This window comes from Scyliorhinus canicula, chromosome 14, assembly GCF_902713615.1.
Source record: "Scyliorhinus canicula chromosome 14, sScyCan1.1, whole genome shotgun sequence".
In the NCBI taxonomy this organism is placed as follows: Eukaryota; Metazoa; Chordata; class Chondrichthyes; order Carcharhiniformes; family Scyliorhinidae; genus Scyliorhinus; species Scyliorhinus canicula.
In genome coordinates, this window is record NC_052159.1 from 93,109,428 (window position 1) to 93,253,606 (window position 144,179).

The 144,179-nt window shown below is 48.5% G+C and overlaps 2 protein-coding genes across 2 annotated transcripts in view; both read left to right on the forward strand.

Annotated features, from left to right (window-relative positions):
- The window catches only part of LOC119977512 (ferroxidase HEPHL1-like), a 146,612-nt gene extending 145,238 nt beyond the window's left edge, over positions 1–1,374 (forward strand). Inside the window, 1 exon segment of the mRNA XM_038818551.1 lies at positions 1–1,374. This exon segment is cut by the window's left edge and continues 382 nt beyond it. The gene's annotated coding sequence lies outside the window, so the exon portion shown is untranslated.
- A 21,926-nt stretch (positions 1,375–23,300) lies between these two features.
- Positions 23,301–93,578, forward strand: LOC119977494 (pannexin-1-like). Its single transcript, XM_038818526.1, is given in 8 exon segments — positions 23,301–24,126; positions 45,151–45,164; positions 51,318–51,351; positions 51,354–51,419; positions 51,422–51,438; positions 84,707–84,924; positions 88,003–88,679; positions 91,311–93,578. Coding segments are annotated over 8 exon segments (1,326 nt in total). The 5' UTR covers positions 23,301–23,945; the 3' UTR covers positions 91,430–93,578.
- Positions 93,579–144,179: the final 50,601 nt, after the last annotated feature.

The following is a 144,179-nucleotide window of genomic DNA, read 5'->3' on the forward strand; positions in this document are numbered from 1 at the left end:
ACCTTAGAGTGGGAGACTGATGTGCAATGTTAGAATGAGGCAGAGCAATTAATATTGGGCAATCTGTGCTCTGTTCTCTTGTTTTAGGCGTGCCAAGTGTTTTCAGTCCCTGATGGATCAATGTCAGCCCTTAGATAATGTACCCTATTCTAGGAATTATTTCTTTTCTTTTGTGCTTGGGATGTGAGGATTGTTGCCAATGCCAGCGTTTGTTGCCCATTCCAAATTGCCCTTGAGAGGATGGTGGTGAGCTACCTTCTTGAATCGCTGCAGTCCATATGGTGTCCGTACACCCGCAGTGCTGTTCAAGAGGGAATATCCAAGTGAGAATAGTGGGTGACTTGGAGGGCATTGCATGTGTGGTATTCCCATGCATCTGCTCCCCTTGTCCTTCTAGATGGTAGAGGCTGCAGGTTTGGAAGGTGCAGTTGAAGAAGCTGTGGCGAGGTGCTGCAGTGCATCTTGTGGATGGTGCACACTGCTGCCACTGTGCACCTGTAATGCTTAAGGTGGGTGGATGGGGCGTTGATCAAGCAAGCTACTTTTCCCTTGATCACGTTGAGCTTCTTGACTGCTGTTGGAGCTGTTTTCATCCAGTCACGAATATTCAATCACACTTCTCACTTGTATCTTGTAGATGGTGGAAAGGCTTTGTGGAGCTCAGGATCTGAGTTATTTGCCACTTAATTCCGAGCCCCTGACCTGCTCTTGTAGCCAGAGTATTATGTGGCTGGTCCAGTTCAGTTTGTGGTCAGTGGTCACATCCAGGATTGTGATAACGGGGAACACAATGACCAATGTTGCACTGAGTGCAGTGCTTTTCCATGTCCTTCTATGATTTCCCATTAAACTCAAATATTTATTTAGTGTTGCTTTCCACTGGGAATGTGTTCAGGAAGAATGAAGTGTTGAGATGAGTATTCCATGCACACCACAGCGTGAACCCTTGACCATTTTTATTCTAGAGCCTTCTGAATGGTTCAGAACCGTCACTTGCCCAAAATTGGCAGGGTTGCTGTCATGGGTGGAGGGTGGAGCAGAAGCAGGATTCATGTGGACAATTCAAGGAGTAGACTTTAACCAAAGAAATCAGGTAGAAAATGATGATTATGACTGGAAGAGTGGAACGGGGGACTCCCTCTGGTTTACTTTACACCTAAATAAGCACATCATTGCTGCTAATTTCACTAGTTTTGAAAACAAGTCTGAATTCAAAAGAATATTGAATCTGAAAATCAGAAGGTCCTACTATAAGATTTTCTTGTAGTTTTGTATAAAATTTTAAAATAATTGCTTTTTAAAAGATGTATTTTGGGTGTGTGAAAATGGGTGCCTAATATTGTGTGATGGAAATCAATAAAATTTCTTGTGTAAGTGTATGGTTAGAAAGGGAATTTTTAATAAATATAATAGCACCGCTTTACAACATTTTTATAATTTTAAGATGCTTTGTTACCATCGGAAGGAACAATAAGGCCTTTAACTTTGCTCCTTCAGCTAAAAACAATGCAGCCTTTAGAGTACCTGACACTCTGGCTTAACCATCCATCACCTGATCTGGTTGGGCTGTGTCAAATGCGAGTGTGTTCACCATCCTCTGTAAAATTCTCCGTGACTCTTTTATCATCCTGAAGAGAAGAATAACTCTCATCTCATTCCTTCAATAGCAACCATCTTCTTAAATCCATCACTTCCCCTTCCCCACTGAGCTTAATCTGTTTCCCATTCCCAGCAGTCCTACTCCTGATTTTCTCTAAGCCCCGATTTCATCAGGTGACAGGTAGCAGGCATACAAAGAAAAACAGTGGTTTATCCTGCTTCTTGGAGTATGAAGCCAAAGTTTCAGTAAAATGCTCCAATATAGGAATGACACTCTCACCGATGAGCAGGAGTTGACAAGGGTTGGTAAGGCATTGCCAGGAATCTACCGAAATGGTTCCTGGTAAGGTAGGTCAGGAGTGGGGGCGCGAAGTAATTGAGAAAGTTCATATTTGGGGCAAGGTGGGAGATAGCCGGAAGAGGAGAGGCACAAGGTAAACTTACAAGGCCTGGAGTAACCTTCCAAATTCCCTAACCTACACTGCAATTAGCCTTGCAGTTGTGAGCAAGTAAACTGTGGTTATTGTGAGCAGCAAGAGAGTGTTTGCTTGTCAGTCCCAAAAGATGTACTTGTTAGGTGAATTGGACATTCTGAATTCTCCCTCTGTGTACCCGAACAGGGACGGAGTGTGGCGACTAGGGAATTTTCACAGTAATTTCATTGCAGTGTTAATGTAAGCCTACTTATGACACTAATACAGATTAATTAAGGAAAAGCAGAGCGATTGTAGGTGTAGTGTAGTGACAGAAGAGTAAAATGTGCATAGGAGGTGGGGTGTTAATAAATGGCTAGGTGTAAAGGGGTGACTTGTCCATGGCTTGGGTCACTGTCTGTGCAGAGTCTGCACGTTCTCCCTGTGTCTGCGTGGGTTTCCTCCGGGTGCTCCGGTTTCCTCCCACAGTTCAAAGATGTGCAGGTTAGGCGGATTGGGCATGATAAATTGCCCTTAGTGTCCAAAATTGCCCTTAGTGTTGGGTGGGGTTACTGGGTTATGGGGACAGGGTGGAGGTTACGGTTGCATAGGGTGCTCTTTCCAAGAGCCGGTGCAGACTCGATGGGCCGAATGGCCTCCTTCTGCACAGTAAATTCTATGAATTTATAAGTAGAATTGAGCTGCTATGGGTTCGAAAGGTGGGCTGGCTGGATTCAGGAATTAAAGAGTCGCTCAGTAAAATAGAACTTGAAGATTGCTTAAAAGGAAGACATGTTGCCAAGATTTTCATCTTGCACTCATCAGGGCAAACACAAGAATACTAAATGATCACAACAATTTACACCACGGGAGAAAAGACTGCTGATTAGTTATCAACACTGATTGGCTGAAGCCTTGCCATGGAGAAAACAATGGAGAACCAAAGGGTTGCCCAGCTAATAGCTACACTAACAACCTATTTAAGATAATCTGTTGAGCTCTTTGCATGGCTTAGTTACATGATCCAGGTTTGACTTACTTGCATTCACAAGTAGGGGCCCATTCTCTGTAGACAGAAGGAATGGTCAGGTCTTGCACCCTTTTTGAATTACCAGGAGCTTTGGAGTGTATATTCTCTGTCGCTTTCTCGATGACAATCAGAGTCAATGTGCCAACTAATCAGCACCCTTTTCTCAGTTTAAATTGTGAATGATTGGAATTTGACATTCTTGCATTTACCCTGATGAGTGCAAGCTGAAAAACTTCAGTAACATGTCTCTCAGTTCAGGGTAGTTAATTTATTAAATACTCACTATATGGCCTTGATAGTAACACCCCATCACAGGGGAGAGGAACAGAGGGATGGGTATGGGGTTCAACCATCAAATGTGGCAAACTGACCCTTGCCAAGTATGCACACACCGATTGCCTTTTTAATGGCTGCAGATATTATGGCAGCTGAGTGTGCTGCCAAGGACCGTTGTGCATTTAATTAATATTTAAATAGAGATCTGACAGTGCAATTGGGAGCCCGATTTAAAATCCATTGCTGCTGCATGGGTTTCCCAGGGTTTGAGAAACTGGCTGCACAAGGTCAGTGCCTTTACCAGTTCTACATGTAGGACATGAGTGTAACCCCAGTCCCTCATTTATAAAAAAAATATTTTTATTAGTATTTTCAACATTAACAGTATAACAATTTGACATGTAAGGCGCATGGTATTTACAAAATAGCAGCTCATGTGTGTCTGATGTTTACAAGCCAGTTTAAGTCCTATGTACAACAGTTTTTAGAAGCTGCTCCCCCCCCCCCCCCCCCCCCCCCCCCCGACTTCCCCTGTTGGAGGCATGTTCTGTTTTTTTCCTTTATCCCCCCCGCTGGGGTGTTTTTATTTTTTGTTGTTTGGTGTTGGGAGGGGGGCTGCGTGGCCCTTCCACCCCCTCCCCTTGCTCTCTCTGCTTCATTTTGTGCCGTCTTTGGGATCGCCTCCCCCCCGCCCCTGTCTTTTATACGTGTCCTCCTTTGTCTTTCTCTTTCTTCCCCCCCCCCCCCTTCTGAGTTGCTGTTTGCGTCGAATAGGTTGAACAGGCTGATGAATGGCCCTCGTGCTTTGTGGAAGCCTTCGTCCGACCCTCGGATGGTGCACTTGATCTTCTCCAGGTGGAGAAATTCCGACAGGTCTGCCAGCCAGTCTGCAGCTGTGGATAGTGCTGCTGATCGTCAACTGGGCAGGATTCTCCGGCGGGCGATTAAGGATGCAAAAGCCAGGACATCAGCCCTCTTCCCACATGAAGGTCTGGCTGCTTCGATACCCCGAAGACTGCCACTCTCTAACACTGCTCCACCCTCACCCCCACAACCTTGAACATCACCTCAAAGAAAGCTGTCCAGAACCCGACAAGTCTGGGACATGCCCAGAACATGTGAGCCTGGTTGGCCGGGCCTCCATGGCACAATTCACATTTGTCCTCCACCTCTGAGAAGAACCTGCTCATTTGGATTCTGGTCAAGTGGGCTCTGTGCACCACTTTAAACTGCGTAAAGCTTAGCCTAGCCCAGGAAGAGTTGGAGTTGGCCCTGCTCAGTGCTTCTCTCCAGAGTCCTTAACCCACTTCCGTCCCCAGTTCTTCCTCCCTTTTCCGTCTAGTGGTAGAGTTGCCCTGTCTAATAACCGTCCATATATGACCCCAGGTCGCTCAGGAAAGTCTTTGCCCGGTCTCCACCAATCACTGTCTCTCTTCCCACCTAGAAAGCTGACACATTTCCAGTTCCAATGCTTTCTCCCTGCTTGTTCCAATGTTCGACGTTCCCCACCTGATCGTCCTCGTCTCACTGCCTGATGTTCACCATTTTGATTTCACCGCTTCTCCCTGCCCTGATCTCCCCCCCCACCCCAATCTTCCCCATCTCACTGTCTGACCTTCCCTTCTCCAATTTATCCCCACCAATTATCCCTGTCCCACGTTCCTGCATCTCCATATTCAAGCTTCTCCAACCCAAGCACCCCCCAAATCTTCCCATACTCTGATCTTTATCCTGTCTTCCCTACCCAATGTTTCCTTGCCACAATGTCCAATGTTATTCCCGCCCTAATTTCCAAACCTTTTCCTCCACTCCCACCTAATCTCTGATCTTCCACCTCCCCGTGATTGTCAACCTTTTTGCTCTACTGATTATCAGAATTAACCCAAAGATTTCAGGCTGTAGCCTCCTGGTGTTATGCACCCTGACGGTTATTGGCCAGGCTGTCAGTTTGTCTGGCTGGTGGGTGCAAATCAAATTTACACGAATGCTGTTAAATTTGGCAGGACGTCCTTACTGGGTACTCTGACCACTTCCTTGCATTCTCTCTGCCTCCACCTAAATATCAATCTGTTTTTCTTGGCGTACAAATCTTAGCATACATCCAAAAACATTCATATGAAAAAACCCAGCCAGTAAACTTCGCTTTAGGATTGGTCACAATTGGGAGTTATTATGACATGTTTCCACACATTTTAATCTGGACTGTACACTTTGTAAGTATTTTATTCTGGAAATCCCCTTCTCCTGATTCCCCACAGTAATAATTACCAGATTCCTCGGGAAGCACAGCTTTGGAAAGTTGTCATTTAAATCACGTCAGTAAAATTGGCTGAATTGTGGAATTATGCCAAGACTTTTAAGTGTTTTGCTTCCTGAAAATTTGTATATTTGCCTAACATTCAAATTACAAAGTCAGTGGGAAGAAATCTGTGCAGTAATATTTATATAAGTAGTGAAAATAACAGTAGAACCATCAGAATCTCATTATTGTTATAGTGGATGAACATACAAGCAGATTGATCTTTAATAATCCCAAAACTCTGATTAAATTACTTGGCTCAATTGAAGGCAGAAGTAGAACTTGCCAACTCCTGTTTCCTGGCAATGTATTCATGAATGTTTGAATGACTAAAACCTCACGGATTGGGTCATAATTATATGGTACTTCTCAAAGAAAACTTCAAATAAGTTCATATCAGTTGAATTTATGCTGTGAAGTGTTACATGTTAATAACATAATCTGCCCACTTCCTCAACAAACTGTTTCATTTGCAACTCAAAATATATCATCTCCTTTTGCTGGCTTTTAAAAGCCTGGTGACTAAAACGTCTGATGAAGCGGTCCTTTTCATTTTTTTCAGAGGTGGTCAAGGACAAAGACATTTTTATTCTTTTAATGCCGTAATGCGAGCTAATGAGCCTTTTAGAGTCACTTGACCTTGATGGCAAAGACCACAGAGTGACAAGAGATTTTTTATTAGGAACAAGCTTCAGCCATTAAAGTGAGAACTAGCAAAATGATTTTGGGGAGTCAGACGGGCATGTTTTCTGCCCAGATTTATTCAATTTGTATAGTGAAAATATTCTTGGAGAAATTCAAGACTGTCCTGGATTAGTGGCTGGAAGCTACAATCTTAATAAGCCATGCTGATAATACCATTCTTATTGCTGACCCTGAAGAGAAATTGCAAAAGGAAAGTGGGAACTCCACCACCTGCATTTTCCCCTCCAAGCCACTCGCCATCCTGACTTGGAAATCATTCACCGTTCCTTCACCATCGCTGGGTCAAAATCCGGGAACTCCCTCTATACTGCAAAGACTGCAGCTATTCAAGAAGGAAGCTCACCACCACTTTTTCGAGAGCAATTAGGATTGGACAATAAATACAGGCCTAGCCAATGATGGCTGCATCTCATGAATTATTTTTTAAAATTGTTTAGAGGTTTGTGAGAAGAGAGGGCTGAACTTAAATTGTAAAAATGAAAATCCTACCAGAATGTCAGATCACAGTGAAGAATGAAATGATTTAACAGGTGGCCAAATTTTGTTATCCATCCTGGGCAGTACGTTAACAGCAGACAGAATGCGTGACCAAGAAATAAGACAAAGGATTGGTATGACCAAAAATAACATTGCGAAAAATGAGAAAAATTATGATCAACTCAACTCAAAATTATTAAAGCTGAGAAGTCTGGAATGCGACATCACACCAATTTTGACGTAAGGCAACAGCAATTGGACCAACAGTGGAGCAATGTAAAGAAGGACTGAGGTTGCAGAATTGTGGGGCAGGATTCTCCGAGCCCGCGCCTGATTGGAGAATCCCCGGGGGGCCGTGCAAATCCCGCCACACCGCTCCAGCGCCAGGACGCAATTCTCCGGAGAGCAGAGAATTGGTGCCGGCACGGTCGGGGGCCACTCTACGCCCCCCCCCCCCCCCCCCCCCCCGCCGATTCGCAGCCCAGGATGGCCGTCCAAAAAACCCCCGAGTCCCGTAGGCGCCGTTCTAACCAAGTCTTACCCAATGGGACCTCGGCGTGAATGGATCCGGGGGCGGCCTGGGAGGGGAGGGGTGTCCGACCCCGGGGGGGGGCCTCCGCTGTCACCTGGCCCGCGATCGGGATCTACCGATCGGCGGGCCAGCCTCTCGGGCTGGGGGCCTCCTTAGTTCCGTTGGGCCCCTGTAGCCCTACACCACATTGCGTCGGGGCCGGCGTGGAGACCGTGCATGCACAGCAACCGCACCGATCCCACTACGCATGCACGTGTTGGCGCCGGTCTCCCTGTGCATGCGCAGACCCGCGGTGCCCATCTGACGCCGGGATCGGCAGCTGGAGCGACGTGGGTCGCTCCAGTGCCATGCTGGCCCCCTGTAGGGGTCAGAACTGCTGTTCCTGAGGCCATGTTTACGACGGCGTCAACACAGCCTCAGGATCAGAGACTCCCGCCCGTGGTTTCTGAGCTGACTATTGATGATTGGTGCGATTCTAATGCCCCGTTGTACCTGGTGCACCTCAAGCTGTCCCTGGAGAATCACAGGAGAGCCACTAAACTGGGTTCACGTTGGCTGCCAATCGGAGTGTGATACTCTCTGCTGCTGGCGCCCGATGCGATCTGGCTCACTGGGCGGGAACTAGACTTGCATATTTATATAGGCCTTTAAACTTATTTAAATATGCCCAGCCCATTCGAGGTCGGAGTCTCCTGTCTCCCGGGATTCACCGACCCCAGCGGCGTAGCGTGGGGGCTGTGGGAATCAGTACTGATTTCCAAAAACGGAGACCAGATGTGAAGGTCATACCTGGGGGCTCGCAGACCATTGAAGCCCCAGGGTGGTTGAGGATAGGGCAGGGCCAGGGGGCAGTGCCAGGGTGACCAGGGGCACTGCCAACGGACACGACCTGAGAGAGATCATTGTCGGATCTGTTTGTTGCAGTGGATAGAGGAATTGGGGGGGGTAGGGGAAATGGGGTAGGGGACGTGGAGGGGCGGTGATGGGGGTTTAGGGGAGAGAAAGAGAAAAGTGTCAAATAAGGGTGATTGTATTTTTTTATTTGTATGTTACTTATGCATTGATTTGAATAAACCAATTTTAAAATAAAGGGGAATTGAGGCGGGGTCCTGAAGAGGGTCATATTGGAAGGGGGGGGGGCTCCCCTTGATGACCCCATTGCAAGGTATTGTACACTTGGGCAGGGGGAGGGAGGGAGGGGGGGGGAGCCGAACCACCTTTATGCTGCGTGGTGTGGGATGGGGGAAGGGTGGCAGGTTACCCCTCTGGTGTCAGGGGCTGGGTTATTGCCCATGTTGAAGGCCGTGATGTCCATGGGTGGTGGACCTCCAACTTAACTTTGAAATCATGGAATCTCTACACTGCAGAGGGAGGCCATTCAGCTCATCGAGTCTGCACTGACCCTTTGAAAGACCAGCCTACCGACGGCCACTCTCCCACCCCATCCCCGTAAACCCACACATCTTTAGACATTAAGGGGCAATTGGCCATTGCCAATCCACCTAACCCGTACATCTTTAGACGGTGGGAGGAAACTGGAACCCTGGAGGAAACCCACGTAGACGGGGAGAAAGTGCAAACTCCAAACAGTGACCAAGTCCCTGGGCCTGTCAGACTGCAGTACTAACCACCGTGCCACCTTGCCTTTAAAAATAGCGCCCCAATCACTAAGGAGCCGATCTTGCCAGCATCTTTAGGACCCACTCCAAAAAGATTTTTTCCCAAAAAAATTATGTGTGGGAGAATTCAATGAGAATCTTCCTAAGCTCCAAAACAAAAGGCGTAAGTGTGGGCGAATTGCGATGGGAATCATGCCAGAAGAGCTGCTGCGTTTCTCACTGGTTTTGCAGCCTTAAGTGACATTTAAACCATCATTTACATGGATTTCAATATCATTGGTGGCTTGGACACTGTATGCTCCACAATGCTCCACCCCTCTTAGGCAGACGTCTCCAGGGTGCAAAATAGTGTAAGTACTGGCAAGCGTGGGCTGGACGCCACGGCTGTGGAGGGGGAACAGGAGTCTAAAAAAACACTGAAAAACCTTCAAATTGTTGGGCTTGCTGGGGGGTGGCTGCCTGGCCAGGGGCAGTACAGGGAACCGTTTGACACCAGATTCGTGGACTCCCTCAGGATTGGAGTGGCCTGGCTCAGATCGCCATTGCTGCAGGATGTGATTTAAATGCACCCCCTTGGTGCTCCATCCTGGCCTCTGGCTGTTTACTCTGCTGAATGCTGCCTATGTCCTTTTGAATGCTCAGAAAACCTCTGGTCATCTGGGAACCCACCAGGCCACCCCTCTGACACCCTCAAACCCTAACTGTTTCATCAAGGGGATGGGCACTCCTCAGAAGTGCTGCCCCACTACAGAGGAAGCAGGGGATCAGCAGAGCTTACCCGAACCAGATGACACTTGCCACATGGCCTTTGGCATCCATCTTGGTTCTCTGCCCCTCTCAGGGCAGAGGCCTTACCAGTGACTCCCCACCTCTCAGGATCACCAGCTGTCTCTTCCTGCTGAGACTGGCAGCACTGACTGTCTCTGCAACTACCGCCCAGGTGGTGTTCAGGTGGTCAGGCTTGACTCTATGGCCTACCCTGGGGAAGACATGTCCCTCTTCCCCTCACTGGCATGGAGCCGTGGGTCCACCTCGGGATTCCCAGGTTCGGACAGCAGGTCCTCTGTGAGCCAACCTTGTGGCTGCAGTGAGCGTTGGTAAGTGAAGTGCTCAGAAACAGCTGCAGCTGCCGGGCACTTCAGTGCTAACTCCGGCCCCATCAATTAGTACGGCAGCTGAGCCGGGAATTGCTCGGAATTCATGCCAGCAGAATGCTGGCCCATTTGCATTTCCTGACTCGCTTTCCAAACAGCGCCGCCAACGGGAACAAAAATCACACACTATTCGGGCAGCACGGTAGCGTAGTGGCTTGCACAGTTGCTTCACAGCTCCAGGTTCCAGGTTCGATACCCGGATTGGCTCACTGTCTGGTCTGCATGTTCTCCCCGTGTCTGTGTGGGTTTCCTCCGGGTGGTCCGGTTTACTCCCACAATCCAAAGATGTGCAGTTTAGGTGGATTGGCCATGGTAAATTGCCCTTAGTGTCCAAAAAAGGTTAGGTGGGGTTACAGGGATGGGATGGAGGTGTGGGGATAGGGTGGAGATACGGGCTTGGGTGGGGTGCTCTTTCCAAGGGCTGGTGTAGAGGCGATGGGCTGAATGGCCTCCTTCTGCACTGTAAATTCTATGATTCAGTCCTGACAGCAACACTTGGGGTGCAATTCAATGGGAGAAGAATAGTCTGCTTTTGGGCTTGTTTAGCGGGGTGTATCTCACCACCTGCAGCACCGAGAAATCCTCACTATTCAACCATTTTTTTGGGGCCTCTGCAAGGAACTCCCCGTCGAGGCCGCATTTGTATTATTCCCTGCACTGACAGCTCAGCCGTTGAAGGAAGAGTACCCATGGGACGGGGAGCCATTTTTAAAGGCAGCCCCGATCTTTCGACCCACCCTCAGCGACCCCACAGCGCCCCCTGGACACACCCCGCCCCCACCCCCTCACTGTACCCAACTTGCCTCTTCAGGGGTCCTCAAGCCCCCATACTCTACCTCTTATGGGTAAGGCACCAACAGGCCTGATCCCTGGCACTAGGTGGCAGACCAAACCCCAGTCCCACTGCACCGGCCATAAAGGGATTCCCGCCCTGCCACGTGCCAGTGGGAAGATGTTTAAACTGTTTAAACTGTTGACTTCTGCCCATATCCTTGAAATGCTCTGAGATACCTGATCATATAGATATCCATTTACCTGCCCATCTGGAACCCCTCATGTATTCACAGTATAATCGAGGGATGGGCGTGGCCACGCTCAATCTCACCAGGTGTTCGGACTCCTCATTTCACTCCTTAGATGCACAGCCCCACAGCAGAGGAAGCAGGAGATTGACAGAGTTAACCCCACACAAAGAACACTGGAACCCTCCCTTGCGAACAGCCCCTCTCAGAGTAACACTGTTATTCTATCAGTTAACCCACTCATAAGGATCAGGCAGATTCTCCAGGCCCTACAGGTTAACCGTGGCTTATTGGTATCACATGGTCTGAGTGCAGAGATTCCAGACCCATCCAGGAAACCTGACCAGTTCTCTGTCACAACCTGTGTTAAACACAGGCTCCACATCACATTGCAGCCAAGCTCCCAGCAAAGGTTCACATCTGTAGGATATGCCCCGCACCCCAGTCTCTTAGCATAGAGTCTCATGCCCGCACAGTAGAAACATCTCCATCACACAACCAGCTGCCCTGGTTCTGGCAGGAAGGCACAAGGCTCACTCAATGTGGGCACCCACAGTGGACCCCACTAGAAGAACCAAGGCAGGTGCCATAGAGACCATCACTAACACCTGCTGTGGCAACCACCAGTTCATTCAGCAGATACAGGTGGTGAAGATACAGACATTGCACATCAAGGGCCAGGTGCAAGTCACTGATGGGGACACGGCTGCAGTGTCAAATACATAATCTAGAAGGGATTGTGGGGGGGGGGGGGGGGGGGTAGTGTGGAACTGGGGGGGGGGGGGCAATGGTGAGGGTAACTGAGCAGTCAAACTCAGAATGACCATGTAATCGGCAGGTTTGGATGGTCAAGGGAAGCATCACCTTGCTCACAGTCTCTGTCTGTCCTCCAACTCCGCTCACACAAATGGAATTTGGAATCAGCCTGCCATGCTAAGCATTACCTGGACGCTGCTGCCATAGCGGTTGCATGGTGAAGAGAGCGCCATGGCCAGCCCAGTGAGTGACAAGGCCTATTCGCTGAGGTCATGGCTGATGATACCTGTTTGGAGGCCCCCAGACCGAGGCAGAGAGGCATTATAATGACACTCATTCAACAGCCAGGAGCATCATTGAGTGATGCATGGTCTCCTAAAGGTATTCTTCCACTGTCTAGATCGCTCTGGTGAAGCTTTCCAATACAGTTCCCAGAGGATCCTGCGCATCGTGGTATCCTGCTGCATCCTGCACAGCATTCCGCAGCAGCAGGGCAACATGCTGAAGATCAGCTAACCTCGTCGGATGAGGACAGCATCCAGAATGTTCCAGGCGAGGGTCCAGATCTCATTGAACAAGCAGCGGAACGAGTTCTTGAGGGCCGTCAAACCTGGGATACCTGGGTTGGAAGTGTCAGCAGGTCTTGTCTGCAGGATGGAGGGTGATGGTGATTTGCTGCAAGATGAGCCTTGGCACTCCTCATTGTGTGACAAAGTCTGACTCCCGTCTTTTAGATAACATGCCCCTGTCCAAGGTTGTGCAATGGGAACTCCTCCTCATGGGCCACATTATTTTGTGGGGAGGGGACGGCGAGATGGAACAAGCTTTGGGGTCATAGACTGGGGATGATGTTATACTCGGCTGTCTCATACTGCAGTCCCCATGCCCTGTCTCTTCGTGATGTGGGATGCCCATGGGTCTGATGTGCGCTGAACCCTCTTCCCACCCTCACCTCCCACCCCCATCATCATAGCCCAAGGCCTAGCCCCAGCGTAACCTTCCCACCCATGGGACAACAGTGAGAGATTAAAACAGCCTTTTAGTAGATCCATGATCATCTATGGAGAGTGCTGCGGGGCTAAAGGGTCAGTGGCAGCTCGGGTAGAAAATTGGCTGAGGGAAAGAAAGCAGAGGACAGTGGTCACTTTTCCAAGCTTTTGGAAAGTTCCCATTCATGATGTATACTAATGACCAATTTCAAAGTTTGCAGATAATACAAAGCTCAGCGATGTCGTAAAGACAATAAGGAAGTTAGCAACAAACTTCAGGAGGACAGAAACCGACAAATTGGCAGTGAAATTTCACGCAGTGAATATGAAGTGATTCTTGGAATGGTACTGTATTAAAAGGCATGTAGGGACAGAGAGCACTGGGGATGTATGTGCAAACATTGTTGAAGAGAGCAGGTCAGCTTGAGAAAGATGTTTAAAAAGATACATCTGGGATCTTTGATTTTATTACTGGGTGACTGGAGTAGAAAGAGCAAAGTTCTGCTGAACCTCTGTAACACACTGACCGGGCCTCAGCTGATGAATTGTGTTCAATTCTGAGCACCACACTTTAGGAAGAATGTCAAGGCTTTGGAAAAGGTGCAAAGGTGGTTTATCAGAACGGTACCAGGGATAGGGGACTTCAGTTATTTGGAGAGATTGCAGAAGTTGCATTTTCTTCAGAACAAAATGATTTGGATAGAATTTCGCTGCAGAAACTGTTTTCTGTGGGAGAGGAGTCAGTTTCTAGAGGACATGTAATTGACAAAAGAACCAGAAGTGACACATAATATAATAATCTGTATTGTCACAAGTAGGCCTACATTAACGCTGCAGTGACGTTACTGTGAAAATCCCCTAGTCGCCACATTCCGACGCTGTTCGGGTACAAGGAAGGAGAATTCAGAATGTCCAATTTACCTAGCAGCGCTTCTTTTGGGACTTGTGGGAGGGAACCAGAGCACCCCGAGGAAACCCACATAGACACGGTGAGAACGTGCAGATTCCGCACAGTCAGTGACCCAAGCCGGGAATTCAACCTGGGATTCTGGCGCTGTGAAGCAACACTGCTAACCACTGCTAACATACTGCTCCCGGTACATATCACATGAGGTGATACTTTGTTTTATTCAGCCAATTGTTATGATCTGAAAGGATTGAGGATTGAGCAGGTTCAGTCGTAACTTTTAAAAGAGATTTGAATAAATATGTATAGGGAATAGACTTTACAGGATTATGTGGTAAAGGCAGGGAATTAGCTCTACCAAATAGCCAGCATAGACAAGATAGACCAAATGGACTCCTTCCGTACTATCCTTCGTTAATTGTATAATTTTAAAACACGCATGGTTGAATTCAGATAATGGTACTGTTTTTCTTTCTCCAAGATCACACGTCCATTTGTGTTTCTATATCTTAGAATCAAATGTCCATTACAATCACTTGTTCACTGTAATTTTGTTGTTAAATTGGCATGGGTTGAGTTGCTAAACTATTAGTGAATCCTTAATAATTGTAGGGTTGCAAGTGCTGGAATGCTATTAAATTACATCTTCCAAATAGCCATCTATTATTCTACATGCAATATAACAATTATTCCAACCGAATTTCTGTGATTATTGCATGCCACGCCTCAGGCAATTTTTCCCTGATAATAGCAGCTATATTGCTTTAAATATAGAGAAAGCAACTAACAAAATTAGGGCTGGACCTTGCTGGAAAAATACTGGCATATTAATGACACACGCAATTAATAATGTGCAAATCGCCCAGCAACTGCAGGGAATTAAGATATAGATACAACTGAGGTTGTGAATATTTGGAATTTGCTGGTTGATTGGTGCCACACTGTTACTTCACACAAACAGCATCTCATCTTTTAGCTGTACACGAGTTGCCTGTTTAATTTATCACAGCAAGCAAAGTCTAGTAATTAACAATGCATGTCCCTTTTAAACAATGTGACAATTGTTACTGCAGTGACAAGCAATCTCTCTGGTCTAGAAATCAAACAATATAAACTGTGAGGTCTCATTGTTGTTCGAGATTTTTAAAAGGTCACATTTTCAATATTCATATTTCTTTCTTTTTCTGTCTATTTTCCCACTTCTCTTCCAAACCAGTCTTTCCTTCCCTCTCTTTTTTTCTCTTCCTGCAACTGATATTTGGCTCTAATTCATCCTCTGTTTCTTTCACAATCCTTAAAGCTAATGGATTATAGAGATGCACTGTTGGTACCAGCATTTTCAGAGTTGAAGCATTTAGAATAAAGTCTAACTGACAGGGCATGTGGGGAGATGCAACATGGATGTTCCCTCCATTCAAAGTTCTTGATGTGAAGATGCTGGCGTTGGACTGGGGTGAGCACAGTGAGATTCACAGATTCACCTGAGGAAGGAGCAGTTCTCCGAAAGCTAGTGTTTGAAACAAACCTGTTGGACTTTAACCTGGTGTTGTAAGACTTCTCACTATGTTCAAAATTCTTGACTGCAAATCTGGATTTTCACACTTCTTTGTAATTATAGCGTGTAGTTACAAAACTGAAATAATTTTACGAAAAAAAATATTCAAAGCGTGGATTTTGCTTTTAAATCCCAAACGAAAAACAAGAATTCAAATTTCAAAATTGTAAAATAATCGAAAACCCGTACATGTATGCTTTTATAAAACCAAAGTGGTTTTCTCTACAGAATGTGACATAAGAAAATTGGCCATTGTAAAGCGAGCAGAGAGGCGCGAAGCCCCAATAGAGTGAAAAAAGTAACATCGGGAGGTTAAGAGAACTGCTGAGAGTAGGCACAGGATACTGAGAAGAGCAACTGCAGGAGAGCATGCAAAGCAGTGGCAGGAAATTGAGATGAGCAGAAAATGGGCATTGGAGAGCCTGGAAAGTGGTGAACAGAAAGAGAGAAGAGCGGTGGCAGGAAAGTTAAAAGAGAAGGTAACATGGTGCAAAAGGTGGGGTACCAAACCACTTTGTTGCTGAGATTAATGCAATCAAATATCAAGTCTTCTCTTTATCACTCTCCTGTTAGTAAGGTTACAGGAACAAACAAATACGTTTTTGCAGCATTATTTTCCACTCCAAGGGTAGTAAAATGTATATACTCATTTACTTACAGCACAAACAGTACATTGTTAGATTGGGCAGCTTGATACTTATGATTTGATATAACGCAAAGCCAATGGTCTGGATGTTGCAGTCCACGATGAATGGACAGTACTCGCCATCCATTATGGTCGCAGATTCCCCAAGAGCTTTTGTGAGCTTTTAAGCAGAGACTTGGGGCGCGATTCTCCGCTCTCCACGCCGGGTGGGAGAATCACGGGAGGGCCCCCCGACAAATTTCACGCCCCCCTGCGATTCTCCCCCCCCCCCCCAAACTCGGAAGAATCGCCGCTCGCCGTTTTTCACGGCGACCGGCAATTCTCCGACCCGGATGGGCGGAGCGGCCCGCCGTTCGCGGCCGTTTCACGACGACGGCAAACATACCTGGTCGCCGCCGTCGTGAAACGGGAGTGAGAAGCCCGTTTGGGATTGTAGGTGGCCTAGCAAGGAAAGAGCACCACGACTGTGCTCGGGAGGGGACAGGCCCGCGATTGGTGCCCACCGATCGTCGGGCCGGCGTCCAAATCGGACGCATTATTTCCCCACCGTCTCGCAAGATCAAGCTGCCACGTCTTGCGGGGCGGCTGAGGGGAAAGACGGCCACCGTGCATGCGCGGGTTCGTGCCGTCAGCGTCATGACGTCAGCTGCGCATGCGCGGGTTGGAGCCAGCCAACCTGCGCATGCGCTGCTGACGTCATTAGGCACGCCGGCCGCGTCATTCTTGGCGCGACGCCCCCACGACCGAGAGTTACGGAGCGCCGCTCCTAGCCCCGCCGGGAGGGGAGAATAGGGGGCGTGGAGCGGCTTCCGAGACCATCGTGAAACTCGGCCGAGTTCACGGCGGCCCTCCCGATTTTTCCCGGGAGCGGAGAATTCCGCCCTTGGTGTCATTGGGTGTCTAAAACATCACATTGCCCTCTACAGGCGATCAGTGGTATTTGTAAGCAAGGCGAGCAATAATGTGGTTTTTCAACAGACCTGATTAAAGAATCTTCATTGAGGCACACAGACTCTAAACCAGAAAGTATTGACTATCAAGTGCAAATTAAATTAAAATTGTGTACACAAAGCAAACTAATGATTGAGAAAGCAAACTGGGATTAAGAGGTAGAGATAGAAGAAACAGGAAAAAAATGAAGACGTTATGTCTTCTTATAAATCTCTGACATCAATTAAATTCTGAAAGAATGAGACTTCTAAAGTTATGTTTTTAAGACTAGGGAGGTTCTTTGGCAGTAATTATAATTGGTAACTCTGTTAAAAATTCACATTCCCTAAATGTATTGGCCATGCTTAGTGTAAAATTAGTGGGTAAATTCTACAACTTTACAGTTGTTTCAATCCTAAATCTATTGGTGAAGTACTTTTTCAGCACAACCTCAGGAGGAATTTGAAAGCCAAATTACAACTTCCGAATTTCCATCTTTAACTGAAAATTTATATATGATCTAAGTTCTGCCAATTTACTCCAAATAACAAGAGCCTCATCTCAATTCTAAACACAAAACCCAGCTAAGTGATTTATTTTTCATAAGATCCTCTGGATAAATAGACTAGGGGAATGGGACCCAAGTGGATAGCCTTTTGGAGTCAACATGGTCATGATGGGCTGAAAGGTCTCTTTCAATGCTGTAGAACTTTGTGATTCTATATCTGTATTCTATATTCACACGACACGTGGATGGAAGTGAACAGTGGTTCTAATAGTCTTACAACAGAGCCTGCCTGCGACGGGATGAACTGGCAGGCAGGCTCACAACTGCCAAGCTTTATACTTCCGGTTGGTGGGAGGAGCCATGGGCGGAGCCAAGGGTGGAGCTCAGTACAAACTCATCTCCCCCTATGGGCAGAGCCGCGCAACTGCTCGTATACCGAGCTTACTTAGACACAGTACATCATATATAATAACAGTGTGAATTACACGGACTGTGATTCACCACATTCACCCCCTGTAAAATGGAGCAGGAGCACTCTCTCTACGAGTGGGTCAGTTTTGTGAGTCCGGACGTGCTCCCAGAGGAGAACCGGGCCCGGTGTCTTCAACCATGCTGGGAGCGAAACCCCCGTGGTAGTGCCCCTGGAATAAACAAATAGCCGCTCGTGAGGGGTCTGGTTGGTGGCCGTACATAGGAGGGACCTAATAGCATGGAGCACGTCGGGGAGGATCTCCTGCCGATGGGAGGTCGGGAGATTCCTGGACCGGAGGGTCAGTAGGACGGTCTGGAAGACCGTCGCGTTCTCCCTCTCCACCTGCCCGTTCCCCCTGGGGTTGTAGCTGGTAGTCCTGCTCGAGGTGATGCCCTATTCGAGCAGGTACTGAGGCAGCTCGTCGCTCATAAAGGACGAACCCCTGTCGCTGTGTACGTAGCTGGGGAAACCAAACAGGGTGAAGATGCTGTGCAGGGCCCTAATGACTGTGTGGGAGGTCATATCGGGGCACGGGATAGAAAAGGGAAAGCGAGAGAACTCGGCGATGACGTTCAGGAAGTACACATTCCTATTGGTCGAGGGAAGTGGCCCTTTGAAATCGATAGCGAGGCGTTCAAAGGGCCGGGAGGCCTTGACCAGGTGGGCCCTGTCTGGTCTATAGAAGTGCGGTTTGCACTCCGCACAGATCAGGCAGTCCCTGATGATGGCCTTTACCTCCTCGGTGGAGAAAGGCAGGTTTCGGACTTTGATGTAGTGGGCGAGCCGGGTGACCCCCGGGTGGCAGAGGTCATTGTGGATAGCTTTCAGGCGGTCGTCTTGCGCGCTGGCGCACGTGCCGCAGGACAGGGCATCTGGGGGCTCGTTGAGCTTCCCCAGTTGGTACATAATGTCGTACTTGTAGGTGGAGAGTTCGACCTCCACCGTAGGATCTTATCATTTTTGATTTTGCCCCTTTAAGAGTTGTCGAACATAAAGGCAACCGATCTTTGGTCGGTGATGAGGGTGAACCTCCAAGGTAGTGCCTCCAGTGACGTAAAGCTTCCACGATGGCTTGAGCTTCCTTTTCGACTGAGGAGTGTCGAAGTTCCGAAGCAGAGAGGGTTCGGGAGAAGAAGGCGACTGGTCTCCCTGCCTGGTTGAGAGTGGCTGTGAGAGCGACCTCTGAGGCATCGCTCTCTACCTGAAAGGGGACGGATTCATCCACCGCCCGCATGGCCGCTTTGGCGATGTCCTCCTTGATACGAGTGAAGGCCTGACGAGCCTCATCCGATAGAGGGAAGAGTGTGGCCTTAAATAGTGGGCGGGCTTTGTCCGCATACTGGGGGACCCACTGGGCATAATATGAGAAAAACCCCAGGCACCTTTTGAGGGCCCTGGGACAATGAGGGAGAGGGAGTTGTAAGAGGGGACGATACAGTCCGGGTCGGGGCCCAGGACTCCGTTCTCCACGACATAGCCGAGGATGGCTAGCCTGGTCGTGCGGAAAACGCATTTCTCCGTGTTATACGTGAGGTTGAGCTTCTGGGCCATCTGGAGAAATCGATCGAGGTTAGCGTCGTGGTCCTGCTGGTCGTGGCCGCAGATGATGACGTTATCCAGGTACGGAAACGTGGCCCGCAGCCTGTACTGGTCCACCATTCGGTCCATTGCTCGTTGGAACACCGAGACCCCATTAGTGATGCCAAAGGGAACCCAGAGGAAGTGGAAGAGGTGGCCGTCGACCTCAAATGCCGTGAAGTGGCGATCCTCCGGGCGGATTGGGAGCTGATGGTATGCAGACTTCAGATCCACCGTGGAGTAGACTTTATAATGGGCGATCTGATTCACCATGTCTACAATTCTGGGGAGGGGATACGCGTCAAGGAGCGTGAAGCGATTAATGGTCTGGCTACAGTCCACTACCATTCAGAATTTTTCCCCGGTCTTGACGACCACCACCTGAGCTCTCCAGGGGCTATTACTGGCCTCTATGATCCCCTCATGTAGAAGCCTATGGGATGGGCCTCGGTTCTGACAAACACCCTGTCTTGCAGGCTGTATCGCCTGCTGTGAGTGGCTACGGGTTTGCAGTCCGGCTTGAGATTGGCAAAGAGTGGAGGGCGGTCGATTTTTAGTGTGGTGAGGCTGCAAATAGTGAGTGGGTGCAAGGGCCCGCCGAAGCTGAGTGTGAGGCTTTTGAGGTTGCACTGGAAATTGAGTCCCAGTAGGAGTGGGGCGCAGAGTTCAGGGAGCACGTACAGCTGGAAGTTTGAGTAGCTGGTGCCCTGGATCGTTAGCGTCGCGACGGTGCACCCTTGGTGGTGAACAGAGTGGGAGCCCGAAGCGAGGGAGATAGTTTGCCGTGCAGGGAAAATAGGGAGCGAACAGCGTCTTACCAGATCTGGGTGTACGAAGCTCTTGGTGCTCCCGGAGTCGAAGAGGCATGGTGTACTGTAGCCGTTGATTTGAACGGTCATCATTGAATTTCGGAGGTGTTTTGGACGCGACTGGTCCAGTATCACTGCACTGAGTTGCGGGTAGTCGTCGGCTTGATCAGCTGTGCTGGAGTGGCCCCATGATGACTGCCCTCTGAGTTCGTATTCTTCTAGACGAATTTCTTAGTTGGAAGAAGATGGCCGCTCCCGTGGATTGCACGTGGCCGGCCGCGTGGAGGGGGGTTGCCAAGATGGCGGCCCCCATGAGTCGCACGTGTCATTTGGGGGTGGAGCCGGAGTACAGGCAGCAGCATTTTTGGGCCTGCAGATTCTGGAAACGAGTGCTCTGGGCTGCGGGGGAGTTAGGAGAGGAGGCCTGCTTTGCCAGGCAGACCCAGGCATAGTGTCCTTTGCGACCGCAGCAGCTGCAGGTCGCGTTACGGGCTGGGCAGTGCTGCCGTGGGTGCTGGGGCTGTCTGCAAAAATGGCGCACTGGGGCTGCGTGATGGCTGGGTGGCCGCGCCTCTGCAGCCTGCGGGTCGAGTTCTAGTCAGTCAGGTTTGAGGGCTGATTCCATAGTTGTTTCTTTGATTTCTTCTTGTTTCCTAAGACTATTAAATTGATGTGAACATCAATTCACACGACATGTGGTTGGAAGTAAACAGTGGTTTTAATAGTCTTACAACAGAGCCTGCCTGCGACGGGATGAACTGGCAGGCAGGCTCACGACTGACAAGCTTTATACTTCCGGTTGGTGGGAGGAGCCATGGGCGGAGCCAAGGGTGGAGCCCAGTACAAACTCCTCATCTCCCCCTATGGGCAGAGCCGCGCAACTGCTTGTATACCGAGCTTACATATACACAGTACATCATATATAATAAGTGTGAATTACACGGACTGTGATTCACCACAATATCATTCATTACTTATTAATCTAAATATCTGCATCATAGATTTGTGTTCTGCTTTGTGAATATCGAGTGTTCGCACTAGAGAGGAGTTTTAAAAGGATGATATCAGGAACGGAAAATTTTTAGGCTGGGACTGTTTTCATTTGAATGAAAGAGGCTGAGGAGAGATTTAATTGAGGTTTATACAATTATAAGATGGCATTGATGGCATTGACGATGGCATTGTTGCAACAGCCTCAGTCCTCAACACCGACAACTGCCAATCTCCAGACGCAATTCTGCAACTCATCCACTTCATTCTAGATCACAACGTCTTCACCTTCGACAACAAATTCTTCACCCAGATGCATGGAACAGCCATGGGTACCAAATTTGCACCTCAATATGCCAACATCTTCATGCACAAGTTTGAACAAGACTTCCTCACCGCACAGGATCTTCAACCGACGTTATACACCAGATACATCGATTACATTTTTTTCCTTTGGACCCACGGCGAAGAATCACTGAAACGACCACACGATGACATCAATAAGTTCCATCCCACCATCAGACTCACCATGGACTACTCTCCAAAATCAGTTGCATTCTTGGACACGCTCATCTCCATCAAGGACGGTCACCTCAGCACTTCACTTTACCGCAAGCCCACAGATAACCTCACGATGCTCCACTTCTCCAGCTTTCACCCTGAGCACATTAATGAAGCCATCCCCTATGGACAAGCCCTCCATATACACAGGATCTGCTCAGACGAGGAGGAGCGTAACAGACATCTACAGATGCTGAAAGATGCCCTCGTACGAACGGGATATGGCGCTCGACCCATCGATCGACAGTTCCAACGCGCCACAGCAAAAAACCGCATGGACCTCCTCAGAAGACAAACACGGGACACAACTGACAGAGTACCCTTCGTCGTCCAGTACTTTCCTGGAGGGGAGAAACTACGACATCTTCTTCGCAGCCTTCAACACATCATCGATGAAGATGAACATCTTGCCAAGGTCATCCCCACGCCCCCACTACTTGCCTTCAAACAACCGCGCAACCTCAACCCATTGTTTGCAGAAAACTACCCAGCCTTCAGAATAGCGACCATGACACCACACAACCCTGCCGTGGCAATCTCTGCAAGACGTGCCAGATCATCGACATGGATACCACCATTATACGTGAGAACACCACCCACCAGGTCCGCGGTACATACTCGTGCGACTCGGCCAATGTTTTCTACCTCATACACTGCAGGAAAGGATGTCCCGAAGCGTGGTACATTGGCGAGACCATGCAGACACTGCGACAATGAATGAACGGACATCGCACGACAATCACCAGGCAGGAATGTTCCCTTCCAGTCGGGGAACACTTCAGCAGTCAAGGGCATTCAGCCTCTGATCTCCGGGTAAGCGTTCTCCAAGGCGGCCTTCAGGACATGCGGCAACGCAGAATTGCCGAGCAGAAACTTATAGCCAAGTTCCGCACGCATGAGTACGGCCTCAACCGGGATCTTGGATTCATGTCACATTACATTCATCCCCCACCATCTGGCCTGGGCTTGCGAAATCCTACCAACTGTCCTGGCTTGAGACAATTCACACCTCTTTAGCCTGGGATTACCCCTATCTCTGGATCTGTAAAGATTTGATTACACGCAAATGCTCGCATTCTAAGCATTGTCTGGCATCTTTGAATTTGTCTATATATATGTTTCTGGAACATACCTCTTCATTCACCTGAGGAAGGAGCAGTGCTCCGAAAGCTAGTGTTTGAAACAAACCTGTTGGACTTTAACCTGGTGTTGTAAGACTTCTTACTGTGCTTAGCCCAGTCCAACGCCGGCATCTCCACATCACAATTATGAGAGGCATAGATTGAGTGGCCAGAAAGGATCTAATTCACTTGGCAAGGAAGTCAATAACCGGCAGCATAGATTTAAAGTAATTGTTAGAAAGAGTAGAGGTTGAGATTTCTTTTCACCCATAGCCCTGGAAATTATAGCATGAAAGGCTGATCACTTTTAAAACTTGCTTGGACGTGTACCTTCTATATTTTTGGTGCTGTATGCATACCTCATCTTCAAAAAAAACATTTTCATAAATGTTAATTGTAAATACCATTGTGCTTTGCAATTTGGGAAGACGAGCCGTCGTGAATGGCGCTATTTAAATGCAAATCCCTGCTTAAAATGTTTTTAAAAATTGGCAGTCCCATAACAGGAAGCCTTGTTTTTTTTGTTGTTGCTGCTTTGTCCTCTGGGCATACATCATGGTTCAGCGTGGAGCATCCCTCCCATTGTGAGTGAGCCTTTCTTTGTGATAACACTGCAGCATGTTGGTGTATGTGACAGTGTTCCGGGCATCTGTACCTTCTCGCAGCCGAGGGCAGCGTCCGGAAGTGCAGCTGACAGAGTCAAATCCCAAGGCTGGCACACGTGAAAGTGAAAGCCGGCCTGGGGGAACCGGGGGATCGAGCTCCAGTTTGGGGACCATTCCAGACACTGCGGGAAGCAGCCGGGCTCAAGCTGCCTGTCCCCTTCCCCCCGGCGGAGCCACACCCCAGTTTTCTACCCCCCACCCAGCAAATCAGCCACCGTGGCTGTGCCGCCCTTTGGACGCTGCATTCGACATCCTCATGCACCCCGGACTCCAGCTGGGAAAAGTCGGCACGCATTTGTTCAGGAAGCTGGGGGAAGCGGCGGCTCTGGGCGATGGCTATAACGCACGCTGCAGCCGAGTACGTGTTCTCGGATTTTCTGCTGAAGGAGCCGGGCGGCTGCAGACTCCGGGGAGTGAGGCTGGAACTGGCCGTGGATAAGATGGTGACCCTGGTGTCGGCCGGTCTGCCTCTCCTACTCATCTCTCTGGCCTTTGCTCAAGAAATCTCAGTGGGTAAGCGCGGGGCACTTCCTCTTTTCCCTATGCCGTGTGTAGTCAGCAACACCGCCACTCACGTGCCCACACCAGGCTGTCTACTTGTGCAGATAATATTTCAAACAAAAACTAATTCATATTGTGGGTGGAGGAGGAGGAGGGGATGTTGATTGTCTTATGTGTAAAAGACATATAATAATTATCATCCCAGATGATCATTGGCTACTTTCCCCTTTGAGGGGGAGTGTGACTGGTGGTGGTTTAACCTGCAGATCACCACACCTTGCAAGGGGCAAGGTTGTGATAGCAGAGCCATTATGAATAACCTCCGCAGGTACAGGAATTGAACTTTGCTCTGCATCACAAACCAGCCATCCAGCCAATTGAGCTAAACTAGAATGGCTTGTTTGGCCATTTCAGCTGGCAGTTAAGAGTCAACCATGTGACTGTGGCTCTGGAGTCACATGCCCATCAGACAAGGAAGGGTCTTCAGATTTCCTTCCCTAAAGGACATTAGTTAACCAGATGGGTTTTTATGACAATCAGTGACAGTTCCATGGTCATCATTACTGAGATTAGTTTTCACTAAATTGAATTTAAATTCCACAACTGCTGTGGTGGTATTTGAATCCCTGTCGGCAGAGCATTAGACTGGGCCCCTGGATTACGACAACTCAGCCATCTTCCCATATGCAAAATAAGGTCTGCCAGTCAGCTGTAGCAGGATTTCTCCAAAAAAATGAGTCTGTTAGTGGTGTAAATACATCTATATAAAAGCCTCAGCTGGAGTGTTGTGTCCAGCTCTGGGTGCCACACTTTAGGAAAGACCTGAACGTGTTAGAGCGCAGCAAAGATTCATGAGAACTTTTCAAAGAATGAGGAATTTCAATTACGTAGATAAATTGAAGAAGTTGGCACTGTTTTCCTTGGAGAAGCGAAGGTTGAGAGGAGATTTGATAGAGGTAATCAAAACAATGAGGGGGTCTGGACAGGGAGAAACTGTTCCCATTGGTGGAAGGATTGAGAATGAGAGTGCGCAGATTCAAGGTAATTGGCAGAAAAAGCAATGGAGACATAAGGAAAAATATTTTCATGCACCGCTTGGTGAGGATCCGGAATGCACTGTCTGAGAGTGTGGTTGGAGGCAGGTTCAACTTATGCCTTCAAGAGGGAATTGGAATATTATCTGAAAAGGAAACATTTGTAGGGCTAGGGGGAAGAAGGCAGAAGAATAGCACCAGGTGAATTGCTCATTTGGACAGCCAGCGCAGACACAATGGGGTTGAATGGCCTCTTTCTGTGCTGGAACAATTTTGCGATTTCCATAATTAATCATGTAGAAAATGTTTGTTTACCTGGAAGAAGTACTTTCAGGTAAAATACCTAACCTCATCAGGGAATTCCATTTCTTCTCCAGTGCCCCAATTTGTCAGGAGAATGTGTTGGAATTTGGGCGTGCAGTTTTTCTCCCATCATGCTTTTTGAGAGCTGCTTGCATACGTTTCTGACATGCACTCCCAGCACATGAAAATTTGTACCCCGAGTATCTCAGGTTAAAATATATACCAAAAACTGAACTTAACATCAGGGACTACACAAAAACGTATTTCTTAGCCACTCTTAACTAATGATTTTAAAATGTAAACAATAAGATTGATTGGTGCTGATCACAGCACAGCACTTGGAGTGTAAATGTAAAGACTCCACAGTCCCAGATGACCATAGGCAGCTTTCCCCTTTGAGGGGGGGAGCTGACTAGAGGTGATTTAACCTGAGGATCACCACACCTCGCGTGAGAGGTAACGTTGAGAAGGTGGGGCATTCATGAATACCCTCAGCTGGTATGAGAATTGATCCCGCGCTGCTAGCTTCGCTCTGCATCACGAAACAGGTGTCCGGCCAACTAAGCTAAACCGGCCTCCTTCTTGGAGTGTATTGCAGAGCAGGGTTTTTCAAATTGCATGTGTCGGGAGGGTTGTGGAGCGATCAGTCACAGCATTTCCGCGGTTGTCCCGATCATAGGAGAAGTGCTCAACGGCTGCTACTGGCATTTAAATTGAGAATGGTGGTCGCTAGAAACTTTTAAAATGAGAAAGGCTGTGATCAGTCTTCCTTTCAGAAGTGGCAGCAATAAGCAGGTCATGCGTCCTGCGCGTACACCTGACGTCAAGCACCCTGCACGTGCAGTCAAATCATGGAGGAGAGCAAGTTAAGACGGCTGTGAAGATGGATCATTTTGTTACAAGGAAGAGAGTCCAGAGACACAAACAGGCAGTGTATATTGGCCAGGATCTCTCATCTGAATCTGCTGGAGAGAGCTGCTTCGGAGAATCTATGGCAGGACAGAGCGGTAGAAGAAACATAACTCAAGAACAGAGCAGTATAAAGATGATTTCTTGAGATATGGTTTTGTCAATTGTGCCAATGTAAATAAAGATGCAACGTCCATGTGTGTTATATGCAGGGAAATGGCGAATGAGAGAAATTTTAAATTTTGAAAGAGAAGTGGTCGGTGAAAAATTCCTTTTGTGACTGAGACCCCAGAGTCCATAAGACATAGGAGCAGAATTTGGCCACTCGGCCCATCGAGTCTGCTCCGCCATTCAATCATGGCTGATATTTTTTTGATCCCCATTCTCCTGCCTTCTCACCATAACCCCTGATCTCCTTATTAATCAAGAACCTATCTATCTCCTGGAGCAACAGGTGATTAAGAAGGCAAATAGAGTTTTGTCCTTCATTGCTAGAGGGATGGAGTTTAAGACTAGGGAGATTATGCTGCAATTGTATAAGGTGTTTGCGAGGCCACACCTGGGGTATTGTGTTCAGTTTTGGTCTCCTTACCTGAGAAAGGACGTACAGGCGCTGGAGGGTGTGCAGAGGAGATTCACTAGGTTAATCCCAGAGCTGAAGGGGCTGGATTACGAGGAGAGGTTACGTAGACTGGGACTGTACTCGTTGGAATTTAGAAGGATGCAGGGAGGGGATCTTATAGAAACATAAAATTATGAAGGAATAGGTTGGATAGATGCGGGCAGGCTGTTTCCACTGGCGGGTGAAAGCAGAACTAGGAGGCATAGCCTCAAAATAAGGGGAAGTAGATTTAGGACTGAGTTTAGGAGGAACTTCTTCACCCAAAGGGTTGTGAATCTATAGAATTCCTTGCCCAGTGAAGCAGTTGAGGATCCTTCATAAATTGTTTTTATTATAAAGATAGATATAGTTTTTTGAAGAATAAAGGGATTAATGGTTATGGTGTTCGGGCTGGAAAGTGAGCTGAGTCCACAAAAGATTAGCCATGATCTCATTGAATGACGGAGCAGGCCCGAGGGGCCAGATGGCCTAATCCTGCTCCTAGTTCTTATGTTACCTCCTCAAAGAACTCTAAAAGATTTGTCAGACACGACCTCCCTTTGACAAAACCGTGCTGACTCAGTCCTATTTTATCTTGCACTTCCAAGTACTCCGTGATCTCATCTTTGATAATAGACTCTAAAATTTTACTAATGACCAGTCAGGCTAACCGACCTATAATTTCCCGTTTTCTGCCTCCCTCTCCTCTTAAACAGCGGTGTTACATTAGCCACTTTCCAGTCCCCTGGGACCCTTCCTGCCTCCTGTGATTCCTGAAAGATCACCACCAATGCCTCCACAATCTCCTGAGCTATCTCCTTTAGAACCTTGGTGTGTAGTCCATCCGGTCCAGGTGACTTATCCACCTTCAGACCTTTCAGTTTCCCCAGAACCTTCTCCTTAGTGAGGGCCATTGCACTCACCTCTGCCCCCTGATTCTCCTGGAGCTCTGGCATCCCACTGTGTCTTCCATCGTGAAGACTGAGGCGAAGTAACTATTCAGTTCGTCTGCCTCTTTGATTGAATGGTGGAGCAGACTCAATGGGCCGAGTGACCGAATTCTGCTCCTATGTCTTATGGGCTCTGGGGTCTCAGTCTCAAAAGGAATCTTTCACCGACCACTTCTCTTTCAAAATTAAAAATTTCTCTCATTGCCATTTCCCTACATACAACACACATTATCACTTCTCCAGCCACGTTTTCCAGTGGTCCAATGCCTATTTTTTTCCTCTTTTACCTTTTATATATTGAAAAATATTAAATTACAGCTGACTCCAAATGAAAAGACAAAGCTGTTGTACCTGACCTGTGACAGCACATTGAAAACATGCCAAAAGGATTCAACTGCCGAGGGGTAGTGAATTTAGATATATGCAGGTGCGGGGCTTGGTAAGAAAGGAGTGGAGGCCGTTTACCAGGTTGCTTGGATATACCCTATTGGAGCAACTGCTGCTCAGGGACAAGTCAGGAGAGGGTAGGGTTGGGCACGTAATATGGGTGGTTGGAGGGGAAAGGGACGTGCTGTGGATTAAGAGCAGGTGGGAAGGAGGAGATGTGGGGGGAATAGACTGGGTCTGTGGTGTGAGGCGATGTGCAGGGTGAATTCAACCCCCTCTTGCACGAGGATGAGCTTGTTCCAATTCAAAGTAGTGCATAGAATGCATATAATTCGGGTGAGGGTGAGTGGGTTCATTCAAGGTGTGCTGATGAGTGCGAGACGTGCGGGCAGGGGCCGACGAATCATGTGTAGATGTTCTGCGATTGCGAGAAGCTGGAGAGATACAGGGAAGCGGTGTTTGGGACGATATCTAAGATAGTGGGGATGGACGTTAGACCGGACCCAATGGTGGCAATCTTTGGAGTATCGGAAATCCCGGAGCTGCTGGAGGAGAAGGGGGCTGATGTTGTGGCCTTCGCCTCTCTAATTGCTTGGCAAAGAATCTTGCTGAATTGCAGGTTGGAGACTCTGCCGGGGGTGGTGGCCTGACCTGTATGACTTTCTCTGGTTAGAAAAGATCAAATTCAAGTTGAGGTGGTCGGAGGAGGTCTTCGAGACATGGTACGATTGTTCATGACATGTTTGAGGAACTGTTCGTTGCAGAGGATGGGGAGGAAGGGAGGTGGTAAAAATGGGGGAAAGAATGTACAAACTGTGGATTGTGAAGTTGTGGAGTCGGTTGTATGTATTACTGTTTTTACACACGTTTGTAATAAAACATATAAAAAATGCAGGAGGCTGTCAGCATTCTGCAATAGCATCTCCCAGGAGTATTCGATGTGGAGTAAATCAAGCATTTTATTGCTATTTCCTTTACGGCAACCTACATGCATGAGATTGGATTTTCCCTTCTCATAAGGATGAAGACGGCATAAAGAACCGGCTTAAGTCTGCACCTGATATGCACGTTACGTTCTTGTACTGTGGACCTGATTGGAGTGAGATTGTGAGGACTAAGCAGGCTCCCCTTTTGCATTAAGCAAACGTGCATGTGGCATGATGATGGGCTGGTTCGCAAAAGTGGGTCCCAGGAAAAAAACTTTGATAAACACTGTTGTAGGATGCGATTCTCCGGAAATGTCGAGCGGAAACTGCTGGGAGCTTCCCGGCGCTCAGCCTGGCGAGGCTGGCAACGCTATTCAGTGTTAATTGAATCCAATTAATGAGGCCCTGCAACTGAAGGCTCACCAGCCGGTTCACCAGGACTGCGCTCGCAAGCTGATGAGGTCAAGCAGCACTTGAACAGCACTTGCACAGCCAGCCCCACTCAGCTCTCAGCCATGGTGCCGAAGCGTCCGGCCTCACGATTTGGGGATGCAAACCTGGGGAGGCTCCTCGATGTGGTGGAGGCCAAGAGAGATGTCCTGTTGCCCCGAGGGTCCCGGAGGGTGAGCCACAGGGCGGCCAGTGCCGCCTTGGACGAAGTGGCAGCGGCCATGAGCTCGGGGAGTGTGACCAGGACTGACCTCCAGTGTCGCAAGAAGGTGGAACGGGCCCTGGAGGAGACTGGGGTGGCTGAGGACAGAGCGATCACCAATGCAGAGGTTGGTGCATGCCGCAGAATCGAGATCCATATGGCCCCACCTTGAGGACCTGTCACACATGAGTTGTTTTTGCCATAATGATTGACCCATCCTTCTCACTGACCACATGTCTATCCTCTCGCAGGCCCTCCTGCCGACATGGCCGGCTGCATTCGGGCTAGGCCCCTCCCCTTCCACCCATGAGACCACCTCCGAGCAGAGCTCCGAGGATGCCACAGTCTTTTTAGGGTACCCAATTCATTTTTCCCAATTAAGGGGCAATTTAGCGTGTTCAATCCACCTAACCTGCACATCTTTGGGTTGTGGGGCAGAACCCACACAGACACTGGGAGAATGTGCAAACGCCACATGGACAATGACCCAGAGCCGGGATCGAACGCGGGACCTCGGCGGTGTGAGACAGCAGTGCTAACCACTGCGCCACCGTGCTGCCCGAGGATGTCACAGTCGATGCATCATAGCTGTCATTCCCAAACCCCACCAGCGCAGATACACACACCTTGGTATGAGATGTTAGTAGTTACGCGTCTGGGGCATAATCTGGTGAGAACCACACAGTTGCTGATGTACGTCAGCTGGAGGCAGGAACCCCCAGGCGAGACAGCAGTCAGAGGTCTGCTGGATCCCAGGACCCAGCTGAGCCCCAGCCTGATGCTGAGCCTGTGGAAGAAATTTTCCCTCAGCTGATGGAGACATTAGGGAATGGCCAGGACATTCGGAGGGAGATGTCAGCGACACCCCCAGCAGGTCGATAGCTGATTGGAGGAGTCCCAGTGCCTATAGGCGCAGGAGATGGCAGCGGCAATGTGTTGTACCGAGGCTAACACTGCTCGAGTGGCGACCGCAGTGGACTCTCAGGTGCATGATGTTTGCACCATTAGTGAAGGTGTCCAAGGCGTCGCTCGGTCGGTGACAGCTATGGCTGAAGGCCTCGGCAGAATGTCCGACTTGCTGGGGTATGTGACCCAGTACCAGGCTGACCATGATGAGGTTCTGCGGGACATATCCATCTCTTGGATGGAAATGGCCGAGGTGCTGCGGAGGTTGTCCCAGTCATAAGTAGGCAATGCTGAGGCACTGCAGAGCATGGCCCAATCACTGAAGCATCGACGAGGGGGTCGACCCAATGGCGCACACCATGGGTCACCCCCAGGGCTGGTAGAGCCAGATGATACTGGAGCAGCTGGGGCTCGAACCAGTTGCCCCTCCATCCTGAGGTGAACCCCGGGGCCCCATGGGCACCGATCGGAAAGAAAGGGTACTGGGTGCCAACTTGGACCCATCCATGGAGTGGGGGTGGTGGCCAGTGGCTCCCCGAGTTCCACCCCTCTGATGAGGCTGCATCTCAAAGTCAGCACACGGGACAGGGCGGCACAGCTTCGCACGTGCCGTCGACAAGTGAGTCGGGGCCCTCCGACCCCAGAGCACGCCTGCCAGGGGCATCGAAGGCCACGAGACATGGTAAGCTGCTGGCTGCCTCCACCTCAGATGTGCATCCTGGGATACACCTAGATGTTAGCGGTTAAGCAAGGATTGTTAGGCACTGTTTTTGAAAACTTTTGAAAACTCACTATTCTTAGAATTCCCCCTACACCAAAAAGGGCCAATATGCTAAATGGTGAACAGAAATTCTCACTCCCTGACTCCGATGCAGGCTTAGGTGGGTGCTATTCAGGTCAAACTATATTTTCCCCAGTATAACTCGTACCTTCACCGAAGATTTTATCTACTTACCACTTAGTAGCATCGATGTCCTGGGTCCTGCATTGCTAAGTAAGTAACGTAGACTTTCAGGAATAAACCACTTTTTCAGGTTAAGTTAAGTTATTTTATTATTATATTTTTTTCTTTTAAAAACTGCAAACACTTTCTTTACAGAAAGGTAAAAAGATCTTGCTTCTGGATCCTGCTGGTTGGTTGTAGGGACCTTCAGGCCCACCTTGACACTCAATCTTCTTTAAATTCTGGTCTTCTTGGGATGTATTCGCTGGTTAGCTCTGTTGCTGTGTCTTGTCGATCCATGTACTGAGCTATAAGAGCTAACCCTGCTAGCTATCTCTAAGCTGACTCTGACTCCTGTTTAAATTCTAGTCTTCCTTAGATGTATAACTGTTTAAACTCGGCTGCTTGTCTTGTCTTTCCCATGACCGAGCTCTCTCTCTCTCTCTCTGAGTTCTCCTCCCCTTCTCTCCTGTTGCTGTTTCTGTTGTTGTTGCTGCTCCCTGGGTTTATATTCTCTTTCTAACAATTATGAAGTTTTTAGAGCCTTATTGTAAATTAACTTATTTCCCTTTGATTGTTAAAAAATATCTTTGATGTAAACATTTGAATACAACTAATTATTCATTTTGGGCATAACGTCACCTCTCAGATCTGATTACAAAATGCTTTGTGATGTTCAAAGTTCCTTTGGTTTCAATAGGTGTTACTTTTAATTTCTGTCTTTCGAATAATTTAATTTTATAATTGTCCCCAGCTCATAACTTTGCCTTTGATTTTGACTTTAAATTATGTCTTTCGTAGACCGGTCGTCTCCAATTTTCTTTTAATTGACTTGTTGTTCGTAGAATTTTACACTTAGAATTAACACCAAATTCGACTGAGCATCACCCATCCTTTCCAGCTGTTTACTAAGAGTTTATTTCAATTAAGGTGTGAGCCATTGTTTTAGCTTACCACATGAAACCTGTGTGTTTGATAAGCCTGCTTGTGAGAAAGAATCTGCATTTTATAATCCTGCTCTTTGCAGCTGCTGTTAACCTTTTGTGGGATCTTTCCCTGTATCCTCTCAGACCAGATATTGCCAGACTTCCATGTTTCAAATGACACATTTTTCTGTATTTTCAAGAACAGCACGTTGAAGATCACTGAGGGCACCAGGGGAAGGGGGGCAGGGCATGGTGAGGGTGGTGGGGAGAATGGAGTGGCACCATCGGGTAAGTGGGGAATTTTTGGATACCTGTAACATATTAAAAACACTTGACCACAAGCAGTATGACACCTCTGACACTTTCTTCCGCAAAGTCAACCAACCCCCGAACCCTTGACCCATTTCTCAAGGTATCACCCCCTCCCTGGGCACGCCATGTGCAGGTGATGGGTGCGAGCAAGCACTCAGCAGACATCAGACAAAGGCATAGATTGAGGAGCACTGGCGCTCAGCTGTCTGAGCGTTATCATCACCCCCTGCCTTCGACAGTGACCCACTGACAGCGCGGACACAGTCCCAGTTCCCTGGAGTAATGTCACCAGACCAAGGAGATAGGGGTGGGTAAGGTATTGATGTTTGACCAGGACACAAGTGGATGAGTATGAGGGCCTTCCTGACCCTCCGGGCTTTCCGGACCCTCGCTGCTGTCCCCTGTCCTGCATCGTTCTCCTGCCCCTGCTGGTCCGATGCCTCCTCATCATCTTCATCCTCTTCGGAGGACGAGGAAGTGGGCACATGTTCCTCTTCCCCATCCTCCAGCACGTTGCCCTGCTGATTTGCTATGCTGTGGAAGACATAGCAGACCATCAGAAAGTAGGCGATCCACCAGGCGGTGTACTGCAGGGCACCAGCGGAGCAGTTGAAACATCGGAACCACATTTTGAGCAGACCGATGTACCGCTCAAAATCAGCCCGGGTGGCCACATAGGCCTCGTTGCATCGGGTAGCCGCACCGGCCTCTCTACTGGCACCGTTAGCCAGGTCAACGGGTAACCCTTATCCCCCAAGAGCCAGCTGCGCATCCTGGGATGGTCCTCAAAATGGCCTGGGATATCTGACTGTCCCAGGATATAGATGATGTGCACACTCCCTGGGAAACGTGCACACATGTGCATGACCTTCATGTGCTGGTCGCATACATGAGCTGAATGTTCAGGTTCAGGGAGTGGAACCCCTTCCTGTTAATGTACAGCACTCCCATATGGCTGGTGAGCGCAAGGTGACCTGTGTGCAGACTATATCAGCCCCTGGACATGGGGCATCCCTGCGATGGTGGAGAATCTTGCTGCCCAGGCATCCTGTTGGTTTTGCTCCATGTCAAAGTTGATATAGTTTTCAGCCCTGGCAAACAGGACGACCGTGACCTGCCGGATGCACCTGTGGGCTGTGGCCTGCAAGATACCACACAGGTCCCTGCTCGAGCCCAGGAATGATCCCAAGGCGTAAAACTTCAAGGCTGTGCTGGCCTTTACGGCCACCGGGAGCGGGTGTCCTCCACGTAGTGCCAAGTCCACAAGGGCATGACAGGTGCTGCATCATCCCTTATTGAGGCGGAGTCTATTGCGGCATGCGCTGTCCGTCATTTGTTCAAACAACTAGTGATGCCTGTACACCCTGGACCTTGGCGGCCACCCCTCCCCCTCTGGATCCCTCCCTGACCTGGTGGGCGGATGGGTCCTCAGGGCATGGGCCGCCACCTCGTACATCTGCAGACACTGCTGCTGCTGCCGTCTCCAGCGCATGGCCGCCCAACCTACCAGAAGCACCACGAGAGCCTGTTGTGTGTAGTCCAAAATACTGGCCATACCGTTCAATATCTGTAAGGAATTGGGAGTGGGTGTTAGACTGACAAACATTGGTGGCTTCCACCCTGGGAGCCTCCATTCCCACATTGATCCCCCCCCCCACACCCGGAATGTTCTGCCCATGCACTCCCGACTGCAGCGGGCTCCCTTCACTGGACCCCAGAGTCTGTACCCCAGACACCTGCACATAACATAACCTGGAACGGCTACTGATCTCCTCCCTGTTGTATTATTCCTTGGGTCTGAATAAAGCTCTTAGTTTTACAGTTGAAGAGATGCTTTATTTCTATGAGTTTGTTCTCTCTCCAGCTCTTATACTATGTTACATCTGAGCTTCCTGTCTGTGTCCTGCTCACCAGCTGCCGTTCTTGTGAAGAGAGAGAGGCTGACGTCCTGTTTGTCTATGTATTTATACATCTCTGGTGCTCCCTCTAGTGGTTACTTGGTTGTAGTGTATTTACCTTAACCCCCTGTGTAAATACAGTGGCGCATATCACTACATCCCCCTTTTATTCTTGTTATATATTTTCTGTACTTTGTTAAAGAAAATTGTACAACACAGGTAGATAAATGATGATATGTACAAGTTGTGATGATATTGATGATTATACAAAACCAATTAATATTTATGAATCCAATGTTAATTTTAAAAAATGATGAGTCCAAACATTATGAATTTGTTTGGTTAAGTTCCTTTCTTCTTCTGTTGTTGAAGTGGTGATGTTCATGTTGTCATTTCTTTGTGAATGTCGTCAGTGTTCTTGTCTTTACCTAACCAAGAAGTCATCATGAGGTGTTCGAATGGTCAAATAATTTTGTAGTCTGATTTAGACTTTTTTTTAAATGCTTGTGGTAGCGATTCTGTGTGTCATCTTTGTTGTCTGATCTGGACGTTATCCTGTGCTTGGGTATTGACTCTGGATGTCATCTTTGTTGTCTGACCTGGCCTTTTTTCTGTGTTTGTGGTATTGTGGGTTAGCCCTGTTGCCTCATGGCGCTGAGGTCCCAGGTTCGATCCCGGCTCTGGGTCACTGTCCATGTGGAGTTTGCACATTCTCCCTGTGTTTGCCCCCACAACCCAAAGATGTGCAGGGTAGGTGGATTGAACACGCTAAATTGCCCCTTAATTGGAAAAAAAAGAATTGGGTACAATAAATTTAAAAAAAAAGATTCTGTATGTCATCTTTGTTGTCTGACCTGGACTTTTTCCTGTGCTTGCGGTATTGATTCTGTATGTCATCTTCCTTGAAAGCTGCTTTGCTTGTTTGTAGTGGAGCAAATGTGAATTTCTGAGATTCGTTGTCATGCCATGGTATGTTTGTACTCTTGCAATGGTTTTGAGCTGTGCTGTTACATTGTCCTTCACGTGTAGAGTTGTACCATGTCGTACAAGTTATTGTTCCATTGTTGTTGTTTTTGTCGTTTTTGTCTTTGTTTTTGTACTTGTTGATTTTGTCGTGCTTGTTGTTTCTGTTTTTGTTGTTTTCATTGTTCTTGTTGTTGTCGTGTTTGTTTTTGCTGTTGTTGTCTTTGTTATGTTTCTCGTTGTGTTTGTTGTTCTTGTAGACTTTGTTGTGCTTGTAGTTTTTGTTGTTGTTCTTGTTGCGCCCAACAGACTTCTGTGTGGATAATTCAAGTCATTCTCAAAGTTATTTGTGTCAGTGCCCTTTGTGGTATCTGATGTTTCATTGAGCATTTCTTCTTGAGGATTGTGAGAATGATCTGATGTTGCATCGATCCTGGTGACATCACTCCTTTGTAGTTGATGTGATTCCTCTTTGATTCCTTGGTGCTCCTCTTCTGGAATCATTTCAGGTTCACGTGGATCATCATTGATTTCTTGATGCTCCTCTTCTGGAGTCAAAATCTTCAAGATTTCATTTTCTTGTGGATAGGTTAGAGCAGATGAGGTTTTAATTGACGTGGTCTCACTGGACTCGAGAGTAGTTTTACTTTGATTGTTGAGCGCTTCTGTACATATGAGCTGAGATCTGTCAGTCTCGCTGTGATCTTGCACATCTTGTATGGGAATTGTGATTTCTTTGTCACTAGTCTCATATGCAGTGCGTTGACATTCAGTGTCTTGTTGGTTAAATAAGCTGGGTAGACTTTCATAGTTTTATTCTGGTGGCTCAAATAAGCTGGGTAGACTTTCATAGTTTTATTCTGGTGGCTCAAATAAGCTGGGTAGACTTTCATAGTCTTCTAGCGGCTCAAATCAGCTGGGTAGACTTTCATAGTCTTTTTGTTGTTCACGTGAGCTTGGTAGAATTTCATAGCCTGCTGCTGGTTGCTCAGATAAGGTGGATAGACCTTCATGGTCTTGTTCATGCATGGCGTTCGCTATGGAGTCTTGAGTTGCTCCCATTGTGGAGTCTGTCAAAGAGCTCGCTGTGGAGGCTTGTATCGCTCTCTCTGTGGAGTCTGACATCGTTCCCTGTGTGGAGTTGATCTGTGCGCTCTCAACGGAGTTGTGCAGTGGTCTCGCTGTGGAGTCTTTCATCGCTCTCTGTGTGGAGTCATTCAGTGGTCTCGCTGTGGAGTCGATCTGTGCTCAACGGAGTCGTTCAATACTCGCTGTGTGGCATCGTTTCTTCTTGGGTATTTGACAGTTTGTTGTCATCCAACGTATCGACGATCTGCCATTGCATCATGCTATTGGCTCAACTACCATGATTAGAGTTGTGTTGAGCTTTTCAACCGTGGCGTTGATGCTTGTATGATCATCATATCCGAATAACTCAGCCATGTCTGAGTATTCTTCTTCTTTTGTTTTGGATTTGTTATTGTGCTCTTCATGTTCAATGAACAAATCATCTTCTTTGGTTCGGATTTGTCATTGTGCCCTTCACTTTGGGTGGTGAAAACCGCTTGTTCCAGGGTGCTGCGGAGGTTATTTTCAATGTCTGGTAGAAGTTCAGGCATTGTTCTGTCTTTCGAGGTGAACAAATTGTGTTTTGTGGCTTTAAAACTCTTTTTTTCAATTTTCGGACATTTCCCCTTTAAGTGGACGTGGCCCGGGGCCTCTGATGTCATGATGCCCGTGACGTAAAGCGTAGGAATGGATTGCACGTGCTCAAATCGCTTTTCCTTTATTGTGCGCTATTTTGTAAACTGCGCATGTGCGGCTTGCACATGCACAGAACGATCTGAATCGAAAACGTCTTTTTTCTACTGCGCATGCACGGCTGACATTTCCTGCGCATGCACGGCTGCCATTTCCTGCGCATGCACAGACCCAGATTTGCGTATTTTGTTTCCCAGGGAGTTTAAAATGTGCTCAGACGCTATTTTAACTTCTTCACACCCGTGGAAAAGAACTTTATCGCTGTTTTATTCTTGTTAAAAACGTAGTTTTTTTTTTCTTGTGATCTGCACTTGTCAATCGCGATTTCTAACATGAATCCTTTCTGTTCTGATGATTGTTTGAGTTTCGCATCACTCATACCCTGTGCAATTTGGTCTCTTGAGCATTGAATGTCTAAAAGCAGCATTGTTACTGGTGTTACAGTAATCTTCAAATTTTTTAATTATTACTTCTAATTGGTGTTGTCTTCACCTTTCAAGTAATTAAAGCAGTTATAGATTTCTCTCGCTTCATGTCCTGCTCGGAGAAGTGCTATTTTCATTTAATCTTGGGCCGCTCTCAACTCATTAGCTACGATATGCAGTTCGAACGTTTGTTTAACGATTTTCCATCTATGACTTAAATTACCGGTTGTTTTCAGCTGCGGTGGAGTTCCAATGAGTTGCATCGACTCAGCGAAGTCTCCCCACGTCCGACTTCTGTTTTCGATCGTGCTTTGTCTGCATCTTGTGTAACTTTTCTAGTAAGCGTTCTGAAGTCACCTGGTCCTGGTACCATGTATTATTCCTTGTGTCTGAATAAAGCTCGTAGTCTTACAGTTGAAGAAGATGCTTTATTTTTGTGAGTTTGTTCTCTCTCCAGCGTTTATCCTATGTTACATCTGAGCTGCCTGTCTGTGTCCAGCTCACCAGCTGCCGTTCCTGCGAAGAGAAGCTGACTTCCTGTTGGTCTATGTATTTATACATCTTTGGTGCTCCCTCTAGTGGTTACTTAGTTGTAGTGTATTTACCTTAACCCCTTGTGTATATACAGTGGTGCATATCATTACACCTGTTGCACTCACCCACCCTCCGGCGTGGACATGTCCCTGGAGTTGTGTCCCTTCCCCTGGGTGTTTGGATGTTGGCTGCTGCATGTGTGGTGTTGCCTCCCGCAGTGTTCAGGCACAGTGTCCAGGCATCACGGTCCGATTGGGAAGCTAGGCAATGACTCCCTTATTCTAAATCGCACGCCCACAAACCGGAATCTACTTGGTTGTGTGAAGTGCTCACTTAACCACGATTGCCCATTCCCTAGTATCAATATCCTCGACCACACGGCCTCAGCAGTCGGTGGGAGTTATGGACGGTTGGTTGGGCAGGGACAAGACTTGCCTCTGGAATGGGTACACAAAATCTAGGGGTTGGCATGGTGCTGTGCACGGTTGCTGCTCCCCCAGTGCCTCCTCTCTCCCCCCCCCCCCCCCCCCGGCGGCCCACCCCTACGGAGGGTACTCACACTGATTAGGTGCTGAAAATGAACTTTATGTGTGGAAAGATTATCTGCTGACCACCAAATCTTGAAGGGTTGAGTGTGGTGATACCCTCACGATGTAGGCTGACTGGAAGTTTCAAACGTTAGCTGCAGTAAACTCGTGACAATTGCCACAATGAATGGAACATTTTCTGGGCTGTGCTGAACTCTGCACACAATTTTAATGTGCTCCAAGCTGGGTGTGCATGTTTTAAAAAAAAATTTAGATTACCCAATTATTTTTTCCAATTAAGGGGCAATTTAGCATGGCCAATCCACCTACTCTGCACATTTTTTTGGGTTGTGGGGGCAGAACCCACGCAGACACGGGGAGAATGTGCAAACTCCACACGGACAGTGACCCTGAGCCGGGATCGAACCTGGGACCTCAGTGCCGTGAGGCAGCTGTGCTAACCACTAGGCCACCGTGCTGCCCAGCTGGGTGTGCATGTTCATAAAATAGTCCTGAATATGCCCCTTTAGTGTTAATTTCATAATGCTTTATACTTCCAACCTTCTTCCCACACTTTATAATCTTTCATACGTATCATGTGGAACTAAATGCTTTTGATAATCCTGCAGCTGCAGTCAATTTGCATGTCAAAGGAATTTATTACACCCAAACCAATTGTTTCAATTTACCTATGATTGCTTCAGAGTAAATAATTTGTACACCAGCCTTTTCAGCACAAACAATTTCATGTAAATTTGCAATCCCTTCTCTCGCTGTAATTTACACTCCACCGCGGTTGAAGAATTGCTGCTAATGGAAATTGTTCTGCAAAATTATGGGATTAATTCACCTCATTTCTGGAGTGAAGCAGATTTGGAGCGCAAGCAACAACCTTATTAAAAATAATCTCCATTTTGCAAATATTGCATCGTAGCACTGCTTGTGAAACCAACACTCTTTAATAATACAGGCTATGAGGCAGCTTCATTTCTTTGTGTACACATGTGATCAATAAAATCTTTAAGGAATTTGAATATCAGTATATAAGGACTGCTCCGCTATTAGAACTGTGTTTGTACCAGCTGGCACTGTTTTGATTTCATATTGTGGTTTGCAGTACGTTTAAAGTTACAACCCAATGCTGTTTTAATATTCCGTGCTGAAGTTCATTTTGTCTCTTATAATTTATAAATAATAGATTGTCAGGAAGAGTGACATAAACTGTCTTGATGCATGCTGATCTGCTACTCCAATATGACGTGAAGAGAAAAGATTGAAGCTATAGACGAGCAATTTTTCAATTAGTATTTAAATTTGGCCGGTTACAGAATGGCGTGAAGGGTCACCAGGGATAAGTGTGTCCTCCCAATTGATTGTGGAGTTGTTATCATAAAGGGTAATGAAATCTGGGCACTATTTACAGATTTTGCTGACTGGTGGTTACATCACCACACCTCGGGTGAGGGGCAAGGTTGAGAAGGTGGGCCTTCATGAATAACCAAAAATAATGTCTATTGCAAATACCTACTCCTTGTTTACTCTATCAAAACACTACATGGGCAAACTTTTACAGGCCCTTGCCTTCAGGTTTGCAAGTTTACCCTTTTTTAAAAAATGTTTTTATTCTCCATTTTCATATTTTTCTTCAAAATTTACACCCCACCAACAGACAGTAAATGGTGACAAATACAAAATCAATCCCATTAACAATAACAACGTTCCCATCCTCCCACCACCCCAAACAACGGCCCATATATGCATCCAATAAAACAAACCTTCCCACGGTGGAAACAAAAAACAAAGGAGAAAAAGAAAAAGGAGTCTGGGACCACCTATGGTCACCATTAACCGATAGAATCCACCCCCCCCCCCCCCCCCCCCCCCGCCACACACACACACTCAACGCCATCCAACCTCTGAAAGAGTATCGTACATGATACCCAAGAGTTGTAAACACACCCCCCCCCCCCACTCCAACTCCTCCCCTCCACTACCTCTTGTAAAACTCCTCCCCCCCAACCTCGGTTCCTTCCTCCCCAACTTTCCACCCCGGCTAGACCCCTCGGACCCTGTTCTGCCAGACTCCGATGGCCGCAGCGCCTCCCCCCACCTCACTCCCGTTCATTGGCTGGCTTAAACCGGCCAGCGTGGAGACCACCGCCCGGGTCCCTTTCCCCCTTGCCCCGGCCCTAGAAAGGCCTGAAATCCCCTTTTTGCACACAAATCCCTCATATCCACCTACACCCCAAAGAGCCCTCCTTTCGAGTGAAAGTCCCATCACTTCCCTTGTCCAAATATATACAACATTAGCCCATACACCCGCACGCAGTGAAACAAAAAAGAAGAAAATACAGTCATGAGGTTACATCGGCACATGGCCATTTCTCAATTTCTCAGTTCTGCTACAGTCCTTCTGCCTTCACAAACTCCTCCGCAGCTTCCTCCGTTCCAAAATAAAAGTCCTTGAGCTTGTAAGTCACCCTCAGCTTAGCTGGATATACAATGCCGCACTGCACCTTGCTAATGTACAGTGTCCTCTTCGCCCGGTTGAAGGCAGCCCGCCTTCTCGCCAGCTCCACCGTAAAGTCCTGGTATACACGTATACCAGCTCCAGCCCACTGCACCACCCGCTTCTTCTTGGCCCAGCACAGGACCTTCTCCTTCACACTGTACCTACGGAAGCACAGAGTCACTACCCTTGGCGGCTGACGCGCCTTTGGTACAGGCCTCCACGACCAATGAGCCCGATCCAGTTCATATCGGGAGGGATCCTCCCCTCCCCCAATAGTTTCGCCAGCATCGCAGCAAAATACTCAGTCGGCCTCGGCCCTTCAACTCCTTCGGGCAGCCCCACACTCCTCAAATTCTGTCGCCTGGATCTGTTTTCCAGGTCTTCCATTTTTCCTCGCAGGTCCTTGTTAATCTCTATCACCTTCCGCATCTCCTTCCCTATCGAGGTAAGTTGATCACTGTGCTGCAATAATGTCTCCTCCACTACCTTCAGTGCCTCCCCTTGCTCCCGCACCTCCGCCACTGCGCTCGCCACATAACGTCCTCACCGGGGAAATCGCCTCCTCCACCAGCACACTCAAACCTCCCTCATCTCCTTCCTCATTGTCTCCATGTGTTTTGTAAACTGCCTTTCGAATTCCATAGCCATCACCGTAGTCATTTCTTCAGCCGTAAGCAATGCGGCCTCCCCTGGTGCTCCACCCTCCATTTTCCTTGGTGACCCCGCGGTGACCTTTCCACTCCCCGACTGACCTTCAGCTGTTTTTCTTACGGCCGTTTCTTTGCTCACCCTCGACATTTTCCTTTACTGTGCCTTCACTGTGCCTCCTCTGTGCCTTCTCCCTGCTTTTGCCACCTCCATGGCCCCTGGGACCGGGCTTAAAGACCCAAAAATGCTGTTCCCGAACTGGAGCCCTCCATTGTGCGGCTGCCTCCCGCCCGCCGTCACCGGACGTCTCTTGCAAGTTTACTCTTGACCCATTTGAAATTTTAAAGGGGTGTGGGCAAGGCCCAGTGTGGCTCGCCTACTATCCTCACTCAATTGAGACCCATAAGTGGCTCAAATTTGAGGTCAGCAGGAGGAGTTCAAGCAGGTTACCTGCAAGGGCCTCGGTCTGGCCCCCATGTGCTCCCTCACCCCTGACTGGACTACTCTCGCCATGCGCGCGCCCCCCCCCCCCCCCCCCCTCCCCTCACTCCAGTCCCTGTCATGTGACCCTTGCAATTCCCTGGGCTCTGGCATTTACAATCTCGGGTTAGATACAGTCTTAGCAGTGGCCACCGGTCTTGGTTGTGCCACTGAAACCACGGATTGGCTGCTAGCTCTCTGAGGCAAAGCATCCTTCCGAATGAGGCACGCTCATGCCGCCTCTAGCCAGTTAACGCGAGACTCATGATATTGACAGGGTGGGAGCCATCTTAAAAATGCTGCCCCCTGATTTTGAGCACCCTCTTACAACATCTTAACCTTTGCTGTTTACTGACCAAATATATGACTCAAATCACGCAAATCTTTTTGAAGCTGCACAAATGCTTTGAGCAATGCAGGTTTTGACAAAAAGGATTAATGCTGCAAACTCTGGGTTGACACCAATATCACCAACAAAGTTCTGGTGTGTAATCCAACAGTGGAGCCTCCAGAATTTGACTTCTGTCAAATGCTTGTCTGCGTGCAATAGTCTCCATGCAAGGACATCACACCTGCCCACAAATGTAAATTCAAGGAGAGCTAGGCCAGCATTTGACAGTTCATCTCAATGTGAATGAACATGGCCCACATACATTTGCTGCAATCCACCTAACACCACCCAGTGCTGTGATTTAGCTATCCAGCGTCAATTTATACCACTATCTCATGTGTAAGAAGCCTTCTGTTTTTCCATCATTTTCATTTTACGTCCTCTCTCGTCTCTTTGTATCCTGTTTCTCCAGAGCTAGTATCAAAACTCCTTTATGACTTTATGGATAGGGTTGGGAGGAAACTCACCCTTACTGCCCGGATTAATCATGCATTTGGAAAGGAAGATCTGTGTATTTCTCAACCCCTAGAGGGTGTGATAAATGTAAATATCACCAGCAGGCTTTCGTGGAGTTAAGTACAGAAGATTATTTGTTCTAACATTCGCCCCAGAAATCTGAACATAATGGGAGGGTTCCACAGCCCCCCCACCCCACGGCATATTTTCAGGCAGCTGAGTCGACCCACCATTGGCCAACAAAGGGATCTTCCTGTGCCGCCGATGTCTATGGGGGTTTGTGTGCGTCATCCCTTACTGCTGGGGAATTGGTGCATTGGGGTGCCATCAGTGGGACGAGAAGATCCTGTTGGTGGGGTGGGCTAATGTTACTCGGGCACAAACACACATGAGAAAGATGCAATTCAAGAGAAATGGCCATTTTTACAAGTTGTAAACAAACAAATACAGTTGTGGGCCCATTCAAGGTGGCATTTTCACTCCGAAAAAGTAGTTCAGGTGTAGTTCAATAGCTGGAGTCGCATATCAGGATTACTGAATCATTCCCTTGAAGAGATGGATATTTGGAAGCTGCAAAGTTAGTAACTCGTAGTTGTTTATCTTGCCAGGAAGTCCAGTTTCTTTATAGGAACTAATGACATAGGAATCATGTTGGGAGACCTTTGTAAGATGTAGCAGTCTCCAGGTTCAGAAAGACATAGGAGTTACTGCCTTGTTTTGTAGCTAGTATTCTGCAGTGGGTGTTCTTTGTATACTGACCAGTTCTGCTCTGGTTCTTAGGATTAAGGATCTGCAATCAGTTTCAGTCACATGATGGCACGTTTCAGTGACTTCCATCGTTCTCTTAATGGGTTGGAGTCAGGGTGATTGATAGACAACAGGAGAATGATTGAAAACCCATCAATCTACCAGCTACTATTAGCTCACTGGAATATCTTTTTTGAGATTCCATCCTCACATCCCCGACACATACGGATTTTAGTTTGTTATATTTCTTCCATTGAGCTGAGAAGGATGATCCCATTAGTATTTGAGAACTTTTCAGAGGCATTGTCAGATAGGAATTAATCATTTATCTGTCAGAAATTGCATAAATTGCCTAACGCTTGACAGCCATCTTAGCCACCTTATTAATATCCATTTTTAAAAGACTGTCCCAGAAAGGTATACATTGAGTGCAGTCCACGTTTAAAGTTAAGTCAACTGGACATGACAGTAGCATTCCATCTTTTATCTTCAGGTTTACTTGCAGGAAAGGGCCTCATTTTTCTTATTTGCCTGTTAAATCCTTTCTGCTTCAAGCTGTTCATATACCTGTTGCAATATTTATCTGTTTATAAATATAGCGGTCAATATGGTCGCCTTCCTTAATCCTAATTATGTTTGCTCTAGAGTCGCCAGGTATCTTTTGATACAATCACAAGGTTCAAACCCGAATGCTGATCAAAGAACCAATGCACCAGTTAGTTAGTTCAAAGTCAATACTATTTATTTACACACACAGTAAGATCTACTCATGCACAAAATACCATAAACTAAACTATCTCTAACGCTAACGCCGATACTTAACTTCGAGTGCCCCTCAGTCAGAGGAACAATGGCCGCTGTTCGGATCTGAGGCTGTTGGGTACGAAGAGGTAACAAGAGAACAGCTAAGGTTGTCCATCTGATGGCGAGCGTTGACCTTGGACTTACTTGCTTCTGGTGGACAGGTCCCTCTGCTTTGAGAGACGAGTCCAAGAGAGCGATTTTCTCTCAGGGGCTTCTTCTTACACCCGAAGGGGCTTCGCACGCTTTTGGACGGGCATTTTTTGTATTCTGGAAGTGGCCATCCCAGATGGCTACAAGCCTCATGTATCCAGTCAAACCATTGTAATTTCTTATTGGACTGTGGAACCGTGGAGTGATTCTCTTAGGTAGCTCTTATTTCTGCACACTAATTAATCTTTGCAGCCCAGCAAGCAATTAGCTAAACAAGGTGAACTGAAAATCCTAACGCAGCATTTGGAATGTAGTCAATGGTTTTAAATATCTGTCCAGTTGCATTTTGAATTTTGCAGACCACGGCCTCCTTTCAGGTTAAGGTACCATAGCCGAAGAGTAACTATTCTACCGGTTTGTTTCTAGAGAGACTAAACATACTACACCAACCTAATCTGCTATCCCTTCCAAGCTCAATACTAAAGATATGTTTATCCTAAGCCTATTTCTAATTTCTTTATTTTAAAAGATAATTTATTGAAGTATAACAAGAAAAATGGGAACAATCAATAAAACAAAACAATATCGACCCCCACCATAGAATAGTAACAATGCATATACCACTAGAGCAATATAACCCATCAAAAACACGCCATATATACAAATACATCAGCCACACCCCAATGAATTTTTAAAAACAGATTAAAGTATCTCCCTACCCCTTAATAACCAATAGTTGCTGTACCCCATCACCCTCCCCTACTTCTCCCCGCTGATGTTCTAATACTTCTTGAAAAAGAGGATGAACAGCTTCTACCTCATGAAGAACTCCTGATCCATACCTCTAATGACGAACTTAATTCTCTCCAAATGAAGAAGCTCAGCAAAGTCCCGCGCCCATGACCCCCGATACGTGGTGGATCCGAGGACCGCTGGTTTAGCAAATTTCTCCTTTGGGCTAACAGGGAGTTGATAGCCACAAAGTCGGCCTCCTTCCCACCAAAACACTCCGATCCTCAGAAACTCCAACATTAGCTACCCATGGAGAAGGCGTGACCACCATTCCCACCACTTGAGACAATACATCCGTGACTCCCTCCCAGAACCCCACCAATTTTGGACAGGACCAGAACATGTGGGCATGATTCGCAGGAGACCTGGAACATCGTGCACACTGACCAATGACTCTGGGAAGAATCGGCTCAGCCTTGCTGGCACCATATGTGCTCTATGTACAACTTTAACTGAATAAGACTAAGTCTAGCACACGACGAGGATGCATTAATCCGACGCAGTGCTTCTTCCCAAATCCAACCTCGCACCGTGCCACTCAATTCCTCCTCCCATTTTACCCCATTGCCACCTTCAAAACCTCCTCCTTCCTGGCCAACTCGGTGTACACATTAGAGACCTTGCCCTTCCCAACATCATCCTCGGAGAGGAGCCTGTCCTGTAGACCCAAGGGCGACAACATTGGGAATGAACCCACCTCTTTAGTCAAAAAGGTCCTGATCTGGAGGTATCTGTACTTATTTACCGCTGGCCAACTGGTAAGCCTACATCAGCTCAGTTAAGTCTGCAAAAGTCCCACCCAGAAACAGGTCCGCGAAGCATTTGATCCCCAAAAGGTCCCACTCTTAAACCTGGCATCCAATCACGCTGGGACTAATCTATGATTACCACAGATTGGGGCCTTTCTGTACATGTCCACCAACCGCAATGTAGCTGCCATTGATTCCACACCTTTAAAGTGGAAACTGCCACTAGATTTGATGAGAACTCGAGAATAGAAAGGATCGGAATCCAGTGCCCTTAAGAAGGTCTCCCCACATGAGGCCCCCTTCACCCTACACACTGACCCTTGATCTAACACCCATTTATGGACAATATTGGCAGCCCAGTAGTAACTCTGAAAATTAGGGAGAGCTAGGCCACCCCCTCGTCTACCCCTCCATATAAACTCTTTTAATACAGGGAATCCTCCCCGCCCACAGACAACCCAGAATAAGCATATTGACCTTTCTGAAAAAAGATTTGGACAGAAAGATTGGGAGATTCTGGAACAAAAAGGAACCTCGGCAGGATCACCAGCTTTATTGTCTGGAGTCTCACAGACAAAGATAGAGGCAAACTATCCCACCTTTTAAACTCCTCTTTCATACCCTCTACTAAGCCTGCCAGATGTAACTTGTGAAGCTGGGTCCAGACCCGTGCCATCTGAATCACCAGATAGCAAATCTCTTTCTTGCCAAGCGAAATGGGAGCCCACTCAAACGCCCCTCCTGCCAATCAGAAACATCTCGTATTGCCGTATTGAGCTTTGTATCCGGAGAAGGAGCCAAACTCACTCAGAGTCCCCAGAATCTTGTCAAATGACTCCATGGGATTAGTAACATACAACAGGAGGTCATCTGCGTACAAAGTGAGCCGGTGCTTCATACACCGACCCGACTCTCCCCCCCCCCCCCCCCCCCCCCCCGCCACTCCCCAGACACCCGAAGGGGAAGGAGCGGGCACAACTACCTCGTCCCACATTGCAAAGTGAAATACTCAGAAATAACCCTGTTTGTGGAGATGCTTGCTATTGGGGCCTTGTACAACAGTCTAACCCAGTCCACCAATCCCTGTCTGAATCCAAACCGCTCCAAAATGTCAAACAAGTACACCCACTTCTCGGCATCCATTGTCACCATAACCTCCATCACGCTTCCTCCTGCGGGCATCATGATTATGTTTAATAGCCTCCGTATACACGTTGCTAAAAACCCGGTTTGGTCCTCTCCAACCACATCCAGAACGCATCCCTCGATACGGGTAGCCAAGATCTTAGCCAGGAGACGGCATCTACATTTTGGAGTAAAAAAAACCAGACGATAAGATCCACATTGTTCCGGATCTTTGTCCTTTTTTTGGGGTGAGGGAAATGGAGGCCTGTGACAGCATGGAGGGGAGTGAGCCCCTCTCCAGCACTTCATTGTACATCGTACCAATAATGGACCCAGAAAACATTAGGCTGGGAATCCATCCGAACCTGGGGCCTTCCCTGGCTACATCAAACTCACACCTCCCAACACCTCCCGCAGACTTTCTGGGGCCCCCAACCCCTGCACCATTGCCCGAACCACCCACGGCAACTCCAATCCATCAAAACGTCTTTGTCTTAGTTCATCCCGACAGCAGTTCTGATTGGAATAGTCTTGGATGGAAGGACTCAAAAATTTTATTGCATCCTTCCAGCCTTCTCCCCATATTCATACACAAACCCCCTCGCACTGCAGAGTTGTCTCACCGCCTTATCTGAAGTGACCAGATTAAACTCCATCTGGAGCCCCTAGCCTCGTCATGTGATTCCAGGTAACTGCAGTTGACATCAAAGATAGCCTCCACCAATCTTGTTTGCTCCTCTCACTCTACCCTTAGTCTGTGTGCCCAGATTGAGATGAGCTCTCCCCTAACCATAGCCTTCAGTGCCTCTCTCAGCACCCCGGCAGAGACCTCCCCTCTGTTGTTCTGATCCATATAGTTACAAATGGCCCCTTCTAAACTCTCAATATTCACTTATCTGCAACGAGACCAACATCCAGTCTCCAGTATGAGACCAATGCCCAGTCTCCACAATGAGACCAATGTCCAGTCTCCACAATGAGACCAATGTCCAGTCTCCACAGTGAGACCAATGTCCAACCTCCATTGGGGTCTGTAAGGGGACGGCTTTTCCACCCGCAGATCCACCCAGTGCGGAGGGTTGTCAGACGTCATGCTCGCCGAGTACTCTGTCCCCGCAACTCTAGAAATCAATGTCTTATCTAAAACAAAAAAGTCTATCCGAGAATAACACTTGTGAACACTCGTCCTCGGTCTCAAAAAACACATGGATCCACACCACCCATAAGCTGCATGAATCTCGACAGCTCGCCAGCCGTTGCCAATATCCTCCCGGATCTAGGGCACAAGCGATCCAGCTCCAGGTCCAAGAGTGTGTTGAAGTTGCCCCCCCCCCCCCTCATAAAATCCACATCATCCCAGTTTGGGGCATATGTATGACACAGTACCACCGGGGAGCCCTCCAAATACCCACTCACCAACACAGATCTGCCATTCAGATCAGCAATGAAACTCTTCATTGAGAAAGGCATCCTTTTACCGATTCACACAACCATCCCTCTTGTCTTCATATCAAGTCCTGAATGGTAAACCTGACCAACTCACCCCCTTCTCAGTCTTATCTGGTCCGCTACCTTTAACTGAGATTCCAGGAGAAACATTAAGTCCACCTTCAGGTTCTTCAGATGAACAAGTATGGTTGACGTTTTAACAGGTCCATTTAGGCCCCGGACATTCCATGTGACCAATCCAGTGATGGTTCTCCTCCCCCCCCCCCCCCCCCCCCCCCCCCCCCCCAATTATCAGTCATATTTTCACTTCAGCCAATCACCCCAGGCCGTCAAGGCGGACCTTTTGGGGAGCCCCCATGAGGCATCCACTGCCACCGACTTCTATATCTCCATGCCCTAACATTACTCACACCGTCAGCTTCCCCATGCCCCCCTATCCCACCCCCCTCAAACTAAACCAAAAAGATATATTGAAAACCCTGCCCTTCTCACACCACATCGCCCCCCCCCACATCCCTTCCGCTTACTGGTTTTCACACCAGTATAGAGCCCACCCGCATGAGGCCTGTGACTACCCTGAATCCGCCCATGTCACCCAAACTTGATATTAAAAAAACACAAATAAAACCCCGATCCCACCCATCACATGCCCCTAGCCCCCGAACATCAACTCACCTCAATAAAATGAAAAACGGAAAGAAGAATGATAAAGAGAAGAACATAACAAAGATATAGAAATGCACAGCCATCGAACTAACAACAATATCATCAATGGCACAGAACAACCACATTGTAACATATTTACAGATTCCCAATCCCTTGGTCCCAAAGAAACTTGCCCACCTCCTCCGCAGTGCCTAAAAAGCACTCCTGTTTACCAAAGGTGATCCACAAACGGGCCGGACACTACATTCCAAATCTCACACCTTCCTTATACAGGACTGTCTTGACTTTGTTGAATCCGGCGCGGTGTTTAGCCAGTTCCGTATCCCAATCGGGGTATATTCTGATTATACTTCCCTCCCAAGAGTTTTTCGCCCGCCTGGCCCACCTCAGAATTTTTTCCTTGTCCAGGAAACAGTGCAGTCGCACCACCATCGCCCTTGGTTGCTCACCCACCTTTGGCTTTCTTCTCAGCGCTCTGTGTGCAATCCCGGGGGCGGGGGGGCTGAAAACCTTCTCACCTATCCGCTTCCGCAGCATCTGGGCCACATAATCCGAAGGTCGACAGCCCTCCAACCTCTCCGGCAGACCCACTATTCGGATATGTGGTCGACGCACTCGATTCTCCAACTCGTCCACCTTACTACGTACTTGATTGAAGCTGACAGACATTATGGAAAGCTTTGCTTCCACCGAGGCCAGCCGGTGTCTTGGTCAACGGCAGACTCTTCCATTTTCTGTGGTGACGCATGCTGAGCCTCTAAACGCTGCTCAACCCTCTTCACTGCCACCTTAATCGGATCAGTGGCCCTTACCAGATCTTCAGAGATTTCCAACCTCTGTTTCTGGACCTGAGCTGTTTAAGAAGTCTACCAACTGAGCAGTAGACCATTGGGCTGGATGAGCCGACTCCGGGCCCGCCGCCATCGCGCCTTCAACCACGCTTTCCAGTGCCTCGAAGTCTGCCTGCGGCCGCTTTTTATTTCCGTTGCTCTTTGCTACGTGCATCCCGGACCCTGCTCAAAATATTGCCGACACCTTCACCTGCGAGAATCGAGTCCTCGGGACCGCAATCAAAGGTCCGACTGGGATTTGTGGGCAAAAAATCCTTGTACACAGCCGATTAGTGCAAGGCTGCCATCGGAAGGCCTATTTATAATTTCTAACATCTACTCATGGTTCAGACATGTTTTGGCACCAAGCTGCTAGTTTTTGTTATAATTTATCATTTTCATTATGCTTAAGCATCTTTTCTTTTCTGTTACAGGTACGCAAATTAGTGCTTTTCCCCAAGTTCATTCTCTTGGCGACAAGCCGCTATGTAGATGCCTACTGCTGGGCCTCACTAACATCGGCCTTACCAAAGCATGATGCTGAAAGAATACATTGTGGCTTCATAAGGTAAAAAAGGGCTTAATTCACAAATCTTTCCTTTTTTATTTTAGTTCTATTTTTCTATTACTTTATAGTGAGTATTGCAAACAGACTATGTACAATGAATGTCTTGGGGCGAAAGTCCTGTGAGTGAAATGTGCCTGCCCAAATATTAGTAAGAAGTATGGGTGGTGTCTCCAAACTAGCAGTTTTAGGATTGCCACATTCTAGTTTCAAAGGGGTTTCTGAACTTAATGTGAATTCAGCCGCCTTCTCTTTTGCACTTTGCCCCCCCAACCCCCCCCCCCCCCCCCCCCCCCCCACCCACCCAAATTCCCATCAGGAGACCTCCAACCTACTTTCTCTTCCCCCCCCCCCCCCCCCCCTCCCCCCCCCCCCCCCCCCCCCCCCCCCCCCCCCCCCCCCCCCCCCCCCCCCCCAACACCCCAACAACACCACACACACCCCCCCTCCCCTACCTCTGCCTCACCACACATTCTCAAACTCCGGTCCCACCCCCAGCTCCCAACAACTGACTTACATCTTGTTGTCGCTGTCATGACCATAATCACTTCCAAGCTGGAGGATCGGCTACCATTGAGGCAGCGATGTTCCTCGATTTGCTGCTGTTTTAAAAGCTTTATAGTTGTGGTGGAAATACCACATAGTGGGTTTCTCTACGACTTTCTGACTGACCCTTTCCCTGTCAGTCAGGCCAATAAAGATTCTCCTCCAATGTTCCAGGCTGATGATCTTTTGTTGGAACTCCAGTGCTGATGAAAGATCATCAAACTAAAACATCTGTTTCTCTCTCTGCCAAAGTCGAGAAATAAAATGGCTTTTCTGGCTGCAGGAGAAGACTGGCAGGTGAATTGTCCCAGTCGTAGTGACCCAGTGCACAACTTTAAGACTGAGAGGCCTGTCGTTGTGCTTCAACTCCTGCCCTTCCTTTCAACGCAAGGCCACGCTCGGGAGGATGGGTGTGCTTTGGCTCCTGATATCCAAGGACCGTAAATCCAGGCAATTCTTGACCTGGATGGACTCAGCATTCTTTGGGTGCATTGCACCAAACTTCAGGGCAGAGTGGAACAGGAAAATTGTCCCTCTTTTTCCTCAATTATTTTGGCTGCAACATTATACCACATATTTCTCATGGGCTGGGCAAAGAATACCTTAACTTTTACCATTTGTTTTTATGTATTTTAAAACTTCCCTGGCATAACTGAAGTGACATCCTGTAATGTCTGTGCCATTTATTATTTTGTAAACTTTTTGACAAAGTTTTGCTTTAACTATCATTCTCAACTGTAGGATTGAGATTGTCCGGTTTGGTCACAATCTCATCATCAGCCCCAATTTCAGGGAGGGAACCCAGAAGTGGCTGTGGCAGGATGTTGATCACGACCTTCCCAGAGGAATTAATAAGCTGTTTAAGGATCTCCAATAAGGATAGTGAGTAGATGTTCTGTGAGGGCCACAAAATCCAGCACGTGTTTGGAGAGTCAAACAGAAAGTAACTTCATTTGCACCAACACAGCAGCAGTAGTTCACCACTGCTTCCTTCGCCGGTACCACATTGACCAGTTCCATTTATGCAGCTGCAACTACTAGTGATTACCTCGCCCCCCTCATTGGGGGAGCTACTCCTCAAGAGTATGCCCTGTGAGCTCCTCTCCTTCGGATTTCGAACTTTGCAAGCCGCTGTTTTATACAGACTGGAAAACGGACGAAAGGAGAGATATGCTGCTGCCTGTTTTATGTGAAGTTGCGTGATTGCTACAGGGAGCTGCGAGAGAGGGAAAGGAATCTCTGTAGGTGAAGGTTTGCCTGCCCTGGCCTCCAGCCTGCCCAGACTGGATTTAGACGCTGCTGGCCTGCCTCCCTGCATTTCCACAGCCTGCAGCAGGAGGGGAGGAGGGGCTGGGACTGTTTTCTGCTTGTTTCACCTGCAGGGCCCGAGAGCCTGAGGCCTCCCTGCAAACAGGAGGCTGCTGCAACACCTGGAAGGGGACGAAGTTCTGAATTCTCCCGCAGTGTACCCAAAAGGGCGCCGGAGTGTGGCGACCAGGGGATTTTCACAGTAACTTCATTGCACTGATAATGTAAGCCGACTGTGACACTAATAAAGATTATTATTATTTCAAGAGGCGAGGAAGATTGATGCAACTGGACTTTATTTTTTTTTAATCTGCCGATTGGACTGAGATGGGGTAACATCCGTGGACTGTTTGTGGACCCCCAGCCAGGCTGAAGACCCTGTCCCCCATCCACCCATTGCTGAAGCAAAGACATTGTTTTGGCGAGACCAGCCTGCTAGCCTTTCCCTGTCGGCCTGTCCTTTTGTGCCTCACCTTCCTGCTCCTCCCTCCCTTGTACTTGGGGCACCGATCCACCTCCCTGCACCCCATCCTCCTGTGCCTTTCCCCCCCACCCCTTTTCTCCCCCCCCCCTTCAATTACTCTCTCCAACCCATCTCCCCCATCCTTCACCACTAACTGGGTTGACAGTAAAGGTGATCATGCTGTTGCCGGGCTCTTACGGGGGTAAACCTATCGCGTCTCTGGTCCGCGGGTGGCGTGTGGTGCCACGCCTGCCTGAAGGGAGCATATTTGAAAAAACAGCCCACCTCCAAGGTGCCGTACCCACCAAGGCAATTGCTGATGGTGTCGCCACCCCTCTCCTTCCACTGGTCTTGCAACTAACCCCCTGTTGGGGGGAGCCATGCCGGCACCCGCCGACCTCAGCTGCCGGCGTGGAGGTGAGGAAGCACCCACATGGCCAGAAGGCGCAGAAGAAAACAAACAGGAAGGTTCGGCAGCGGTCAGGTTTGGATCGCTCTGATCCCCCTGACCCTGATTGACCCAATGCCACTGGATATCGGCTCAGGTAGCTGTTACGCCTCAGCCCACTATCACCCAGCAACACCCCCAGCCCGGTGACCATTTCATCATCAGATGCCCGCCCGATGACATTCTACGCAGGGTGAGGCGCACAACCTCAACTCAGGGAGTGCTCTGTCCCAACCTCTGTCTCCCCGGTGCGTGACCCTCTCCCCCCACAAATGGCATCACTCCAGGGAGGCGGGTGGGGTGAGGAATATTCCCTCCCGCACCCACTCCCCCCCCCCCCCCCCCACCCCCCCCCCTCCCCCTCCCCCCTCCCCCCCCCCTCCCCCGGTGAGTTGTGGGTGACGCCTCGTTTCATTCCCATCAACATCACACCCAGTCCCCAAATGAAAGAGACAAGGGGATAGTGAGGAAAACCCAGAAGCTGTCACCCCCCCCCCCCCCCCCCCCGCAGGGTGCTTCGGGGTCAGATGGGATCCAAGGGGGCCCAGTCCAATTTAGCACCCCAGACTTGTTCAATTTCTCAGGGGGGGCGGATGCAGCAATAACTCCCTGCTTCTTGGGTTTTTAGCGAGTAGTGGTTTGGAAGACACTTTTTCCCCCGGTCCCAACCTCTGACTTCGAGCACTGCCACCGACCCAGAGCTGTTTCGGCGTTGTTTCCGGGGCCTTGGGATGACTGGGCGTCAGGGATTGAGCAGGGATCTGCACCATTGCCTCCCTCTGGCCCGGGATCAGGAACCCGAGGAGATCCCGCCAGTCGATGATCTGGGTGGCGGGATCGAGGCAGGCACAGGATTAGTTGGTTGGCCCGTGTTGTCTGCCGCACTCAGTGTGGTGGAGGAGTCAGACCCGAAGGGCGATTGCCCCAAGGCTGCCCGTGTCGGGAGCAGAGGGTGCATGTGAAGCCCTCTGCAATGGGGTGCGGGGCCTCACCTTGTGCTGACACTGTGTCGCCCATCACCCCCTCTGGGGGACTCCTGGAAACTGTCACATTATAATTGAGAGTTCTTTTTGTGTTGTTTACTGTTTTAAAAATCAGAATATTTGTTGGTACAGAGGCGAGAGTACCCAGTTTCTCCAATGCAAAATTGGTGTTTGTACCGTTTGGCCTTGTACAACTGTAATGTTTACTGTTTCAATAAACAAAATATTTCATGGGGTAACCAATAGTCCCCAGCCAATAGGATTCGGGCAGGTTATAACATGTTGGAAGCGGGAAGCCCAAGGGAGGCCTGCATGGATGTCCAGCCGACAGCCCCATGAGGAGAGGTGGGCACTGCTGAGGCATGCAAAATACCCTGAAGGTGTACCCAAAATTAGGCCTGATTGGTGACTTACCACTGCAGGGTTGGTTGACTTGGCTGCATTGACTCCACTCCCAGCAGGAACGCTCAGAGCTCGAAGGACACGTTTCGCAACTTTGCTCGGCGGGACTGAAAAACGTCAGCCCGTAAACTCTGACTTTTTCCTGGCTCATTTGTCTAAACTTGGGATGTTCTTGCTCTTGTCTACAAAACTCCAATGTCTATGTTTTTTTTCCTGGTTTGGTGACCACAACTGAATGCAGGACAATCTGTGTATTGTAAAGCCACAACGTAATGGCTGAAGGCTTGGGCATTCGCATTTCTGAAGAAAGTTTTTACAAGTGGATTTGGAGTAGAGCAGAATCATTCCCTGTCTCAAATTCTTGTGTCAGGAACATTGGATGCGATCTTCCCAAAAGGGAACAAAGTCTCCTGGCGCACGTGTTTAGCCATGTGGTTTCCCGGCACTCGCAGTGCCGAGAAACAAATGACCATTCAACACGACTCGCTTTGAATAAGACGCCTGAAAGGGGAACGCATAGCCGGGGCCGCACATAGCCCTGTATTTTACAATGGGGTGCTCCGATCGGCGGAACTCCCCATTGTAAGTAGAGATCAGGAGGGCACTATTAAATGCTGTCCTGATCTCCGAAGCCTGCCCTGCACCCCCACTCCCCACCCCACAAACACCCATGCTGGGCAACCCCAGCCCGATTGCACTCGTGTGAAAATGCCACTTTGGCACCTTGGTCCTGTCAACTTGGAACCCTGACAATGCCCAAGCCAGCTGACAGTGTCACCTGGGCACCTTGGCAATGCCAGTCTGGCACCCAGGTTGGCACTGCCAGGGTGACACTGCCAGGTGGCACTAACAGTGCCAGGGCATGACCCTGCCCAAAGGGCATGCACTTGGGCGCCTCTGAAGCCCTTGGAGATCCCCACGAGTGCCATTCCATCTGGTCCCCGTTTGTGGGACCAGTACCAAATGGCACTTACCCAAGGTCTTGTGGCGAAGGGGTTATGTCCCAAAGCCTCAGCTACCTTGGGAATCTGCACATTAGAGTAAGGCTTACTGCCTCGCTCTGATATGCAGATTTGCCAAAAAGTGATCCCACCCATTGTGGGCGGGATTCACCTCACAACGTCTTGCGAGATTGCGTTGAATCTGCGAGGCATTGCAAGCCGGGTAGATCCCGAGAGTGGGGTCCCCGGCTTTCAATGACCACACTAGGCTACAACGAGATGCTTTTCTGGCGCAGTGTGGCTGGAGGATGACACACATTGTGTACTGACGATCCAGTGGATGGAAGTACTTGGCCTTGCCGTCCATCTACAGCAGCAGTGGGCTGATCCAAATATACAATAGAAATTCAGCCCCTGTACACTCCGCCTCCATCTTCCCTTTGAGAAATAGCTGATCAAAGTCCCTGGAATATTAATTTTATTCTGGCAGTCCTCCAGTGCCTATCTATTTCAAGTTTAGCATTAACTTGACATTTTATGAGGATTAAGCAATAAGTAAGAGAATTAATTAGAAAGTTCGGAAACTACACCAACACTTCAACACTATCTGGTTTAATGGCAGAGGCCATCACAGGTGCCAAATGACATTTTGAAATATTTAATTTTCATTCCACTATAACCCAGCTCAAGGAATTTTTTTTAAAATCACACGTCAAATCAATTTTATTGGTTGAAATTGATGGTGTCACTAAAGGAAGTAGCATAACTAACTGAATGAACAAGATTTAAACATCTGAAATTAGCTACTTTATACTGTAACATGAATGTACATGTGCAGCTGACATGGTGGGTTTGCAATGGAGTTTTCAAACAGAATGATCTAGAAACTGATTCCCTGCTTGATAACAACCCTTTGAATAACTCTTGTTGACAAATGTGGAGCCTCATCTCAGTTCAACGTTCAATATGTTAGTAATAATTTGTTCTGAGGGTCATAGTATGTGATTGGCAAAATGATCCACTTCCAGTTTATATTGCAAAATAACAGTTGACAATTGTATTGCTCCTGTTCATAGAACATAGAACAGTACAGCACAGTACAGGCCTATCAGCCCACGATGTTGTGCCGACCATTTATCCTAATCTAAGATCATTCTGACTTACAACCCTTCAAATTACTGCTGTCCATGTGCCTGTCTAATGACTCTCACTCCACCACCTCTGCTGGCAGTGCATTCCACGTACCCACCACTCTGTGTAAAGAACCGACCTCTGACATCTCCCCTATTCCTTCCTCCAATCACCTTAAAATTATGTCCCCTCGTGACAGCCATTTCCACCCTGGGGAAAAGTCTCTGGTGATCCACTCTATCCATGCCTCTCATCACCTTGTACATCTCTATCAAGTCACCTCTCTGCCTTCTTCACTCCAGTGAGAAAAGCCCTAGCTCCCTCAACCTTTCTTCATAAGACATGCCCCCCAGTCCAGGCAGCATCCTGGTAAATCTCCTCTGCACCCTCCCCAAAGCATCCACATCCTTCCTATAATGAGGCGACCAGAACTGGACACAATATTCCAAGTGTGGTCTAACTAGAGTTTTACAAAGCTGCAGCAAAACCTCGCAGCTCTTAAACTCGATTCCCCTGTTAATTTAAGCCAACACTCCATACCCCTTCTTAACTACCCTATCAACCTGGGTGGCAACTTTGAGGGATCTATGTACTTGAACCCCAAGATCCGTCTGTTCCTCCACACTTCCAAGAATCCTGCCTTTAACTCTGTATTCAGCATTCAAATTCGACCTCCCAAAATGAATCACTTCACATTTATCAAGGTTGAACTCCATCTGCCACTTCTCAGCCCAGCTCTGCATCCTGTCAATGTTCTGTTGTAATCTGCTACAATCCTCAACATTATCTCCAACTCCCCCAACCTTCGTGTCATCGGCAAACTTACTAACCCATCCTTCCACTTCATCATCCAAGTCATTTATAAAAACCACAAAGAGCAAAGGTCCCAGAACAGATCCTTGCAGGACACCACTGGTCACCGACCTCCAGGCTGAATACTTTCCATCCACTACCACTCGGTGTCTTCTTTCGACCAGCCAATTCAGTAACCAGACAGCCAAATTTACCTGTATCCCATGCTCCCTAACTTTCTGAATGAGCCTATCATTGGGAACTTTACTGTAATCCATATACACCACATCCACTGCCCGACCTTCATCAATGTGTCTCGTCACATCCTCAAAGAATTCAATAAGGCTTGTGAGGCATGACCTGCCCCTCACAAAGCCATTCTGACTATCTATAATCAAATTCTGTTTTTCTAAATAATCATAAATCCTATCTCTTAGAATCCTTTCCAATATTTTGCTCACCACAGACGTAAGACTGATGGGTCTGTAATTCCCAGGGATTTCTCTATTCTCTTTCTTGAATAGGGGAAAAGCATTCGCCTCCCTCCAATCATCCGGTACTACTCCAGTGGAGAATGAGGATGCAAAGATCATCGCTAACGGCGCAGCAGTCTCCTCCCTCGCTTCCCGTAGTAACCTTGGGTATATCCCGTCAGGCCCAGGGAACTTATCTATCCTGATGCTTTTCAAAATTTCCAACACATCCTCCTTCTTCATATCAACCTGTCTATTAACCTGGTTCACACTGTTCTCATCAGCAACAAGGTCCTTCTCTCTAGTGAATACTGAAGCAAAATATTCATTGAGGGCCTCCCCCATCTCTTCAGACTCTAGGCACAAGTTCCCGCCACCATCCCTGATCGGCTCTACTCTTACTCTAATCACCTTCTTATTTCTCACATAAGCGGAGAACGCCTTGGGGTTTTCCCTAATCCTGCCCGCCAGGGCTTTTTCATGTTCAAGTTTATTATGAAGATATTAATGGAAAACATACAAAATTCTTTGCTCGTGTAACCATTTAACTGCAACATATAACAGGTATGTGTTCATCCTTGTTGATTCTGTCCTGAGCTCAGTTTTAGTCAGTTGACTGGAGTCATCTTTCCTCCTTCATCAATTTTTCCTCATTGTGCTTCAAGCTAACCTCCTGCATATATTTGAACGCTCAGATTACATTTCTTAAATATTTAATCTAAATTGTATTACTGAGCAAACACAGTATATTGCTTTGTGTAAAAGTCACATCAAACATTGTACTCCGTGCTCACTAGTTTACTGCTATATGAACACTTCATGCATTTGTCTGAAATGTCCCTCATCTATTTTAATTGAGACATTTACATGTTTAAAATATGTAGGTTAGTGCCTCCCCTAATGGAACTGGAAGAGTGCATTGTGTTCACACACCAGTAACCCACAGCTTAATTTCAGTTTAAGGTTGCACCTGCTATTTTCACTGCGACTCTTGTGGCCAACAATTCGAGACTTTTATCCCATTAAGTTTGATTGCATTCCAACGTAATAATATTAATAATCTTTATTATTGTCACAAGTAGGCTTACATTAACACTGCAATTAAGTTATTGTGAAAATCCCCTCGTCGCCACATTCCAGCGCCTGTCTGGGTACACAGAGAGGGAATTCAGAATATCCAATTCACCTATCAGCACGTGTTTCGGGACTTGTGGGAGGAAACCGGAGCACCCGGAGGAAACCCACTCGGACACGGGGAGAACGTGCAGACACTGCACAGACAGTGACCCAAGCCGAGAATCGAACCTGGCGCTGTGAAGCAACAGTGCTAGCACTGTGCTACCAACTTGGCTTCCAGAGGTTGAAAGACTGTTCTAGCCATTCTTCCTTCTATGCTGAGACACTGCGGCAACCTGAAAATTTCCACGCGGGCCATGCACAAGTTGGTGCTTTAAGGCAAAAGAAAAAGGGAGTCTGTACCTTTAAATGAATTGGCCTCATACCACAAAAAGAATTACAGGGTACATTCGTTCTAACCCAGTCCTTCCAGTGTAATGTCGCTAATCTTTTATTTGCCTTGAATTATTTTTGGGCCTGTTCTATAATGTAGAATGAATCATGGACATTTTCAATTTTAAAAGTGAATTTGATGGTCTGCAATTTGTTATTACTAATTAGATTTAAATTTGAATGTATGTATAGACTGGACCAATGATCCAGATTTAAGAATTCAAATCCTACCACAGAATCTGGGGAATTTAAATTCAGTTAATTGAATACAACCTGGAATAAAAAACTGATATCAATAATGGGGACTGTGAAACTACAGAATGTCGTAAAACCCCATCAGGTTTGCTAATGTCCTTGAGGGAGGATAATCTGCTGTCAATCCTGGTCTGGCCTACATGTGACTTCAGACCCATAGCACTGCGGTTGATTCTTAGGGTCTCTAAAGTGGCCTCGCCAAGCCATTCACTTGTATCAAAACCACTATGAAAAAGCCTAATAAGAAAACTCAAAGGATTATCTGGCAGTGACTTAAGCATCAGACACGATGGAGGTATACGCAGGCCCAGTCAACCATGCAAAGTATTCCTCACGAGCAACTGGAGACTTGTGCCAAATTTGGGAGATCTGCCCTGCAGACTAGTCCTTTGACTAGCACCTTTGACAGTTATACCCACAGAATCGTACCTTACAGCCAATGTCCCAAACTCCTCTATCACCATAATAGATAAAAGCAAATTACTGCGCTTGCTGGAATCTGAAACAAAAACAGAAAATACTGGACAATCGCAGCAGGTCTGACAGCATTTGTGGAGAGAGAACGGAGCTAACGTTTCAAGTCTGGATGACTCTTTGTCAAAGCTTTGAGTCATCCAGACTCAAAACGTTTGCTCCCTTTTCTCTCCACAGATGCTGTCAGACCTGCTGAAATTGTCCAGTATTTTCTGTTTCTGTTTTTGTTTCCTCCATCACCATCCCTGGGTCTGCCCCGTACCACTGACCGGGAAAATGCACAAAGGTAGATCTAGTATCGTGGTATATGGTTGGAAGAGAGTGGCACAGGGAGTTCTGAAATTTGACTCTGGACCAATGAAGTCTCTGACATCAGGTTGAACATGGCAAGGATGATTAGCACTTTACGTCCCTTTAGCTAATGGACTCGTACTTCTCCACATTGAACACCACGCAGAAGAATCACTCGAGGGCAGAAAGGTGTAATTTGTGCGGGGGCTTTCAATATCTAATAGCAGTGCTGACTTTGTAGCATCTCTGCTGACCGAGCTTGCCAAATCCTGAAGGAGGGATAAACCTACTTCACTTCATCCTACCAACCTACCTGCCACAGATCATTTACCATGAGAGTAATGGTAAGGAAGAGCCCTTCACAGAAGTGGAGATGAATTTCCATCTTCATGCTGAGGGAATCCTCCATTGTATCCCATAGCAGTATCACCATATTAAATGTGATAGACTTAGAACAGATCTAACAGTTCAAAACTAGGCATTCATTAATTCATTAGGGGCTGGTTTAGCACACTGGGCTAAAGAGCTGGCTTTTAAAGCAGGCCAGCAGGACAGTTCAATTCCTGTACCAGCCTCCCCGAACAGGCAGCGGATTGTGGCGACTCAGGGGTTTTTCACAGTAACTTCATTTGAAGCCTACTTGTGGCAATAAGCGATTTTCATTTCATTTCATTTCATTCTAATTTTCATTAGGGGCTGGGGCGATCAGCTAAATTATATTCTGACACAAGTTGTAACTTTATGGTCTGGAATATACCTCACTCTACCATTACTGACAAACAAAGTGACTAATCCTGGCTCAATGACTGGGTTAGGATAGCATAGCAGAAACAACACCAGGGGCAGCTAAAAATGAAATACAAATTTAGTGAATGCACAGAACACGACGCAAGCATGCTAGACAGTTCAATAGTAATTAGCCAAAGGCCATGAAGGACAATGGCATCATTCTCCATCAGAGAGTGACTATTGGTCATATCGTTTGAGGGGCACCACGCCACATCAATATGGCGCAAAGTAAGAAGGCAGGACTTCCATGAATTACCACAGCCGGAACAGGGAATGAAACTGTGCTGCTGCCATCACGTTCTAGCCAACTAAGCTAAGCGAAATGTTATGGACATATGATCCCACAGTCAACAGATCAAAGCCCTGCAGTCTTGCCACATCAAGTCATGAATGGTGATGGCAATTATACTAACAGAACATCTGTTGTGTATTGTAACCAATGCCTCTCTCTATAGTATGTCACATGATTACATGGTGACATCATCGGAGCACTTGGGAGATTTTCCCTCTTCTTCCACTTAGACACCTCGGTAAGCTCCAACTGGTTAAGTGGCAACCTGGTTATCCTTTGCTTATACTTTGAGTAAATATATGTAAAACCCCCGAAAACACAACAACCCATCCTCAATAATGTCTATCCACGCTATTCCAGTACAACTATAACATTGACAGCTATCGGGCCACGTAGAAAAGTGCCTCGTTATGTGCTGTCCACAGAAGAAGGACAAATTCAATCCGGCCACTTATAGCCCCATCAGCCCACACTACATCCATCAACAACAGTGCTACCAAATAGCACTTACACAATGCTCAATGATCAATGCTCGGTTTGTGTTCTGCCAGAACCACTCAGCTCCTGACCTCATTACAGCCTTTATCCAAAGATGAACAAAAAAGTTGAACTTGGATGTGAGGTGAGGGTGATTGCCCTTGATATCGAGGCAGCATTTGACCAAGTGTGTCATCAAGGAACCTAAGCTACATTGACATCAATCGGAATTACGGGAAAACTCTCAACTGGATAGTGTCACACCCACCACCAAGGAAGCTGGTTTCAGTTGTTGGAGGCCAATCTGGACTGAGATGCCCCAGGACAAACTATCGGTGGAGGCATGTAGGAGGAAGTCGCACGTTGGGTGGTTCCTGCTTGAGGCTTGATTTTTAGGAATTTTATGCCTGGTTCCAGGGGCAGTTTTTCAACAATAAATGCAGTAACACATAAGGAAGGAGGGGGATATCCAAAAACCAAAATAAAGCCACCGGAAGAAGGGGGGCGAGTGAAGACTTGATTGAGTTTGAAAGGGGGTACTTGATGGCTGTTCTTGAGCGATTCGAAATTGGGCTGAGATTTGCAGAGTGGGTAAGGCTATTGTATAAGGAACCAATAGCGAGTGTCCACACCCATGAGTTCAGGGTACTTTGCTCCACGCCAGGGAACCAGGCAGGGGTGTCCTCTGTCCCCTCTGCTATTTGCATTAGCGATAGAGCCTTTGGCCATCGCTTTAAGGAGTTTGGGACTGTGGAAGGGAATAGTATGGGGGGGGAGAGAATGGCACATAGGGTGTGGTGTCTCTGTATGTGGACGACTTATTGTTATATATATTGGAGCCGAATGCATTGGTGGGGAGCATAAATGAGACTTCTCCAAAGATTTGGGTCATTTCAGGATATAAATTGGGCGGCATGGTAGCACAGTGGTAGCACTGTTGCTTCACAGTGCCGGAGTCCCAGGTTTGATTCCCGGCTTGGGTCACTGTCTGTGCGGAGTCTGCACGTTCTCGCCGTGTCTGTGTGGGTTTCCTCCGGCTGCTCCGGTTTCCTCCCACAAGTCCCGAAAGATGTGCTTGTTCAGTGAATTGGTCATTCTGAATTCTCCGTCCGAACAGGCGCTGGAATGTGGCGACTTGGGGCTTTTCATAGTAACTTCATTGCAGTGTTAATGTAAGTCTACTTGTGACAATAAAGATTATTGAAAAATTATTTTTAAAAATTCAACCTGGAGAAGAATGAATATTTTCTGGTGTCTCAGTCGAGAGTGAAGGCGGGAGTGGGGGGGATGCCATTTCACAGGGCGGCAACTCACTTCAGGTATTTAGGGAGCAGGTTGCGCGGGATTGTAAGGGTCTCCATAGGTACAATTTTACTAACTTGATGGGGAGGGTGAAAACGGACTTGGCAATGTAGGCCAACCTCCCTCTGTCATTGGCAGGTCGAGTGCAGACGATTAAAATGAATGTGCTGCCGTAATTTTGTTTTATTTCTCTGCCTGCTGGTGTTTTTGTTGAAGGCAACAGACCGGTCACCTCGCTTATTTGGGGCGGGGTAGGTAGCCAGGGTCAGGAAGGTGGTTCTGCAGAGAGGGTGGTAGGCTGGGGGGTTGGGAATCCCGAATTTATTATATTATTATTAGGCGGCAAATGTGGAAAAGGGGAGGGGTTGGATTGGAGAGGGGAATCCTGGTGGGTCAGGATGGAGGAGGGTCTGTGTAGGGGATCGGGCTTAAGAGCGCTGGGAGCAGCGTCACTCCCGATGGCCCTGGGCAAGTACTTTGGGAGTCTGGTGGTGGAGCCAACACTGAAGATTTGGAGGCAGTTGAGGCAGCACTTTAAGCTGGGAGCTGGGTTAGGGGCGATGCTGATCAAGGGGAATCACAGGTTTGAGCTGAGGAGGATTGGATTGGATTGGATTTGTTTATTGTCACGTGTACCGAGGTACAGTGAAAAGTATTTTTCTGCAAGCAGCTCAACAGATCATTCAGTACATGGAAGAAAAGGGAATTAAACAAAATTGAAGAAAATACAAGAAAATACATGAGAATACGTAATAGGGCAACACAGGATATACCATGTAACTACATAAGCATTGGCATCGGTTGAAGCATACAGGGTGTAGTGTTAATGAGGTCAGTCAATAAGAGGGTAATTTAGGAGTCTGGTGACAGCGGGGAAGAAGCTGTTTTTGAGACTGTTCGTGCGTGTTCTCAGACTTCTGAATCTCCTGCTCGATGGAAGAAGTTGGAAAAGTGAGTAAGCCGGGTGGGAGGGATCCTTGATTATGCTGCCCGCTTTCCCCCGTCAGCGGGAGGTGTAGATGGAGTCCATGGATGGGAGGCAGGTTTGTGTGATGGACTGGGCGGTATTCACGACTCTCTGAAGTTCCTTGCGGTCCTGGGCCGAGCAGTTGCCATACCAGGCTGTGATGCAGCCCGATAGGATCCTCTCTATAGCGCATCTGTAAAAGTTGGTAAGGGTTAATGTGGACATGCCGAATTTCCTTAGTTTCCTGAGGAAGTAAAGGCGCTGTTGTGCTTTCTTGGTGATAATGTCGACGTGAGTGGACCAGGACAGATTTTTGGTGACGTGCACCCCTAGGAATTTGAAACTGCTAACCATCTCCACCTCGGCCCCGTTGATGCTGACAGGGGTGTGTACAATACTTTGCTTCCTGAAGTCGATGACCAGCTCTTTAGTTTTGCTGGCATTGAGGGAGAGATTGTTGTTGTTACACCACTCCACTAGGTTCTCTATCTCCCTCCTGTATTCGGATTCGTCGTTATTCGAGATCCGGCCCACTATGGTCATATTGTCAGCAAACTTGTAGATGGAGTTTGAATCAAGTTTTGCCACGCAGTCGTGTGTGTACAGGGAGTAGAGTAGGGGGCTAAGTACGCAGCCTTGCGGGGCCCCGGTATTGAGGACTATTGTGGAGGAGGTGTTGGTGTTCATTCTTACTGACTGTGGTCTGTTGGTCAGAAAGTCAAGGATCCAGTTGCAGAGTGGAGAGCCAAGTCCTAGGTTTTGGAGCTTTGATATGAGCTTGGCTGGGATTATGGTGTTGAAGGCAGAGCTGTAGTCAATAAATAGGATTCTGATGTAAGAGTCCTTGTTTTCGAGATGCTCTAGGGATGAGTGTAGGGCCAGGGAAATGGCGTCTGATATGGACCGGTTGCGACGGTATGCGAATTGAAGTGGGTCAAGGCGTTCCGGGAGTATGGAGGTGATGCGCTTCATGATCAGCCTCTCGAAGCACTTCATTACAACTGACGTCAGGGCCACCAGGTGGCATGTTGCCTGGTTCTTCTTTGGTACCGGTGTGATGGTGGTCTTCTTGAAGCAGGTGGGGACCTCAGAGTGGAGTAGGGATAGGTTAAAGATGTCTGTGAATACCTCTGCCAGCTGGTATGCGCAGGCTCTGAGTGCACGACCAGGGATCCCGTCCGGGCCCGTCGCCTTCCGTGGGTTCACTTTCAGGAAGGCCGATCTAACTTCGGAAACTGTGATGGTGGGTATGGGTGAATTATGGGCTGCTGGGGCCCTCGACAGCGGATTGTTGGTTACCTGCTCAAACCGAGCATAGAATGCATTAAGTTCATCGGGGAGGGGTACGCTGCTGCCAGAGATACTGCTCAGCTTCGCTTTGTAGCCCGTTATGTTGTTTAGTCCTTGCCACAACCGCCGAGAGTCTGTCTGTGACTCTAGCTTTGTTTGATATTCTCTCTTGGCATCTCGGATGGCTTTGCGGAGGTCGTACATGGATTTCTTGTATAGGACAGGGTCGTCTGCCTTGAACGCCTCAGATCTGTCCTTCAGTAGGGAGTCAATCCCGCGGTTGAGCCATGGTTTCCGGTTGGGGAACGTACGTACTGCTTTCTTTGGCACGCAGTCGTCCACACATTTGCTGATGAAGTCTGTGATGATGGTGGCATACTCATTTAAGTTAGTCGCTGAGTTCTTAAATATGGACCAGTCCACTGTCTCTAAGCAGTCACGTAAGAGCTCTTCTGTCTCCTCGGACCAGCGCTGCACAACCTTCTTAGCTGGATTCTCCCGCTTGAGTTTCTGCTTGTAAGCCGGGAGAAGGAGCACAGTCTTATGGTCTGATTTCCCAAAGTGCGGTTGGGGGGTATAACGGTAGGCGCCCTCGATTTTTGAGTAGCAGTGGTCAAGAGTGTTGTCGCCCCTGGTGGGACAGGAGATGTGCTGGTGGAATTTTGGCAGTACACTCTTGAGTTTGGCTTTGTTGAAGTCTCCGGCCACAATGAACAAGGCCTCCGGGTGTTCTGTTTCGTAGTTGTTCATGACTGTGTACAGTTCATCCAGCGCCTTCCTCACTTCTGCCTGGGGTGGGATGTAGACCGCTGTGATAATGGCTGAAGTGAACTCACGTGGAAGAGAGTATGGGCGGCACTTTACGGTCAGGTATTCCAGGTCTGGGGAGCAGTAGGTCGCCAGGGTCACCACATCCAAGCACCAGGAGGGGTTGATGAGGAGGCAAACCCCTCCCCCCTTCGCTTTGCCTGAAGATGCCGTGCGGTCCGCCCGGTGAATAGAGAAGCCTTCAGGTTGTATGGCACAGTCCGGTGAGGCGGGGGTGTGCCATGTCTCTGTGAAACAGAGCACACAGCAGTCTCTTACTTCCCTCTGAGAGGTAAGTCTGGCGTTAAGTTCATCCAGCTTGTTTTCAATCGCTTGGACGTTTGCCAGGAGTATGCTGGGGGGAGGAGTCTTGAAACCGCGTTGCTTCAGTCTGACCTGCAGACCGCTGTGTTTCCTTTGCTTCCTCGGTCGGCGGCTGCTGCTGGATGATCCTGGGATCCGATGGGAGACGTCAGCCCTTGTGGAAGGTAGGTGGTTGCGTCTGGCGGGGTCCAGGGCACTAGCGGGGTCCAGGGAGCTGTTTACGTTTCCGAGGTCGCGTCTGGCAGGGTCCCGGGCGCTGGTTGAGGTAGAGGGGTTGCTGGGGAGTTAATCTTACCCACAACTTTGAATAGATTGTGGTTATGGGGAGCACACGGGCCCACTCTGCAGGTGTGATGCAACAGTACTTTTAAATTAAAACACTTTATTTATGAAACCAGTTCACACTTTATAAACTCACAGTAAACATCTGAACAACTATCAACACCAATAAATCCCCGAAAGAATACAGTACTCTCTTAGTAACTCTTAATCTTTTCTTGCAACATCCATTAGACAAAAAAGAAGCCTCTTTACAGAAAGACATCAGGTTTAACTTCACTACTGAGAACAGTTACCACTTTGAAATCACGAAATGAACATTCTTTAGCTTGCAGAGATTCATACACATCTTGCTGTGATTGCAGCTTTTCCAAATCGAAAACAAAACTAAACACACCCTGTAGCAAACAGCCTAAAGCAAAAGTAAAAGCAGACAGACAGCCCAGCTCCACCCACACTCTGACATCACTGTTGAATGCCCATTTCTTAAAGGTACATTCACTACAGATATTTTAATAAACACCCATTTCTTAAAGGTACTCTCATGTCAAGATGCAGGGATAGGGCGGAGGATGGCCTAGGTGAGGTGCTTTTTAAAAAAAATAGATAAGTGCAGCTCCAACAAGGGAAGAAGCAAGACAACCCCCCCCCCCCCCCAAGACAAATCAGCCCGCTTGATTGCCCCCCCTTCCACAAACATTCAATCCCACCACCATTGACAACAGTGGAAGCCGTGTGCACCATCTACAAGGTGCACTGCAGGAACTCACCAAGGTTCCTTAGTCAGCACCTTCCATACCCACGACCACTACCATACAGAAGGACATGAGCAGCAGATACCTGTGAACCCCACACCTGGAGGTTCCCCTCCATGCCACTCACCATCCTGACTTGGAAATGTATTATCGGTCCTTCATTGTCGCTGGGTCAGAATCCTGGAATTCCTTCCCTGACAGCACTGAGAGTGACCTACATCTCAAGACTGCAGTGGTTCAAGAAGGCAGTTCACCACCACCTTCTGAAGGGCAACTAGGGATGAGCAATAAATGGTGGTCAAGACACCGATGCCCACATCTTGCAAAATGATTTTTTTAAAGTTCAAGGATGCAGCTTGCATCACCTTCTCAAACAAATTTAGAGATGGGCAGTGAATGCTAACCTTGCCAACTATGCCCACATGCAATGAACAATTAAAAAAAAAAAAAATTATTCAATCCATTGCAGATCAAATCCCTGTGGATTTCCTTCCTTCCTTTCCCACTTCTCTCATAGGACTGTTTTGCTTCATTGTTGAACATATTATGTGTGGAATCGAGGAATAATTATGATTGGGTCAAGTGATAAAGGTGGAACTAATCTGCGATGAAAATATGTAGTAATTTGTAATAACATTATGACATGACCGAGTGACATCAATGACCCATCGATTCGCAGATGTATCATTTGTGTTTGGAAGATAGATTGAACAAACTAACAATTCCTACATCTTTTTAGCTTGCTTAGCTATTTAAATAAAACATGATTCAGAATGGTACATCTGTGGTAGCTTGAAAGACATGGTAATAAGTTGGCAGCTAGCTTCATATCCTGCGTTTTACTTTTTCATTGACGTTAATGTAAAGAAAATATGGTTGTTTGTGAAATGGGTTGCCAATTCACGAGAGATGGTTTTTGTGATTGTGCTCAAGTCCAATTTCACAACAGATCTTTTGATATTATAACAAAAACATGAGTAAGCTTGGGCGATAACCTCTTTACTGTGGAATGAGAGCCCTACCTGTGCTAATTATACATTTGGTTTGTCGGATTGTTGTTTATGCAATATTCAAGAGTCCTATGTCGAATTGGGCCAAAGTCTCAATCCTTTGCTTTTACTCAAAAGAAAGCAAACAGAAAATATTCCTATGAAATCTGGTAGAGCAGGAAGAAATAGGACCCCTTAGGTGACAACAACAGATTATATTTACAAGACATTGCTTGTATGGGAGCCTGTGTAGACCAGCAAGCATATGCGTGTTGAAGGAATAGCACTTACGACAAGTTAAGGCACCAGCAGCATAGTTGTGAATGACCTCAATAGAATGTGCCAGAAATGAGAGCAGTTCCTTATCCCCATTGATCCCACTATCTTCTACCCATACTTTGATGTTATTGTGCTGTTTTGAGCAGGCAAGCCGAATATACACTGAAAGTCAATGGATTCCTTCCTTAAATATTCAAACCAGGGCCTGGTGATGTAATCAGGATCTGACGTACAATTTTATATGAGCAGGGGAACAGTGCCCGCTTGCCTGTCAGGCCAGTTATTGAACATAGAACATACAGCGCAGAAGGAGGCCATTCGGCCCATCGAGTCTGCACCGACCCACTTAAGCCCTCACTTCTACCCAATAACCCCTCCTAACCTTTTTGGTCACTAAGGGCAATTTATCATAGCCAATCCACCTAACCTGCACGTCTTTGGACTGTGGGAGGAAACCGGAGCACCCGGAGGAAACCCCACGCAGACACGGGGAGAAGGTGCAGACTCCGCACAGACAGTGACCCAGCGGGGAATCGAACCTGGAACCCTGGCACCGTGAAGCCATAGTGCTATCCACTTGTGCTACCGTGCTGCCCTACTCATGCTGGGAGTAGATCGCCATCAAGAAGACTTCTGGGAAGGTAAATAATTTAAGTTCAATTTTGTGTCTCCTCGATTGACCGAGAGAACAGAATTAAATCAGGGTTCAGGAAGACCAATAAAAAAAACCCATGGGATTTGTCATTAAGATTGGCCAAGGTTCCATGCCCACGGATTCACTTCCCACTTTGGAACTTGTGCGTGCTATACGCCCCCTCCCACCCACTCACCCAAATGCTTCTTATAAATCAGGCTTTCTGTCTCCATATTACTGGTAAAACAGCAGTGCAGACCAGATTGAGACAATTGTTGGCCTTGGCTTCCTCTGTCATCTCTAACGTCTACTCCCAGGGGAGTACGCATGTAATGCTAATAATACCAGTTGAGCAACATTCCTGCTGATATTTTCAGATGGATCACCTGGTTATATGTTCTTTTTAATGCAGTCAGTCAAACGCTTTGAACCTCTGGGAAACTTGCCCTTTCATATTGGTACATATCCGAGCTGGATTCTCCGCCGTGGGCATGCTCCGTTTTGCGGGAAGCCGGGGGAGGGGGGAGGGGGGGGGGGGGGGGGGGGGTTCCTGGCGGTCTGGGGCTACCCCACAATGGGAAACCTCATTGAGCAGCTGGCGAAAGGGAGCATCCCGCCGGTGTGCTGAACCAGAAATCTGGCGGGACGGAGAATTCAGCTCCTCGAACATGCACCTTGTGAATTGCCTGTGCTTCAATGCTGGCTTCAAAGATTCACTTGTCATACTTTTAAACTTAAACTTTACTGTTTCAACATGAATTCAATCACCATCACTTTCTGTTCTGAGTTACCATTGTTTGTCATAAGTAGAAACCACACCATTTTAATAATTACCAACAATTACGAGCTGCATGGTGTCTGTTAAGTTAAATTTGGCCACAGAGAAACAAAACCTAACCAACATTTTAAGATGTTTGGCAAGAAACCAGAAATGAGATGGAAATATTATATACACTGAGTTATTATGACCTTGAATGCACTGTTTGAAAACATGGTGGACCAGATTCAATAGTAACTTTCAAAAAAGGAGTCCGCTACTTCCTTAACAAAGGAGCACTTGACACAGCTATGGGAAAAAGAGGGCATTTGGACTAATGTTTAACTCTTTGAACGAGCTGGAACTGGCTTGATACATAGTTACATAGAAGATAGGAGGAGACCTTTTGACCCTTCGAGCCCACTCCGCCATTCATCACGAACATGGCTGATCATCCAACTCAATAGCCTAATCCTGCTTTCTGGCCAAAGCCTTTGATCCCTTTCTCCCCAAGTGCTATATCTAGCTGCCTCTTGAATATACTCAATGATTTAGCATCAACTACTTCCTGTGATAATGAATTCCACAGCCCCACCGCTCTTTGTGTGAATAAATTTCTCCTCATCTCTGTAAGAAATGGCTTACTCTGAATCCTCAGACTGTGACCCCTGGTTCTGGACACACCCATCATTGGTAACATCTTCCCTGCATCTACCCTGTCTAATCCTGTTAGATGTGCTCAATGGTTTCCTTCTGTGCTCTGTGATTAGATATGCAAATTCATTGAGATAGATTTCAGTTTGTTACTGCATGGATCAGGTATGTTTTATTCAATGTCCTCAAAATAGTTAAAATGTAAGTTGTCAATCAAAAATACAAATTTCTTGTTGAACCAAGCTAACATAGGTAATTTTCCAATACACCTGGTGGGGTGCGGGGGGAGGGAGTGTGGCAACTAGTAAACCTTTTTTGAGCATTGAGTGCTACTGGGGGAACTCTGATTTATAAGTGCTTATTCAGGACATTGTAATTTGTGTGGGCTAAATGTCATGTGAGTGTCCCTTTAAAAAAGGTTTGGTCTTACCACATGACCTGTAGCACGGCTTCAGTGATGTCATCTGTGGGTGGAGTTGGGCTGTGGCTGTCAGGTGAGAGGGGATTTAGATCTTTCGGTTTCGGTTTGTTGCTTTGGACTGCAGGGGCGGAATTCTCCGACCCCCCGCAGGGTCGGGGAATTGCCCGGGGCCAGCGAAAATCCCGCCCCCGCCGTGGCCGGAATTCTCCACCACCCGGGAATCGGCGGGAGCGGGAATCACGCCCCGCCGATCGGCGTGCCCCCCGCGGCGATTCTCCGGCCCGTGATGGGCCGAAGTCCCGCCGCTGACAGGCCAATCCCGCCGACGTGGTTTAAACCACCTCTGGTGCCGGCGGGATTGGCGGTGCGAGCGGGCCCCCGGGATCCTGGGGGGGGCGCGGGGCGATCGGACCCCGGGGGGGGGTGCCCCCACGGTGGCCTGGCCCGCAATCGGGGCCCACCGATTGGCGGGCGGGCCAGTGCCGTGGGGGCACTCTTTTTCTTCCACCGCCGCCACGGCCTCCACCATGGCGGAGGCGGAAGAGACCCCCTCCCTACCGCGCATGCGCCGGTGGTAACTTTAAAAATAGAGTTACTTTCCAGAAGGAGTTCTGAATCTGCTGATTGGACCTGGATCAGAAGCTCAGGGAAAGGACCAGTCCCATTCAAGTGAGATTACAGTATGCTGGGCCACACATTGAAAGGGGTTTTGGTTTATTGGATTTTGTTTTTGAATTGGAACAGCTAAGGGGGATTATTTAAGGTTATATACATAGATTACTGCAGCTGTTGTGTTTTCTTTACGTTTGAACTTTCTTGTCATAAAAGTGCCTCGGAAGTCTGATGAATCACACCTGAAGTGAAAACTCTTGCGCTCATCCTAGCCAAATTCAACATAAAAGTTATAGGTCAGGTTAACTTCATAATACACTTGAGTTTCTGAGCCCTGGCGCAAAACATAAGTGTTGAACTTTTGAATTTACTCCAGGTAATTAACTCATACCAATGTTGGTATTGGTGTATGCCCCATAGGCAATCAGAAAGAACCTGAGGGAAATAAGTTTGACTAACAGCATGCTGTCAAACCTAGGCCGCAATTTAGTGGCCATATTAGCCATGGGCGCAATTCCCATAATGGCCATTATATCCCACAAGGTGCTGAAGACATGATTCTTGATGCGCATTTGATAGGAAAACAAAGTGGGATCATGCTAAAAACTGTGGCACATTGGGCTTCAGGTGGTGACATGTAGGAGGAGGTCGCACTTTGGGTAGCACCCACCAGAGTCCTTGGTTTTTGGCCTTCTTCACCTATTTTTTGAGGAGAATTGGATTGGAAACCTTTCCCGATTGAACATTGGTTATGAAAGAATGTCAAAATGGTAAAGAAAGAATACATTGAAGAAAGGTGCGAGCGCTAGTCTGCCGGCAGAATCTAGATCAGTGCAGAGGGAGGAAAGATGGTGGAGGTGGGGCCGCTCTGGTAACAATGGAACTGCTGGTGGAGGTGATGGTGGCTGAGTTCAAGAAGCAGTTTAGAAAGCATTTGGAGCGGCGTGCGTGGGAAATTCCGGACAGTTTTAAACTGTCGTTGGAAGACTCGTTGGCCCTGATGAGGAAGGTGATTGGGAGGATGTCGGAGACGGTGTGGGAGCATGGTGAGGTGTTGTAGGGGCTGGAGGCAGCAGTCTCTAGGCACAGTGACCAACTCATTTCTTTGAAAGCTGAGCTGTTGTAGGTGGAGGACTGTAATAAGGGCCTCATAGCAAAGGTCGAGGACCTGGAAAACAGGTCCTAGCAGTAGAACTTACGGATCGTAAGGCTGCCTGAGGGGATGAAGGCGCGAGGTCGATGGAGTACTTTTCGACAATGTTTGGAAGATGTAAGGGGGGGAGGGGGGGGGGTGGAGCAAGAACCCTCCCCCTTCAATCTGGATAGGGCCTATTGATCATTCCGGCTGTGCCACAGGCTAACAAACCACCAAGAGTTGTTATAGTTTGCTTTCACAGCTACCAGATGAAGGAGAAGGTGCTGCGATGGGCGAAGCAGAACAATGCGGTGAGGTGAGAAGGCAGTGGTATTTGGATATCCCAAGATGTCATGGTGGAGTTGGCAAGAAGTTGGGCAGCCTTCAGCAAGGCAAAGACAGCACTTTACAAGAGTGGAGTGTGTTGGTAGTGGTCTACCCAGCAAAATTGAGGGTCACTCACAACTTAAGAGATAATTTTTTCAAGATGGCAGAAGAGGTGGAGGCGTTCGTAAAGGCAGAGGGTTTACGGGCGACCTTGTTGTGAAAATAGTGGTGTTGGAGTGCTACGTGTTTTGTGGTTTCTTTGTATCTAGGACCATTATTTTATTTGTATTTGGGTATTGTTGAGTGGATTGGATGCTTCTCTCCCCTTTTTTCTTTTGTGGCTTTTAGGGGCGGATGTGAACATTTGAAAAGTGGGAGAGGAACAATGGTGTGGAAGGCGGGGGTGGGTGTGAAGGGTCCATTGTTTTATTGTTAATTTTTGGGTGAGGGGGACTCTGGTGGAGGGGCCACCCTGCTAGCAAACTACAGTTTGTCAGTAAACAGGAGCGAGGTGGGGGAAGGGGCTGCGGCTTGTTGATCCTGTGTGTGAATGGTATGAGGATGAGGGGGATAAAAGCGGTTTCAAGTGGAAGTGGTTGTGGGATTTATGGGAAAGAGCAGGGGGAAGGGGCAGTTTGCTGACGGTGACTGGGGGCTGTCTTTTGCTCCATTTGGGGGGTGGGGCCAGGTGACATCTTGGGTGGGAACTGGGTGGGGAAATGTTGGGAGATGGGTGCATCCCCCGTAGGGGTGCTCACTGACCCAAGGCAGTGGGGGAGGGGTGTGTGAGAGATCCCCAATTTGTTTGGTGGTATGGAACGTTGGGGGGGATTGGGGCCCGGTAAAATGGGCGATAGTTTTCGCTCATCTGAAGAATTTGAGGGCTGATGTGATGCTGTTGCAGGAGACTCATTTGCGGGTGAAGGACCAGGTAAGCCAAGTGTTACATTTGAGCTTTGACAGTAGTGTCTGAGGCATGGCAATCTTGATCAATAAAATAGTCCAGTTCCATATCAGAAGGTGGTGGCAGATTGTGGGGTAAATATGTTATGGTCTCGGGGGTGTTGGAGAGCAGGTCGGTAGTGCTGCTGAATGTGTATGCTCCAAGTTGGGACAATGTAGATTTCATGAAGAGGATGGTGGCGACTGGTCCGGATTTGGACATACATCAGTTAATGCTGGGGCAGGGGATTGGAATAGAGTCTTGGATCCAAAGGTGGACCGTTCCAAGCTGAAGTTTTTGTCCCCTTCCGGGGCAGAGCGGGGGGGTGGGGGGGTGTTGGAAGTGTTGGTGGCGTATGAGGGAAATGGGTGGGGTGGACTTGTGTAGGTTTCTGCACTCAGAGTGGGCAAGGAGTTCTCATTCTTCTTGCCAGTGCATAAGATATATTCAAGTCTTGATGTTTTTAATTATGGGGAGGTCCCTGTTGCCAGGGGTGCAGAGAGTAGAATATTCGGCAATTTTAATTTTTGATTGTGCCCTGCACCTGGTTGTTGGCAGATCTGGAGTTTTGTGTAAGGGTGGCAAGGGTGCTTGATGAGTAAAACAGGTTTAATAAAAATGGGGAGTTATAGCAGGCTTTGAAGATTGGAACCACCGGAGGATGAGTTGGTCATGGGGGTGCATTTGGAGGGGATGGAGTGTCCCACATTGGAGGGGGGGGGAGTATTTGGAGGGGGTGGAGTGACCCACATTGGAGGGGGGGGGGGAGTATTTGGAGGGGGTGGAGTGTCCCACATTGGAAAGAAGAGCATCGGGAAGGGTTAGAGGAGCCACTGGGGTGAAGGAAGTTCGGGGAGCAATCAGAAATATGCAGACGGGTAAGACGCAGAGGCTGGATGGGTTCCCGGTGGAATTTTCTAAAATGTTTGCTGACCGGCTGGTACTGTTTTTAGTGGAGACATTTGTGGACTGAGTGGCTTGGGGGCCTCTCCCGGAGGAGGTGCTGCAGGCATCTATCTCGCTCCTCCTGAAGAAGGGAAGGACCTGGTGGAAGGTTGATTTTATTATTGTATATGGATACAAAGATCCTCACAAAGATGCTGCCGTTCAGATTGAGGAGTGCCTCCCGAGCATTGTTTGGGAGGATCAAACAGGGTTTATGAAGGGTGGGCAGTTGTCTTCTAATGTGCGGCGCCCGCTGAATGTGATCCTATCCCTGCCGGAGGAGGAGCAGGAGAGGCTATTTTGCCACTGGATGTGGAAAAGGCCTTTGTTATGCTAGAGTGGAAGCATCTGTGGTTTTGGAGCAGTTTGGGTTTTGGCCCCAAGTTTGTGTTGTGGGTGAGACTGTTATACAAGGAACCTAAGACTGGTATGCGCACAAATAATATGAGCTCAAAGTATTTTCAGCTGTATAAGCGAGCTTGGTGGGTGTGCCCTATGTCCCCACACTTATTTGCATTGGTGCTAGAGCCATCATGTTGAGGAAGTCGGGTATGTGGAGGGGGACAGTGAGGGGGGGTTGGATGGAACATAGGGGGCGGGATTCTGTGATCCTGAGGCTGTGTTGACGCCGTCGTAAACGTGTTGCGTTTCTCGACAAGCCCTCAGGAGCTGAAATTCTGACCCCTACAGGGGGCAAGCACAGCACTGGAGCAACCCACGCCGCTCCAGCTGCCGATCGCCGGTGTCAGATGGGCGCTGCGGGTCTGCACTTTCTCCGCGTCAACCCCGACGCAACATGGCGTAGGGCAACAGGGGCCAGCGCGGAACAAAAGAGGCCCCCAACCCAAGAGGCCGGCCGCCGATCGGTAAGCCCTGATCGCGGGCCAGGCCGCAGCAGAGGCCCCCCCCCCGGGGTCGGACCCCCCTCTTCCCCCACCAGGCTGCCCCCGGATGCATCCACGCCAAGATCCCGCCGGGTAAGAGCAGGTAAGAGCAGGTGTGAACAGCACTGATGGGACTTGTCTTTTCTCGTGTGGCCCATCCCAGGCCGAGAATTGCCGGGAGGGCCCCGTAGAGCAGTCCCCGACCGGCACTGCCGACCGCGCCGGCACGCGTCTGTCCCCGCGATTCTCCAGCCCGGCCCCGGGGCGATAGAATCCTGCCTGGGTCGTCCCTGTATGCTGACGATCTGTTGCTGTACATTTTGAATCTGGTCCCTACAGTATGAGGCCTAATGGCGTTTTTGAAGCAGTTTGGTGCGTTCTCTGGGTATAAGTTAAACCTGGAGAAGAGTGAGTGTTTATCGGTTACCCAGCCAGAGAAAGGAGCTAATGTGGGGTGTTGCCGTTTATTTGACGGGCATTCATTTTACGAGTGCAGATAGCGTAGGATTGGGCTTGATTTCGTTAGTTAAACTTTACGAGTCTGGTGAGTAGGGTTATGGCGGACCTGCAGAGATGGGATAGCAGGCCGAGTACAATCTGTGAAGATTAATATTTTGTAACGTTTTCTGTTCCTATAGCAATGCTTACCTTTTTTGTTTCCAGAGGTATTTTTCACAGGCGTGGAGAGGCTGATTTTGTCCTTTACTTGGGTCAAGGACAAGGATGGTTGGTAAGGTTGCTGGGATTTGTCGAACGGTCGTGCAAAGGGACCGGCAGTCAGGGGGTTTGGTGTTACTGAGCTCGATCTACTATTATTGCATAGCAAACGTTGAGAACGTGTGGGGATTTAGGGACAGTGTGGGTGAGGATAGAATTGGGCTCTTGTGAGAGAATGGGGTTGCGGGTTCTGGCGACGCCTCGCTGCCATTATCTCTAGGGAAGTATTCGGGTAATCCGGTGGTGGTTGCGACATTGAACATCTGGCGTCAATTTCGGCAGCATTTTAAATTGGGTAAGATGTCAAAATGGCTGCCAATTTATGATAATCGTATGTTTGAGCCGGCAAGAGTGGATGGCAGGTTTCGGGGCTGGGTGGATAAGGGGGTGGATGGCAGGGGGGGACTTGTTCCTGGAGGGCAGTTTGCTAGTCTGAGGAGCTGTCGGAGAAGTTTGGGTTTTCGCAGGCGGTAAGCTTTAGATTTCTGCAGGTGAGGGACTTGCAAGCAAGGTTTTCCTGTCGGTTCAGGTAGTGCTGCCATCCTCATGGTTGGAAAGGGTTTTGACACTCGAGGGGGTACCTCGGGAATGCATGGGAGGATAATGACGGAGGATACTACGTTCCTGGTGGCGATTAAGGCCAAGTGGGAGGAGGGGCTGGGGTGGAATTAGAGGAGGGGTATGATATGAGGCCTTATTTAGGGTGAACACCACTTTGTCGTGTGCGAGATGGGGGGTTTCACAGCAGTTGAGGGTGTTTTGCTGAGCACACTTTTGACGAGGGATAGGTTGAGGAGGTTGTTTGAGGAGGTGGGGATAAGCATGAGTGCTGTGGGATAGGCCCCAGCAAACCATGTGAATATGTTCTGGGCCTGTCCTGAGCTGGTGAGATTTTGTGTCTCCTTCTTCAGCACCATGTCAGAGATTTGGAGCCCAGTCCCCTAGTGGCCAGATTGGGGGGGTCAGACCTGCCGGAGTTGTAAATGAGTGCGGGAGCAGATGTCTTAACCTTCGCCTCGTTGACCGCTCGCAGCTGGGTTCTGTTGGAGTGGAGGTCAGCTGCTCCACCCAGTGCTTCAGTGTGGCTGGGAGATCTCTTGGGAATTTTTGCATCTTGAGAAAGTTAAAAACGCATTAAGGCGTGCAATTGAGGGGTTCTACAAAAGATGGCGGCCTTTTATTGTTTTCTTTAAAGAGCTAGTCGGCGTCAGTTGTTCAGCGGGGGTTGATTTTCTTGTGTTTGGTTGTTTGTTTTGTTTAATGGCTTTGTATTTATTAAAAATGTTTTAAAACAAATTTTTTTAACTTTGTGGCATATTTGTGCTTACGCAAGGCTTCCCATAGTAAAATTGCAAGAGTTTTTGGCACCAAACAACCGTATGATGAAACCACTGAGTGCTGGAGCTCATACACTGAAAGGTTTAAATACTTTGTCCAGGCAAGCAGAATTTTGGCGGACGTAATAGTTCCAACCTTCCTGTGCGCAATGGGGGACTCCTGCGAAGTCTGGTGTAACCAGGGATAAAAACCTGTGGTGAGATATTGCAGGGTCATCTCTCACCTAAACCCTTAGTCATCACTGAGAGGTTCAGGTTCCACAAGGTGAATCAGTCACGCAACTTGTAGATACTTTGAAGAAATTAGCTGAATGCTATGAATTTGGAGATGTCTTGAAAGCCGCCGCTAGAGACCGACTAGAAAAACCTACATCTTCACTTCAAAACGTAAAACAACTTTGATAATTTCTGGGCTTACTTTTTTTTTAACAAACTTAAAGTACCCAATTTTTTTTTTTCAGTTAAGGGGCAATTTAGTGTGGCCAATTCACCTACCCTGCACATCTTTTTGTGTTGTGGGGGTGAGACCCACCCAGACACGGGGAGAATGTGAGAACTCCACAAATAGTTAGCTGGGGCCGGGAGCAAACCCCGGTCCTCGGCGCAGTGAGGCAGTAGTGCTAACCACTGTGCTGCCCCTATTTTGGAGCTTATTAAACTATTATGGAATGTTTGCCCTAATCTAGGTGAAGGGCAACTGAGGGAAGATGGCGGTGATTGCACCTTTTTCTGGAGAGGAAACCCGAGGATCAGCCCAGGACACATGGAATTGGTTTCGCCAACAAGAAGCAACTCATCAACCAACTCTCGGAGCTCCCCCACAATTCTCATGGCGTTAGACCATCTTCTGGATGGCTGGCAGTTCAAGGCACCGCGGAGGAGTTGTGAACCCTAGTCAGGATTCAGGAGCCTTTTGAAAATTAAGTTTGAAAAGTCTTACCTATGCGCCGTCCAAGCCCATTCACCCAGTACAAAATAAATTAACCAGATAAAAACAATGGTGAGGGAATATGCTGAGGAGAAAGAAAACCCATTCAAAAATCTGCTGAGAAAAAAAAACTGCTGCTCTTACAACGTATAAAAGTGTCAGTGGGACATAGCCATTCATAGCATCAATACCAGAAGCTATCCCTCATGCCACACCTCTTAGTCATGTTCAAATATACATATGGATATTGATAAACCAGCACTAAGAAATAATAACTATTATAAGCTAATAAAGCTGCCAGTTAATCAAATAAAATATTCCACTTCTACCTGCTAAACCAGAAGCCCTGCTGAGATAATCCATATGTGAAAAACCTGCTTTGCCGAAAAGACTCATTGTGAATGCTTGACTGAGCTCCAGGCCTTACAAGTGGATTAATACGGCAAAGTTTCTGCTTTGGCAGGTGGATGTGGAGGGAATTGAGGGGGTATGGAGAGTGGGTGGAAAGTAAAGGGGTGTGAGAGGGTGAGGGCTAAAGGCCTAACAACATTTAAAACAACTGTGATGAAGTCCTAGAAATCCAAGGTGGGCCTTCTAACCAGTCCTCTTTGGCACTTCCTTACTTCCACGGTTGGCAGTCCAAACTTAATTCTGCCCCTTCCTCCCCAGAGTTAAAAGTACTTCTGATGGTAATTTTTTAAATCAAACTGGGTCTGTCAAGTTGTGAATCTTCAGGACTCGAGCTGCCTACCTCGGTAGTGAAAATGGGGCCCTTTAACTGGCATTTTTAGTGATTTACCAAATTCCTCTTAAAAATGCAAGGAGTCCTGATACTTCAAGTGCAGCTCATGATTAATTTGAAAAGAATATTGCATGAATATTAAGATTACATAAGACCAGGAGTAGGTCATTTACCAACTCAACCCTATCCTGCCATTCACATAGATCATGGCTGATCTGAATGTTAATTCTATTTTCCTGTCTTGTTTCTATATCCCTTAATATCTTTGGCTCTCGGAAGCCTCTAGTAATTCAGTTGATATGTAGGATTGAAATGATCAGAAACATTACGTATAAAATCAGGGCAACATCCAGATCCAATTCTCCAGCACAATCACCAACTTTTTTTAATTGACCTTGCTTCAACAATATTTGAGGGGAAAATAATTTAATATTTCCAGTGCTTTCCGATACTACCCCTGAATGACCCAACTCTAACTTCAAGGTCATGGCCTCCTGTTCCGGACACCTCCGCCAGAGGAAATAGTTCCTTTACATCTCATCTATCAAATTCTTCAATCAACTCTAATTCCCAAGCATTATCATCCCTAACGTTCTATAGTCAAAGGATTATAAGTCTATGCAGATGTGCAGCTTAGGTGGATTTGCCATGCTAAATTGTTCCTTAGTGTGCAGGTTAGATGGGGTTACCGGGGATAGGACGGAAGTGGGCCTAGGTAGAATGCTCTTTCAGAGGGTCGGTGCAGACTTGATGGGCCAAATGGCCTCCTCTTGCCCTTTAGGGATCCTATGATTCTAAGATAAAATTTGCATTTATTTATTTATTTAATTGAAATTCATTTTTTCCAATTAAGGGGCAATTAAGTGTGGCCAATCCACCTTCCCCTCACATCTTTGGGTTGTAGGGGTGAAACCCATGCAAACACGGGTGAATGTGCAAACTCCAAACGGACAGTGAGCCAGAGCCGGGATCGAACCTAGGACCTCGGCGCTGTGAGGCAGCAGTGCTAACCAGGACACCACCTTGGTGGGACATGTCAGTGGACAGACGCCTGGGTCACCTTCTGCTATACCTGCTCCACATACCTGCTATAGCACATCAGGTTGATGCAGAAACATCCAAGGGAACGACTGGTCAGAGGGCTGCCCAATCCCAGGGACCAGCTTCCCCATAAGACATCTTGGACCTCTAGTTATCCTGCCACTAATGCAGATGTAAATTTAGAGCCAGAATTTACATTGGGAGGTGTCAACAACGTCCCACCTGCAAGTACAGCTGGAGGAGTTCAATCGCCTTCAGGTGCAGGAAATGTTGCCGACAATATGTGGCACCTAAGCCAACACAGAAAAGAGGCTAGAAATCAAAAGCCATGTGTGAGGATTGCCAAGGCTGGGGTCACTCTGTATGGTTGAGGCACAGGACAAGAGAGTCCAGCTGCAGGCAGACATATCCTAGGCGTAAATAGACATTGTTGCAGTGCTCCAGAGTTTGGCTCATTTACAAATGGTCATGGCTGAGGGTATCAAGAGCTGGTCGCTGTGGAACAATTACCAGTCACAAGAGGTACATGTCGGAGGCAGTGAGGGACGCGGCACAGTCACAGAGGGACATATCTGAGGCACTGATGGACATGGCCCACTTGCTGAACATGGAAGCTGAACATTAAACTGTTGACCACCCCCCCAAACAAAAGTCAAGGAACTCATCAGAGATTGGAGAACTGTGAAATCCCTCTTTGACCCCAAGGCAAACTTCAAAAGATTCTTCATCCTCAAAGGTATTCAGAAAATGAGAATAAGATCTAGGGAACTATTCCAATTGAACCAGGATCTGCTCCTGCTGCAGTTGATAGTGGTTGATGTCAAGGAGGATCTCCAAAAGGTAAAGAGTCAGCAGGCCTTTCTCTTTTCCCCTCCAAGGTCATCATCTGGTCCAGTGTCCACTCTGTGGAGCAGGATGAGACGTTCTTGTGTTTCTTCATCCAAAGGGTACATAGAGAGAGAAACCATTGTGATCAGCATCCTGAAGGAGGAAGGTCATTGTAGCCTGACATAATAAAGATCAGCAAATCGTTTTCTGCTGGGCTGTATGTGGATAAGCCCACTGATAACATGGTCTTCCAGTGCAGAGAGCTGTTGATAACCAGTGTTGCTGGCCAGCACATTCCGAACGCTATGTGCCGAGGGGCACACTGAAGCTTGGGGCAGCCACTGCAAAGGTTCAATGGGAAAAGGCCACTGGCTAAGGCCCTCTCACCATTGTAAACAGAGGAGCCGGAAGCCAGGAAAACTCCTTGCAGTAGCACCAGAGGATGTTGGATATGAAATATAAATGCAAACAGTAAATATAAAGAGATTCTGGTATTGTCTTTAAAGTGCATGGTATTGTGGGTAGTGCCTGGAGGTGGATAGAAAGCTGTTTAGCAGACAGGAAGCAAAACATTGGAATAAATGGGTCTTTTTCTGATTTCAGGCAATGACTAGTGGGGTACCGCTGGGATCCCAACTGTTCACATTATATATTAATGATTTGGATGAGGGAACAAAGTCTCCAAATTTCAGATGATAAAAAGTTGGGTGGGAGGCTGAGCTGTGAGGAGGATGCAGAAATGCTTCAGCTGGATTTGGATAGGTTGAGTCAGTGGGAACAGGAATGGCAGATGCAGTATAATGTGGTTAAATGTGAGGTTATCCACTTCGGTAGCAAAAATCAGAATGCAGATTATTATTTGAATGGGTGTAAATTGAGAGAAATGTCAGCGAGACCTTGGTGTCTTTGTGCATCTGTCGCTAAAAGTAAGCGCGCAGGTACAGCAGGCAGTAAAGAAGGCAAATGGTGTGCCGACCTTCATAGCTCAAGGATTTGTATATAAGAATAGTGATGTTTTACTACAGTTGTATAGGGCATTGGTGAGGCCATACCTGGAGTACTGTGTGCTGTTTTGGTATCCTTATCTGAGAAAGGATGTTCTTGCTATCGAGGGAGTGCAGCGAAGGTTTACCAGGCTGATTCCTGAGATGGCGGATCTGTCATATAAGGAGAGACAAAATTGGTTAGGATTATTTGCATTGGAGTTTAGAAGAATGACAGGGGATCTCATAGAAATGTACAAAATTTTAACAGGATTAGACAGGGTAGATTTAGAAAGAATGTTTCCAATGGTGGGGAGGTCCAGAACTAGGGGTCATAGTTTGGGGATAAGGGGTAAACCTTTTAGGATTGAGGTGAGGAAAAATGTCTTCACCCAGAGAGTGGTGAATCTGTGTAATCCACTACCACAGAAAGTAGTTGAGAACAAAACGTTGTGTAATTTCAAGCAGGAATTAGATATAGCTCTTGGGGCTAAAGGGATTGGGGGGGGGGGGGGGGGGGCTGGATCAGGGTATTGAACTTGATGATCAGCCATGATCATAATGAATAGTGGAGCAGGCTCAAAGGGCTGAATGGCCTCCTCCTGTTTCTATTTTCTATGTTTCTATAACCTGAAATGACAAGTGTAGTGAGATACCTCATATAGTGTACTGAAAAGAGCTGCATTGCCCTTCACGAAACATCAAATCGGAACTGTTATTTATGTAAAGTACTTTTACAAAATTTATGAATATGATAATTATAAACTAATATTTTCCTGCATTAGCCTAATTGTTATTATTGATTTTTTAAATACAGGTTTTTCCATATGTTCTCCTGCTGGTAGCGATCCTTATGTATGTTCCAGCCTTATTCTGGCAATTCACAGCAGCACCTCAGCTTTATGGAGAATTGACTTTCATAATAGAAGAGCTTGATAAGGCCTACAACCGTGGAATCAGATTAGCACAGCACATTGTCAGCACCAGTGGATTTGATCCTAACAGCTGTTTCCAATCCTTTGGGGAACAGAGCGGGTATGTAGATAAGCAGATTGTTCGTTGTATATTTGTGTGGTTGTAAGTGCTGCAGATATCCCAAGCCTCTAGATTCTGCACCAGATTTATTAGCTATGTTCAATAAATCACACAGAATAGTGGGAGGATAAAGTCATATTATTTCTATATGGCTACAGTAACTACCGTTCATTTCATGTAAAATTGTATGTGAGCAAAAGATTAGCCTGTTTCCTGACTTTATTTTGTTTTTAAAAAGGGTTTTGTGCCCCTTTCATAGTTACAACACAAACCAAAAGGAGAGAGTGGAGATTTTGTAATGTGCGATTTTGTTGGCAGGATCAAAAGCAGAAGCAGCCAATTACGGCACAGTAGTAATGATGATTACTCAAATCACTAATGAGCCAATAAACAAGAATGAGGGGAATAAAAGTACCCAGTCACTTGCAGCATGCTATGGGCGGGGTTTTCCAGCCCTTCCTGCCAGCGATTCGACCAATGGGGACCCCCTGCCATAGCTTCTCCAGCGGTGGAAGGTACGGACAATGGGAAACTCCGTTCAACGTGGTGAGACTGGAAGATCCCACCGTTGGCTAATAGCAGGGCGCCTCCGCTGTCACAAAACGTGCCACGGGCTGGGGGGGGGGGGCGGAAGGAGTGGGGGGGGGGGGGGAGATCATCCAATATTTCTGTACACTACCCATGGACTGGATTCTCATCTCTCTTGGAGGGCAGTGGTCGTAAAGCCCACCGTTCTGACCTTACAATGATGCTGACCCATTTTTCTTGCTCGGGTTTGTTTGGTATGCCGTGTGGTCTCCAGCAGATTCCCATCGCCAAGGTGGAACCTGCTGCTGCCAAGGAGGAAAATTGTGGCTGTTCCGCAATGGGACTGCTAGAAGAGGTGGTCGGATCTAAAGAGACAGAAGAGTCCTGCAGAAAAATTCCTTCAAATTTTTTGTAAACCTTCGGAAAATTTAATGTTGGTGCGGTAGTTTTGGGCCTTACTCCGTGATGTTGCCTGACTTTCCTCCTTCCAAGCCCAGAGTCACTGATAGCAATCGTAAAACCTGAGGTTCTGCCTTGGCTGAAACCATATGACCCAGCAGGCCTTTGGAATCTAACCTAAACTTTAGGTTATAGCATTTAAAAATCTTTCCCATACAGTTCAATTACTTACTGTTTTGTTATATGGATATTATTCGCAGGTCAGATGTATTCTGTTCTCTAGAATTATTTTTAATTTTGCACTAATTAGAAACTTGTTAAATTATCCAAATCCTTCATTCCCATGAGCATTGGGAGCAGCACGGTAGCAAAGTGGTTAGCACAGTTGCTTAACAGCGCCAGGGCCCCAGGTTCAATTCCCGGCTTGGGTCACTGGGTCATTGTTTGCACGTTCTCCCCGTGTCTGTGTGGGTTTCTTCCAGGTGCTCCGATTTCCTCCCACAGTCCAAAGATGTGCAGGTTAGGTGGATTGGCCATGATACATTGCCCTTCGTGTCCAAAAAAGGTTAGACTGGGTTACGGGGATAGGGTCGAGGTGTGGGGTTTAAGTGGGGTGCTCTTTCCAAAGGCCTATGCAGACTCGATAGGCCGAATTGTCTCCTTCAGCACTGTAAATTCTATGTTCTCCCCATGTTTGCGTGGGTTTCCTCCGGGTGCTCCGACTTTCTCCCACCATCCAAAGATGTGCAGGTTAGGTGGATTGGCCATGCTAAATTTCCCTTAGTGTCCAAAAGGGTTAGGTGGGGTTATGGGGATAGGGTGGTGAAGGGTGCTCTTTCTCAGGGTCAGTGCAGAATCGATGGCACGAATGGCCTCCTTCTGCATTGTAAATTCTATGTCTATGATAGATGTTAAGTTGAACTTTCTTATTTTCCTGGAGGATGAGGAGGAAAAAATTATATATTTCTCTTCTTTTAAAATAGTTTTTGGGAGCGTGTCACCTGATGCTCTGTTGACTTAAGTATTTTGCTCCCCAAACAAAGTTGCATTTTGTTTTGATCCCCATTAAGACCAACAAATTTAAACAAGAGATTTGAATTCCCTGTGACTGACTGAAAGGATCACACTACAAGATATCAACTTTTAAGACTTTTATTGCAACAAATGAACGAAACCAACATCAACTGATCACTACTTGTTAGGTAACTAATACTTAAATTACAGAAAAGATATCCCCCCTTTAATTTTGTTTTTTCCAATGAAAAGTCCCTTGCTAATTATCAGAAAGTAAGACCCACTTTGGTGATTCTTCCACGCCCCGCCCATACCAGGATAAGTCTTTCAACTTCCTTAGATTGCAACGTGATGCATCTCCTTCACCAGACACCATATATCCTCCTGTATTTCTACTTTCAGCTTGGATAAGGAGCATACTCTCCTTTCTGTTGACCACACTAGCTGCAGTCCTCTGACTCTCCCGCTGTGAAACCTCTTTTCTCTCCAAAACCCTGAAAGACTGTTCACAATCAGCACAGCTGCTCTTACCTTTGTTTCAGGTGTGAATATTTTACATTTTCCTCCTTATTAAGTCTCAACCTCGACCTCTCTGTTCCCATAGTAACCGCACCAGCTGGCCTGTTGCTGGCGGAACACATTACTCCGTTCATTAAACAATATTACCTTGAATTAAAGAGACAGCCCTAGGGCAGCACGGTAGCACAATGGGTAGCACCGTTCCTTCACAGATCCAGGGTCCCAGGTTCGATTTCCGGATTGGGTCACTGTCTGTGTGTAGTCTGTACATTCTCCCCGTGTCTGCATGGGTTTCTCCGGATGCCCCGGTTTCCTCCAACAGGTCCTGAAAGACGTGCTATTAGGTGATTTGGACATTCTGACTTCTCCCTCTGTGTACCCGAACAGGCGCCGGAATGTGGCGGCTCGGGGGCTTTTCACAGTAAATTCATTGCCTTGTTAATGTAAGTCTACATGTGACAATAAAGATTATTATTATTAAAGCATAAAATCTTATAAATCTCATAATAAAATCTCACATTCATAGCAAAATGATGAAAGTAATATGCACAAAACCTGAAAGAAACAATATGGCACATTATACGTTCTTTTCATTGAATGTTCTTTCTTTAACTGTAGTGCCAAGGAGAAAAGGGAGAATTTTTTCCAGTTCCCAATCGTGGAACGTTACTTGAAATCAAAAGAAGACACCTGGAGTATGTTGGCACTTTATCTTATTCGCAAAGGCCTTGCTCTCACATTTCTTGTACTTGCCTGCATCTACTTGGGATATTACATCACTCTGACCTCTCTCACAGATGAATTTAGATGCTCAGTCAAAACAGGCATTTTGGGGAACGAAACAAGTATACCGGAATTCTTTCAATGCAAACTCATTTCAGTTGGAATTTTTCAGCTCCTAAGTATTGTCAACATTGTCGTATATATCCTCCTTATACCAGTCGCAGTGTACAGTATGATTTTTCCTTTAAGAAAGAACTACACTTTTCTTAAAGTGTATGAACTTCTGCCACAGTTTGAGGTGATGAACATTACCAAAGGCTATTGGAATGATTTGAATCTGTACCTTCTCTTTTTGGAAGAAAATATCAGTGAAATAAAATCCCATAAATGCCTCAAAGTACTAGAACACATAAAAGGAAAAGGAACATCAGAACTATCGATGATGGATGCAATGATGCCTTTAATAGCCCTTGGACAAGTCAAGTCAGATACAATAGATGGTTTGGCCAAGAGAAAGAAAGCTGAACAGAAAAACGACCCCAATATGGACACGAATGCAACACAACTAAGAGGTAAGGTTTTTTTTTTGTTGAAAATAAACTTGAAATCCAATTTCTTGTACTTTTTACACACTTGGATTAACTACCGGGTTTAAAATTGTGCATTTGTCGATGGCAGTTAATGTAAATAATGATCGAGCAGTTTCTGTAACAGATAACTGATTCACAACTCCAGTGTTACACCTGATCTTTGCTTCCATCAATATCTCCAATAATACATTCTAATGATTTCAGTCTCGAGTGCTCTAACAAAACCATCCTTCAGCCCCACCTCTACTTCCACTGCTACTCAAATTCAACTGGGTTGTCTCTGTCCTCTTGAAGTCTATCACTATTCTCCCCCAACGTTCACTCCCCTAACGTTCACAACGCTGCCAAGTTTTGTGCTATCTGTGAATTTTGAAATGGTGCCCTGCGCACCCAAGTCAGTGTCATCTCCCTGGTGCCAGGGTCCAGGATGTGTTTGAATGGGTAGTGGGCATCCTGAAGGGGGAGGGCAAACAGGCAGAGGTCATGGTAAATATTGGTACCAACGACATAGGCAGGAAGGAGGATGAGGTCCTGCAGCAGGAGTTCAGGGAGCTAGGCAGAAAGTTAAAAGACAGGACCTCTAGGGTTGTAATCTCGGGATTACTCCCTGTGCCACGTGCCAGTGAGGCTAGAAATAGGAAACTAGAGCAGCTAAACACGTGGCTAAACAGCTGGTGTAGGAGGGAGGGTTTCAGTTAGTTGGACCACTGGGAGCTCTTCCGGGGAAGGTGTGACCTGTATAAGAAAGACGGGATGCATCTAAACCGGAGAGACAAATATCTGGCCGCGAGGTTTGCTAGTGTCACACGGGAGGGTTTAAACTAGTATGGCAGGGGGGTGGGCACCGGAGCAATAGGTCAGAAGGTGAAAGCATTGAGGGAGAACTAGGGAATAGGGCCAGTATGGCTCTGAGACAGAGCAGACAGGGAGATGTTGCTGAAAACAGCGGGACTGGTGGCCTGAAGTGCATATGTTTTAATGCAAGAAGTATAACAAGTAAGGCAGATGAACTTAGACCTTGGATTAGCACTTGGAACTATGATGTTGTTGCCATTACAGAGACCTGGTTGAGGGAAGGACAGGATTGGCAGCTAAACGTTCCAGGATTCAGATGTTTCAGGCGGGATAGAAGGGGAGGTAAAAAGGGTGAAGGAGTTGCACTACTGGTTAGGGCGGGAGGACACCTCAGAAGGCAGTGATGCTATATGGGTAGAGGTCAGGAATAAGAAGGCTGCAGTCACAATGTTGGGGGTTTACTACAGGCCTCCCAACAGCCAGCGGGAGATAGAGGAGCAGATAGGTAGACAGATTTTGGAAACGAGTAAAAGCAACAGGTTTGTTGTGATGGGAGACTTTAACTTCCCCAATATTGACTGGGACTCACTTAATGCTAGGGGTTTGGACGGGGCAGAGTTTGTAATATGTAGATAGTCCAACTAGGGAAGGGGCTGTACTGGACCTGATATTGGGATGATAGTAACGTTTAAGGGGCATCTTGACAAATACATGAATAGGATGGGAATAGAGGGATACGGAACCCGGTAGTGTAGAAGATTTTAGTTTAGACGGGCAGCATGGCCGGTGCAGGCTTGGAGGGCCGAAGGGCCTGTTCCTGTGCTGTACTTTTCTTTGTTCTTTGTCATTCCTTCCTATTCATGTATTTGTCAAGACGCCCTTTAAACGTCACTATCGTCCCTGCTTCCACCACCCACTCCGGCAGCGAGTATCTGGCACCCACTACCCTCTGTGTAAAAAAAACTTGCCTTGTACATCTCCTCTAAACCTTGCCCCTCGTACTTTAAAGCTATGCCTCCTAGTAATTGACCCCTCTACCCTGGGAAAAAGTCTCTGACTATCCACTCTGTCTATGCCCCTCAAAATTTTGTAGACCTCTATCAAGTCGCCCCTCAACCTCCGACTTTTCAGTGAGAACAAACCGAGTTTATTCAATGTCTCCTCATGGCTAATGCCCTCCATACCAGGCAACATCCTGGTAAATCTCTTCTATACCCTCTCCAAAGCCTCCACATCCTTCTGGTAGTGTGGCAACCAGAATTGAACACTATACTCCAAGTGTAGCCTAACTAAGGTTCTATACAGCTGCAACACGACTTGCCAATTTTTATACTCAATGCCCCGGCCAATGAAGGCAAGCATGCCATATGCCTCCTTGACTACCTTCTCCACCTGTGTTGCCTCTTTCAGTGACCTGTGTACCTGTACACCTAGATCTCTTTGACTGTCAATACTCTTGAGGGTTCTACCATTCACTGCATACTGAATTTTGTGATGGATTCAAAATGTTTTCCAACAACCTGGTAAAATCCCCAAGACTGAAATAATGTAAAGGGCATCCTCTGCTGGTTTCCTAGGTTTATTACAAATAAACCTCAGAACCTGGTCATGTGGAAAATATTCTGGAGCCGAGAACACAAAAGAGTTACATCCAAGCGACATTTAAAACCGAGAAACCCAAAACCTATTGAGTGGTGAAAAGGGTGAATGAAACCCCCTCCCCCCCAAAAAAAAGTAATCGTACATTTGAAAAAACGTAACCTGAATTTTGTTCATTATGGAGATGAGTAAACCAGCTCTTTTTGCAATTGTTTTCAGTTATAACTAAATCAGTTTCTGTAGAAGATGGGATCAGATCTACCGATGAAGAAAGAGATGAGACCATGGCTCTGCGACAGAGACTTCTGGAAGCTCAGACTTGCAGTTCGGACTGTTAAACATGGAATTTAATAACTTGCATTCTGTTCCCAAAGACAAATAATAGACCTTAATTTACAACAGTATTAGCAAGCTGTATACTGTAGTCGGCCAGTGGGCTATAAATTTACAACATTAAGTTTCTTCAATTTAAATTGTTTGTTACCTGGAAAAGTACTCATTCTTTAAACAGGTACTTTCCTTTTTAATTTGTATTTCTCACGTTTTTCTAAGTAAATATCAGTATTTTAGCAAGAATGTTGAGTAAACTCAAACATAGAATGTAGATTGACAGACCTGGTTGAAATTAATCAGGTAACCCAAAACTTGACTCTATTGAGTTGATGTCTCTTTTAAAATATATATATTTATTTGTGCTAAAGATATTGAAATAGTTTGCTTGGTGGGACAAAACTTAAGTATTACTGAAAGAAGAGGCATGCTGTCAAAGTTTTTCATCTTGCACTCATCAGGATAGACACAAGAATGTCAAATTTCAACGGGAACAACAATTCATACTGCGTGAATAAAGGACAGTGATTGGTTGGCAAGTTAACTCTGGTCAAGGCGTTGCCATGGAAAATGCACCAGGAACGGGATATTTTGACCATACATTCCAATGACATATTAAACAGCAGAGGCAAAGTACTGATCATACTCAACCAACCTATCCTTCCAAAACGCAGAACATAATGTCTAATGTTAAATGTGATTCCACGATTGGACAGGGCTTGTCGAATAATCCTGAGTGTGCTAAGAATTATATAACAATAATTTAAGATTATCAGTCAGGCTCACAATGTGGCTCACTTACGTTGGCTAGAAACTATAGATTCATACTCAGGGATTTATCCTCTGCAGGCCAAAGGAAAATGTCCAGGCATTGCACCTTTTTGAATTAAACAAAAGCATGGAGGACAATTGTCCCTCAGTGCAGGCTCATGGCAGCAACTCAGCCAATCAGAGGCTACTCGCCAACTAATCAGCACCTTTTCTTCATGCAGTATAAATTTTTGCTCCCTTTCAAATTTGGCATTCTTGTGTCTATCTTGATGAGTGCAAGATGGAAAACTTCAGCAGATTGGAATAATGTCATTTTCATTATCTCTTATTGGAGATACAGTTGGGGGTATTGTATTGATAGCAACTCTTTGGCTCAGTGGTAGAATCCTCATATCTGAATCAGAAGGTATAGGGTTGAAGCTTGAGTCAAGGTAGCCTTAACTAGGAGAGACTGGAATATGGTTTCTGTCATTGCAGTATTTATTTGATTCTAGATTTCCCCCACCCCTCCCACACTAAGTCGTAAAGTGTAAATGAGGAAGTTTAGCCTTGTTTGCATTCGAGGAGAAGATTCTCTGATGATAAAAACCATGAGTGAGACGATGGTACGCCAACTCGGCTATTCTTTCCCAGGAGGTGGCTCAAGAATCTCGTGTGTGAGATTTGAGTTAGGATCTGCTCTTGGGAAGAGCATTACAGGTGGAGTGTATTGATACCGACACAGAAACTTTATATTTATTTTAGAACAGTTAAACATGGATGCTGCCTAACATTGACCTGAAAGGAGGATTTGATGGGAAATGCTCTCAATGTCAAGTTTATTAAAACGATCATTTGTCCAGTTATGGAATATAGAAAAATCTTCCAATGTATTTCATTCACACTCACCATCTTTACCACCCATGCTGTCAGATGTTTTGAGATTTGACCAACATACATTAGCCAGATAAAAACAAATTACTGCGGAGTGCTGGAATCTGAAACAAACGCAGAAAACACTGGACAATCTCAGCAGGTCTGATAGCCTCTGAGGAGAGAGAAGGGAGCTAACGTTTCGAATCTGGAAGACGCTTTGTCAAAGCATTAGCCAGAGTTTTCTGCTGTTGTCTTTGTTAGCCTGTCGTTTTTTTTATCCATTTCAGCAAGTAGTTACAATATTGCAGTAGGGAGTACAGATGTGGAAAACCCCGACTAGAAAATTCTAGTGGAATTTCCCATGATGGAGAATAATGACTTTCAAATGTGTCTGGGTTCAGGTATTGGAGTCAAATACTGGAGCCAATATTAGAACAAAGAACAAAGAAAAGTACAGCACAGGAACAGGCCCATCGACCCTCCAAGCCTGTGCCGACCATGCTGCCCGTCTAAACTGAAATCTTCTGCACTTCCGGGGTCCGCATCCCTCTATTCCCATCCTATTCATGTATTTGTCAAGATGCCCCTTAAATGTCACTATTGGCCCTACTTCCACCACCTCCTCCGGCAGTGAGTTCCAGGCACCCACTACCTTCTGTGTAAAAAAACTTGCCTCGTAGATCTCCTCTAAACCTTACCCCTCGCACCTTAAACCTATGCCCCTAATTGACCCCTCAACCCTGGGAAAAAGCGTCTGACTATCCACTCAGGTTGCCCCTGAACCTCCGTCGTTCCAGTGAGAACAAACCGAGTTTATTCAACCTCTCCTCATAGCTAACGCCCTCCATACCAGGCAACATCCTGGTAAATCTCTTCGGCACCCTCTCTAAAGCCTCCACATCCTTCTGGTAGTGTGGTGACCAGAATTGAACACTATACTCCAAGTGTGGCCTATCTAAGGTTCTATACAGCTGCAACATGACTTGCCAATTTTTATACGCAATGCCCCGGCCAATGAAGGCAAGCATGCCATATGCCTCCTTGACTACCTTCTCCACCTGTGTTGCCCCTTTCAGTGACCTGTGGACCTGTACACCTAGATCTCTCTGACTGTCAATACTCTTGAGGGTTCTACCATTCACTATATATTGTAATGATTTTCAGACAAGCTGGCAAACTAGGACCTTCCCATGACTGATTCTCTCACATTTAAGACTAAAATCTGAAAATGCTGAATAAACAATGCAGGTGAAGCCAGTTCGAAACTTTCAAATTATCCTGCAAGACCTGTGTAATAGCAGGGGTCCTATAAATTCAAAAGTTTTGTTTTTCATTTTGTATTTTTCAAAATTGAGGGGCTATCATTGTCGAACTCTCATGAATGTTTAATGCAGAGTTCAGGAAAACATGCCAGTAGTTTTCTATTAAAATCTATAAAACTCTGCCAGCATTTTTATAGCTTTGGATTTATTCTCGTCATGAGTGAAAACAAAAGTAATCTCTAATAGTAACAATAGTCCAAACTCAACAGCAAAAACACAGACACCCTAATTTGTGAGGTAATTGAAGGCTTTTTGGCTCTGGGACACGAGCATAAAAAGATATCGGGCGCGATATTCCGGCCTCGTTACACTCTTGCTCAAGCGAAATGAGGCCGGTGAATAGCAGGAGAGGCCAAAAACAGGAACCGCGCCAGGCGCCAAACAGTTTACGATGCATCAGGCCCACTCCCATAGGCGAAATCGGGATCTCACTTAGCGAGGTGAGAAACCAATTATCACCACTTAAGCCCGATTTCCATACATTTAACCAGAGCCAGCCCATATCCAACGGCCTCCTGTCATTCAGCAGCCTCCCCAGCAAGTGGTCACGCTGGCGCCAATTAGTACTCCTTTTAAAAAATCTGAAACTGACAGAACGACTTCTGTGGGGAGCTGAGGAGGGAAGTAACCATCTTTGTTTGCAGACAAAGAGCCCGCGGGTGCTGGGTCTGGCACCCCAGTGCCTGGTGGGGGGTGTGGCACACTCAGCTGGTGGTGGGGGACCCTCCACAGGGGTAGGTCGCCCTAAGAGGTTTGAGAGGAGGAGCTGGGGGCAAAACCAGGGGGCCAACCACTCGCAGCACCACCATCCAAACCCCTGGATGGTTTACCCCGTTCCGGAGCAATCCTTGTCCCTGCCCGTCTGTGCCAACGACCACCCATAACCCCCACCAACTGCCGAGGCCTCTGGCCGTGCAGCTGAAGACTATTGCTAATAGGGAATTAACAATCGTGGTTAAGTGAGCGTTTCACAAATGCCAACTGGATTCCCGTGGCTGTGCGGGCCATGTAGCATATGGGAGTCAGTGCTTGACAGTGCTTGAACACTGCGGGAGGCAACACCACACACGCAGCAGCCAACATCCAAACACCCAGGGGATGGGACACCGCTCTGCAGACATCTCCATGGTTGGAGGATGGGTGGGTACCTCAGGGCACAGGTCGCCCGATCGCATTTATTACCTAACAGCACGCCTTTTGGAACTTGTGGGAGGAAACCGGAGCACCCGGAGGAAACCCATGCAGATAGGGAGAACGTGCAGACTCCGCACAGACAGTGACCCAAGCCGAGAATCAAACCTGGGACCCTGTGAACCAACCTTGTTAACCACTGTGCTGTATGCTAAACATTTCATCGTGCACACCCTTCAAGTGGTCATATTGAAGATTTATCTGGGTCTTCTGGAGCAGAACCCGTGCAATCTCACGCTGTCATCTGCGCCACCCTCCCCTACCCCTACCCTGGCTGCAGGTCACTTTGTCTGATATTTCAACATGTATAGATTCTGTTGCAGTGGTGGCCTCTAAGTTATGTGCAGCGTCAGTATCTGTGATGGCTGTGAATGTGAAATTCAGTGACAGTGTATCTTCACCAGCACTGCATGTATTTTCTCCATTCCCTGTCTAGGTTGAATTTTTTTTACCTATCTTAAAGGCGAAATGCACAAGTGCAATATTTGGGTTTAGGGAGGGGAGAAAGATGTACATGCTTACACTATCTGCAGTTTATAAATTCCAAGAGATCGTGGGATGCAGGGAAGGTGGGATTTAAGGACTACATCAAAGGATGCCATACTCCTCAATGGGTTCAGCCACAGACTCTGCAACGGGCAACCCAATAATGGCTAGTGCTATCTCCTCAAAGGGGGTTGGTGCCTGCAGGTGTGTCTGTCCCCCTACTAAGTAGCTCCTGCTGTTGATGGCCATGTGTCATCTTCTCCAGCAAGAAAGAGGGAGGTTTATCCACCAGCATTGTGCAGCATGTTTCAATGGTGCGGCTGTCATCGTAGAATAGTTGTCAGTGTGTGTGAAAGCAGTAAGGTGTGGGTGTGAGGGCTGCTGCAGTGCTAAATATGTAAGGATGAGAGGGAGCTGATTAATATTAGGTATGAGTCCTAGACATTGGTTCGTGAGTGATGGGGGTAAAGTGAATTGATCAGACTGTAAACCAGTTTGTGGGACATGGCATATGAAGATCCATTCACTGACTTTGACGTGAATGGGTGGTCAGTGACCTTTTAACAATATTACATCCAGATCCTAGGGACATGGCTCATGGCAATGACTGTCAAGACTATCTGCTTCCAATGCTTTCTAACTATTTATCTAGAGACTCTTCTGGCTCCCTGCAGATGGACACAGGTCATATCTCCTACTTTCTATCTACTTTGTTGAGGCCCCTAGGAGCTCAAGTTGCGCCGTTCTTCAATGTTTCCAAAGTCAGATTCACTTCTTGCACAACCCCGAGCATCCACACCAGCCACAATGTACTTCCCGCCCTGAAGAGATGCGTGCTAGTTTTAAGCAGTGCAATTTTTAACTGGCGCTCGTGCTATTGATTCCCTGCTGATGTATCAGTCAATCAGGAGCATGGTTAGTGCTGACTGAATTCTGAAATCATTCAAATCAGCAGACAGCTTGAAGTTGGTGTGCTGCCTGCATGTCAATGAATAATTGTGCATCCCATTCCCCACACCGTTTTCCGGGGCTATCTAATTTAGGCCCATCCCTTGTATTATCTGTGTTGTCTGGAAAGACTGTTGATGTCCATCATAGTGTTTTACTAACTCATCATGCCTGAATTCCTTTGCACAGATTTATCTCCGATGGGTGCTATTTTAGCGCAGTCAGTCGTAATCTAATCAGTATTGGAAGCAACAGAGTTATAACATCTGACCATCATGTGCTTGCTCTAAAATGTCACACATTTTACCTTTCAAAAGCCAATTATAATTACCTCATTTCATTCTCATTGCTTTATAATCTTTTTATAAACTGTACTAAATGGAATAAACTAAAAAAGTTAAAACTGTAGAAGTTCTGTTTGATTTCTGTCTATTAAGATTGATGTTTTATGTGTGGTTGCTGTAAGCAGGCATTTTAACCCTTTTTTTTGGCGTTGAAGAATCAGCTGAATGTCTCACATTTGTTTGTACGTTAAAGTAAAAGTACTTTCATGTTATTTAAACTTATTTAAAAGACTGAGCCCACAGTATATCTGTGGCATTGGAACTACGAAAACTAAAAAGAATCTTGAAAACTAGCATTTTATAAAAGTGTTAAATATTAAAATTTTGTGTAAATTATATATTTATGTATTTTTCAATGGATGATGAAACTTTCCCATTTATCATTGTTGCTTTTGTTTTCTTAAGTAAAAGTGGTTGAGAATATTGCTTAAATTGTCTACTTTTTTTGTTGCCCTGCCTTAGATATAGAGAAATACAGCATAGAACAGGCCCTTCGGCCCACGATGTTGCGCCGAACTTTTGTCCTAGGTTAATCATAGAATTTTGGACAATTTTTCATGTCCAATCCACCCAACCTGCACATCTTTGGACTGTGGGAGGAAACCGGAGTACCCGGAGGAAACCCACGCAGTCACGGGGAGGATGTGCAGACTCCACACAGACAGTGACCCAAGTCGAAATCGAACTTGGGACCCTGGAGCTGTGAAGCAATTGTGCTATCCACAATGTTACCGTGCTGCCCTTAAGAAGTTAACCTACACTCCCTTATTCTACCCTAATCCAAGTACCTATCCAATAGCCGCTTGAAGGTCCATAAATTTTCCGACTCGACTACTACCACAGGCAGTGCATTCCATGCCCCCACTACTCTCTGGGTAAAGAACCTACCTCTGACATCCCCTCTATATCTTCCACCATTTATCTTAAATTTATGTCCCCTTGTAATGGTGTGTTCCACCCAGGGAAAAAGTCTCTGACTGTCTACTCTATCTATTCCCCTGATCATCTTATAAACCTCTATCAAGTCGCCCCTCATCCTTCTCCGTTCTAATGAGAAAAGGCCTAGCACCCTCAACCTTTCCTCGTATGACCTACTCTCCATTCCAGGCAACATCCTGGTAAATCTCCTTTGCACCTTTTCCAAAGCTTCCACATCCTTCCTAAAATGAGGTGACCAGAACTGCACACAGTACTCCAAATGTGGCCTGACCAAGGTTTTGTACAGCTGCATCATCATCTCACGGCTCTTAAATTCAATCCCTCTGCTAACGAATGCTAGCACACCATAGGCCTTCTTCACAGCTCTATCCACTTGAGTGGCAACTTTCAAAGAACTATGAACATAGACCCCAAGATCTCTCTGCTCCTCCACATTGCCAAGAACCCTACCATTAACCCTGTATTCCGCATTCAGATTTGTCCTTCCAAAATGGACAACCTCACACTTGTCAGGGTTAAACTCCATCTGCCACTTCTCAGTCCAGCTCTGCATTCTATCTATGTCTCTTTGAAGCCGACAACAGCCCTCCTCACTATCCACAACTCCACCAATTTTCGTATCATCTGCAAATTTACTGACCCACCCTTCAACTCCCTCATCCAAGTTGTTAATGAAAATCACAAACAGCAGAGGACCCAGAACTGATCCCTGCGGTACGCCACTGATAACTGGGCTCCAGGCTGAATATTTGCCATCCACCACAACTCTCTGCCTTCTATCGGTTAGCCAGTTTGTTATCCAACTGGCCAGATTTCCCACTATCCCATGCCTCCTTACTTTCTGCATAAGCCTACCATGGGGAACCTTCTTAGGCCATAGGACTTGCAAAAAGGCACCACGTTTCAAGGCAAGCAAACTTATATAGAAAAATAACAGACCAGCTAGTCCATTTAACCTGGCCCAGATACAACATAGACACTGCCTACCCACATGCTATGTAATCTGGGAGAGGCTAAAATACTGAGAAAAACCTGAGTTAATGAGGAGGAAACGTGAAAAATTGCTTCTTAAGCAATCAAAAATATTTCAGAAGATTGCATTTACCTTGGTTTCTGTTACAATGCACCTACCTCTCCGCCCCAGCCAAAAACAGATCCAGTGCTCCCTGAGGTAAATGCATCAAATCACCGTTCACTACAATTCGGTGCACAGGTTTACGTGAGATTCTCCATTTTGGAGACTAGCTCCACCCGGAGCTGAAATGCACCAGTTTTACAATCCCCTTGCTGTAGTGAAGCAGGATCCAATTCAGTATTCCATGCCATGTAAAAAAGAGGTAAGTGTAGTGAAATCACACACTTGAGTGATTGGAATGCACTTACATTTCTTTGATGCGGTCAGTGTTTACAAACATTTTTGGTTTCACCACTTTTGCCACTGAAAAGAATATGAATGGGTCAAGGCTGCAGATGGTTATTAAAAGCTGTCAATCACAGGCCACTACTCCAAAGCTATCAATGGCTTGCAGATAATGGATCTGTGGGAACCAAATGCAGGCACAGCTGTTCTCCATTGAGGAATAGACACGTGGGGCTAGATTCTCCATTCTGGGGACTAAGTGTTGACGCCGTTGTGAAAACTGTGCAGTTTCACAACGGCAAAATCAGGGCCTCAGCCACTGCCAAGGGGCTAGCCCGGGTGTCACGAGGAACGCCACACTCTGGAAGCGGAATGGCGGCCGATTCGCCAGTTTAGTGATTGTCGCACTACTGCGGCCGCACTGAAGGGATTCTTCCCCTCCCACACACAAGCTTCACAGCAAACATGGCTGGCAAGAGATCAGCGCCGCATTTCCAAAGATGCCGGACTCGTGACCCTCCTTGACTCCGTGGAGGAGAGGCGGCTGATGCTGTACCCCGGCCCAGGAGGAAGGTCCTTCACCATGTCTGCACGAAGGTGGGAGCCGCCATCAGCACCGTCAACAAGGTGGCCCGGACTGGAAACCAGTGCAGAAAAAAACTGCACAATCTAATCAGGGTGGCCAGGGTGAGTACTCAGCGCTGTGCCCCTGGCACTAATCCCCCGACCCCCCACATGTGACCCTGACCCCCCCCCCCCTCTTTCCGGGGGGATAGCCGGACCCCCACCCTGCCCCGCATGCCAGCACCCATGCCAGTCGCATTGGCCATGTGTCCTGGCCACTGATGCCATCAGCAATCCAACCCTGGGCTGCATGCGCTGGACTGTCTAACATGTGTGTTTGCCCCCCCAGGGAAAGGCTGCACACAACCATCGGGAGCGGGAGAAGACTGGAGGGTGACCACCAGAGGGTGCGCCCCCTCACCATGCCTGAGCCGAGGACACTGGACGCGGTCGGTGGCCCGGAGGGGAGGGAGGTTGCTGAGGCGGAGGTCGGCGGCACGCGACAAAGTGAGACCCCCTGCCTAGTTCCGGATCCTCATGGCACATGTGTGCCCACCCCAACCCCCCACACCCTCACCCCAACCCCCCTGACCCCACACCCCAACCCCCCTCACCCCAACCCCCCTCACCCCAACCCCCCCTACCCCCTCACTTCCCGTAACCCCCCGACACCAGCCCTCACCACATCACGCCTCCCCACCCTCCAGCTGTCGAACCAAACATGCCGTTTTGTGTCTTACAGGACCTGCTGGAGATGGGCCCGTGCCAGAGCCGGTGCCCCCCAGAGAGTCGAGCACCGATGGGGAGAGCAGCCACAACACCAGCCCTCTGCCCGAGGCCCAGGAGACCCCGGGATTCGGGTCAGAGGAGGACACGGACATTCCGTCACTGCTGCCTCCAACACCCTCCACCATCTCAGAGACTATCACCGTGGTTGGGCAAATTAGTGAAGAAGCTCCTGGGACACTATCTGGTGCGCACCGCACAGTAGATCCAGTACAGCAGGTGGAGGTAGGAGCTGCCAAGGAGCTGGACTGTTGGAGGGCAGAAACCAGGAACCAACTGGCACCCAGACATGTCCCGGGCTCCTGGAACATCCAGTCCCACCCGTAGTGCAGGTGCAGTCAGAGACTAGAGGAGGGGACAACGGCCAGCTTGTAGCACCTGCATGGGCAAGTGGAGGAGTCCATACGCTTGCAGGAGCAGGGGGATGGTGACAGTCATGCATGTCTCCCAGGCCAAAACCGCACGGGTAGCGTCCGTGTTGGTGGCAATGGGGATGGCAGTATCGGACATGGGTCAGCGTGTGCAAGGCCTGGGTCAGGTGGGGCCCATGACCCAGGGCAGGGTTGCCAAATCAGAGGCAACCATGTGCCAGCGCCACCTGGAGATTGGAGCGGCGCCCCTCAGTGTGGCCCAGTCACAGCAGGCCATTGCTGAGAGTGGCAGCAGCAATGCCCAGGCGCAGGCCAGCGTCGCTCAGGCACAGACTGAGGTGATCCAGTCCCAGAGGGACGTGGCCCAGTCACTGGCTGCTGTGGCCCACACCCTGAGGTACGTGGCCCACACCATAAGTGACGTGGCCCACTCACTGGCTGCTGTGGCCCACACCCTGAGGGGCGTGGCCCACTCACTGGCTGCTGTGGCCCACACCCTGAGGGATGTGGCCCACACCATAAGTGACGTGGCCCACTCACTGGCTGTTGTGGCCCACACCCTGAGGGGCGTGGCCCACTCACTGGCTGCTGTGGTACAGAACCTCAGTGTGGTGGCACAGTCGCAGAGTGAAGTGTTGCAGTCCAGACTTTGCCCTCTTCCAGACCCTTCCATCAGGCAGAAGATACAGAAATCTAAAGACCCGCACATCCAAACATAGGGACAGCTTCTTCCCCACAGTTACTAGACTCCTCAACGACTCTCCCTTGGACTGATTTGTTCCCTGTCAGAACACTATTCACGGCGCCCTATGCTGCTCTTGTTTGGCCTTGTTCCGCACTGTAACTAATCACTATTTGTTGATGCACCACTGTCAATATACTCTGTCGATTATTCTTTTGTCTACTGTGTACGTACTGTGTACATTCCCTTGGCCGCAGAAAAATACTTTTCACTGTAACTTCGGTACATGTGACAATAAATATCAATCAATCAATCGGTCCCAGAGGGAGATGAGCCACTCCCTCTGCTCCAAGGCTGCTAACGTTCAGACACTTGTCGATACCAGAGTGGACCTCCAGGACTGGCTGCAGCAGGTGTCGGGAGGCCTCGGGGGATGGCTCCGCTCGTACCCCCATCCCATGGAGAAGCCCCAGGGGCCATCTGGCATCCCGAGGGAGGAGGAGGGCCCATGCCAGTGACGCTTGTAGGGGAGGTGCCAGAACACCTCAGCACTTTGGACTCTTCCCCCCTCCTGTCCCTGGTGAATCTTGTTGGCAGCGGCGGAACAGGACAGCAGAACGCCACCTGGGATGCCCGAGAAGCAGCCGGACCCATCCAGGCCGCCCCAGGCGATGTGTGCCAACGGGGACCCTTGTCACAGGGCAGGAATCACAGCAATCCGCCTCCAGTCATGCTATACCATCTGGTCAACCACAAAGGCTTAGTGGTAGGGGCCTGTAAGGCAAGAAAGTTCAACACCAGTTAAGTTGGCACGTGTGCAGGGCACAGTTTAGTCTCAGGAGCTAGGGCACAGACGGTATTTGGTCACAATAAACACATGTTCACGCCGTTTAAACCAGTCTTGGTGCTCTGTCTGATGGGTGTAGTGGTGTGGCGGTAAGTAATGTCCGCGGGGAGTGAGGCCCAGAGGGTCCCCGGCATCGGGGATGGTCGGGGCAGGAGCTACACAATCCACCCTCTGGGCCTCACCCCTCCCCCCACCATCCCCGGCACCCCATCCCCAGCGATTCGGCAGGGCTGTGTGATGGACTGGCCAGTTCACATGCAGGGATCACCCAGGTGGAAGGTGCTACTGTGGGCATATGTCAGACATTGTCTAACCATGTGGAGCATGTAGCACATCACAGAGCAGGCTGTCATCATCCTCCATCCCATGGACCAGACCCGCTGTCACTGCCAACTCAGTGCCCCCAGCTCGTAGGGCCGCACATATATATAACGGCGGGGGTGTGAATACAGCTGGCTGGGTGGTGTGAGAGGTGAGGGTGTTTGATGATGTGGAGGTGAGGGGGTGTGGTATAGTGGTGTTCGTGCCCCTGGCCAGCGAGCCCCCTCCCCTCCCTAGTCTGTGAAACATATTTTGATTAGTGTGTGCCATGTGCGCTGACCCTGGCGAGTGCGTTGTGCGGCCTCCTTTGCCTGGCCTGGCCCCATGTGCCGCTCATTGCCCCCCTCCCCCTCATCCTTCTCATCTGATAAGTCTGCCCTTCCTCCTCGTCCTCCTCCAGCACATCGCCCCTCTGAGGGGCTATATGGCGGAGGGCGAAGCAGACCACAATGATGCGGAGACCCTCCTGGCCTCATACTTTTTCAGGACCCGAAGCACCTCTTGACAACACCCCTGGTCACACAATGGACATCATTTAGAAAGCCCGCAATCTGCCCTACTCCGTCGAGGAAGTACGGACAGTCACCAGAGACTGCCAGGTCTGTGCGGAGTGCAAGCCGCACTTCTACCGGCCAGACCGTGCGCGCCTGGTGAAAGCGTCCCGCCCCTTTGAACGCCTCAGCTAGGATTTCAAAGGGCCCCTCCCCTCCACCGACCGCGACACCTACAACCTTAGTGTGGTCGATGAATTCTCTAGGTTCCCCTTCGCCATCCCATGCCCAGATATGACGTCTGCCACCGTCATCAAGGCCCTTGATTCCATATTCGCTCTGTTCGGTTTCCCCGACTACATCCACAATGACAGGGGATCCTCATTCATGAGCGATGAGCTGCGTCAGTTCCTGCTCAGCAGGGGTATTGCCTTCAGCAGGACGACCAGCTACAACCCCCGGGGAAACGGGCAGGTAGAGAGGGAGAACGGGACGGTTTGGAGGGCCGTCCAGCTGACCCTACGGTCCAGGAACCTCCCAGCCGCTCGCTGGCAGCAGGTCCTCCCTGATGCGCTCCACTCCATTCGGTCACTGCTGTGCACCGCTACTAACAACACACCCCATGAACGTGTTTTTACCTTCCCTGGGAAGTCTACATCCGGGGTGTCGCTCCCGACGTGGCTCGCAGCTCCAGGGCCGGTCCTACTGCGTAGGCATGTCCGGCACCACAAGGCGGACCCTCTGGTGGACAGGGTACGCCTGCTCCATGCGAACCCCCAGTATGCCTACGTGGAGTTCCCCGCCAGCCGCCAGGATACAGTCTCGCTCAGGGACCTGGCTCCCTTGGTGCCAATCCCACGCCCACACACCTCCCCACCCACGCGCCACCCTCCTTTTCCCTGGCGCCCCCAACATCAGGTCCATCCCTCGTTCCACTGCCCACACTAGAGAACATGAAAGATTTTGGCATGCTCCCGGAGTTGTCCAGCCACTGGCCAGCACCAACACTGCCACCACCGATGCCGACACAGCCTGTGCAGACGTCACCACCACTGCTGCGTCGCTCTCAACGAACCGTCAGACCACCGGTCAGACTCAACCTATGACGGGCACCGGGTTGCAAGATGGACACCTGATTCCCCCCCCCCCCCCCCTTCTGTAAATAAATCACTGCTTATGTATTATAGTTTCACGTCACCCCGCCGGACTCATTCTTAACAGGGGGTGAATGTGGCAATCCACCACTGTATATATATATGTGTGTGCCGCTATTAGGGGATGTACAATAATACCTGCTATTACAGGTTTGTTGGTAAGCCCCTGCTGGCTAGCTCCGCACACAGGGAGCAATATAAATATCCATGAGATCTCCTGAGCTGCCATTTTACAGCTCCAGTTGAGGGAATAACATCTCACGGTAATAAAACCTCTTTTGTACCGTTTTGTGTTTCTGTGTGCAATTGTTAGCGCATCACTAGCCCCGCAGCCCGGGGGGGGGGCAGGTCCCGCGAACATGTTGGGGATCACCGAGTGTGCCAAAATAGACGAGTCGTGTACACTGCTCGGGTATCGGGCGCTAATGTGCAGGACCCGCAACTGATGGTCACAGACCACCTGAATGTTCATCAAGTGGTAGCCCTTCCTGTTCGTGAACAGCGGCCTGTTATCCGCTGGTGACCGTATGCGGCATGCACCCCTTCGATTACCCCTGGACCTAGGGCATCCCAGCAATGGCAGCGAACCCTGCTGCCCGGGCATCTTGGTGGGCACGGTCTGTATGTACCGCTTGCTCCTCCTGGGGATACAGGGCATCGGGGACGGCACGGATGCACCTGTGCGCCGATGCCTGGGAGCTGCCGAACAGGTACCCACTCGGTGACTGGAATAACCCCGTCGCTTAAATGTTCAGCACCAACGTAACGTTGATGGCTACCGGTAGCGGGGGCCCTCCCCCATTCACATGCGATGCCAGGTGTGCCATCATCTGGCAAATGTAACGCACTGTCTCCCTGCTCATCCGCAGTCTCCGTCTGCATGCCAGGTCCGGAAGGTCCTCAAAGGACATGCGGCCGTGGTAAACGCGGGTCCTCATCCAGCGCCCCCTTGACACCTCTTCCTCCTCGTCCTGTTGGGCGGCCGGCTCTCCAGCCTGAGCAGCTGCCACATGCTTCTCTGCAGCCCGCTCCTCTGCTGCAGCCTCCGCCTCCTCTCTCAGCCGCTCCTGCTGCCATAGAGTTGCATGCAGGGCAGCGTCGCCACAGCTGCCATCATCACAGCGCCATGTAGCACAAGTGGATAGCACTGTGGCTTTATTGCGCCAGGGTCCCAGGTTTGATTCCTCGCTGGGTTACTGTGCAGAATCTGCACGTTCTCCCCGTGTCTGCGTGGGTTTCCTCCGGGTGCTCCGATTTCCTCCCACAGTTCAAAGATGTGCAGGTTAGGTGGATTGGCCATGATAAATTGCCCTTAGTGACCAAAAAGGTTCAGAGAGGTTATTGGGTTACAGAGATAGGGTGGAATTGAGGGCTTAAGTGGGTCGGTGCAGACTCGATGGGCCGAATGGCCTCTTTCTGCACTGTAAGTACAATGTACAGGTTGATGTCTGAAGGCCAATATTTTCTGCAGGGGGTAAAGGCAAACTTGTTGTCATGGCGCATACACCCGTGCCCAACCAGGTACCATGGGCTGCACGGTGGCCTCGGTTGTCACCGCGTGCCCGAACCATGCATGCCCCCCACCCTAGCCTCCGGGTCCCGTCAGTACCCCCGGTCCTGTGCCGTCCCTGCTGCCAGGGGCACTGTCTGATGGCGCTGCCCTTACTGTAGGCTGCTGTTGGTGTGGCCCTGGGTGGTTCCCTGGTGGATGGTGCTGGTGGGTGACATCCACCCATACGGCTGTTTTCACTGCATCCAGGGGACGGGGTGGGTGGCCAGCAGTGTGGCCGCCGTAATGGTAGTCGGAGCCTGGGCACCGCCCCTGTCCTGTTGGGGGCTCCCCGGCTGCTCGGCCTGCCCCTCCCCTCCCCTCCACCGGCCCTTGAAGGACCCCACCCCCGCAGAAAGCACATCCAGTGTCCGATCCAGAAGCCCGCAGTTACCCCACGCCACTTCCTACCTCCTCCCCAATCGCCTCAGCCAGCACGCCAGGTACACGATTTCAAGCACAGTATTTTTCATAGAATTTACAGTGCAGAAGGAGGCCATTCGGCCCATTGAGTCTGCACCGGCTCTTTGAAAGAGCACCCTACCGAAGGTCAACACCTCCACCCTATCCCCATAACCCAGTAACCCCACCCAACACTAAGGGCAATTTATCATGGCCAATCCACCTAACCTGCACATCTTTGGACTATGGGAGGAAACCGGAGCACCCGGAGGAAACCCACGCACACACGGGGAGGATGTGCAGACTCCGCACAGACAGAGACCCAAGCCGGAATCGAACCTGGGACCCTGGAGCTGTGAAGCGATTGTGCTATCCACAATGCTACCGTGCTGCCCAGTAGAAACACACTGTCTGGAATTCGGCCCATCCGAGGCGCTCAAGCCCCGGAGAATCGGTCATCATGACCAATAATGAGATGCATACTGCACTTCTCGGCCATGCGCCGCGATTTCGTCGTTTTTAGGGGTCCGGAGAATGCCGATTCAGCGTGAAACCGCCGTCAGGTCCAATTTCGGCATCGGAGCCAATTCTCCAGCCGATCGTGTTTCGTGATTTCTGCTACACCTCACGGAGAATCTAGTCCATATTCAAGGTACGTATTACAGCTATGAGACTTCCCATTGCCTCTGTCTGGACTGTTCTCTAGCTTCCAGATTGGGGTGCTTTTCTGGAGGAGGGGGGTGTTCTATCTGGCCGGGGGTCTGTGGAGTGGGCTCCTTTAGCCAGGGCGGCACTGGGGGACCCCCCCTATTACAGGGTCCCTGGAAGTGATCCCCCTTATTATAGGGGTACCTTGGGTGGGGTGGTTCCCCTATTACAGAGTCTTGGGGCGATACCCCCTATTACAGGGGCCCCTTAGGGAATCTCCCTATTACAGGGTCTCAGGGGGTTCCCCCTATTACGAGGGGTCCTGGGGGGAGAGGGGGGTTGGTTTGCTGGAGGAAGCATGGGCAGGCAGTGCACTGTTGGGGGGGGGGGGACCTCCCCGGCACCAATCCCGATTTTCCTCCATCCCATACGGGAACATATACGGGCATTCCAGGATGGAGAACCCCGCCCTTAATATTCTCTGGGAAAACAATCGCCAAATATCCAACCAATTCTGTCCTTAACCCGTGTGACCGCCAGTCCTCCTGAACCTATCCAACTAAATAAGTGGCTCATAATAAAATGTGGGCAGCACGGTAGCACAGTGGTTAGCACTGTTGCTTCACAGCTCCAGGGTCCCAGGTTCAATTCCTGGCTTGTGTCACTCGGTGTGGAGTTTGCACGTTCTCCCCGTATCTGCGTGGGTTTCCTCCCACAAGTCCCGAAAGTCATGCAAGGTAGGTAATTTGGACATTCTGAATTCACCCTCTGTGTACCCGAACAGATGCTGGAATATGGCGACTCGGGGCTTTTCACAGTAACTTCATTGCAGTGTTAATGTAAGCCTACTTGTGACAATAGAGATTATTAATTATTATTTTTTATAAATCACTTTATTATTTCATAAGCTCTTAAAATCACCATCACCCTGAGTCGACATCCTCGAAATATATATCATCAGCTTTGAGTTTATTTGGTTAGCTTAAGTATTTTTAATTTCAAATTAATCTTTTGGTCATCACGAAGCCTGAATATTAGCATTCAGCATGGGAACTGACTGTGTGCATAACATTTCTAATTTAAACATAATTTGCCAAACATTAAGACGTCAGCTATCAGAAATAAATGACCCATAAGCCGTTGTAAAAATGTAATCTTATTTATTATTAACTTGTGTTATTAAAAATATGAAGATGGGATTGATACAGCATATCCCTATCTTATTGCAGTTGGAATGTTATTTATACTTGCATTTAAGTGCTTTAAAATTGGTTTGCCTTCTTGGTATGCGCCACACTCCCCTCTTGTTGCCCAGGGCTTTGTAAGAGCTGAAACCCTTGTCATGTGGAACCTCATTAGGAACACAGGATATAGTCAATAATAATGCATTGTAACAGTTCTGTCAAAAAGATGCTGGAAAGGGATTTCTAATGAAAGAACCTGAGTGATGTATTGCTACTTGGATCTGTAATCCACAATACTCCCTCCTCCTGCTACATAGAAATATCATGAGGCTAAGGGAAACTAAACGTAGACAGGGAAAATTTGGATGAGGCCTGTTTTGGCCCGTGTCTAGCGATGTGCGATTGTCCATCGCCTGGTCCCGTTGAAGCTGACAGCATGCAAATTTCACGTTGCTTGTTCATCTGGTTTAGCTCACTGAGCTCAATCGCTGGCTTTTAAAGCAGACCAAGCAGGCCAGCAGCACGGTTCGATTCCCGTACCAGCCTCCCCGGACAGGCGCCGGAATGTGGCGACTAGGGGCTTTTCACAGTAACTTCATTGAAGCCTACTCGTGACAATAAGCGATTTTCATTTCATTTCATTTCATCTTAATGATTTCAGCATTCCACCCAGTGCAGGACACACTGTTGGCTCGCTGGCTGCATGCTCCATAGGGGCATCAGCAATGTGTGTGGTTGGCACTCTTAAAGGGGAACTGCTATTATGCAACAGAAGTTACTGCAACTGTCTCTGGAAGGTTTGGCTAGAAGCAAAATGAGCAAATGAACCAAGAGGGTGGGCTCCCAGGTGCACTGATATGGTGCTGGAGGCATTAGTTATGGAGGTGGAAAGGAGAAAATAAGTCATGTTTCCTTGAGTGGTCAAGAGGCTCTCAAGGCACACCCTGGAAAAGGAACAGGAGCAGGCAACTACTGAGGACCAGACGTCCATTTTGGAAAAGAATGCTCAATTACTTCTTGTGGTGGTCAATGAAAGCATTTTCACATCATTTCTCCAATGCAACGCTCCACCAACAACTCACATTGCTCAATGCACCATGGTCCAGTCACTCACTGGAGGACAAGGCCACAGAGAGGTTTTGCTACAAACTCAGATGAAGACTTTGAGACAAATCTAGGAGAATGCTGATGGGCAAGCACACCAAGATGCTTGGTGCTCAGGCAAGCTTGGCATGGAGGCTCCTGACACTATCAAGAAGCACAGACGGGTTGGCATAGGGGTTCGCACAGAGCTTGGAACCCATTGTTTCTGGCGTGGATGTGGTGGCCATGTTTACGACAGCATAGAACATAAAACATACAGTGCAGAAGGGGGACATTCAGCCCATCGAGTCTGCACCGACCCACTTAAGCCCTCACTTCCACCCTATCACCGTAGCCCAATAACCCCTCCTAACCTTTTTTTTTGGTCACTAAGGGCAATTTATCATGGCCAATCCACCAAACCTGCATGTCTTTGGACTGTGGGTGGAAACCGGAGCACGTGGAGAAAACCCACGCAGACACGGGGAGAACGTGCAGACTCCGCACAGACAGTGACCCAGCGGGGAATCAAACCTGGGACCCTGACGCTGTGAAGCCACAGTGCTATCCACTTGTGCTACCGTGTGCCCTTATAGACCAAGTCATGATGCATCTTCTGAAGGGCAACTAGGGATGGGCAATAAATGCTAGCCCAGCAGCAACGCCCGCATCCTGTAAAAACTAATTTTAAAGCCCTCGATGTTGTGCCGAGCTTTGTCCGAAACCAAGATCAAGCTATCCCACTCCCTGTCATTCTGGTGATAGGAAAGGAGGATTTTCAGTCTCTACCTAACATTCAGGAGGACTTTCAGTCTCTACCTAACATGTAAGTTATCATCATGACGGGTGATTATCTGGGGGTTATGAAACCTAAATATTACCTGAGGCGAAATCTTCCGGCTGTAAACGCTGGTGGAATGCTCCTGTCCCGCTGACTGTGCACCCCCACCGTGGGTTTCTTAGCAGTGCGGGGTGGATTCAATAAGAAACCCCTTTGACAGCAGCTGGACCAGAAGATCTGGCCACCGGTAGGCCGCCTCCCACCACCAAGAAACACACCACGGGGAAGACAGAGAATCTCGCTCCATATTTGCATCAGACTACATGTACTATAAAGTTTGAATTCTAGTTCCCATATGATTACAGTCAACTGGAGAGAAAAATGCATACCTGTTATGATGGAACATGACATTGCAGGGATACACATAGTAAGCCAACATTGTTGTGATTCTCAAAATGGGGATAGTGATGTTACTTACAATTGAACTTTGAAACTCTCAACTGCATAACCTTTCACTCTCCATTCTCTGCGACACTTGTGAAGATGTAAGTTTCTTCAACCAGTCCTTGACTTGTACCTTTGATGTCTTTTGTCAGCAAAAACCCTTATTCTATCCAATTAATTCACATCCTCTCTACCATTTCCTCCACCAATACCCCATTAAGTTCATGGCGCATGGACATTAGAATGTATCTGGTGCACAACTGGTTTAGCCTCCGATCTTGCATCTTCTAAAGTTCAGCTCATCCAAACTCTGTTGCCTCCATCACAATGTGCAACAAATACTGCTCACCAATTATCCCTTCCCTCAGTGACCTACATTAGCTTCCAGGCTAGATGGTGCTATACTCCTTGTTGAGTATTTTAAAGCTGCAAGTGATTTGAGTGACTTCTGTGGGTCCTTTCATGACTGAAGATTCTGCGCAGGATCGACATTGGAATTCACAGAAGTGGAAGTTCATGTCACCGTTGATCACTGCAGCACAAGGACAGATGGTGGCAGAGTGTTTAGTACTGCTGCCTCGTGGTGCCAGGGACCTGGGTTCAATTCCAGCCTTAGGTAACTGTATTGAGTTTGCAATTTCTCCCTGTGTGTGCGTGGGTTTTTGCCGTGCACTGGTTTCATCCCACAGTCCAAAGATGTGCAGATTAGGTGGGTTATGTGGATGGTGTGGGAGAAGTGAGCCTAGTAGGGTGCTCTTTCAGCGGGTAAGGGCAAACTCAATGTGCCGAATGGACTCCTTCTGCTGTGTAGTGATTCTATGGGGTGGCATGGTGTACAGTGGTTAGCACTGCTGCCTCACAATTCCAGGGACCGGGGTTCAATTCCGGTCTCGGGTGACTGTGGAGTTTGCAGTTCCTCCGAGTATCTGGTGGGTTGTTCGGACACCTTGTGCGAGATTCTCCGCAAATGCGGAGAATTGTAAAGGCTGCCGTGAAACTGGCCGTGATTCATGGCAGCCTCCGCGCCCCCTCCCAGGACCCGATTCTCTCCCCCGGGCGGGGCTAGCAGCGGAGCCCCGTGAAGCACGGCATCGCGGCCTTAGCGACCGTCACTAAGTCCGCGCGCCAAGCATCACGCCGGCTGACGCGCATGATGACGTCAGCCGCGCATGCGCGGGTTGGACGGCTCCAACCCGCGCATGCGCGGGGCCGTCATCTCCCTCGGCCGCCCCGCGGACTGATCCTAAGGGGCAGTGGAGGGAGAAAGAGTGCGTCCGTTACGGACGCACTGCCCACGATCGGTGGGCACCGATCGCGGGCCCATGCCCCCCTTGGCACGGCCGTGGTACAGCCGTGCCAATCGGGGCCCTGGATGCCCAGAACGGGCATGTTGCGGCCGTTTTTACGACGGCAGCAAGCAGGTGTGTTTGCTGCCGTAAAAACAGCCGTAAGGGCCTGGGAACTCGGCCCATCGGCCTGGGGAGAATCGCTGCTCGCCGTAAAAAACGGCGAGCAGCGATTCATGTCGTGGGGCGGCCGTGGTGGGGGAGAATAGCGGGAGGTCGGGAAAAATGTCGGGGACGCCCTCCCGCTATTCTCCGACCCGTCGTGGGCAGCGGAGAACCGCGCCCCTTAACTTGGAGACCAAGTACCACATGCCATATCAGCTTTCACTGTCAAAAAGCTTTAGTTATGTCTATGAAAACAGATGTTTCTCTCTGTATTAGCTGTCGTACAGCTAGCCCTAAAACCACACTTGGGAGGACAAGATTTACAGGTTTTTTTGTGGACACTTTAATAGGGCCCTTGTACTGGGGCTGGTTTAGCACAGGACTAAATCGCTGGCTTTTAAAGCAGACCAAGGCAGGCCAGCAGCATGATTCAATTCCTGTGCCAACCTCCCCGAACAGGCGCTGGAATGTGGCGACTAGGGACTTCTCACAGTAGCTTCATTTGAAGCCTACTTGTGCCAATAAGCGATTTTCATTCATTGTAAAGATCTTTCCTGTAATTGAGAGACGGCGTATTCCTCGGTCGTTGCCACATACATTTTTGGACTCCTTCTCCTTCAGAGTGCTCATGTTGGCAATCCTGAAGTCCTGTGGAATCTTTTCCTGCTCCCAGATTCTCCAGAGATAGCTGTTAAGTTTGTTACCACGCTCTGCACTATTATACTTGCAAACCTCTGCTGGATTGCTGTCGGGCCAGAGACTTTTCTTGTTTGGTTGAATTGATTCATTTATCACCTCTTAGTGGAGGAGGAGGAAATAGGCTTTCTTTCTCAGGAAATGCTCAATTTGAAGGAGAGAATCTGATAAGATGTAGGAGCTTGGCGAAGTTCTCACGCCACCTTTCCATTACAGCTACCTAATCAATTAATTCATTTCCATCAACTATTAGGATAGCAACAGGTTTGAAGGGTCAAATGCCTACTTCTGACCCTAGTTTCTATGAGCTAAAGTTTTGGCTGGTGGACATTATACTTTCTTCAGCACACTGAAAAAACATGGATTCTACATCTCAGCTAGATATTGCATTTAGCTTTTATCCTCCACATTCTGCATTTCCTGCATGCATTATTGTGTTCAGCATTTTTATCGGCTTTACGTTTGAGAAGATGGGAGATGTTTTCATTATTCTCATCAACCCAGTCTTGGTGATGAAACTTGCAGTATCCCAGGATGTCTACTGAAGTCTTGAAGATCTGGGGCGGAATTTTCCGACCCCCTGCAGGGTCGGGGAATCCCCCGGGGCCGGCGTAAATCCCGCCCCCGCCGTGGCCGGAATTCTCCACCACCCGGGACTCAGCGGGAGCGGGAATCACGCCGTGCCGATCGGCGTGCCACCCGCGGCGATTCTCCGGCCCGCGATGGGCCGAAGTCCCGCCACTGACAGGCCTCTCCCACCGGCGGGAATTGGAGCACTTCTGGTGCCGGCGGGATTGGCGGCGTGAGCGGGCCCCCGGGGTCCTGGGGGGGTGCGTGGTGCGATCAGACCCCGGGGGGTGCCCCCACGGTGGCCTGGCCCATAATCAGGGCCCACCGATCGGCGGGCGGGCCAGTGCCTTGGGGGCACTCTTTTTCTTCCGCCGCTAACACGGCCTCCACCATGGCGGAGGCGGAAGAGACCCCCCCTACCGCGCATGCGCCGGTGGTGATATCAGCGGCCGCTGACGGATCGGCGCATGCGCGAATCGGCGAAGGCCTTTCGGCCAGCCTGGATGCCGGGCGGCGGGTGTCAAAGGCTGTTGGCGCCGTTTTGGCGCCAATCGGCATGGTGGAAACCACTCCGGCGCGGGCCTAGCCGGACGCCGGAGTGGTTGGCGCCACACCACTACGCCGGCACCCCCCCGCCCCGCCGGGTAAGGGAGAATCCCGGCCCTGATCATGGAGCTGTTTCCATTCATCTTCTATATCCCTTGTGGGAGGAAGCTCAAACTGCAGAGTGGTATTCGATTATGTAGCAAGAAGGAGATGGAGACTAGAAGTTTTGTGGTTGTCACACTACAGTTGGGGGGTCCACCACAGGGCTAATAAAACATTTGATCATCTACTGTATTCAAATCAGAGGCAGAGCAAATTAAACTTGTTTATTGATTTTCCACTGTGATTTGTTTTACTCTTAATAAACCTAATTTATAGCCCAGGTTGCACAGCCAAATAAAGTGTTTATTCTTCTGCAATGCCAAGACAATAAGAATAACGAGGAAAATTGTTTCCATTCAATATGTTAAAAGTAATAACCAGGATTTCTGTTTGACCCTATACAATGTTACTATACCAGCTATTATAGGTAATACCATGATTCAGCACCCAGTGGAGACTACTGCACACAGCAATGACATCTCAAAAAGCTGAATGGCTGCCCATAATTTACCATTTATCTGAATTAATGCAAGAAGAAAAATGTTCAATTGCCTGGGATGCACATCAACACGGTTTTGTGAAGGGTAGGTCGTGCCTCACAAACCTTATTGAGTTCTTTGAGAAGGTGAAAAAACAGGTGAACAAAGGTAAAGCAGTTGATGTGGTGTATATGGATTTCAGTAAAGCATTTGATAAGGTTCCCCACGGTAGGCTATTGCAGAAAATACGGCGGCATGGGATTCAGGGTGATTTAGCAGTTTGGGTCAGAAATTGGCTCGCTGTAAGAAGACAGAGGGTGGTGGTTGATGGGAAATGTTCAGCCTGGAGTTCAGTTACTAGTGGTGTACCACAAGGATCTATTTTGGGGCCACTGCTGTTTGCCACTTTTATAAATGACCTGGAGGAGGGCGTAGAAGAATGGGCGAGTAAATTTGCAGATGACACTAAATGCGGTAGAGTTGTGGCGAGTGTGAAAGGATCTTGCAGGCTACAGAGGGACATAGATAAGCTGTAGAGCTGGGCCGAGAGGTGGCAAATGGAGTTTAATGCAGAAAAGTGTGAGGTGATTCATTTTGGAAAAAGTAACAGGAAGACAGAGTACTGGGCTAATGGTAAGATTCTTGGTAGTGTGGATGAGCAGAGAGATCTCGGTGTCCATGTACATAGATCCCTGAAAGTTGCCACCCAGGTTGATAGGGTTGTTAAGAAGGCGTACGGTGTGTTAGCTTTTATTGGTAGACGGATTGAGTTTCAGAGCCATGAAGTCATGTTGCAGCTGTACAAAACTCTGGTGCGGCCGCATTTGGAGTATTGCATGCAGTTCTGGTCGCCGCATTATAGGAAGGATGTGGAAGCATTGGAAAGGGTACAGAGGAGATTTATCAGGATGTTGCCTGGTATGGAGGGAAGGTCTTATGAGGAAAGGCTGAGGGACTTAAGGCTGTTTTCGTTAGAGAGAAGAAGGTTAAGAGGTGACTTAATTGAGGCATACAAGATGATCAGAGGATTAGATAGGGTGGACAGTGAGAGCCTTTTTCTTTGGATGGTGATGGCTAGCACGAGGGGACATAGCTTTAAATTGAGGGGAGATAGATATAGGACAGATGTCAGAGGTAGGTTCTTTACTCAGAGAGTAGTAAGGGCATGGAAAGCTCTGCCTGCAACAGTAGTGGACTCGCCAACATTAAACACATTCAAATGGTCATTGGATAAACATATGGATTAAAAGGGAATAATGTAGATGGGCTTCAGAGTGGTTTCACAGTTCGGTGCAACATCGAGGGCCAAAGGGCCTGTACTGCGCTGTAATGTTCTATGTTCTAGTACTGCTCCCTGCTGCTAATTCATACATGAAAATAAAATAAAATAAAAAGAAAATACATAATAGGACAACGCAAGGTACACAATGTAAATACATAGACAGTGGCATCGGATGAAGCATACAGGAGTGTAGTATTAATCATGTCAGTCCATAAGAGGGTCGTTTAGGAGTCTGGTAACAGTGGGGAAGAAGCTGTTTTTGAATCTAATCGTGCGTGTTCTCAGACTTTTGTATCTCCTGCCCGATGGAAGAAGTTGGAAGAGTGAGTAAGCCAGGTGGGAGGGAACTTTGATTATGCTGCCCTCTTTCCTCAGGTGGTGTAGGTTCTGTTCGAAGTACTGTTAAATTGTTATGGAATGGTTTTGCATTTGTGGCTTTTATTTCAGGATTTTGGGAAAGAGGGCGCTCTGATTGTACATAGCAGATAGACTGGAATATAAGAAACTGTGGAACAATGATGATGTGGGGATGACATCTCGCTGAACAGGTATCTGAACATCACGTATCTACCCAATGCCCGTAACCCCCACTTAACATTTTTTGGACACTAAGGGCAAATTAGCATGTCCAATCTACCTAATCCGCACATCTTTGGACTATGGGAGGAAACCGGAGCACCCGGAGGAAACCCACACAGACACGGGGAGAACGTTCAGACTCTGCACAGACAGTGACCCAGCAGGGAATCGGACTTGGGACCCTGGAGCTGTGAAGCAACTGTGCTAACCACTCTGCTACCATGCTGCCCACATTAAATGAAATCAACCTTTCTCACATTTATCAAGTTAATGTCAACTCTAAACACTGACGTTAGTGTAGTGTAATGTATTGTACATGCTTGTAATTGTGAGACGTGAATTTAATTTCATACTCCTTAACAAGACACATTATTTATTTGCTCTTCTTTAACGTCACATGGTTTACATTGACATAATTTTATGTTAAACTCTGTAACTCAGTTACATATCCCTGCTGTGTGCCAAATGATAACATATTTCATATTAGAAATTACTACTTACTTTACAAATATTGTTTTGGGCACTTGTGGGGGTGAAACCCACGCAGACACGAGGAGAATGTGCAAACTCCACTCGGACAGTGACCCAGGGCCGGAATTCGAACCCGGGGCCTCAGCGCCGTGGGGCAGCAATGCTAACCACTGTGCCACGTACCGCCCTGAGAAAGCGCAAACCTAACTTATGTGTAGTTTTTCCTGGTTCTATCCTGTAGTAAGAATAACAGACAGACTCCTAAGAAGCAAAGGATTAGCCACAGCTTCCTGCTGAGTATTTTCTCAATGAGGATTTGGCTGCCTCACCCATCACTTTTTGATGACAGCCAGTGATCCAACACACGGCAAGGTGTTTGGCCCTCTCATAACTCCCCTTCCCCCATCGCGGGGTCGACCACAGCACAGGTGTACCTCGGAGCCAGCTCCACAGCAACAACCTCGGCCAGTCCTGTCAACCTATGCACCAATCAGAACACCATCACCCTGCCCGGCCGGGTAGGGCTAAAACTAGCACCTGAATAAAACTCTGCAGCCTCACAACGCAAACTGCAGTTGCCACTCCCTTTTAACTTTCAGATACTCCTTTGGAGAGAAATTTCTGTGTATGGTGAGAAATAACCGGCATGACTGCGTCCCTGGCAAAGGAGTCCCGCAGTGATGGTTTGGGCTTGTGGGTTGGCTTGATGCATCGGCCCGTGTGCCGAAGCATCGGTGGCCACTTACACACTTGCACCTTTCTCACGGCACACCAGTGTGTTGAGACACAGCAGTTAGGAACCACTGCTCGCGAGCAATGGGCGCGATTCTCCCAAACCGGGAGAAATCGTAAGGCTGGCGTCAAAAACGGGCGGGTTTGACGCCAGCCTCCCCCCCCCCTGACCGGGAACCGATTCTGGTCCCCGGTCGGGGCTAGCATGCCGCGGCCGTGAACTCCAGCATCGCGGGCTTAACGAATTTCGTTAAGCCCGCTTGCCAGAGTTTGCGACGGCTGACGCGTCACATGACGTCAGCCGCGCATTCGCGGATTGGAAGACTCCAACCCGTGCATGCGCGGATGACGTCATCGCACATTTGCGCGAAACCCGCGCATGCGCAGGCCGGGATGCTCCTCAGCCGCCCCGCGAATGGATACAGCGGGGCGGCGGAAGGACAAAGTGTGCGCGGGGTAAGTACCCACTGCCCGCGTTCGGTGGGCACCGATCACGGGCCCATGGCACCCTTGGCACGACCGTGGTACTGCCGTGCCAATCGGTGCCATGGTTCCCCAGATCGCGACTTGACGGCCGTTTTTACGAACGGTCAGACCAGGTGTGTTTGACGTTCCTAAAAACGGTCGTAAAGGGCTTGGACTTCGGCCCATCGGCCAGCTGAGAATCGCTGCTCGCCGTAAAAAAACGGCGGCAGCGATTCGTGTCGGGCGTGGGGGGGGGGGGGGGGAGAATAGCGGGAGGGCGTCAGACTAGCGTGGCCGTAAAAATTTACGACCCCCGCTATTCTCCGCACCGTCGGAAGTGCGGAGAATTGCGCCCAATATTTTTCAAACTTTTTTACCTATACCCATTCTTGGCGACCGGCCGATCTTTGGGACCCATGCTGGCTGACCTTCGGGATCCACGCCAGCTGACCTTAAGAGCCCACACTGGCCAACCTTCATGACCCATGGCACATTCACTTACCTTTAATGCGAAAAGTGAACCTGCTTGCTCCTCACGATCTCAGTCCAATCAAGTTCACAAGAGGAGAGGGCAATGCACATCTCAGGTGCAGAATTCGGTCAGTTCCTTTGTGCTATCTTCATCTTTGTGAGAAGGGAAAATATAACCTCGCACATGTAGGTAAATATAACCTCGCACATGTAGGTAATTGAGAAGGGCAATAACAACAAAATGTTAGTCTTACACAGTAATGGATAGTCCTGGGAGATGCTACTCTAGAGACTCAAACTCAAAGGGATTTTTGACCCACCTCTTTCAAAATCTGAAACTTCTCCCCTGGAATGTAATGCCAAAGCAGTTGGTCAGCCCAGCCAGATGTGACTGAATAAAGCTTGTCGATCTATTGACACTAACAGTGTTTTCTTCGATTTGCCGTAGCAGGAAAAGGGACAAGTCAACACTTGTCAAACTTTCAATTACTTTTTGAAAGCATCTATTTTTTCACAGTGCTGAAAGCAATCATCATCCTTCTCTTGCAATTTGAAGTTCATTCATTTCGAATTGAAAAGATATCTGGAAGGTAAGACATAGCATCCGACTTTCATCACCAAATGAATCAGCCAGGGGGAAGATTTTTCAGGGAGGAAAGGGTGTATTTGATACCTTAGTTTGTAAGCTCTGCCACGCGCCCGACCCCATGACAGCCAATGTACCTCTGTGTGGAACAATAAATGTGTGTGCTCAGCCCCCATATCGGAACACAGAGCCTTAAAAAGCCAAGTACTGAGTCCATTGCGTTTAATGAAATTCACAACTTTCACAATTCCTTTCAACATCTCTTCACGATCGGATGGAATTCCTTTCAATACCAATGCCTCACGATGAATAAAACAATGATTCCAAACAATGTCCTGACCAGCTGCCTCCTTAATCCTTATTATAACTCCGCTGTTTTTCCCAGTCATGTTGGCTTCTCTAACGCTTGTGATTCCTCTGGAATGAACCCAGTCAAGTCTGCACTTTTCAACCGCGTAACTATTCAATGTTTCAAAGATCTGTGTGGCAGTTGTGCCGGTTGTCAAGCAGCACAGCAAATCCTCAACAAATTTATTGTGCCAAATATACCTAACATAAACTAGCAAGGTTAGTCAATATGGAACATCTGGGGCAGGATTTTACATTTCTGAGACTGAGTGTTGACGCCAATGCAGAATTCATCAACTTTCACGGCAGCAAAACTGGCGTGGCATCTGGATCGATTCTGCTGTAGTTTAGGGGCTAGCACGGGCGCTACATGGATCACAATCGATTCTAATGGGAATCGGTGTCGGATTCGCCGGTTTCGTGATTGACACTTGTTATGGGCCAGGGTTTAGAGAATCCAAAAGTGTATCATGGAGTTCACCTGACCCACAACTTTTAATAGATTGTGGTATGGGGAGCACAGGGCCCACTCTACAGGTGTGGTACAGCAGAAATGGAAAAGTATTTTTTAAAACAGCAAAACAATGTTTATTCTATGAACTCAAGTTAACCTTTCTAAAACAAACAGTGAACTTCTTAGCAACCATTAATTCAAATACAACCCCCAAAGAACACAACACTAAGTAATCCGTGAGCTGGCCTTTTGAACACCAGAAGACTTAACAAACCTTTAAACAGAAACACATCAGGTTAAAGTCACTACTGAGAGCAGTTATTAGTTTTAAATCATCAAAGGATCGATTTACAGACTTTAGATTACATAGAGAGATTCATATACCGTCTGGCTGTGACTGCAGCTATCCAGTTCTGAAAACGAAACTAAAACACACCCTGCAGCCTGCTCAAAATCTAAAGTAAAAAGCTGACAAAAGCTGTACAAAACTCTGGTGTGGCCGCATTTGGAGTATTGCGTGCAGTTCTGGTCGCCGCATTATAGGAAGGATGTGAAGCATTGGACAGGGTGCAGAGGAGATTTACCAGGATGTTGCTTGGTATGGAGGGAAGATCTTATGAGGAAAGGTTGATGGACAATGCAAAGTACACAATGTAAGTACATAGACAGCGGCATCGGGTGAAACATACAGGAGTGTAGTATTAATCATGTCAGTCCATAAGAGGGTCGTTTAGGAGTCTGGTAATAGCGGGGAAGAAGCTGTTTTCGAATCTGTTCATGCGTGTTTTCAGGCTTTTGTATCTCCTGTCCGATGTTCTATGTTCTATGACAGACAGCCCAGCTCCACCCACTCTCTGACATCACTGCAGTAGTAAACACCCATTTATAGAACAGTACAGCACAGAACAGGCCCTTCAGCCCTCGATGTTGTGCCGAGCAATGATCACCCTACTTAAACCCACGTAACCCGTAACCCAACAATCCCCCCATTAACCTTACACTACGGGCAATTTAGCATGGCCAATCCACCTAACCCGCACATCTTTGGACTGTGGGAGGAAACCGGAGCACCCGGAGGAAACCCACGCACACACGGGGAGGACGTGCAGACTCCACACAGACAGTGACCCAGCCGGGAATCGAACCTGGGACCCTGGAGCTGTGAAGCATTGATGCTAACCACCATGCTACCGTGAGGCCCCTAAAGGTACTCTCACCACAGATATTTGTACACCCCCATTTATAAACACCCATTTCTTAAAGGTACTCTCACATGACACACTCAGGAGCCTGACAAGCTGCAGCCGCATATCCACACTACACTCCCCATACACACCATCCCAGACAACAAGATGACAGCGAGGAGAGCAGCCCCGAGATTTACTGATGCTGAACTGGGGAACCCCTTGGATGCCGTGGAAGGAGAGGAGGGTGGACCTGTACCCCGGGCCGGGAGCGTGACGACCAGACCGCGCCATTTGCTGTGCCTAGTTGCAGGCGGCAGAGGCGGTCAGTGCCGTGGGCAACACCGTCACAACCGGCCAGCAGTGCCAAAATAAATTGCACGACCTCCTCAGGTCAGCCAGGGTGACTAGGCAGCACTGTGCCCCTGGCACCAACCCCCGACACATACACCCATAACCCTATCCACCCCCACCTGGAGCGCAGCCGAACCCCCACACTACACCACATGCCAGCACCTATACCGGCTGCCATGGCGAGGTGTCCTGGCCACCAGCTACCCACCCCTTGGGCTGCATGCTTCGGACAGACTAACACTGTCACTGTCTGTTTCCGCACCCCCCCCCCCCCCCCCCCCCCCCCCCCATGAGAGGGCCGCACACAACCCGCCGGGAGCAGGAGAAGGGGAAGACAGGAAGGGGACCGCCGGACCTTCGGCCTAAAACTGTGACAGAGCCGAGGGCCCTGGATGTGGTCAGTGACCCAGAGGAAAGGGGGGTCACCGAGGTGAAGTTCGGCCGCGAGTGAGTAAGTGAGACCCCGCTTAGTTGTGGTTCCCTATGACATGTGTGTCAACCCCTCACCCAACACCCCCCCCAGACCATCCTCACCCCCACACCACCCTCACCCTTCAACATCCCCACCCTTCAACACCCCCACCCCACCACACCCCCACTCCACGCTCACCGCCATTCACTCAGGCCCGCAGTCTAATCATGCATCTTGTCTTGTGTCTTACATGACCTGCTGGTGATGGGCAGGTCCATCTGGTGACCCCCACCCCCGGCCAGTACCACAGCTGGAGCTCCCCCGTGAGCCAAGCAGTGATGGGAGCAGCTCGGACAACAGCCCTCCGCCTTCACGACACCCCGGAGCACGAGTCAGAGGATGACAGTGACTTCCTGTCACAGCTGTCTCCAACACCCCCCACCATCCCAGAGACACTCACCTCGGTTGGGCACTTTAGTGAAGAGGTCCTGGGAAAACTATCTGGTGCTCACCACACAGCTGCTCCGGTACTGCAAGTGGAGGTAGGAACTCCCGAGGGGGCGGGCAGTCAGAGGGCAGGCCAATCCCAGGGACGAGCTGTCGTCCGGGCAGGTTTCTGGCTTCTGAAACAGACAGTCGCATCAATCATGGAGATGCAGCTGCAGAACCAGGGATTACATGAGGGGTTGTCGGCGAGCATCCAGCACCTGCAGGTGCAGTCGCGGAGTCCAACACTGAGCAGGAGCAGGAGGTGGCGCCAACAATGTGTGGAGCATTGGAGGCGGCAGTTTTAGCTATGGATCAACACGTCCATAGGGGCATTCTGTACAGGCGCTGGCTGCGACCCAGGGCAGGGTTGCCACCTCACAGGCAACCATGTGCCAGCGCCACCTGGACATCGCAGTAGTGCTCCTGAGCGTGGCCCAGTCACAGCAGGCCATGGCTGGGAACGTCGGCGGCATTGCCCAGTTGGGAGATGGCCCAGTCCCGGAGCGAGATGGTACAGTCAATGGCTGATGTGGCACAGACCCAGAAGGTGGTGGCACAGTCACAGCGTGATGTGGTGCAGTCCCAGATGGAGATGGTCCAATCCCTGCGCTCCATGGCCAGATGTGTGCGGACCCTGGTCGAGTCCAGAGTGGGCCTCCAGGACTGGCAGCACCAGTTGGCGGGGGAGCCTCCGAGGTTAGCTCTGCTCGCCCACCCATCCCATGGAGTAGCCCGGAGGCCATCAGGCACCCCAAGGGAGGAGGAGGTGATGGGGCACATGCCGCTGACTCCGACATGGGAGGTGCCGGAACAGCGGAGCACCTCAGACTCCGCCCCCCCTCCCCCAACTCACCCCCCCCCCCCGGCCGTCCCTTGGTGCATCTGGTGGGCGGCGGGCAGAATGGGGCGGCACCATGCCACCTGGGCCACCGAAGCAGCAGCTGGGCCCACCCAGGCCCGGTCGCCCCAGAAGACGCCCACCACTGGGGACCCAGGTCGCAGGGCAGTGTTCACAGCAGGCCGCCTCCACTCCTACTGTACCATCTGGGGAACCACCTAGGTGCAGTGTTCGGGCCTGTAAGGCAAGAAAGTTAGACACCAGTTAAATTGGCAAGGGTTCAGGGCACAATTTAGTTATCGGATCTAGGGCACTGATCAGTAAATATCGGATCACATTGAACACCTGTTACCACTGTTACAGCCTGTCTCGGTGCTCTGCCACATGGGTGTGAGGGGTGGGCTGGGCTGACCAGAGGGAAGAGTAATGGGCAGACGTTGTGGGTGGGCTGTGCTTCCCAACCCCCTGCCCCCTCCCGCCCATCCCCAGCACCTTCAGCCCAGGGATTCGATAGCACCACGTGATGCACTAGCCAGCTCACATGTAGGGATCACCCAGGTGTATGGCAGAAAGTGCTACCATTGACAGGAGTCAGACGTTGGCATACGATGTGGAGCACCAAAGTTCATCGCAGAGTGGGTTGTCATCATCCTCCAACCCGTGCACCAGGTGGGATGTGGTATCCGTGCCCCTGGCCAGTGCCGCTTCCCCCCCCCCCCCCCCCCCACCCAGTTGGTGAACCTGGAGGTGATCAGAACGTCCTATGCGTGTTGGCCTTGACGCACACGTCGTGCAGCCTTCCTGTGTCTGCCTGGACTCCATGTCCTGCCCATCCTCCCCGTCGTTGGTTGAGGCCTGGTGTTCCACCTCCTCCTCCAGCACATCGCTCCTCTGCTGTGTGATGTTATGGAGGATGAAGCAGGCCGCCATGATGCGGGTGACTCTCTCAGCATTATACTGGTGGGCCCCTCCAGAGCGGAAAGGCACCTGAACCGTATCTTCACGAGGCCGAAGCACAACTCAATTACACTCCTGGTCGCTGTACAGGCATCGTAGTGGGTCTCTGCGTCTTGTCTGTGGCCTCTGGATAGGTGTCATTAGCCACGACTGCAGTGGATAAGTCTAGTTGCCCAGGGACCAAACCCCCAGCCGGGGGGTGGGGGGGGGGGGGGGGGGGTCTCAAACATTTCAGGAATCGTCTGATGTACCAGGGTGAAGACATCATGCATACTGCCTGGGTATCGGGCACAGACATATGTGCTGCACATCTGATGGTCACATATCAGCTGCACGTTTATCGAGTGGAATCCTTTTCGGTTTGTGTAGAGCGGCCTGACATCTGCAGGTGCTCGTAAGGGTCATACATCCCGTCGATACCCCCTGGACAAGGGGAATGTCAGCAATGGCGGCGAACCCCGCTGCCCGGGCATCCTGGTGGGTTGGGTCCACATTGAAGTGTATGTATTGTGCCGACTGGGCATATAGGACCTCTGCGACAGAGCAGGTGCACCTGTGCACTGAGGTCTATGAGATCCGAGACAGGTTCCCACTTGGCACCTAGAAGGACTCCCGCGCCTAGAAGTTCAAGGTGACCGTCACCTTGATGGCCACTGAGTGCGGGTGTCCTTCCCCATACCCCCGCAGTGCCAGGTGTGCCATCATCTGGCAGATATGTCGCACTGTCTCCCTGCTCAGCCAGAGTCTTCGATTGCATGCCCGGTCCAGCAGGTCCTCGAATGGCAGGCGGTGCCGGTAAATACGAGGCCTCAGGCTATGCCTCCTTGGCACCAACTCCTCCTCAGCCTGTTGGGCAGCCGGCTCTCCAACCTGGGCAGCTGCCACCGACCCTCTGCTGCCCGCTCCGCTGCTGCCCGCTCTGCTGCTGCAGCTTCCTCCTCCTTGATCAGCTGCAGCCCGCACAGCAGCAGAGCATCCCCCAGGACTGCGGGACTAGCGGGAAGGCCACCATTGTTGGTTGAATTCCAATATCCATTATCTGCAGGGGGTGAAAAGCTGACATGTTAGCATGGTGCATACCCCCGTGTCCAATCAGGTCTACCGGGCTACATGGTGGCTCAAGTTGGCACTGCGGGCTCCGCCTCTGCATTCCCCTCCTCCCCTATCCCAGTCGGTGACTGCCACCCTGGGGGCCTCTGACCCTGGCGCCTCTCCCTGATGCCAGGGGTGCCGTTGGCTGGCATTGCCCCTGCCTGGGGTTGGCACCGCAGCCCTTGTAGGGGCTACTGTGGGTGTTGCCCTGTATGGCCCTCCAGCAGGTGGCGGCCGGGTGGGGGTCATGTGGCAGGGCTAGGAGGGGGAGGGGGGGAGCAGCCCACAGTCGCTCTTCTCTGTGTCATACCTCCTCTCTCTCTCTCCTTCATCAGCCGCGACGCTACTTTCACGATTTTTAAAAGTACAAGTGAACTGCGCCTTTGGGAACTCGGCCCATCGGAGGAGGAGAATCACGAAGGCCCCAGAGAATACTGGGTCGGGCTCGCTCATGATATCCAAATGGTGTTTACTGTACGTGATTTCCGGTACCCATTGACGGCACTGTCGAGGTGTGGGAGAATTTCGATTCGCCGTCCAATCAGCACCCACCGCTATTTTGGTGTCTGAACCAATTCTCCGCCTATACGCGATTTCGCCGTCGGCTAACGGTGAATCCCGCTCCAGTACTTGAATCTGATCCATTGTGTGTGGGATCACCTAGCTCTGTCTGTCACATGCTGCGTCCATTGTTTAGTATGTATGTAGTTCTGGGTTGTAGCTTCATTAGACTGGCATTTCACTTCTGGTACACTTGGTGTTGCCCTGGCAAGTTCTTCCACACTCCTCATTGAACCATGGTCGGCTGGTTTTATCATGATGGTGGAGTGAGCAATATGCCAGAATATGAGGTTTCAGATTGTGCTGCAAAATATTTTGTTTGCTATTCATGTCCAAAGGAACCTTGTGGATGTCTAGTTTGGAGCTGCAGGATCTGTTCTGAATCTATCCCAGTTAGTACACTCAGGCAGCATCCTTGGAGGGAAACAGAGTGAAGTTTCAGGCCGATGACCTTTCATCAGAGCTGAGGAAATATAGAAATATAATTGGTTTGAGCAAGTGGATACGGGGTGGGGGAGGGGTGTGGGGGGGGTGTGCGGTGTGGAAGGACTGCGATAGGGTGGAAGGCAAGTGCGATTAAATTACTAAAGGTTTTCAGGGTAGCAAAGCCAAAGAGAGTGGTAATGGGACAGAACTCCATTCAGGTGGGGGGGGGGGGGGGGGGGGGTGGTGTGCGGTGTGGAAGGACTGCGATAGGGTGGAAGGCAAGTGCGATTAAATTACTAAAGATTTTCAGGGTAGCAAAGCCAAAGAGAGTGGTAATGGGACAGAACTCCATTCGGGGGGGGGGGGGTTGAGGAAAGGTGGGGATGTTTGTGACCGTGTTTGAGGGGCTGTGTCGTTGAGGGGGAAGGGGGGTGAAAACGGGGAAACGTCTGTACAGACTGTACAGTTGATTGTTGGGAAGTATGTTTCCCAGGGTGTTTATTCGCTGTAACCGGTTTTGATACATGTTTGTAATAAAATATATTTTTAAAAAACGTAAATGCTGCAGAGTTAGGGCGATAAAATAGCCCCATCTCATAGCGACTATGTGGAGACCTTGATGCATGGACATTCCTCACCCAGAGTTAAAATTAAACCACCAAAGACAGTGAAAGGGAAAAATAAAATAGATGGCCACCAACACGTAGGGAATGCAAGGGAAGACCAGACTTCAGTTCTGATTCATGACAAGGACACATAAACACAGACTCTTGAAAATTATAGGTTGCTTACCATGCTTTGTGTAACAAATTACTACTTACAGAGCTGAGACTCTGACATCAAATTCAGCTCTACTTACAAATTAATGCAACTGAGACTTAATTCTAGCTTTGCATCTCACTGCAAGGCTACATTGGTAATTTTATTTTGAGTGCAAATGGAACATAAGTTACTTTCTCCCTATCAAAGGAATTTTTAAGCTGAGAATTTCAAATGGGAGGCAGTGAGAAGAACAGAGAAAGCGTTAGAAAGTCACTGCCCTGAGAAATAGCCAAAAGTGCACAAACACAATAATATGATTTCAAGCCAAACTGTAGCCTTGATGCATTTACTCAGTGAAGTCAGTGATAAAACCTGCACAGAGAGTTGGCACACACTCCAAGTTATACAGTGGAATATCTGAGAATCAGCTGACTGTCGATTGTGGGAGTGAGAATTGACCTGTTGTTGATGATTTATGGTGATGACCCTGTAAGAGTATGCAGAAGTGCCAGAGACTATCTCCTTTGAGTAATGCCAGAGGCACCTGCATCATTGGGGGTATATCATGGGTGTTTTCCAGAAGGGAATAGCATTTGCAAGACACAGTGAAGAATATATAATTGTGACAGCAGTGTGAGCACTGATCAATTTATTCAGGTGTGTAGGAAAGAAAAATGACTAGTAGCACAATGTCAGGATGCCTTTGACTATTTCCAAATCTTTCCACTTTCCTCCTTGCTTTATAATAGCCAACTTCTTTCTATTTCCCTCATTTTGATGCATTTTTGTCACTGTGGGATCCAATGAATGAGACACACGTAGCAATGCATGGTAGGATGTAAGCCCCTTCTTTGCTTGTCCAAGCAGCAATGTCTCCACATCGTCGCTACGAGATGGGGGTTTATTGGATATACACAGCTAACTCTCCTCTCCCCGAAGGGTCACCCTCCCCGACCTACACCCAGATTGGGGTTTATTTACAATGAAGTTTCCCCTTGTTCAGGAGAAACCCCACCATTTTACCGGGTGAGTTCACACTCCGCGGTGGCCACGGGGATCCAGATGGTGCATAACCCATGACCTCCAAGGGGGTTGTTACAGTGACTTATTGGGATAAAAACATCAACACTGAAGAATCCATGTCGACAATCCTTCAACAGCATAACACGCTCCCAAAGCAAATGGAATTGCTATATCGGTGCAACTGAGGGCCAAAATGGTGGCAATTTTCTGCTAAAGGACTCGATACTGCCAAAACCTATTTTAGAGAAGAACTTAGCTTGATCAGTCTGAGGTGAAGCAAGGATGGCAGATGTTTGTGACTGGGTAGACAGCCCGACATTGGGGAGAGATGTGTGTCACCGGCCTGCATGGGCAGCCAGTGGGACTTCCTCCTGAATTTTACTGGCAGCAGCCAGCTAAGTAGATCCTATTCAGGATCAGAGCCTGCCCCCAAGAACTGCCGACCCAATCAGAGTACTGGTGCTCAGCAGCGCCACCAGGAGCAATGGCCACTGCTAAGGCAAGACACGTCCCTGCAGCCAAAGAAGGTAGCCAAAAAATATCTTCAAAGAAATTGAAGGAAAATCACTGGGGTAGAGGGGACTGTCTTCCAGGCCCGCAGCCCCTCTTTACTTGAAATCAATCTAACCCCAACAGGCTGCCATTGGGAGTTCACCTCCACTTAGCTGCTAAAATACCAGTGGCACTGTAAAATGCCCTAATCGAGCCTTTACTTATGATTTTATCCTGCTTTTGGTAAAAGTCCCTGAAGGTCGACATGGGCAGGAAGTTGTTCTGATGTGGCTTCCTGCCACGATTGTACAGGTATCGTCTGCCTCCTTCCCCACCTCCAGTGAACCGGTAAAAATCAGCCCATAATCTCAGGAACATACACAATTCCAGGGGTGATGCATGTGAAACCCTCTGAGCCCAGACAATAGAGTTGGTTAAAGGAGCACGACCAATGAATGGGCAGCAGCCTTACACTGCCACACATATGGTAGCAGAGTGGGGCCAGAGGAATTTCAGGGTCACATATGAAATACAACAATAACCCTGCCAGAATTCATTTGACAACAACCCTAGGCAACTACGACTTCAATAAAAGAGATTTCAACTTTATTCTCAAAAAGGCTGAAGTCCGTCAGAAAACAAAGCATTCAATTCAAGGCAACACTTTTAAACATCAATTAAATAAAGTCAATCTAATTAAAAAACAGATCACGATAAATCTATTTCAAAATCTGAGCATCATTATGTACAAATGATTTATTTCAATATAATGCCTCTATTTTTAAAATTATTTTAGAGTGTGGTCAACATTACAATTTTACATTTACATAATTAAATAATTTAAATAATTATTTCTGTAATAAAAGTGGCTCAAATACGAAAAGCACTTTCTAAAATTCTGTAATCGAAACCAAATAACAGTTTGGTGGTTCAATAAGCTCAAATTTCCTGTGATTTATAACATGCACACTAAGCCATTGTAAGCTATTATACTCCCACCACAACGCTCCCCCAGCACTGTTGCTCTTGCAGAGAACTGGTCAGAACTCTTATTATTCCTTCTGGATGGTTAACTTTTAATGTTATATTATGACACCCTGGGCTAGTGCGCAGTTGATTCCAGCCCCATAGCCCCCGGAATCCTAACACAAGTGAATTGACCAATAGTTTGTACATAAATTCCCAAAATCTTTGTCCCTTGGCTGCCCAATAATTACAGTCACCAGGTTTGTAAGTTGAAACACAATGATTGTTTATTTATAACAGAAATAAAGATGAAATAAGCAGTAATTACAATAGAATAACGGCAAGCTAACCTACCTTTTACGGTCCCACGCTCTAACCACACACACAGGACAGACAAACACAAAGTGGTGGAAATGGTCAAATATATTAAGGATTAATTTGTGGCTGATGATGCCTATCCAAAGGCCACAGACCGACACGGAGACCCACTACAACAATGCCCATACAGTAACCAGGAGCGTGATCAATTGGTTCTTCGTCCTTGTGAAGATACGGTTCAGGTGCCTGGACCGCTCTATGGGGCCCTCCAGTATGATACTGAAAGGATCGCCCACATCATGGCTGCCTGCTTCCCAACACCATCACGCAGCAGAGGGGCGACATGCTGGAGGAGGAGGAAGAATGCCAGTCCTCATCAAAAGAGGAGGATGCGGGATAGCGGGAGGATGAGAAGGAAATGGAGCACAGACAGGCAACGGAGGTCACACAACATATGCACCAGGGGCAAGGTGCACGGGATGCACTGATCGCCATCAGGTTCACCAACTGGGGCACAGACACCACATCCCACCCCCACACCCGTGTAGATGGGCTTTAGATTGGTTTCACAGGTCGGCGCAACATGGAGGGCCGAAGGGCCCTGTACTGCGCTGTAATGTTCTATTCTAACCCCCGGCCACACCATTGCCTGCAACCCCCTTCATGATACATAACTGCCTCACTATGGGGTGTGTCCCCAGGGTTGTCAGTAAACCGAGTCTGGTCCATGGGGCTGAGGATGACGACAATCCGCACTGCGATGAGGTCTGGTGCTCCACATTGTTTGACAACTTCTGACTCCTGCCCACGGTAGCACTTTCCACCGCCCATCTGGGTGATCCCTGCATGCGAGCTGGCCATTCCATCAAACGGTCCCATCCAATCTCTGGGATGACGTGCTGGGGGTGGTCGGGGCGGTGGGAGGGGAGCGGGTTAAGGATGGGGATCCCACAGCGTTTGCCCTTTCCCCCACCCAACATCTGCCCAACCCGTCCCCCTGCCCCAACTCTCTGGCCACCCCAGACCAGACCACCCCTCACACCCATCTGACAGCACCGAGGCAGGTTGGAACAGTATGATCAGTTGTTTGATGTCACAACGTATATACAGATTTGTACCCCAGCCCCATAACTAAACTGTGCCCTGCACCCATGCCAACTTAACCAGTGTCTGATTTTCTGACCATATGGGTCCTAATGCTACATCCCCAGACAGTACAGCAGGAGTGGAGGTGGCCTGCTGTGATTCCCGCCCTGCGCCCTCGGTCCCTGCTGCTCTGGATGGGCCCGGCTGCTGCTCAGGTGTCCCGGGTGGCGTGGTGCCATCCCAGTCTGCCCGCTGCATGGGGGACAGGAGAGGGGGAATCCAAGGTGCTGCGGTGTTCTGGCACCTCCCCTACGAGAGTCACCAACAGGAGCCCCATCACCTCCACCTCCGTTGGCGTGCCCGTTGGCCCTCAGGCTACTCCATGGGACGGGGGTGCAGCAGAGCTAACCCTTGAGGCTCCCCGGCCACCTGGTGCTGCTAGTCCTAGAGGCCCACTCTGGTCTTGACCAGCGTCTGCATGCTCACAACCATGGAGCACAGGGAGTGGACTATTGCCATATGGGACTACGCCACATCACCCATTGACTGTGCCACCAACTTCTGGGTTTGTGTCACATCAGCCAGTAACTGCTCCATCTCCCTTGGGACTGGGCCACCTTCCTCTGTGTGTTTGCACCATGTATGCCAGCGCCTGGGCAATGCCACCGGCATCCCCAGCCATGGCCTGCTGTGACTGGGCCACGCTCAGAAGCAACGCTGCGATGCCCAGGTGGCTCAGGCACCTGGTTGCCTGTAAGAGGGCAACCCTGTTCTGGACCACGGCCAGTGCCTGCACAGAATGCCACAGGCCTTGAACATGCTGATGCATAGCCAAAACCATCAATCGCAATGCCTCCACCACGGACGCCACCCGTGCGGTGTTGGCCTGGGTGCCACTCATGGTCAGCACCACCTCCTGCTCCTGCATGGGGTTGGACTCCTCCAACTGCGCCTGCAGGTACTGGATGCTCGCCGACAACTCCTCGTGTACTGCCTGGTTCTGTGACTGCATCTCCACTATGGATGAGACTGTTTGTTCCAGAAGCTCGAAACCTGTCTGGACTGTAGCTGGCTCCCGGGGTCAGCCTGCCCTCTGACCGCCCGCCTCCTCGGGAGTTCCTACCTCCACCTGCTGTACCGGATCAGCTGTGTGGTGAGCACCAGGTAGTGTCGCAGGAGCCTCTTCACTAAAGTGCCCAACTGAGGGGAGTGCCTCTGGGTTGGTGGAGGTTATTGGGGACAGCTATGACAGGAAGCCAGTGTCATCCTCAGACTCAAGCTCCGGGGTCTCCTACATCCGAGCTGCTCTCATTACCAGCGTTCGGCTCATGGGGGGGCTCTTGTTCTGGCACTGGCTGGGGGCGGTGAAACCCAGATGGGCCTGCCCCATCCCCAGCAGATCCTGCAAGACACAAAACAAGACGCATGATTAGACCACGGGCCAGAGGAAATCTGGGTGGTGGCGGTGAGTGCGTGGGTGGAAGTGAAGGGGTAGTGAGTGTGGTGTAGGGTCAGGGTGGAGGCATTGTGGGGGTGAGGGTGGTGTGGGGGTGATGTTGGGGAGGGGGTTGACACATGTGTCATGAGGAATAGCAACTCTGGAGGGTCTCACTTCCTCCCCTGCGGCTGAACTCCATCCCGGCGACCTCCCTTTCCTCCCGGCCACCGGCCATGTCCAAGACCTTCTGCTCTGGTATGGTGAGGGGCCACAAGTCCGGGGACCCCTCCAGTGTTCTCTCGCTCCTGGCAGTTTTGGGAAGCCTTCTTCTGGTTGGGGGGCTGGCAAACGGAAATGGAAAACGACAGTGTTAGACAGTTCGATGCATGCAACCAAGGGGCTGGGTAGCTGATGGCCTCAGTGGCACATGGACATGGCAGCCGTATGGGTACCGGCATGTGGTGCAGGGTGGATGTTCGGCCGCCCTCTGGTTTGGAGGGGATAGGGACACAGGTGTGTGGGATGGTGGTTGGTGCCAGGGGCATAGTATTGCTTACTGACCCTGGCTGCCCTGAGGAGGTTGTGCAGTTTCTTCGGCACTGCTGGCTGGTCCGAACAGTGTTACCGATGGCGTTCACCGCCTGTGCCACCTGAGCCCAGGCACAGCGAATGGAGGGGGCTGGCAGTCTCCTTCCTGGGCCAGGGTACAGGGTCATCTGCCTCTCCTCCATCGCATCCAGGACGGTCTCCAGCTTGCCGTTGGTGAAACCTGGAGTTGCCCTCCTTGCTGCCATCTTGTTGTCTGGAATGGTGTGTGTGTGGAGTGCAGTGTGTATATCCGGCTGCAGTTTGTCAGCTTCCTGAGGGTCAATCACAAACTGGTGAACCTGGCACCATTCTTCATTAGAGTTGATGTGTTCCACGTGGCACCGACGCTAGCCCCTCAGTAGTGGCAGAATCGGTCCAGGTGTGGAGGCAGTTTTGCTGTCATGGATCTCCACAAATTCTGCGCTGGTGTCAATACTTAATCTCAGAAATGGAGAATCCAGACATATATTTTTCAACATTTTCCCAATATCACTGTGGCACACTGTGAAATGTGGGGGGGGGGGGGGGGGGAGTATGGGTGTGAATAAGACAATTATACTGAAGACAGTAGACTGCAAGGTTCAGAACATCAAAAAAGGATTAGATGTGAAATGAAGTAGTTTGAAGTGGAGCAGATCAGAATTAATATGGAGTACCATAGAATCAGAATTTACAGTGGAGAAGGAGGCCATTCGGCCCATTGTGTCTGAACCAGCCCCTGGAAAGCGTTCCTTCCTTAAGACCACACCTCCACCCTATCCCCATAACCTAGTAAGCCCACCTATCCTTTTTGGACATAAGGGCAATTGAGCATGGCCAATCCACCTAACCTGCGCATCAGTGGACAGCATGAATAGAAATTTACATTAGAGAGAAAAGCCTGTGTAATAATTACACTGTAGCAACAGCGGATTTCTGGTAATATTACTGGAAATTTCATAGATTAAAATTTATTAGGACTGTTGCCTAAAACAGATGTTTAGCTCCGAGTTAATTAAACAAAAGTCTTTTGGGAAATATTTGGCAGGTAAGCTATGTAATCTTGTGTCTTTAAGTTTTTTTTCCCCTTAGTTCTTAATAAATATTTAAATTTAATTGTTGAAACCTTCATGGTGGCACGATGGCACAGTGGTTAGCACTGCTGCCTCATGGGGCCAGGGTCCTGAGTTGAATTCCGACCTCAGGTGACTGTGTGGAGTTTGCACTTTTTCCTCATGTTTGTGTGGGTTTCCTCCCACAATCCAAAGATGTGCAGGTTAGGTGGATTGGCCACACTAAATTGCCCTTTAGCGTCCAAAGGTTAGGTGGGATTAAGGGAATTGGGTAGGGTACTGGGGCTAGGTAGGGTACTCATTTGGAGGATTGGTGCAGATTCAATGTACCAAATGACTTCCTTATGCACAGTAGAAATTCTATGGGTTCTATGATTCTATAAAATAGTTGGATATTCTTTCTTCTGACTTCGGACATCTCCTCATAAAATACATATTACAAATTGTTGTGATAGTCTGCACAAGTTTCCCTTTGGGATTTGGACAGCCTGACATTTACCACCTGCCATAGCCTAACAGCTGGAAGATCAGCATCCCTAATTGCCTTTGAGAAGGAAGTGTTCAGCTGCCTTCTTGAGCCCTCTGCAGTCCATATTGTGCAGATACACCCACAGTGCTCTTAGGGGGGTGAGTTCCATGTTTTTGACCCAGTGACAGTAAAGGGACAGTTAGATAGTTCCAAGTTAGTGTGGTTTGTGGTTTGGAGGGGAGCTTGCGGGTGGTGGTGTTCTGTGCATCTGTAGCCCTCATCCTTTTAGGTGGTAGAGGTTGCAGGTTTGGAAGGGGCTGGTGAAGAAGACTTAGTGAGTTGTTAAAGTGCAGCTTGTAGATGTTACACACTGCTAGTTTTGGAGGGAGTTTAAAGTGGAGGGTGAATGCCAATCAAGAGAGTTGTTTTGTCCTGGATGTTGTTGAGATTTTTCTGTGTTGTTGGAGTTGCAGATGGAGAGTATTACATCACACTTGTGCCTTGCAGATGGTGGACAGGGTTTGGGAAGGTATTAGATAGTGAGTTAATTACAGCAGTACTCCCCGCCTCTGATCTGCTTTAGTGACCCATTACAAATACAAAATTTTAAAGAATTGTTATGTTTTGGGACTATGTGTTAGATTCTCCGACCCCCGACGCTGAAATCGCGTTCAGCGAGGGGGCGGAGATCCCCGATGACACCAAAATCAGGGACGGCGCCACTTTAGCAATGCTCCACCCCCTGAAAAGCTGTGTACTCTAGGAGTACGCCACATGCTGTATCCATGGCCTCAGGCCATTGCCTGTGGCCCGCCCCGCAGTGCTCCAACCCCGACAGGCCGAGCTCCCTAGAGCGTGGGACCCGTGTGGTCTCACCCATCGTGACGGCTGTGGACTCAGTCCAGCGCCACCACAGTTGGGTGAGGACCGATCCGCGGGCAGTGGGGCTTCATTCGGGGCTGAGGGCACTGTGGGGGTCAGCCAAGCGGCCGAAGGGGGTGACTATTTTTGCGGTCCGGGTCTGCGGGTGGCGTACGCCATGAAGCTCGGCACAGCCGCTGCAGGCCGCCGCCGTGCACATGCGTGGCCATGGACCCGGCAATGCTCTGGGCCATATTGACAGCTAGAACTGGGAGCTCTCTGGCTCTATGCTGCCTGGCTGCTAGCCATGCCCCCCCCCCCCCCCCCCCCCCCAGAGCAGGGAATCGGTGGCCATTTTGCACCAATTGTCCTGGCGTAAACCACTACCGTTTTCACGCCGGCGCAGGGACTTAGTCTCCCAAACTGAGATTCCAGCCCTGTGTCTTTAATTTAGAATAAAAATGAAGGGAATCATGTAACCTTGTTCTGATGTTTACTAAACAACATGCCAGGTGGCGTGGCTGTTATAGGTAAAAGGGAGGCCTAGGTTGTTTTGAATTGGTGCAAGATGTTGAAGCTTGGAGTCGGTGGTCAAGCTGCTAGTTTCCAAAGTCCCAGGAAGGTCCTAACTGCAGACTGAACCTGCACATTAACCTCAAGAGAATCTTGAACAAGGACTCCCAAGTCCCTTTGTGTTTCTGATTTCCTAAGCAATTCCCCATTTAGAAAATAGTCTCTGCCTCCGTTTCCCCTTCCAAAGTGCATAACCTCACACTTTTCCACATTGTATTCCATCTGCCACTTCATTGGCCATTCTCCTAGCCTGTCCAAGTCTTTCTGCAGCCCCCTGCTTCCTCAATACTACCTGGACCTCCTGATTAAAGAACCCCCCCCCCCCCCCGCCCCCCCAACTGAATCCCTTGCCCCTGTGGGCAGAAGATTCTAGCCACTGTCTGCCTTCTAATTATTGGGTTAAAGAAAATCTTGTAATTATTTTTAAAAATCCATCATGATTTGCAATAAAATGTTGATTAATTATGATATTTACGTAACTTTACATTTAGAATTTTGACAGAACTTCATCGGACGTTTAGAAAACTAAATTAGGCCATTTAAAAGAGAGAAGATTGAATGAACTGTGTGAAAAATTCTTTTAATATTTTGGACTCCGATTACCAGTAGATGGCCCTATTTGCTGACTTCAGAAGCAGTTTTTCCCTATCTGCAACTTGTTATTTAATAGATACTTACGTTATTTTACAGGGGCAGATTTCAGGCTGTTTGTGTGTCCTGTCTTGGAGAGATATTTCATTATAATATCTAAATCAGATTTCCACAGTGTAGTCTGGAGTCTGATTTAAGTTTAACAGCTGCTGGCCATGTTTCCCTGCGCATGGGAAAGCCAGCAGTGAAACAGAGACTGGAGCAGCCGGCTGCAGAAGGGAAGTAATCTCTCATTGATACTGCAATTGGTCAATCACACACCCTGCAATTAGCTGACATCCACACTCTCCCACCCTTACCATTGCCAGTTTCTGACATCTCCCCCATTTCAACCCTTGATTAACCATGACACTACCATATACTGTTGTATCTGTCCAATTCAGATACTTCAACCTGGTCGGGTACGTTTTGGCGCCGCCCTTTTGGCACCGATCATTTGACACCGCCATTTTGGCGCTAAATTGATTTGGCGCTCATTATTTTGGCGCCTAGCTGTTTTGGCGCCTTTGTTGTGTATTGAATATATTGCCAGGAATGTAATGATAGGTTAATAATAATAATAGATAAAAACATGACATTTATTTCTAACACCAAATAACAAGTAAAATGAGTGTAAAAGTTTAATGCATTTCATAGTTAATAATAATAATGGATAAAAACATGACATTTATTTCTAACACCAAATATTAAGTAAAATGAGTATAAAAGTTTAATGCAGTTCATAGTTGTGGGCCAAACCACGTAAATATTCAAGTGGTGCCCGTGAATCAAACTGTTGTGCGATGTTTAAGATACACTCATCGGCCTTAATGTATTTCAGAAGTTTTTGATTTGGAGCATTCCCGGCAATCATCTGCACGTAGTAAGCATCACGCCCTTTTTGAATTTTCCTTATACCATCGATGAACTTCCAAATAACGGGATGGTTCATTCCTAATTCTGCATATATTTTTCTGTGTGCTGCTTCAGCATGATTGTTTGTTCGGTCCTCACCAGCTATTGTTCGCCTGTACTGATTCCACATTTCTGTAGGAAAAAGTGGCGGATGCCGCCCATTGCCTCGTCTCATTGTCCTCCCAACGTAATTATCTTCGAGCCAATTCAGCAATGGTCGAAGTTCATCAGGTAAGTCCTCCGATAAAGCATCGATGTAGACATCCATGTGGGACTCAGGTACAAAACATAATGCTACGATCATTTTCGCTTTTAAGGCAAAGTCAGGATCATTATTGTACAAATGCTGGAGCCCAAGGTGTTTCAAATGCTTATGTATATTATGGGCTAAGTGGAAGAAGCAGCCTTTCAGCTCCACTTCCGGAAAACATTCTTTCATTGCAGAAAAGGCAGCGTGTTCATAGTCACAGTATATTCCTTTTGGCTGTAAATCTGGTAACAAATCATTAATCATCCGGAACATTCTAACGTGTGTTACTCGACGCTTATTCGGTAATAGAGCATACAACACAGGGAAAACCCCACCATGCCTTCTTGCCATAATGATATAAACCTGGTAAAATAACGGAGGAGACATCTTAAATGTCCCACCTCCATACCACACTTCGGCGCCAAACAGATGAGCGCCCAAAAGGCCAGCGCCAAAACCGATGAGCGCCAAATGATCGGCGCCAAAAGGGCGGCGCCAAATAGTCCCATTCAACCAGCCCCTTAATTAAAATTTATCCAGAAGTCTTTATTTATGAGTGGAACAAAGTAGGATACTTTATTAAATATAGTTAACCCGTAAATTACCCACTATACAAACAAGAAACACCCAGGATTCGACTATACTACAAGCAAAGGTGGCCTGGTAAGTTTTAGATCCAATCCCTGAGTCCCTCTGGTTCCTCTTTGCCAAGGTGATTCTCACTGGCTGTTTCTTGCTGCTTCCTTCTGGTCTGGTCAAGGTCACTTCACACACCGAGTCTGCTTCGAGTCTTTGCTTGTCTTCTGCTTTTCTGCTTGTCTTCTGGTCTTCTGTTCGTCTGCCTCTTTTGCTTGCTCTGCTTGCTCTTTTGCTTCTTCCGCTTGCTCTGCTTGCTCTTTTGCTTCTTCCGCTTGCTCTGCTTGCTCTTTTGCTTCTTCCGCTTGCTCTGCTTGCTCTTTTGCTTCTTCCACTTGCTCTGTTCCTTCTGCCTCTGGTGTCTCTGAGATGCCTACTTTCAACCCCCCTCCACTCGCTTTTCCAGAAACTTCTCTGGCTTCCTGCCAATGAGGTCTCGGGAGGGGGGGTCCCAGCAGCCAATGGATGACTGTTCGACAGGCCACCTGAGCCCACCCCATCTCTGGTGATGTGGGCTGCACATGAGCTATTCCCATATAATAAAGAGCAGATACTCTCGGTGGCAGAACATCTGGCTCGATCTGCGCAACGAACACAGACTTCCTAAGGTTTGACTGCAGTATGATTTTAAAATGACCACAATACTAACCATGAGTATCACAATAACATTTAATGGATTTCCGGTGGTGGGGATGTGCTGAGCAGCCACATGAAAGGTGGCCCTCCCAGACGGACGCCTTGGCCCCCTTCCAAGAGGCGTTGGAGATGGCAAATTGTCGATTGGAGACGCAGGAGGTGACGGTACGGGAATTAGAGAGGGCGGCCACCAACCAGAATAATCGGATCACCTCACTCAAAGCAGAGGTGGAGAGGTTGGTGGCAGACCAAGGATTGCTCAAGGGGAAGGTGGAAGACCAGAACAAGGCTCACCACCAGAACTTTAGGATTGTTGAACTGCTGGAGGGCACAGACAGTAGAAATCAAAAGGATTACATGCACAGGTGCAAGGAAAGCAGATCGGGGGCAAAATCTACCAAAGCCCCCTGAGGTAGACAGCCCACAGGTTGCTCCAGCAGAGGCCCAAGACAGGAGAACATTCACAGGCAATTACTGCCAAGCTGCACATACTCCAGGTCAAGGAACGGGTCTTGAATTCGGCAAGGAAGACAAATCCGAATATACCAAGATATTGGGGCTGACCTGGCCAAGCACCGGGCCAAGTTCAATGGAGCCAAGACAGTTCTATTCAGGAGCAAGTTGTGGTTTGGGATGTATTATATTACTTGGAGTAATATATGTTACTCATTTGTTTATGCCGAGATGTGCTTAACTTTGACGATGATGAATACTCAAAGTCGTCCAGTGATAACAAATAATTTATTGAGTAACTAATCAACTAACTTGTGAGTTTGATTCTTCAATACTTTTACTAATAGTTTAATTAAACAAGATAGAATTAGATTACCTATGAATATTATACTTTGCTCTCTGAGCTAACTATACACTTCTGTTCTCTAGCCACAACACACCGAAGAGAGTGGGAGAACAGATTGAGCTTGTATTTATACTCCCTGTTAAAGGGGCTGGTTTAGCACAGTGGGCTAAATAGCTGGCTTGTAATGTAGAACAAGGCCAGCAGCGTGGGTTCAATTCCCGTACCGGCCTCCCCGAACAGGCGCTGGAATGTGGTGACTAGGGGCTTTTCACAGTAACTTCATTGAAGCCTACTTGTGACAATAAGTGATTATTATTATTAGTGTTGCCCTCTAGTGATCTTCTGACTGTACTGACTGCACGTTAACCCTTCATGTATATATACAGAGATCACTACAGGATGCAGTTCCTGACAAGAACGTGGGTGAGTTATGGGAGTCTGGAACACTACTTCACCACACCGAGAGAAACAGATCAGTTTATCTGCAAGAACAGGCTGGGAAAACAGCAACAGTAATGGACATATATGGGCAATTGACGATGGTACTATTTCTTCATTTCCCAACAACTGCATGCCCGTGGATGGGCTGCGGTGGGTGAGTTGTATGGTGGGCGGAGGGGAGAAGGCAAAGTGGGGGGGGGGGGGGGGGAAATGGAACAGATCAAGTGGAGGAATGAGGAGGGAGTCACCATGCTAGTGAACAAACTCGAACAGGGAATAAGAGGAGAGGAGGGACCGCAACTCCAGAAAGGGAGGGAGTGCCCGGCAGAAGGGGGAAGGGGGGGACATGACACTAAGTTGGGGGGAAGGATAAAAGGGGTGGAGGTGGGGCATTTGGGGGAGAACTGGCAGGGACACGGAGAAAAGTGCAAGGGGGATTGAGTGAGGGAGAGGGGAAGGGGAGGATTGGATTGGTTTATTGTCACGTGTACTGGGGTACAGTGAAAAATACTGTTCTGCGTGCAGCTCAAACAGATCACTCCGTACAGGAAAAGAAAATACATAAAAGAGCAAACATCAAATACACAATGTAAATACATGGACACAGGTTTTGGGTGAAGATGTGTGAAGAGATCAGATCAGTCCATAAGTCCATCAGGCCATAAAAGGGTCAATTAGGAGTCTGGTAACAGCGGAAAAGAAACTGTTTTTGAAGCTGTTTTTGAGTGTGTTAATGGTGGAATGTTGGCTACAACAGGTCACACTCGGGGATGGCCGGAACAAAAAAGTCAACGGCAGCCATCTTGGGTAGTCCCAAAGGGAAATCCTGGAGTGCAGAGGCCCGTGCACTTCCATATGCTGAGTATGGCTGACCCCGCAGGAGGGTGGGGAACAAAAACCCCTCATCAGGATAGTCACATGGAACGTCAGAGGACTTAACGGCCCGGTGAAAAGATCCAGATCTTCACCCATCTGAAAAGCCTGAGGTCTGAGATAGCCTTTCTCCAAGAGACACAGCTGAGGGAGAAGGACTGGATTGGACAGACCTACCAAACGTACTATTGGATGAAGGATAGGGAGGTTGGTCATACTGTTCAGTAAGAAGATGATATTTACCGTGACTAATATAATGACGGACCCAGGGAGATGGTATGCAATGGTCAGCGGTGTCCTGGAAGGGGTACAGTGATGTTGGGCAATATATACACCCCTATCTGGGACAATACAGACTTTAACAAAAAAGGCATGACAGAAATCCCCGACTTAGACTCCCACTGACTCATCATGGGGGGGAGACTTCATCTGCGTACAGAACCCATGAGTGGCCAAATCCAACCCCAAATCCGGTAAGCAATTGGCCATGGCCAGGGAACTGAGCACCTTTATGGAGCAGATGTTGGGGTGGGCACATGGAGGTTCAACCACCCGAGGGAGAAGGAGTTCTCCTTCTTCTCCCACGTACACAAGCCTATTCCTGCATAGAGTTCTTCGTAATGGGTAACTTGATGCTTCCAGGGATAGTAGGGGCAGAATACCACGCAATAGTAATCTCGGACCATGCTCCACACTACATGGATGTGAGGTTGGAGGCGGGCCAGACCCAGCGCCCCGCATAGGTTCTGGACATAGCCTCCTCGCCAACCAGGCATTTTGCAAAAAAAAATGTCACAAGTCAGCAACAAGTATGTGGACATATCCATCCCTGGACAGGTCTCACTCTCCACATTCTGGAAGGCACTGAAAGCGGTGATCAGCGGGGAAATAATAGTCTATATAGATCTTAGGAACAAGAAAGAAAGGGTTGTTAGGAAGCAACGGATTGACTCCATATTGGAAGTGGGTCAACGGTACACCACAGCCTTAACTGTGGAGCTGTCAGCAGAGAGGAAAAAATTACAAATGGAATTTGACCTGCTCTTCACTTGGAAAGCAATGAACCAGCTCCACCAGACACGGGGGTCTTTTATGAGAAGGGTGACAAAGCCAGCCACCTAATGGTTCACCAGCTGAGGAAGCAGGCTGCCTCAAGAGAGATGGCGCAAGTAAGGGACAGGAACGGTGGGGTGGTCACAGCTCCAGGCGAGATTAATGGAGCCTTCGCAAACTTTTACCGGGGACTGTACACCTCCGAGCCCCCGGAAGGGGTCTTGAAGATGAAACAATTCCTCGACGAGCTGAACATATCAGTTGTGGGAGAGGAATGGAGACAGAACTGAGAGAGATGTACAATGGCCAAAGCAGGGAAGCAGCTGCAACCCAGCATGGGATCCCCCACTGCAACTCGGCCATTGCAAGAACTCACGATGGATTCCACAGTCCTCAAACCCAGCAGCGACGGGATTGAATATGTTTTCATTCTAACATTTGTCTTCTTCACCAAGTTCACACAGACAATTCCCACCCGTCATCAGAAAACCTTAACTATACCTCAAGTTCCATTGCATGATTGGTTCATTTTAGTGTTCCATGCAGAATACACACCGACAAAGGGCACAACTTTGAACCCCACAAAGTCATCAAGCATCCTGGCCACACTTATGCCATTGAACCTGTACCTGGAGAGTAACCGCAGAGAAAGTATGCAGATGGGAGCTGCTTGATGCCAAAAAAACTTGTTGATGATTTGGAAACAAGCAGCATACTCATATGGTGTAGCCAAACCTGAACTTCCAGCGAACAGTGACCCAAGTGATAAAGTGATCCTGTGCGTCATGAATTCAGAGGGTTCAACAAATGTGAGGAGTTCTGTAGTGGCTGAAGAAGTTGTTTTCTTTTTCCCGATTAAAGGGCAATTTTAGTGTGGCCAATCCACCCACCCTGCACATCTTTGGGTTGTGGGGGTGAGACACACACAAACACGGGGAGAATGTGCAAATTCCTCACAGATAGTGACCTGTGGCCAGGATTGAACCCGGGTCCTCAGCACCGTGAGTGCTAACCACTGCGTCACTGTGCCACCTTGTAGCTGAAGAAGTTGTAGAAAAGTCATGTAGTGAGACTTCAGCTGAAACAATGTGTTCCTGCTCATGACGTCCCTGAAGATATGAATGATGACTCCCGCTTGTGATCATGGAGTGATTGGTCACATAAAGGGCTGTTCCTGTTCAAAGTCACAGAAAGGGGCTCTTTTTACCCAGATCCGGGTGGAATTTTGATGAAAAGGCGTAGGTGAATGTTAGAGGAGTAGTTTACCCCTGGAATGGTATGTCTTCTGATCACCGGACCCAGCAGAAAACAGCGAGAGGTTTGGCTGGAAAGTTGAAACATTCTTATGGTTCACAGACAGTCTCTTCCAGCATGCAGGCGGGGGAAGGGCAAGCTGTAAGGCCCCAGATACAGGAACTGATCACTTTTATCAAGGAGGAATTCCATAAACAGAGGAAAGAAATGCATGAGGATCATGCAAAGGTCATTGCAGAAGCTGTGGCACCCCTGAAGAGGACTTTTGAGCAGATGGAGAGGTGTTTGGAGATGAAGGGGTCACAGGTTCGGGTAATTGAAGGAGTGATCTCGGACCACAGCGATCGTGTGGTGGCTCTGGAGGCAGAGGTGGGGCTCCTTGGCGACCTTTGTAAAACGCTGAGGGCAAAGGTTGAGGAGCAAGAGAATACCTCGAGAAGACAGAACCTGTGAATAGTGGGCCTGCCTGAAGGAGTGGAAGGTGTGAGTGCCATGAGGTACGTCTCGAGGATGCTGGCGGGGCTGGTGGCAGAAGGGGTGCTGGATAAGGCACCTGAAGTGGACCGAGCGCATAG